The sequence below is a fragment of the Atractosteus spatula genome, chromosome 22 (assembly GCF_055471065.1).
Source record: "Atractosteus spatula isolate fAtrSpa1 chromosome 22, fAtrSpa1.hap1, whole genome shotgun sequence".
In the NCBI taxonomy this organism is placed as follows: Eukaryota; Metazoa; Chordata; class Actinopteri; order Semionotiformes; family Lepisosteidae; genus Atractosteus; species Atractosteus spatula.
The window spans coordinates 8,110,269-8,232,164 of record NC_142727.1 but is presented as its reverse complement, the minus strand read 5'-3'; the positions used below and the strand labels follow the sequence as shown (position 1 = coordinate 8,232,164).

General features: G+C 43.7%; 6 protein-coding genes across 8 annotated transcripts in view; all 6 read left to right on the top strand.

Annotated features, from left to right (window-relative positions):
* The first annotated feature begins 533 nt into the window (after window positions 1-533).
* Window positions 534-8,256, top strand: LOC148816731 (tyrosine-protein phosphatase non-receptor type substrate 1). Its single transcript, XM_088939581.1, has 10 exons — window positions 534-604; window positions 1,471-1,812; window positions 2,324-2,632; window positions 2,718-3,035; window positions 3,591-3,698; window positions 4,657-4,684; window positions 5,979-6,025; window positions 6,130-6,180; window positions 6,954-7,066; window positions 7,841-8,256. Exons 1-10 carry the CDS (start codon window positions 535-537, stop codon window positions 7,988-7,990), a joined length of 1,536 nt encoding a protein of 511 aa, XP_088795707.1. The 5' UTR covers window position 534; the 3' UTR covers window positions 7,991-8,256.
* Window positions 8,257-13,559: 5,303 nt separating this feature from the next.
* LOC148816730 (uncharacterized) lies at window positions 13,560-21,363 on the top strand. Its single transcript, XM_088939582.1, has 6 exons — window positions 13,560-13,613; window positions 14,625-14,692; window positions 16,370-16,648; window positions 17,738-17,767; window positions 19,544-19,576; window positions 20,165-21,363. Exons 2-6 carry the CDS (start codon window positions 14,632-14,634, stop codon window positions 20,209-20,211), a joined length of 450 nt encoding a protein of 149 aa, XP_088795708.1. The 5' UTR covers window positions 13,560-13,613; window positions 14,625-14,631; the 3' UTR covers window positions 20,212-21,363.
* Window positions 21,364-25,446: 4,083 nt separating this feature from the next.
* On the top strand, window positions 25,447-29,337 carry LOC148816729 (sialic acid-binding Ig-like lectin 12). Its single transcript, XM_088939301.1, has 6 exons — window positions 25,447-25,489; window positions 26,714-27,052; window positions 27,265-27,576; window positions 28,150-28,467; window positions 28,935-29,006; window positions 29,189-29,337. The coding sequence occupies exons 1-6, from the start codon at window positions 25,447-25,449 to the stop codon at window positions 29,281-29,283; spliced, it is 1,179 nt and encodes a 392-aa protein (XP_088795427.1). The 3' UTR covers window positions 29,284-29,337.
* Window positions 29,338-32,365: 3,028 nt separating this feature from the next.
* Window positions 32,366-40,680, top strand: LOC148816728 (uncharacterized). 2 transcript variants are annotated; one of them, XM_088940094.1, is made up of 4 exons: window positions 32,366-32,556; window positions 33,461-33,531; window positions 34,787-34,917; window positions 38,227-40,680. In XM_088940094.1, exons 1-4 carry the CDS (start codon window positions 32,403-32,405, stop codon window positions 39,362-39,364), a joined length of 1,494 nt encoding a protein of 497 aa, XP_088796220.1. In that variant the 5' UTR covers window positions 32,366-32,402; the 3' UTR covers window positions 39,365-40,680. The 2 variants fall into 2 exon arrangements, with proteins under 2 accessions (XP_088796220.1, XP_088796219.1); XM_088940093.1 differs by having other exon boundaries at window positions 32,367-32,556; window positions 34,784-34,917.
* A 17,918-nt stretch (window positions 40,681-58,598) lies between these two features.
* Window positions 58,599-83,984, top strand: nrgnb (neurogranin (protein kinase C substrate, RC3) b). The gene is made up of 3 exons (XM_088940095.1): window positions 58,599-59,153; window positions 69,811-70,027; window positions 81,834-83,984. The coding sequence occupies exons 1-3, from the start codon at window positions 59,139-59,141 to the stop codon at window positions 81,881-81,883; spliced, it is 282 nt and encodes a 93-aa protein (XP_088796221.1). The 5' UTR covers window positions 58,599-59,138; the 3' UTR covers window positions 81,884-83,984.
* Window positions 83,985-105,312: 21,328 nt separating this feature from the next.
* The window catches only part of LOC148816726 (hepatic and glial cell adhesion molecule-like), an 18,958-nt gene continuing 2,374 nt past the window's right edge, over window positions 105,313-121,896 (top strand). The window contains exons 1-8 of one of the 2 annotated variants that reach the window (XM_088940017.1): window positions 105,313-105,513; window positions 112,407-112,748; window positions 115,210-115,491; window positions 118,178-118,271; window positions 118,931-118,998; window positions 119,874-119,944; window positions 120,258-120,302; window positions 121,568-121,896. The exon at window positions 121,568-121,896 is cut by the window's right edge and continues 2,374 nt beyond it. In XM_088940017.1, coding sequence (XP_088796143.1) covers window positions 105,426-105,513; window positions 112,407-112,748; window positions 115,210-115,491; window positions 118,178-118,271; window positions 118,931-118,998; window positions 119,874-119,944; window positions 120,258-120,302; window positions 121,568-121,834 — 1,257 coding nt within the window. In that variant the 5' untranslated portion in view covers window positions 105,313-105,425 and the 3' untranslated portion in view covers window positions 121,835-121,896. The remainder of the gene's footprint in view (window positions 105,514-112,406; window positions 112,749-115,209; window positions 115,492-118,177; window positions 118,272-118,930; window positions 118,999-119,873; window positions 119,945-120,257; window positions 120,303-121,567) is intronic. The other variant, XM_088940018.1, reaches the window with a different exon arrangement.

Sequence of the window (121,896 nt, the reverse complement as noted above, 5' to 3'; positions counted from 1 at the left end):
TACAGTACAGTAGGTGGAAAATAGAGTGGGCCCCAGGACAGGACCTTGTGGAACACTTCAATGACTGTAATTGATTTGTTTGACTTTGAAAAGAGGAGGAACAAGATCAAACTTCAAAAACGTCTGCTGAGATTGTAATTGTGTAACTGTTTAAAAGCAGGACTGAACAAGTGAGTCAGTGGAACAGATTGTACAGTATATGATGATGATTGTATTGCATACTGTATATTACTGTGAAATTCTTCTACTTTAACATAATGTGAATTTTAAGACCTGCTGTAAGTCATCCTCAATAAGATTATCTGCTAAGAAAGTAATATCACAAGGAAACAAAGTAGGATGATTGTAAGGATTGGACGAGTGGGGTGAAATGCATCATGAAAAAAGAGACGTTTGCAGATACCAGCACAAGCCACTTCCTCTGCATGACACATATTTCAAAGCCAAGCAAACGTTTCTTTGTATCACGCAGATTGTAAACAGTGAAAAGTGTTATCACACAAGACCTCAAACAAAACCTCCAGCGAAACTGCAATGTGCAGAAGCCGTTCAGCAATGTTTCTGTTACTTCATTTGGTTTTATTGACTGGGTTTCAGATGAAAGGTAAGAGAAGCTTTTAATTGTTCTACTTTTTAGGCTGTGTCCTGAAATCCAAAATATTTGAGCAAAATTCAGGTACTAAGTGGTCAAATGCTAGTGTCATCACCTTCCAAATGGCGCAGCAGGCATTGAAGGATATTTATAGTATATGTATTTCTCTTTCAGAAAGTGCACCTGTAGGATAAAAACCCCAACTAAGATTCTAAACATAAATGAGCTAAAGCCGATCAATGGTCTTCAATTGAAGAACAAATCAGATATTTGAGAAAAAACAGTGCTTGTACAGTATATCTTTTAGTTGGCAGATCATATTCACATTGCTTATCTGATGATACCAATATAAAAGAGCCTTACGAAAAATGTCTCGTTTATATCTTAAAATAGTGCAAAGCATTAGCAGGTCTTTGTTTAGAATACTATGGTTAGTTTTGCTCATCAAGATACAAAAAGGGATTTTTGTATCATTGCTCCGAAATCAGACCAGAGAAGACAATCTAACCTAGTTGTAGAAATTGGTACCCTGGAGTCTTTCACTGAGTTGCTGGGACAAGCTCCTCGGATCAAGGAGCTACTAAAACCAACTAAATGATCTAAATGGGCTTCCTCTCGCTCGCAAAGCTTCTTATGTCCTGATGTGCTTATATTCCTGTACTTTGAAATGCAAAACAAAAACTGATGAAAAGTTAGTCAGAAATATCCACAAAGTTATTTAGTTACTCTTTCTCTTTTGTGTCAGCAATACATTTCAGGTCTAAAACACAGGAGTGAACAAGAGAGCAGTTCGTTTGTGGCAAAATGCATACCTACTGTGCTACCACTGGAGATGCGAGTTGCTCAGTTCGTGCTTCTGTTCTGAATTCGATTGCCAGGTTGCTGCTCCAGGTACCAGAAGACAGGCGGACACTGGGAAGTGGTCCACGCCACTGTCGGCGACTCCCTCTCCTTGAACTGTTCGTACAACTGCTCCGCGGGCTGGGTCCGCAGCTACTGGTGCAAAACCGACGGAGAGAGAATTGAAAAGGGAAAGGAGTGTTTTCTGGAAAACAAGCATCTGAACACGAAGCAGAGTGGGGGGATGTGCACAGTGACCCTGCCCTTCCCAAGCTTGGCTGTAAAACAAGACGGACACAGATACACGTGCTACTCAGAGGACTTTAACAGCCAACACAACACAGCCAAGGCAGAACGTCAGGTGGTCCTTGGAATTCAAGGTAGGTCATCCACCTGGAGCAAACATAGGTTGACAAGACAGGAGAGGAACTCATAGACTTGTGAAGTATCCGCCACAGAGATCTGCCCTATTTCCACACACAGGCAGTGTCTGATTTTTCAGTTCACGCTCTGAGGTCAGAATTTCACTGCCGGACCATTTGCAAAGGAGTGAGTGGCAGTGTGGCAGCAGCTCAGGCACAGACCAGCGCTTTTCGCTGTGAGGTAGCTTTGTACAGCGATGACACAAGGGGTTGGAAGATAAAATCTCTGAATGATTCCCACACACTCCTTGATGCCATTTCCTTTAATCCCATGTGACGCAATGCACTTGCCTGATCAATGTTGTTTTTTTTTCACTCCTTCCATCAATGTCTCGGGTGTTCAAATTAGAGTTTGACAGGAACTGTCTGAGTGGGGTGGGGCACCTGTCCCTAGACATGACAGGTTTTACCGGCAAGGTCGTGCACTTATCAGACTGCAACTGACAATAGCGACTGTCTTCTCTCTCAGCTCGGCCCCGTGCCCAGCTGGTCGGCCCCCAGGGGGAGCTGGTCGCTGGCAGAACGGCGAATTTCAGCTGCGTGTCCGAGGGCTTTTATCCCAGGATTGTCACTGTGAAGTGGTTCCACAACGGATCACCGGTTGTTGGCACAGATCCTCAGAGGAGCGTCTGGACAAACAATGATGGCACATTTGTCTCCATCAGCAACATGACCATCAGACTCCTGGCCTCACATCACGGATCCACCGTTGCCTGTCACGTCTTTCATATGTCAGCAAGTCAGCCTGTGGTAGACAATATCACTCTAAATGTGAACTGTGAGTATGATGCTTCCCCATCTCAGCTCATTGCCTTTGAAACGTCACAGCAAACCTTGTTTTAACTCTAACGCTTTTGTTCCAGATGGTCCTCTAGCAATAAAGGTGTTTCACCTTCATGCTGACTCTGCAGGCAGCACCGAGCTTCCTGTCCTTTCTAGTGTCATAAGGACCAACGCAAACTCTCACCTGGAGCTCCAGTGCAAGGCTGACAGCAACCCCGCATCTGAGGTAGATTGGGCCAGGGAAAGTAGCGATCTGTCCTGGCAGCAGATTCCCTCTCTGGATGGCCAACTGCGCTTGAACAACTTAAAGGAACGAAACGCAGGAGTCTACTGGTGCTCTGTATCTAACTCCTATGGAAAAACCAACATCTCTGTGCGGGTTGTGGTTGAGAGACCAGGTCAGTGCAGTACTGTATCTCAGAGTGGATTGATGACTTGCTTGTGTTGCCCGGCCTTAATAATCCTGTAATAACTCTTATACACTCCACTCAAAGTGCTTTACAGGTAATGGGGGCTCCCCTCCACCTCCACCAGTGTACAGCCCCACCAGGATGATGTGCCAGTACTCTCCCCACACATCAGCTCTCAGTGGGGAGGAGAACAGAGAGATAAAGCCAGTTCAGAGATGGGGATTATTAGGAGGCCATGATTGGTAAAGGCCAGGGGGATATTTGGCCAGGACACCGGGGTAGTCCTACTCTTTTCGAGAAACACCCTGGGATTTTTCATGAGAGTGCCATTGATGGGGAGAGAGGGGGCAATCCAGCATTGCCCAGGCAGCACACTTCCCAGCTGTCATACTATAGCTCACCTGTGAGTGCTGTGATCTCATTGGCTCCGGGGAGGAGTTGACGTCTGCAAGATGGTGAAGCTCGTCTTGTAATAGGGGCCTTGCCCAACTGGAGTGCTGTGAAGAAGAGTGCTATCGACCTCATGGCTGACCTTGTTCCTAGGTGAATACAACTGGCTGAAAGGCTTGGCGGCCGGAGCAGTAACCGTGGCAACTGTGCTGCTGGTGGTGACTGTTTACTTCTGTCTGAACACTAGGAGAAAGTGGAAAGGTGAGCTACTGCAGTCATCACAGCACTTACTGCGGCCCGGTGGGGACGGACAGCCTGTTCACATCAGTCTGGTGAATCCAGAGGGCTGCGGAGACATTAATAAGTTCTCAAATACACAAGTTCTCACGAGCAAAAATCTATCTTAAATTAATTCCCCAAAACACATGCTTTGTCAAATTATGCCTCTTCCTTCTTCTAATATTCGTTCACTCTTAATGATTGACATCAGTATTGGCTGAGTGGCCAGCTTTAATGTCTGCCTCCTATTTCTTAAATTAACTAATTCACTAGAAATTTTTATCTCAGAGGATCATAAAGTGTTTCACATCTCGTCCACTGCTGATGTGATGTGCAGCCCCCACCTGGGTGACAGGAGACAGCCATTATGTACCAGTAGCCCCACCAGTAGCCCCACCACACAGCAGAGAAGTGAGAGACTGTTTCACCAGTCCGAATAAGGGGAGAATTTAAAGGGGCCAGATTATACAAACCCAGCCTTAAACACTCCTACTCTTATGAAAGGTGCCTCCGTCACTTTAATGACAAGTAATCAGGAATCTGCTTTAATGTTTCAACAGAAAGAGAGCATTTCTTAAACACCACAGCATCCCTGCTCAGCATACTGAGCTATTAGTGTAGAAATTCCAGGGGGAATCACCCCCACAACACCATTTAGGGCAACTGAAAGAGGCTTCTGTCAACATAGAGGGGGCATTGTTGACAAATGATTGAAATTTAATGACCAATAAGTATCACATTTATTTAAAGAGTGAGTAACTTTGTTTCAAATCCGGGGTACCTACAGCACACTCGCTTAAGAAAACATGCTTGCCTAGATATTGTCCAGTATCATTCCTTCTGAAGAGCCAGAGAATGGGATAAGTAAGAGGAAACTCCATTGTTTAGGGCTTTCCAATGCTGTTTAATTGATTTTTTTCTTCCTCCACATCTGTCGCAGGTCAGCCATCTATTGTTATATCCGAGAGGTAAGACTCCAATGTTTTCATTTCTTAGCTAAACGATGTGTTACATATATAGGAAGGAGTAAGATGAATTCCAAGCTGAAAAGCAGAATAAGGAAAGACATTTCGGCTGTTGAGTCTTCTTCAGGTGTTTTATATGTGACGCATATACAGTTCAGTATCTGTGTTGCTTACAAGAAGGTCAGGAGCACATTTAGGCAGCCTTTCTCTCACATGCCTTTCAGTTTAACCCTGTCTTAAAAGGATTTTGACGATACATTGTCAACACCCATGAGTGGCCAAGCCATCGTATTCTGGAGACGAGTGAACAATGTGCACATTCCTCCTGCCACAGGAGGGTGCGTTTATTCTCAAACCCAGGGCCAAAGAAATCAGCTGCCCAGATCCCTTTAATACGTCTCTGAAAGTAAACAGGGTATTTTATAGCAGACTTCCTTTTTCATGGTGCTGAGAAAAAGCATGACTGATTCAGCTGATCTGCGGCGCTAACTTCCCTAGTTCACAGACATGTGAGTCCCAGTCCAAGGGGACCCTGAACCAGATACGACTCTTCAATTTCTCATCTGTTGCAGTAAAACCCACACATACAGTACATCTCACTTCTTGTAGGAATGTAGTGGAATCCCATGCTGACCTTCACACTCTAAATGCGCCTTTGCCATGGTTAAAACGGAGTCTGTTACTGCAACCAGACATGATCTTATCCCTTCCTGCCACTTTTCCTCTGTGCAAAGTGCATAGAAACCCCTTCCCCCTCACACACGCACACACATTTGCCACTTCCTCGCATTTGCTCAGTCCACGCTGACTGTCCTTTCTCCTGAAATTCAGTACTGTCGCACTCCTACTGCAAAACCCCCTGCAAACCGAAGGCTGCACTTTCACCATCTACACACAAAGAACTGCAAACTGCATCTTATCTGTAAAGCAATCTTGTTAAGATACACACATAAAATTCTCACAGCTTCCAAGAAGATAGGAAGGTCAGTGTTTATACGGTGTCTTAAATTTGCTGGTACTGCTGATGACTTCATTACCATTGCACATGGGTGCTGTTGTTGTTTTTTTTCTTTGAAACACGGGATTTCTGTGATCAACGTTGAAAACAAATGGCAAATCAGTCACCAATTTAAACCATTTAACAGTCACCACACCTGCAAGCTCATACTGTATACACGCACTCTTCCATTTTCTGGAAAAGGAACTGAATTCCATGTATGCAAGCTGAGATACATTGCGCAGACCAGTGGCCAGTTTCCAAATCAGAAGATAAAGTTTGTGGTGGTTTTCTTCACAGAGTGGAAAGTAATGAGGGGATCACTGAAAATCAGCGTAAGGAAGCAGGTAGGACAGGTTATTCTACCTGCATCTTCACAAGTAACAGCTGAGAAGGGCTTCATATTTAACAGTAATTGCTGACTGAGTAATATGTCTCGTTCTTTCTTAAGCTGAATATGCTATAATATGTAGAAGTCCGGTCTCAAAAGAAGATGCAACAGGTAAGTAGTTTACTTTGTTCAGTTTAAATTTAATTTTATGAAAATACCTAGATTTAGTCCAGTACTCTTACTAGAACCATATTCCTTCAATGCCCTTTTCAACGCTATCACACCCTAATCCCAGCACTGGGCACCTGGAGCCTGGTTATGAAACTATGGTTATATCTCTTTCATCAGACAAGCCACCTGCCTTTTTATCCCTCTTGTATATTTAGCTGATGCTGTTGTCTAAAGCAACTTACATTTGCATTAATTTAGTCTGCTGGGTATTTTACTGGAACAGTTCAGGTGAAGTACCTTCCTCCAGGGTACAACAGCAGTTATCTCACCTGCCGTTTGAACCCACAACCTCCCAGCTCTGACTCCAGGGCCCTGACAACCGTGCCACACTGCAGCCCCCCTCAGTCTTGTGTATTGGTAAACACAAGCTCTTCCTGCTGATTGAAAAAGGCAACAGCCTGTACACTGTAAACACGGCCTGTACAGTTGTTCAACAGTCTTATTGAGGAATGGGATGGGCAAGATGGGTGAGGCTGCCTTTCACAGTAACTTTAATTCAATCTGACTTCCCTCATAAACTCCTGCCTGACTGTAGGAAACACTGGTATTGCCAACCCAGAATTCTCTGTGCACTCCAGCATGTCTCTTCCTGTGTCTTGTGTACTGGTGGGGTCAGAGGAGTGCTGGGGTCAGAGGAGTGTTGGGATCAGAGGAGATCTCACCACGACTTGTTTCAGTGACTTGAACCTCTGGGGTCTCTTGGGTGAATTCAGACAGTCTCAGTGTGAACGAAGTGCCCTACGCTGATATCCTGATTTCTGTGCGAGGCATGAGTACGCCTGAGCTGAGGCACATCCCAAGGCTGACCATTGGGGACGGTGGACAGGTAAGAGTCATGTTTCAGACAAGACATACGGTAGGAGGAAAGACGGATAGGGACTGTTAGAATATGTGAATTAATCCAGCAAGTACTGGCATTGAATTCACTGGTAACATTTCATCCTAATAATCTAATGATATTCCTTTGCCCTTCAGAATGCTTAGATTTTCACATGGCAAGAGTAAATTGGAATTTAAAAGCATATTCTGACGATTTTAGCTCATTATCTTCATTTTTCTTGTCAGGTTCTATTTTGTAAATGTTTTTTTTTTGACATCATAACATAAACAGGGGTACATAACACAGCTGCAAGTTACAGAAAAAGTTATATTTAGTACACACAGATGCAAGATTAAGATCTGAGATTAAGTACACTAAGGTACGCACAGCTTTCAAATTCCGATATTTAGACATAGTTTGGAAATATGCCCTTATGACCATTTTAAACTGTTCAAAGGTGGGTCTCTTCCCTGGCCATTTCATTCAATGCACTGTATTCAGAAGCGAGCAAGTATAATGATTAAATCACGGTGTTTTGTGTTTTTTTTTTCCCCAATGCGACCAAAAGAAATAGCATACCATAAATTGAATTCATAAAAGGAAAGTCAAATTTAGAATCTTTATCTAATTTGGCAGGTCAGTCAAGAATATTTTAACAACAGGACGTAGCCAAAACGATATGTTGTGAAGTTTCCGGGCAGCTTTCACAAAAGCCTTTCGTCTGTTCCTTCCCAACCTGTTTCGTTGCTGCGGACGCTGCTCGCGTGTGCGCGCTCGCAGGAGTGGGGAGACGAGGAGCCCGCCGGCAACCCACTGCAGAGCTCGCGCTCCGTGGACAGGCTCCCCGTCCACCATCTGGAAGCCACGCGGAAGCTGAGCTCGAGCTCGGAGTACGCCGTCATTACCTACCCGAGCAAGCCTCGCAGCTGACAGTGAAGCCCCCGACGGACCGGATTCTCAGAAACAAACTAATAAAATAATTAGCAGTAGGAGCAGAATACCCAGAAAACTAGAGCAAGAGGAAATATACCTGATTTTTCTTCTATAACAGACTGCTAAATGCCACATCAGACACAGATAACGTACAGTATTTGACTTTTTTGAGAGGAATATGTTTACATTATACGACATGCCTTGTAATACTGATTCTGGGGAAAAGATTAAATTCGGTGTCCAAACAGTCCAGCGCTGAAAACCATTTCTGCCGGCTCTTGAGTTTCATTTCCTTGGGTACCATCTCATTTAAACCTCACGGTATCCTGGTAAAATTCCTCCCTGGGCTTAATTTAGCTTCCCCAAAGTTCCCCCTTAACTAATTTGGTGAAATAATTTCTCACTTCTCAGCCTGATCTGCTGTGCAGGGGGGCTGCTGTCAACGAGACTGAGGGCTGTACTGTACTTCACCAGTGGATATAAAGTGGATCCCCTCCTACATATAAAGAGATTAGGGAGAAGACATACAAACGTAAGCATTTTGCATTGATTGCAAACAATGTTCCTCAGTTCATCGTCCTCTTCGGAGCTATTCATCATTTTTTAAAATTGAAACTACTGTTTGAACTTGAACTTTATTGCCATATGTAACCGGTACTGGTACAATGGAATTCTTACTTACAGAAAGTCTCTCGATTGTAAAACAAGTGTAAAAAACAAAACAAAGTGCAAACAGTGCATCAAGACAATATACAAACAAACAGTAGACCATGTACAAGTAAACATGTAGTTTTCCTTCGGCAGTTTTGCTCTCGGTATTTACGTGTTCTGACGTGTTTTCTAACGATTCGTTCGTGGAGCCAACGACCTCCAAGGCTTTTAGTTGCGCTACTTGTACTACCGGTCAGGCGCAAACGTGTCGGTTGTCAAAGAGGTTTGTTTTCAAAGAAAACCACTTTTCAGCTGCTAAAACAATCTACACTTGTCACGCCCAGTACACCTAGAGAGCGCTCTACTTCTCTCCTGTTCCTAATTCCCTGGGATTATTCATGTCTCTCTGATGTGTCTTGTTGTGTAGCCTATTTACTTTCTGCTTCTGCTCTACTCCTCGCTCACCATCGAGGTCCGGATGTCATGAGACCCGCCTAGCACCGGGTCACGCCTGTCCCTGGCCTGAGGGCATAGGTTTCTACGCGGCATTTCCTGAACAGCTGAGCCCGTGCTAACCCGTTCTCGCCGCTACGCATAGGGTCTGTTTTCGCTCTCCTGCCTCTCCACGGTTCGTCCCTTCCGACACCCGTGACAGAATGCTGAGCCTACTCCAGACCCCGCGAGCGGTTTTTTTTCCTCGTTTCCTGGCTTTTGGAGGTTTTTTTTTTTCTTTACTCCTGGTTCTGGGCTTCCTTGCCCCCTGCTCTTCCCTCTCTGTTGTGGGTTAGTTCGTTTACGTCTTTGTTCCCCTGTTCCGTCAGGGGTTTATATTCGTTGCGTGTTTTGCCTTTGGCCCGGGCTCCCACGCCCCCTCCTGCTGTCTCAGTCCCGGGCTCCCACGCCCCCTGCTCTGGGCTCCCATGCCCTTGTGTTATTTGTTCCCCTGTTCCGTCAGGGTTTATTTTCGTTCGTGATTTTTTTTTTTGCTTGTTTGGTCTGTTTTTTTGTCTTGCTCCTCGGGAGCCCAGTCCGGTCCCCCCTTCCTCTACTCAATAAAGGTTTTTTTTTACCCCGGAGGAGGGGGTAGCTCTCCGCCGTGGACTCCTGGAGGTTTCCTTTCAGTTAAATGAGGTTCCCCCCCCCCCAGTGCTGTGCAGCTCTTTTTTTGGGTGTCCAGAGCTGCTCTTGAAGGGGGGGTACTGTCACGCCCAGTACACCTAGAGGGCGCTCTTCTTCTCTCCTGTTCCTAATTCCCTGGGATTATTCATGTCTCTCTGGTGTGTCTTGTTGTGTAGCCTATTTACTTTCTGCTTCTGCTCTGCTCCTCGCTCACCATTGAGGTTCGGATAGCCTGAGACCCGCCTAGCACCAGGTCACGCCTGTCCATGGCTTGAGGGCATAGGTTTCTATACGGTATTTCCTGAACAGCTGGCCTACCCACCCTCTCGCCGCTACGCATAGGGTCTGTTCGCTCTCCTGCTATTCCACGGTTCGTCCCTTCCGACAGCCGTGACTACACTATCGTGTAAATGTCTGATTTGACAGATGCACTGTACAGTACAAAGTTTGTCTTTTATCTTTCATTGACTGTTACACTTTACCAAGAATAGAACTCATCTCAATAGGACAGTATATTAGTATCTGTCAGAAAGTATATCAAGAGTACTTGAAAGTAAGTAAATACAACAAAAAGCTATGTTTGGGGTTTCACATACAGTATCTTCTGAAATCCTGTATTGGGACAGTCACTTCTCTGTATCACAGTCATCCTGATAGCTACCTATGAACCTGCTCACTGCCTGTATCTCTTTTTTTGTTTTTTTATTTTTTTTTTAAAACAGCTAATCACCAGTAAGTAATCCTCTGCTAATAACCAATTCTTGCAAGGGGATGTATCATTGTTATCACTGTTGTGATTTCCCTGTATATGTGATCTGCATAATTTACAGTACACAATAAAGGGTGAGAGTAACAAGGTCTTGCAGTTTGAGGGGGATCTGGATCTATTATTTTTGAAGTGTCCTTTTTGGACACCCCAGTCTTCTTCTTTTAAATCCATTCACTTGTGAATCGACCGTGTTACAGTATTTTCCGCCTGAAGAAAAAAAAAAGATTAGTTCTGCTACAACTACCAATAACAACAACAACTTTCTTTTGAGGGGGTTACTGATAATCAGCTATTTAGATTCCAATACCAGGAAGCCTTTCCCAGCGCTGTACTGGGGGATCCTAGCTGCAGTGGGCTCCCTCTACCCAGACCTCTCAGACTCCAGACTTCTGGTGACTGTGCCTTTTCTTGAACTCCAAAGTCCAAACTCACCTTTTTACCAGAACCTGTTTCTGATGGACCTATCTGTAAAGATCTGTATGCTCTTGGTTATTTTTTATTTTACGTTTATTGTCCTTTCTTTTCTTAAACACTATGTACACCTTTGGGTTTGGAATTATTATGAGTTTTATCTTCTCAGCTTTTCTGCTGGTTGCTATTGACTGACGATCCACCGGGTTCCTCGGGTCCAGCTATTGTCCGATGGTCAGGACTTGGCGGAGTATGTGGGCTGTTCCGAGGAGAGCGATCGTCTGCACCTGAGCCGCACACGCTTTGCCTGGCAGCTCCTCGGGGTGCTTCTGAAATCCGAGTCGAGGAGCTCCAAGAGCTCCGACTGGGATCGCACGTGCCTTTGAGTTCCACATGCGCGATACCTCCACCTCAGGGTCCTTGCATCCGCTTAATTGTTCCACCTCCTTAAGACAGACATTCGCGTCACCTGGAGCAGCTACATCGATGAGAAAACGTCACTTTTTTCAGGCTGGTGATCGTACCAGTGATCAGGCGCTGGTAGGCCAAGCTCCTGCAGCACTGACCAGTGCAGGTACAGTAGCTAGTTATTCTATTGTGCCGATGGGTATATTCTTTCGGCGCTGGCATGGAGCATCCAGCAACAATACGGCTGATATGCTCCTCTTGTTGGTGACATTATTATAGGTTATAGCCATATCACTCTGCAACTCACAACTGGCAGCCCACTGAAGCTCAGCAGGTGTGAGCCTGGTCAGTACCTGGATGGGAGACCTCCTGGGAAAAACTAAGGTTGCTGCTGGAAGAGGTGTTAGTGGGGCCTGTAGGGGGTGCTCACCCTGCGGTCCATGTGGGTCCTAATGCCCCAGTATAGCAACGGGGACACTATACTGTAAACAGGTGCCATCCTTTGGATGAGATGTAAAAAACCGAGGTCCTGACTCTGTGGTCATTAAAAATCCCAGGGTGTTTCTTGGAAAGGGTAGGGGTGTAACCTCAGCATCCTGGCCAACTTTCCCATTGGCCCTTACCAATGATGGCCTCCTACTAATCCCCATCTATGAATTGGCTTCATTACTCTGCTCTCCTCCCCACTGATAGCTGATGTGTGGTGAGCCTTCTGGCGCACTATGGCTGGTGTCGCATCATCCAGGTGGATGCTGCACATTGGTGGTGGGGGAGGGGAGTCCCCATTACCTGTAAAGCGCTTTGAGTGGAGTGTCCAGAAAAGTGCTATATAAGTGTAAGCAATTATTATTATTATTATCATCAATCTGCTTTGGTCAGTCCTGTTTTTCAAGAACTTCCGCACACAGGACTTTTACACAGTCCCTTCAACACTTGTTTATCATTACGCCTGACTAAACAGCTCCTACTTGTTGACAAGTTGATGACAGCCAGACGTGTACAGACAGGTGAGAAGAAGTATCAGACGCCCACAGTCAGCCTTTTTCTTCCTGTGGAGACACAGCTGGTTACGTTTGAGGCAGCACACCTGAATGGTACAGGGGTGACACCAATTGCCTACCCTGTTATAAGATACAAAAAATATTCCCCAAATGGAAAACTTTAATGCATGAGCCTATGCCTTAAAAATTCGGCAGTCGCAAAACCCAAGAAACAGTTTTTGTCCTGGACCATTGTTCTATTCATGATTGATAATTTTACAGCAAATAAAAATAAGTTTCAGTTGGGTCTCTTGTTAGATCTGGTGACTTATACTCCTCCTGATGCACAAGACAGCACCGTTTCATCTTCTGTAAGAACGGGCACTGCGACCGCCCAGTGTATTATTTCCTGTTACTGTCTGTCTCGCTTTGCGCTGCGCAGTGAAATTGCCTGCTTTTCGCCGGGTGGACTAAATAGCGGGCAGTCGCTGGATGCAAGCTGCTTAGGAGCATTATTATTTAAGAAAGACAGAAGACACCGAAGGTAAAAATAGCAACGTTTTTCCATTGAGTTTGCGTTTGATTGTCGTTCTCACGGGGGGCTTTGCGTGTTAAGAGCAACCGTGATATTTTGTATCCACTTCGGATGAATTATCTGCAGTATTTCGCAATTACTGTGCTTTGTGTTCCACCGCGGGGAAAAAAACTGTAACACGTACTGTAGTTCAGCTTATGTAAGATAGTTACAGTATCTCAAGTCCTTGTTTGTAAATATTCACAGTCGTGGGGCTACTGCAACTACTCTCTCTCTCTCCCCGGGAACATTAATTTTGAACAGCTGTTCCAGTGGACCACAAGGCTTTTGTCACAGGATTTATTTTACTATTAGTACAAATCGTTTGAGGATGGGATTTAATATTTCGTTAATGTAGGCATCTGAGTAGCGCCAAGAGGGTTACAGAATGATACAAGATTTAAGTAAAGAAGCCGATTAGTTTGGAGAACCGCGGTGAGAGAGCATTTACAAACAGTCAAGCTTTTATGGAGTTGTTTTGTTCGGGCGTGGTTGTTACGATGGAACATCTCTTCCCATATGGTAATTAATTCGTTGTTTTGCCCAAACTTGTTGCCTCATACAATGCAGTATGGGTAAACGTCTGTAACATTCGCCATTACTCCTTAGGTATTTTTTCCCCATAAAATCTGATTTCCTATATCATCTGTTCCTGCGGGTCAGGACTCGTCTGTTTCCCGACACACAAACACGTGTCGAAAATGCAGGGTCAGTTATTCGGGTCGCTTATACAGGAGCAATTCAAGGTGCTTCTCTCCATGCTTCGATGGTAGTTCTTGGATTGCGTAAACAGATTTTTAATCGCGATTGCAAAGAATTTTCTTCTCTTTGGATACCGTGATTCTAGGGGTGACTCAGGCTTTTCAGAGTTCTCCTTTTGGTGGTTTCGCTGTTGTTACTGGTGTGCAAGGTGAACTTCGCTGTATTTCTCTTAGCCCGTCGTCTCAGAGGGTTTAATGTTTTCAGATTCATCCCTGGCTGTCTTTGTTGCATTAGTACCTTGTGATCAGAAGGCAGGAAGAGAAGAGCCTTATTATACAGTAGCTTGGGGGTCGAAATGGCTGTGGTGGTGGTACTGTACAGTGCGTGTCCTACTGTATAATTATTTGAAAGGTACAGTGTTGTTGTTGTGTATTTCCCCACAAGGTCTAATAGTTCTTGTTAACCGCCAAACTCAGGCATTACAACAGAGACCTGTTTTGCAGATTTCAATTCAATTCAAAATACTTTATTCGTCCCTAGGGGGGGGGGGGGGGCAATTTAAATTCAGTCAAGTTGCTAATCACATCCGGCCAGTCTTCTACACTGCTGTGCTGCACTGGGCTGTGAGGAACAGCAGCCAGACCCCCACTGGGATATCGAAACTATTCAGCACCATCGCTCCGAGCTCAGCCTCCTGCACTACAACGGGCTGCCTGGAAGCTGAACCACAAGATGGAACAGCTTAGGGGATTTTACAAAACCTTGTTTAGCAGTTTAGCTTTATGACTGAAACCTCTGGTCCTTCCTGTTTAATACGTAATTTTCCTCTTGGTGTGTTTTGGCGAAAGTTGTTGAGCTGCGCTGTGGGTGCTGAGGTTCTGGGGAGTGAGCTTTAACGGGGCTCTGGGAATCGTTTGAATACCAACCGTTTGAAGAGCACAATGGAGGAAATGAAAGGAAAGTGTGTTTAAATCCGTGACGATAGTGACCATTAATATCTCTGTTACTGTCTTTCAGCTCCGTTATGACGACGATAACCGTAGTCGTGGCCCTTTTGGTAGTGCCTATCAGCGTCTGCACAGCAGGCAAGTGAGACTGTTGGCATTTACACTCTCTTCTTGGCTTGTAAAATCTCGTTCGATACGGAATACCCGTAGGCTTCATCTGTCACTGCTGAGCCCTGCTGCGCAGCTTTTTAATGCTTCCTACAGGCGTGTTCTGGGGTGGCATGGATGTTAGCGGGTCTTGTGTTCTGTTCTGTGCTTGGTCCCCTTCTGTGTGGTTTTCCTTCTTGTTGCTCTGGGTTTGTTTCCACCTGGTGTTCCAGGTTCCTTAATTAAACTTGAATTTGGCACCTCTTCTCTGTCCCTGTGTCTGTGGGCCCTCTGATGGACCAGAGTGGAGGGCCGCCTTGTGCACTGTGCTTCCAGGACCAGCACCCTGTTGCTGTGGCCACCTTTCTGACGGTGTTGGATGAGTAATTATCCAGGAGTCCTTGTACAAGCTAAAGAGCTGCAGATCTGAATCATTTGAGTGTAGCTGACCAACGTGTTAGGAACTTTAGTCAAATATAAAATATGTGAATTGAAAATTTAACTACCCTGTTAGCTGTTTTTTTTCCAGGAGCATTTCTGCACTGTATACAGGCTTTACTCCCTAGGTTGAAAATCAATCTGTTGGCATCACATCATGTCACAACATTAAAGATAGTTGCCGTTCATCAGGATGGAGTCTGTGGGATATTGTTGTTTTGCTGTGTGTACGTTATGGGGGACATTCCCAGATTTAAAGTCCAATTCTCAATACCCCTTTAACAAATTCAGTGAGGAGCAGGCATTGAAAGAAGTCATTTCCACATTCTGCTTCGCTTCGATGTGAAGCAGCACTAAGAAGTAAGAATGACGTTTGATTTAGCAGCAGGCATGAGGATGTGGTTCAGTAGCCTTCCAGCGAAATCAGACCAGGGGAATTCAGGCAAACGGTTGCATCAAGGTGTCTGTTTGACTTGCTAGCGTGGGAGGTACATACTGTAGGAGGCTTTTCAGTCTGGGGATCTTCGACATGGCTTTCGGAACATGTCCTGACGGAAGAGCGGGGCATCGCAGTAGGTTGTAGCAAAGGTGGGGATTGTACATGCTATTGGAAAGCGAAATCAATACGTTGTGTAAACATGGGGGAACCATGGAACACCTGTGGAAGCTGTGGAAATTGAATTTCTTTAAATCTAAATAGCACTGTCACAATTGAATACACAATTGAACGAGTTTGTGATGATTTTTTGTAGCAGAGCTGTCTGCCTCTAACGCTTAAATGCGCTGAGCTCGCATGCTGGCGAGGGGAATGTGCTCCCCAGCACCTGCTTCCTTGCCTTTCATGTTGCACATCTGCCACCAACACCCCCCTTCCTCGAACCGGAGTCCGAGCACACAGAGCAGCGCCTGAAATCGGGCACTGCCGGCTGTTCCGGAGAACTGCACGGGAACAACTGGGCAAAGCGCTCGCTGTCTCGTTTCTTGATCCGACCACTCACCAGTGCAGCCAGTGCGGGTGGAAACTCATCTGCAAAAAACTGCGTGCAGGTGAAGCTTGACGAAGCACAGTCCGACACCCCAGCAATTTCAATTTCAAGCCTTCGGTTGCTTATTTTAAAGGGACTCTCGAGTGTAAAGCAGATGTTTACCGGTTGCAGGCGTCACCAGGAGAGGCTTCCTGGTGAGAAGGGTGACTTCCCTTTTTTTATGTGCTTTTCCCTTATTTTGCAGTAATACAACAGGATGTAGCCGTTCAGGGAGAAGGACGACTGGACTGCCAGCACAATTACCCTCAAGCAGAGATTGTGTCCTGGAAGCATGGAGGGACTCAGATTTACTACAGAGAACAAGGGAAGGAGAGAACAAGTAAAAAATACAGATTAGAATCCAGTGATAAGAAGGTGCAGCTGATCATCACAGATGTGCAGAAAGAGGACGCGGGGGCATACACTTGTGAAGTGTATTCGGGAAGTGATTACAAAATCCTTAAGTTTGAACTTCTTGTCAAAGGTAAGAAAAAGGTTCTTTGCTTCTGCATTGTTAACTGTGGCCATAATGGAGATTTCAATACATCCTAGCCAGCAGCCCTGCAAATCACAACAGGCAGCCCACTGAAGCTCAGCAGGTGTGAGCCTGGTCAGTACCTGGATGGGAGACCTCGTGGGAAAAACTAAGGTTGCTGCTGGAAGAGGTGTTAGTGGGGCCAGCAGGGGGCGCTCACCCTGCGGTCCATGTGGGTCCTAATGCCCCAGTATAGTGACGGGGACACTATACTGTAAACAAGCGCCGTCCTTTGGATGAGACGTAATAAAACCGAGGTCCTGACTCCCTGTGGTCATTAAAAATCCCAGGGCGTTTCTTGAAAAGAGAGTCCCCATTACCTGTAAAGTGCCTTGAGTGGAGTGTCCAGAAAAGCGCTATATAAGTGTAAGCTATTATTATTATTATTATTATTATCCTCTGTTCATGAAATCCTTACTTGCATCTATGAGGTCACAACATCTCCAAAACACCTGGGAGGAAGGTTGCATCTGGGGAATGTGGCTCCTAGTTATCCATCTGCATTATTTCACAAAGAATCCAGCAGACACCGCTGTTTTATTTTTCTCCCATGATGCATGTGCAAGATCTCGGGTGTAGAACCAAACACAAGGGCCCACAGTCTTTTTATAGATTCACCCTGGAACCAGATAGAGGCTTGACACTGCCCTCCTCATTGTGGATTCCTCTCATTTCCTGTGACAGTGCAATTAAGCATCTGGGGCACTTAATTATAAACTCACTGTTTTTTTGGGTCCTCGCTTGACTTATTTTTTGTGAGAGAGAGTCCATGTTGCTTTCTTCTTTTGGAAAGCTGTGTAGTATGAGTACCGTCGGATCCATTTTTTAGGCCTGTTTATTTATGCACAGTTCTTTGCAGGAATCTTCTGCAGACATAGAGGATGCTGTGTATAAAATCCTACAACTCTCCAACTGCTTTTTGTATTCTTAGTCAGACAGTTTTAGGTTGTCTTTATCACCTCTATGTAATGCCAGATCAATAAAGGGTCCATTTTATATCAGTTTTTCCATTGATGTCCATGTTACTGACTTTTTCAGATCGGGACTCATCAAAAGGAAGATCTTCAGGTAAGAGTTATGAGCACAGTGAGCATCAGTCATGGACAGGATCTTGTCCTAAAATCGTTGATTATAGAGTAAGTGTCACGCCCTCTGCAGCCAGAGGGCGCTCCTTCTCTGTCCTGTCCCTAGTTTCCTGCCTGCGGTCCCTCTCTTTCCCTTGGGCTATATATTTCCGGGTCTTGCACTCTGCCCTCGCTCAGCATTGACGTTCGGATGTCCTGAGACCTGCCTAGCACCAGGTCGCCCCACGTCCGCTCCCTGAGGGCATAGGTTTCTATACGGCATTCCTGAACTCTTTGCACTAACGAGCCCGGGCCTTTTTCCCGTTCCGCCGCTACGCATGTGGGTCTTTTTCCGCTCTCCTGCTCTCCACGGTTAGTCCCTTTGGACGTCCATAACAGTAAGATAAGAGTACTGGGACACTAAGTAGTCACTGACTCATTAATGCTTAGTGTCCCTGTATATGGGAGGGAATGAACATGTGACTATTGTTTTGTATTGATTGCAAATGTGGAAACTAAACTTTTAATGCAGTTAAAAAGTTTATTGCATTTGAAGTTTATTTAGAAACTATTGGATGGGAGGTGTGCATATGTTGTTATTGCATAGAATATATTGCTATAATATATTGCATGTATTGCAGGTGTGTAATTATTGGTGCATTATCAAAGTGGAGAATTGTGGGCGGAGTCATGTAATAATTGTTACAAATGGGGGGTGGTACAAGAAATGGATAAAAAGTTAGTAAATGACTCCGCAGAGTACTCAATTTAAGTAAATTAAATGACCATAACCCTCAACTTGTAACTGATTTTGCAAAACATATATCTGAGCTGTTAGCATAGTAAGAGACACATTTTTTCTCTGGCACAGATTTGGTGAAAAAAGTCATAATTCAAGCACTCATGATTAAACAAATATTTATTAACAGTGATAATACATACCCTTAACAGTACTCAACATAAACTTACAACACACAAGTTTCCCTGTGTGCAGTCAATGTTTACAGACAAGACATCCCAGAGGCCCAAATATTCTAACCTCCCAGAAAAATCCCCAACTCCTACCAAGTATTCAACTCTTATGCCTACAGTACAAAAGCCAGAGTAAGGGGCAAGCTGCCTTCTAAACTAAATAGACTAAAACCTACAGTTCCAAAGCTAAGTCTATCTCTCTGCAAACCTGGATGCCACAAAAATAAATTGGAACCTATCCCCCTATTCTAAAATCAACCCACTAAGCAGGAGAGGCTGTCTTTAACATGGATTCTTTGCTCAGGTATTCCAAGTTCCCTATAAACTGAATAACGAGTTCTCTTAACAAGGTTAAAATACTTAGCTCAAACTGGGTCTTCAGAAGATCTGGATCAAGGACCTCTCGTGTGGCACACTCTTTATGTTCTGTGTCTTCCTGTCCACTCTTTTTCCTGTCTTGTCCTTCATCTTCTTATGTGGTATTTTCCTGGACTGTTTATTGACACTTAATCGTTAACCGATAACTTAATTAACTAAGGTAAACTTTACAGTTGGTTTGACCACTGGATCTGGGACCCCCTACATCTCTGCAAAAACCCAGCTTTGAAGCTGGAAATGTTGACAGTGCCAGGTGTTTCACACTTAGAGACACTTCCATAGCTGCAGTGCTGTCTAAGGATGCATCAAAAGGCAATCTCAGAATTGTTTCTAAGTCACATCAGTATATGCATACAGGCACCAAGGCAAACTTAAGCTTTACAAAAAACGAGGCAAGAAGATTTATTATACTGTTTTTTGTTCATTTCAGGTTTCGCCAGCACTACAAGAAGTTCGGTGACTGGTAAGACCACTAACTCCGTGTCAAAGTAGAAACATTTTCTCTGTGCTTGACAAACACACTTTACCCCCTTCTGTGTTCTCACATTGCTGTCTTGTCATTTTCAAAGAGGCCATCTTTGAACATGGCCCAATAGCTAGTATACCTTTACAAACAAGATCATAGAAACATATGAATCTCTCAGACACTTTGGACCAAAATATACTTATTCAAAGGTTCAAGTGATTTGGAGGTGAACAAAATACGAGGTTCCTAGAAAACAAAGAGGATCCTCAATGGTGTCATTCATTCAGAGAAGTTTTAGATTACAGGCCCCAAATAGAGACATAAACATTTAAATGAAGGTTTTGCCTTTTCTTGTTTATAGTGGCTGTTTGTCTTTCAGAGTCCATTTGTCTTTTTTTAGAACATTCTGGTGTGGTACAGAACCCACTGCCACAGGTGTGTTGACATCCAGATGCAGAAAACCTGTGTAACTTTAGATCTTCAGAAAAAAGCCAGTTAGCTTTCAGATCAGACTTGGAAATGTCTACGAGTTTTCTTCACCATCAGTAGCCAGTTCCTAACTGTGTTTCTTCTCTTTTCTCACAGTGACACTTGGTGGATTTCTGCTGCACATGATGCTTTCACACCTCTGAACTCAACGGGCTCTTGGCTACTACGTTTTTATTTGATATATACTTGCAGAAACAACAATCACAATTTCGACAGTTTCTTAAACCCTTTTTATCAGTAAATTGATGCGGCTTCTAGGAATGTGCATGGGTGTCACTCGGATGGGCCTTTTAAATCGGAGCACATTTTAAGCCCTGAAATGAGAGAACTGTAATTTGAAGAAGGCAGTTCGCATTAAAGATCCCATGCAGATAGGAGATGCCCACGAGGACAGAGGTCGTCTTTTAAACAGAGGTGAAACAAATGTCAAGGGGCAAATTTTAAACCTAGCAAGAGATGCCTGAAGTGAAGCAGTGAAGTAGCTTCAAATGCACAATAAAGGAAGCTCCACTCTTGGATTTTTATGTTTAATTTAATATTAAATTATTAAATTCTACGTCTCTGGGTGCAGAAAGCCAGGAATACTGTAACCCGCATTTCCACCTGTGAGCCTTTTTTTAAATAGTCTTTCTTTGAAACCACAACTGCCAAAACCACAGGAAGAGGACTCCTCATTCCATCAAGGGAGAGGCCCAGCTGGGCCTGTGGACTCAAGGAGCTTCAGCCTCCACTCCGCTCTGGAGGAGAGGGACTCATTTCGACCAGAGGTGTGTTCGGATGCATCCGGGTTAATGAATTTAATGAATGAGCAATCACTGGGCCAATATCATTTCAGTCCTCTGCAGAGCTGTGCCCACAGGCTGCCAGTGGGCCATGGGTCTGCAGTTTGGGTGGGGACTTCCGCGATAGGGAGTCTGGGATACCGCTGTAAGCAACCCAGAAAAGGCGGATAAGGTGACTGAACTGGAGGGGTGTTTTAACTTGGACACCAAACCATGGTTGCTGGCTTGTTGTTACGAGAGGGGAAAAAAACAAAGAGGCTTGTAAGTGTGGTCCAAAATATGTGAAGCAGTCATTGCTGTCGGAACCAACATGGATTTGTGCAACAAGGCAGGGGGACAGGAAGGGACAAGACACTGTGCTGAGATGGTTTGGGAAGCATCAAGAGGAGCCAGATAAATGACTCGTAAAAGATGTTGCATTTCTGTTCCCACAGGATTAAGCAACTACCCTAAACTATTTACACTACCTGTGTCAGTAGAAGCTAATATTTAATTAAACGCACATTGTGAAAACCGCTGTGTTCAGATTACTTATTTTGCTGGAGTGGTCTATACAGTACAATGGTTTGTACAGGTCTGAACAGAAAGGCTGAGACATGAAGCCCTCTCTAACCACAGAGCTGGGAAAGCATGGTCAGGCACACTGGCAGTCCTGGCAGTATGGTCTTACTCAACGGGCGGAGGTTTCCAACACTGTCCCACGTCCTTCTAGCTCTGAGCAGCGGCACCTCTCCGCTTGAGAGACACAACCCGCACTAAAAGTCTGCTGATCGGAAGTGCAGTGCTGAGTGCAAGTGAGTCCCGAGAGCCGTGGTGACAGGAGGGACCTGACCATGCCACAGAACACGATAAGGACACCATAACTGTCACAGCCGACATTCCTCCCCTAGAGGGCGCTCCACTACTCCTGTCATTAGTTCCGGGATTGTTGCCATGTTCCCCAGGTGTGGCCTGTTGTCTACCGCTATTTAAAGCCTAGCTCCTCCAGTTCTCAGAGCTCAACATTAGGGTACGGGTGTCACGAGGCCCGCCTAGCACCAGGATACCCTACGTCCGTCTCCTGAGGGCAGAGGCCTCATCCCCGACACCTCCTGTGTTCTGAGCCCGGGGTCTGGAGGACCTCGCCTCATTATCCCAGGATCTCCATGTCGGTTGTCTGTTCGTGTTTTCCCCAGTCCCAGGGATTTTAACCCTTGTCACGTCTCAGGATGGATCTCTTGTTAACGGACTCTTGGACTGTGCCCTGACCTGCCTTTGGACCTGCTCGGATTTGGATGCCATCTCCCCAGCTCGCCGTCTCACGGACTGACACTATTCTTTTGTGCACCATTAAACCCCTGTGTGTTTTCCCATACCACACCTCCTGTTTCCTCCAGCTCTACTGCAAAACCCGACACGGACTATAGGCCTTGTCCGTAACAATAACCAGTGTCACAGGCAGCGCTTTGCGTGTCAGCTGATTTCTTTTTTTTTTAAATAAAGGTGCGTGGGGCCGTACCAAATTAAAATCCCCCTAGAATGCCCCTCAGTGGGTCAGAGCCACTGCGATGCTGCAGCCTCCGTTTCCGGATGGAGAGCCGGTTCGTGTGAGGAAGAAATGGCACTTCCTCTTAATTTATAGCTTTCACTGCATGGGCGGGTTTCAGTTCACTGCTGTTTAAATGCACCGCGCCACAGGTACGGCGGAAAGACGTTCACATTTCCTCTCCATGTGCCTGGAGATGGCCTCATTGCCATATAATCAGTCTGATTTAAATGTATTGCATTAGCTACCCTCTGTGGCTAAATATGGAAAAGGTTGTGGTTGCCCATGTGTCATTTTGTATATGCAGAGATATTTGTATCTATTTCTCTGGGTCACTGGCAGTGGGTGTATAATGTCTTCAAAATTATGGCCTTTTCTTTCGCTAGTCAGTATTTTAAAGACGTGACGTACTCAACGATGTTTCTGCAGTTAAGCATTCTGGTATAATTGTAACTTCAATCTATTATTCTCAGGTCAACAGCGTTTCTTACGCATCTCAGTATAGCTCTCGACAAACTCTAAATTTCCAACAGGATCACAGACATGCCATGTAGCCACTACCAGGGTTGAGGATTTGGGTGTTGTCTCTCTTATGGAGGTTTATCTTCATGAATTTAGGTGGCGTTTCTAGTTTATAACCTTTAGCTGTTAACAGTTCAAAAGAAAAATGGAAGACTGAGAACTGGGAACCCCTAGTTTAAATCACACACTTCCACACCAGTATGAGTACTGCCATTTGTGCGCCATGATTTCGCCTTGCTTTGTTGATTATTTACTCTGTTACTCTTACTCTTTTGAAGACTCTCTTCCCTTTCTGTGACTGTTTTCAGTAGTGTGGAAAAATTTACTCCAGTGTACAAACTTATTTGTAAGCTCTGTAACAGCACTATCTGTGTTACAGATATTAACGTTCTCTGTGTGTTTCACAGATTGCGTGGACGGACCTGAGTCTGTCTAGTTTAAGCCCATTAGGAGAGTTATTAAGGCACAAGAACAGCTCTTTGACTGTCTCTTGTTTTCTTGTGTGCTGTGCGAATATGTATGGTGGAATAACTGTTTGGGTAGGTGATAACCACTTGCTTCCTGTTGTTCATGACCTCTGTAAATGCTGTGTCTGAAACCACAGATCTTCAAGATCTTTGTATAGTTTGTATTTTTTTGTATAGTTTGTATAGTTTTTTTTTTTAATGCGGCCAATGCACTGCTGATAATGTCCAGTATGGTGTTGTGAATCAGATATGAAGGGCTCTATTGGTCAGTGAGACGTGCGTCTGTTCTTGTCTTAGGACATGCATTAAGATCACCCGTGGCATACAGAGCAAGAAAAACGTGTTTTTCAATTTTTAAATATTTGAGTTAAAGCTGTATACTTCTATTTCAGCACACTGCAAAAAGCACTGTGATGCTTAATTGGGTTGTAGTCGTATCCTATCAAAAAAACTGTATACTCTGAACTGTGCATTCTATAGTGGTATTTGTTTGCTCAAAGTGAAACTGTTCATCCCTAGGGGGAAAATATCTGAGTGCCCAAAGGTTAGATGAGACCAGCAGCAAGGTTACATCACTACACATTACATTTATTTACAGTAAACAGTTCTGAGAAGCAAACAGTTCTGAGAAGAGCTGCCTGACATATTCCTGGGTTAAGGGAATGTCCTACACTGACAGGCTGAAGGACCTGATCCTTTTTAACCTTGAACCAATCTTGAACCAAAACGACTATGAGGTAACCTGCTGATGCCCTGATCCAAGGCAACTTAAGTTCTAGACCCAGAGTTTCCAGCCTTCCCTAATCAATTTTATAACGAGAGGCTTAGAGTAATTTAACTGTGATCAGATGAGCTGATTTATTAAATTAATTTGCATTTTCATTCGTGAGTACATTCTGAAGCCTTCAAAGACCAGAGCTGTCTGTTTGAAACAAGTTACTTAATTGAACAACACTTACAGGTCTAACTGGGCAAATGTAAAAGTGGGGCTCTCCAGCACCCAGGGTGGAGACCCCTGTTCTAGACGTGAAAAAAGCGCCAAAAACTTACACCATTGAATTGTTGTGTAAATTCATGACCGAATGAATTTGGTCATGGTCAATAAAGTCATCCCAATAGAAACACACAGAAATCATTGTCCCACAGAGCAGCCTGAATTATCACTGAGGTACAGTATATCATTAGTATCCTCATGGTACAGTAGCTTGGGAGAGCTCAGCGGGGTGTTAAAACCAAAAGCAACACAGCAAAAGCTAGATAAAACCACAGGCGACCCCTTTGAGAACATGCACATGTGGTAATTGATGTAGAACACATACACAGATCACTTCCTACCTATAATCGAACATGAGCCCTGGGATTATTATGTGGTTTGCAGCCATCCTCAGCCGGGTCAACTCTTGCAATCGGTAAGACATTGGTTCCCAATCCTGGTCCGGGTGACCCACACACCTGCTGGTTTTTGTTCCAGCCGAGCCCTCAGTTCCACAATCAAACCCTTCGTTGACTTGATCATAAAAAGATTAACTTGTTCCCAGCTCGTAAACAAGCTGGAGCTTGAACTGTTGTATTTTGTACAGCAAGTGAAATAAAATCCCAAAGTTGCGACTAGAAACAAAATGCAAATATTCAACAGAAGCAACTTCTTGGATCAAGTAAGGCTTCAGTTATCTGATGAATATCTGATGAAGGTGGGATGGAATAAAACCCAGCAGGTGTGTGGGTCACCAGGAGCAGGATTGGGAACCACTGCCATAAGAAGACACCTGTGTTGGGGCTTGTCACAGTTGTGTATGTTCGGCAGGATGCCATGCTAATAGAGAGACGAGGCTCCCTTGAGTGAGATGTGCATTATACATGCTGCCATTTCCTCTGAGCTTGCCAGCAGGCTTCCTCCTGGTCAGTTGCGTGACGCTAGCCGAGCGCTGGTCCCCAGCCACTTCCTCCCCAAGCCCTCCTTTAAGAGAAACGTTTCTTGTCAGAATGCCTTCAAATGCACCTTGAAGGGCTGAGCGCCAGCAAGTGCCCCTGCTCAGACAGTGCTTCTGAAAGCTCCGTTTTCAGCATCTATCCACAGGGGCCATGATACTGGCCATAGTGCTGGTTCTGGTTCTGCACGGCTCAGGTAAGCTGACAGCACTTGTTTTTTTCATAAGAATTTAATCTTCGAAGGCTCCAGCTAAATCCTGGACACCCACCATGTTGAACTAGACAACAGAGTGACGCATACTGTATCATTACCGAGAGGGATTTTGCAAAGTCTTGCTTTTCTCACAAAGGCCAAAGCACTACAATGCACTTTTAAATAGGCTTTTTATATGCATTTGCTTTTGTAGTTTGAATCCACTCCTGCAGTTGTTCATCAGATGTGCTGGGGGGTCAGCAAAGGCCCTTAATGCTAATGTCTCAGGATAAACGGGTCCCGTCTTGTTGCTTCTTGAAATTAAATCAATCTGTGGGCAGTGCACGGGAAACGTAGGGACTTTTTGAAAAGCGATGTGATACCAAAAAGAATTTGGGTACTTGGATTTCCCTCTTAAATTGATCAAATTCCAAAAAAAGTACTAAAATTGTTAAAGATACTTGAGGTAAGAACAGTCCATTCAGCCATTCAGTCCTCCTACAGGCCGGGTCATCCAACCTAGGGATTCCTACCAAACAGACCAGGACTTTGAGATGTTAAAACTGCTCTGAACTGGAGCTGGGAAGAAACTTAGTTGAAGCAGGAATGAGCCAGTTCAAAGGGTTACTGTTTTAAGTATCAGATCCTTCTTATTACCCACATGAAGAAGCCTAAGCCAGCTTCTCATTCTGTCTTTTACAAAGACGGAACATTTTCAGCCCTCAGTGAGATAACACTGGTAGAGAAAGAAACTCACTGGAAAAGAAACTCACTTTTCTCATCCAAATATAACACTAGGTGCACAAGACATTCATTGAAAGATTTCTTGCAGGATGAACTACAATACCTGACCTTGACGGGTCTCAGAACCTCAGCAAGGCTGAGCCTGGGCACAACTGGGGTGGGAGACCTCCAAGGAAAACCAGGTTACAGCTGTAAGCAGGACCACACTCTCTAAACTAATGTCCCACAGTACTTGGGATACTGTGCTGTAGGAGTTGCCAGGCTTCAGGTAAAACATTAAACTGAGGTGCTCACTTCTCGGGCTTTAAAGATCCCAAGGCACTGTTCACAAAAGTAGGGCTGTTTAACACCAGAATTTTGACTTAATTGCATTCTGGTTTTGTACAATCTGTCCAACATCCCTTAAATCAGTTGGTGAAGCAATTTCTCACTAAATTGTATTGCTGACTCTCTGTTTCTGTCTGCATCTATATCTGCTTACAGGCCTCCTTGCCAGCTATTTGTTTTTCCAGTCCACAGAAATTCATGCCATCGAAGGCCAGTCGTGTACAATTCAGTGTGTATTCAGATTCCCCAAGGAAAATTACTCAAACATAGTCGGGAAGTGGTACAAAGAGGATATGAAGAGCAAAAATGCCCCTGAAGGCAACATAATAATATTCTGTTCCCATCCACAAAGTAACCTGACTGTATGCAACTTCACCCTACACAAGCCTAGACTCACTCTGAAGGATTCTGGGAAGTATCACTGTGAGCTCATGATGCCGTCTCCAACAACTCCAAGGGAAGGCAGAGGAAACTGGACGACACTCGTGGTCTATGGTAAAGTACACCCTTCTGTACACTAGTTTTTTATCTTTCATCGCACTTTGCCTAAAACTGTGGTTTGAAAAGGCTTTTTCAATTTTTGGCGAATAGACAACGGAACAAATTCCGCATCATTCTTGTCCCAGTAACAAGATGTCCTTATCTTAAGATGTCCATAGCACCAGAGTAGGACAGGCCCTGACTGTTTTATGCCCGATTTTGTACAGAGCCGGCCAAAATCAAAGCTCTCAATCAAACCAAGGTGGATGTGATCGCAGGAAGAGAGGACTTCCTCTACTGCCAAGTCAGCGGTGATTACCTTGGGGGCGTTAGTGTCGTCTGGCAGCGCCAAGGCCTGCCGGTGACCCAGAATGTGACCAACAGTCCCATTGAAAGGAACCAGGAGAGAGGGGTCTCCATGACCAGCCGACTACAGATCTCCCCACGAGCCGAAGACATAGAGATGAACTACACATGTGCGGTCAGCTACAGCATGCAGCCCAGCCCCATATCCACAGCCTTTCAGCTGAGTGTGAAATGTAAGACTTGCACACTGTATGTGATGTAAAACGTCTTTGGAAATTATTCAACATGGCAGATGCCTGAATGTTCAGAGTAGCAGGGGAAGTACAATATCAGTACCAACTTTGCTGGCCTGCAGAAGCACTCTGTATTCTAAATTATCTAAAAGGAACCAAAATGAGCCATTGGGTGACCAGGTGAGTTAAAGTGACAGGTAAGCAAAGCACCTGCTGGTCTTTCACCACCCCCCACAGTACCCCCGAAAACCAAAAAGGGCTGGTTTCCGACTCTGATATTCTGAACAAGCACAAAATGAGACAGCTCTTCTTTCACATGCAACACTTCCAGTCAGGCTTATAGACAGGGCTTTTTTCTCATTTCATAAACATCTTACTTCGTGTCTGAACAGGCAATGAATGAACCTGTTGAGAGATGATTGTGAGGCTGGGAGTTTTGCTATTTGCTCTGCAGCTTCAGACAGTCTGCGGACTGTTTCTGCCTGCTTCTTGATAACCCATCTCCTTGATTCTCGTGAGGGAAAGCGCGTTGGGAGTCCTGGACGATTTCTCTTCTTGTCTGTGCCGCTGTAGATTCGCCCACCAACCAAACAGTCCTCCACCGCTCCTCTGACCAGGATCGGCCCAGGGTCCTTTCCAGGAATGAGCTCCAAGCTCCTCCTGGTTCCTTCCTGGAGCTGCTGTGTGAGGTGGAGAGCCGGCCTGCTTCCCTAGTCCAGTGGTACCATCCCAGCGGCGCCAAGCTGGCATACGGATTCAACAGTGCCAACCTGACGCTCTACCCAGTACGGGCTGGGGATGAGGGGCCGTATCGCTGCACAGCAAACAACTCCTACGGTTCGCGCCAGCTGGAAATTTACGTTTCCACTCGCTCGTCTGGCAACTCCAAAGGTACGGGGATAAAAATGACGTTTCCAGTCAGGTCCCTCTCACGCTCAGGGTGGCCCTGGTTGAAGGTGAGCTGCTCTGAGCTGCTAGTTTTGGGTGGGATCTCTCGTCCTCCTGCAAAGCCACAGCCAATCTGTTTGAATTTGTCTATTATCTGGTGCTGCCATCAGCTGTTGAATGTTTAAGCTTAACACAGGACGGAGTAAGGTTGTGGTTTACATTTCAATTTAAATTACAAGAGCTGTTGAAAGAAACACACTGTAAAAACCAGTGTGTACACAGGCAATTTACTCTTCAGTTTATTATGGATTTTCTTGAAAAAAAACTTAATTGTGAATTTTGGCCTCCTTCTTTGAGCTCATAGCCACTATCCTGTACCGCCCAATTACTGCAGTTTAAGAGGTCAGCTGCTTTCTACTTGTAAAAGAGAAAAAGATAACACCATATTCACTGTTTTTAATTTCTTCCAGTCAGATGGGTCACATACCCCCTGTTCGTGTTTATTGTGTCCAGTCTGCTGCTCTACAGAAAACTCGCTGAAGGTAAGGGGGTGACAGCTGGCAAACGCGTTAGTTAGCGTCGTCGTCTACAGGGCAGATGATGAAGCGTCGGTTGCGTGAAAAATACCTCGGTTTTCTAACGGAAATAAAAGATGGGGGAAACTGAAAGGGAAACTAAACTTGTAATAAAACTTGTCAACTGTTTTCCCCCGCCTTCTCTACAGACCTTCACCGTCTTAGTTGCTGTGTGCCAAAACCACAGGGGACCGAGGACATGGCCTCCCTCCCTCAGCATAAACTGACCGGCGAAGCCCCGTGACTTCCTCGGAGCCACCTTGAACGGAGGCAGCAGCAACCGCGAACGGGGCTCTTTCACAGGCCGCTGCGCATATTCAACTGCAAGAGCAAGAGCGAGCTTTGACTTCTTGAGTACAGAAGGAAAAAAAAAATAACGAAGCGCCTCAAACTAATTGATAAACGTGATCTATTTTCTGAGGGACCTTCCACGCCGCTCATACCTCATTGAGATAAATATGCTGCAATAAATGTATTGGAAGTGTTTTTTTAAATTTTAAAGTAAAAACTACAAACTCTTTTGCACACCTGATTATAAAAATAACAACGGTTTCAATAAAAATGTCACGATTCTATACAGAGAATTCCCTAGGTAGATGAACGGGTAATTTCTGTAGAAACCTCTTGATAATGTAGAGGTTATTTTCGTAAGGCACTTTTATGAGGTTTAGATGTAAGCCAACAACAAAGCTGGTTTCACTTCGAGTAACGAACGGCGCTGGTTAAATCTGAAACAAACGGCGGCACTTTGAAGAGGAAGTTATATTACTGTAAGGCACAGAGTCACGCATATCTGTATCTGTTCCCTATAAAAATTGTCACATTTATTTTACATAATTTCTTGTTTGGTTTTACAAACCGCTCAGGGCTGTGTTATTTACTCGGGTGTTATGCTGAAGCGATCAGAGCTATCTTGATGAATGGAGATAATCATGACATCTGGGTTCAGGCAATTGCTCCAAATGATCTGTGGCACCTGGGTTAATTACACAAGCAAATATAAAATGAGTACAATAAGTATTGAAAGTTTCAAAGACCTGTAAAGGTGTGTAACTCTGGTGCCACGGAAATCGCGGGATCTGTACCTCACACCTGTTCAGGTTCAAAACGTATTTTATTTCATCTGTGGTTTGCGGTGGGTACATCGCAGAAATAAAACTGCTCATCCGAACAGTTGTTGCTTTCCTCGTAGATAGCTGCCTGTGGCAATCTATTCGGCTTAATCTATTTTATTTTTTTTAAGTACAACTTTAAACCCCCACTTGTCTGTTGCACGTTAAACGCTGATCTGCAATTAACGGGCGATCATATTTTAAGTAAACGTGCATTTCGACGAGAACAGAAATCTGTAATGAACTGTGGAATTTGACATTAAAGGCCGCTGTTTCAATCGATTCTAATCTGGGTCAAAACTGAGACACGCATCCGTTGTTATCTAGAAACAAAAAAGCTTCTTGTTTTCTTTATATTCAAGTTCACATTGAATACTGGAAAAGGTGATATCAGGTTTTCTTACTTTAACCCATGCTTTCTAAATACTTTGCAAACCCTCCATTCCGTTGGAAAGATGTATTAAAAGCAGTCTATCTTTAAAATAAAAAGTGTAATCATTTTGGTCTGTCGCTTTGTTCTGAAGGAGGTCGGTGAACGATCGCGTTTCTCTGAAGTTTGTCCTTCCAGAGCCGCCTTAGAAAGGGGGTTCAAACTGTTGCGTTGCCTAGCAGCGACAGACAACACTGTAACTTGCGCTGCGTAGTTTTCAAACACACGGTAAGGCATGGATACGTCGAAAAGATTCTGCCAGCATAAAACAATTATATTCCACAAGTGCATATCGGAACACCGCCTCGTCCAACATTTTATCGGAAAAATGATTTATGAAAACTAATTATCAGCGCTTCTCTAGCTTAATGTAGTATGACATGCTAGACCAATCACACGTACAGGGCTGTCGAGTCGAGCTAACTGCTAATTTCAGATGTTTTGTAAAACTGAGTCTTGCGTGTGACCAATCGAGATAAAGACAGCCTTATCACATTAGTTAAGATATATAAGTAAATACAAAGGGATGTGCTTTTTGGTGGTTAGGTGCGATATGTAGGCTTTAGGCTACTTTATTTCGAAAGTCAGTTGAAAAAGATAAAAAGCCTTAAACTGCATTATACTTTTGTATTGAAATCCTACGCATAAATTAAGCTCGGTGCATCCACTTGTAAGTTGCATTTCTCAATACTGTATTGTAGTTTGTTAAAGATTTGTTAATACTACTAGCTATGAGGCCATATGCACTGGTAATTTTTATCGTTAAGCAATTGCCTTTGTATATAGATACTTAGGATTTGTTGAAAAACTCATAGAATGTTATTTAATCAAGTTCTGAGTATAATAAATTGAGTTCTGTATATTACAGTGCGATGGCAACGGTTACCTAATTCTTGTATAATGTGACTATTCTGCTGTTTGATTTTTCTGAATTTTATACCAGGTACATTTAAAATGGGTAATGTTATTTACATAGACTTGTATACTCTACATAACCAGCCTACAAAATGTATAAAATAGCCTGTAGCCTTTATATAGTTATTCACTGAGCATCAGACAGTATCAGTTTGGTTATGGATGCCATTTTCCGTAGTCCAGTCAAATGTACTGTAAATGACAATTACCTTTTTAAATAAAAAGCCAGCATTTTAACAACTTAAGTTGGAGTGTCTTTACTGTTGGCAATACTACCTAAGCAGTTAAAATCACTATTAGGAGAGGCTGCAGACTGACTAATATTAAAACCCTCTGAGTTTGTGTGCATTGAGGCGCAAATACAAGAGTGATCTGAAGATGTGAGAGCTTGCTGTTCCTGGGATACTCTAGCAACACCTTACCAGTACATAACCTGTGTATATTGTTACCACACTCCCTGTCCTTAACGGCTGTGACCAGGTACTGTCCTGGGAGAAGGCAGAATTAGTTCTGAACGAAAGGTGAAGATCAGGTCAAGGTAAGGGTGGAACTGTAAAACAGAAGTGGAAATATAGGTCATCGTACAGTAAATCATGGAGCAAACTGACAATTCCCCGCCACCAGATCATGCAGAGGCAATGTCTCACTTGAAACTGGGATTTTTTTTCTGTACGACAGATCTTTGCCAACAAATGCTTCAGTGAGATGGTGAGACATTGCCAACAAACAAAAATGTATTAATGAGGGAAAAAAATGATGATGTTCTCGATCTTAATGGTCTGTCAGTTAGAGAACTGTTTGAAATAAAGAAATGTGATTTTTAAACACAATTCAACAGCTGTGCGTCTCACCTGAATTTGCCAGGTTTCCAGGGCTGTGCCGGTTTTCAGTCAGCAGAGAGTTGGGATGTCTGTGCCTTTCTCGAACACTCACCTGCGGGTTCCCCGTGGATTCGGGAACATCCTGGAGGGACTGGCTAGGGAGGTCCTGAGAGACCAGCCCAGGGACATCCCTGCTTATGCAGCCCAGTACTTCAAAGCCCTGCTTAAAGAGCGAGAGGGTAATCTTTCATTCCTTTCATGGGACTTCTTAGGTGCTTGTTATTCTAAGCATTGACTAAACGTCGCCAGCTCCTTCACTAATGGAAGCATACACCCAGACAACTAAATGGGTTGTGTCAGATTTTCAGAAACATGAAACTTATTTCTTTATAAATTTAAGAAGTATTTTTTATTAGAACCAAAAAACATAAGCTAAGCTAAGGTAATGAAAAATGTCTTTCATAAAAAAAAAGTTGTCTTTTAAGAATTAGACATTCGGTCTGAGCTGCACAGAAGGTGCTTGATACTCGTTGTTGTCACCTGGTTTGTTAATAAATGAGCCAGACCCACATTACCGCAAGATTTGTGGCATTGTGTAAAAGCAGAAGTAACATTGACACAGTGTATTTAACAGGGGCTGTCAGGTGCAGGATCTTCTAAGAGGTCAGAATTCCACACCATTGCTGACAGAGTGTCAAGCAAAACCAAATAAATATGGAAAATGTGTGCATCAAAAACTAAGATAAACGGCAACTTGCATATCTATCAATGTTTATATTGCAAATAAATGTGATAGCTGAGAAAAACTGAAAGGAAAAATGCAATTTTCATGTCAAGTAGAGGACCCATAAACTTAAGTTAATTTTGAAATCTTGGCTCATAAAGAATGGTTGACACAAGACTTCAGAGATGAAAAGGGAACCCTGCAGAATACAGTAGTAGTTCTGGACAGGTGAATCAAAATGTGATTTGTCTGAGTAAAACACAGAGTTATTCAAAGCAGGAAAAAACAAATGGTTTTCACTTCCAGATTACCCTTTGAGTATATGAATGTTTGGGATATGTATTTTATGCAGTATTTATCATTACTGTAATCCCAAAGTTTGATGTTGCTTCGAAAACTGTATGGGCATTTTTTCGTAGAAAGTGGCCTGGATCCAGCTGAATGGAGTGCTAGACTGGAAGACAGATTTTACAACAACCATGCTTTTAAGGTAACATTCTTAAAATGCTTGACTGTTATCCTGCCCATTCTTATGTCCAGAATGAAATCAATGCTTGCTGTGTTTTGCTTCTCAGCCTGATGAGCTCCTAACATTGCAGATTTTCACTGTACAAATTTTCGGTTATTTAATTCTTTGCATCTGTAAGATGTTACGTGGTCAGACAGGGTTCACACATAGCGTACACATTTCACTAAATGAAAATTAATTGTTGAAGTGCGTGATTGTTTTAAGCCACAAGAGGGAGGAATATTGCACATCATGCAAAATTATAGTAATAGTATTATAGGGCTTTACAAGTAGCATTTCCTAAAATTGCTGGACTTTAGTTTTTTTCCCCAAAGATGTCAAAGGAAAAATAGCAATATTCACTAATTCTTTTATTTCAATCTACAGCCATGCAAAAACACCAACTAACTATTCACAGTTAAAAATGTAAAGTCCTTAAAGATGTATATTCCAGTTTGATCTTCGTGAACTCGTGTCTGTCCCATCCTCTTAATATGTTGTAACAAATATGTTGTAGCTCTTAGGAATAAACTAATTATTTTTTATAATAATATAAATATAATATTTTATATGTGAACTACTACATTTATCACTGCAGTAAGTAGCAGTGAGTTGATTTCAGTTGATATATCAGTCATCCTAGTTTCACATTTTTCTCCCCCTTTCCCTCTTGTAAGTGATATAGGAGCATAAAGACACATACGTCCAGGTTCAGAGACAGTTTATTCCCACAAGCTGTTTGACTACTGAACTCTACCCCTACCACTGGCTGACACTGATGTGTTTTTTTTCTAAGGTGTATGTTATTTAACTTGTTGTTGCTGCTTCTGTTCTGTGTTTCTGTTTTTGGTGTTTCCTTAATGTCTTTGTATTCTTTGGATTGGAGCATACGTGCAAATACACACTTCATTGCACTTGTGCACATGACAATAAATTGAACTGAACTGATTTGCAAGCCTGTATGAAGGGCACCTCTTGCTGTGTGAGGTTCACTTGTCCAGAAAACTCCCTCATCTCTTCCTTGGACAATCCCATGTTGTTCACAGGCATCAGAAGACCATTGACAGAATATGGGACAGACTGAAGTTCCACTGCAATATTAGAATAACAATACCTAGACAAAAAGTAGATTTGTTCTTGCTCTTTAACACTGGATTCCCAGATTACCAGTAAGTGATTTTATCAGGTAGAACCTTAAAGAGACCTTATTTACTCATTTATGTTTCACATCAAGCAGGAAAATCAGAGGAAGACTAATGACAGCCCAGACAAAGACGAAGCTGCAGTGAAGATCCAGGCTACTTATCGCGGCTATGTAGCACGGCAGGAAGTGAAGAAACTGAAGACGTCCACCACCAACCTCAATGAGTGAGTCTGCTTTACCTGCTCAGGATACAGGCCAGATATACAGTACAGGACCAGCTCTACTGCCGTTAGCATGAAAAGGAAGAAGCAAGAGAGGGACAAACAGTATTTATTTTCTACTGAATAAATAAATGTGATTTTTCTATAAGGCTGAAGCCTTTAGTATTTTCTTTCATTTTAATGAGATTTTACAAAAAAGCATTGCATTAATATAAATAGCAGGATGCAAATAAGAAGCACATTTCCTCAGTTCAAGTGCTGTGTCTAAACAAGTCTAATATTTAGCTCTGACCTTGGCTTTGGTTCCAACCTCAGTTTACAAAAACAATTTAAAATCTCACAATTACAGTATTTACATAATAGCTTTATTAATATCTGGATTTTCTCATTATACAAGAATGAATGGTTGTTCTACTAGTCTTGCATCCTCAGGTTCTGGAGGTTGCATATTTGCTTGTTTTTTTTTTAACCACATACAGTACTCTAGCATTTTCTCACATGCTTAAGATATGCGGGTTAAATTTGATTACCTGCTCTTGATTGTCCATTACCAGGTGTGTAGGAGTGTGTGGGGTGAGGGGTTAGAGAGAAACCAAATCAGCTGACTTATGCAGACTGGCAGCCACTTAGTTATGAACTAGTGTTATTTTTTTTCATCTGTTGGTTTGCAACAGAAATGGAAGTACTTATCAAAGAGAATTTCCTGAATTTATAAGTTTTAAAAATTTTCCAACAGAAGGCCACTAGATTGCTCCCTTCTTTTAAATGATTAAACTGCAGTTTTATTAAAATCTTGTAATCCAAAACAATCTGTTTGATTAAAAGCAAGTATTTGCTTAGCAAACGAATGTTGAATGCTTAGTTCAGTGTGCCAGTTAGACAACTGTGTCTTTCTGCTGTTCTGCTTAATAACAAGCTCTTCCAAGGGTTCAGCAGGAGTAGCTCAACACTAGAGGGAGTCAAACTCCACACCTTCACCATTGCTTTAGTTATAAACATACAGCAGCAAGCAGTGAAATCCATATTTATATGTTCTGCCTCACACTCGTAACAATCACTGTACTCATCTGAATTATTTTATTTTATTTTGTGGTATCTTTATCTTCCTCTTCTTCCTGCCCTTTGCTTCTAATAACATCAAAAGGTCTTTTATGAACAAGGAGGATACTTCTGAGACAAAAAAAGAGCAGCTACAATTGTAACAAAAAAAGTACATTTTCCTCTGTAAGACCACTGAGATGATTGATTACACCTAGAGGATGTAAATATATAAATTTCTATTAACATAATTACCAAGAGAAGTAGCTTCTTCAGGGCTAGACTTATCGCTTCTGTAATCAGAGCTGGTGACAGTGTGTGGGTGTTTATTATTATTTATTTATTTGTTTGTCTAAGGGTGTGTGGGTGCATTCCTTTATGTTGGAGAGGGAGAAGAAAGCAGTAAGGGGGAGGCATAGTGAAATGTTTAAACAGGCCGAGTAAGCAGAATTATTAAAAGCCAACCTTGGCTGTGCTGTACAGCAAGGCACATTTTTACAGAAACTACCATGCACATCAATTGTCTGTTCAGTTTTGGTGAATTTTGGTACCAGACAGCTTGTGTACAACTCTTAGAAACATGTTATCTTTGGAACAGGTGTAAACTTATTGTACTGTATGTCTCAATTGCAGCCGTGAAGGCCAGCAGCCCAGTACATTTATTTATATCTCTTTTTAATCATCAGCAGCACAAGACTTAAGAAGAGTGTTAAATAAACCCTCTTAAACCCTTTTGCACAAGTCTGAAGCTTCTGGTGTTGTACATTTCAAACTCCTTTCCTAAATTGCATACCATCTTTGCTTTTTTTTCTTCCAAACTGATTAATCAATTAGGCAATTAACAGAATTATTCTATCATTTCAACATTTTGAATTTGCTTAAGGATTTCCACAACTGAATACTTAATTAACTGCACCGTTACTTATAAAACACATTGAAGCCTTGTTTGAATAATTATAATTATACATTTAATTAATTAGACTTATTATGTAACTGAGAGCTTAGCTGGAACAAAAAACAGAAAACACCAGGCCATCACATTTTGAGTTTGAGACCCCTGGTTTAATGAAACCTAGAACAGAATCTTTAGCATTTACTAGTAAGTGTTCCCTTAAATTAACAAAGTTTTTCAACATACATGATTTAGGGTGGACTATAAAAGATTTTGGTTTGTGGCTTTCCAGGATCAAGGATGAAAATCTGTTGTATATGTAATTCATTAAGTGCAACTGCCATAGAAAAATATTTATTCTGACAAATTAAAAAAACTAAACTGCCAAGTGTGTGCTGGTATGTGTGAGTGCATGAGTCTCAGTTGGTTTTGGCACTGTAGTGATGTCTCAGCAGTGGTATTTATTAGGCTGGCTCTGTTAACACAAATCCCAGGGACAGACATCCCACAACCTTCAAGCTGTAAGATGCTGCCGTTGTTTCTAGAGCAAAGAGTGTCACCACAATTACAAGGCTCTGCCAGGTGTTATTCCTACTGTGTAAATACATTTCTGAACTAAGTACATTAGTTTGAGGTTTTGCAAATTGTAAAAGTAACAGCAAACAGCAATAGCAATATCAAATAAAAAAAAAACTGCAAAGGCCTCACTCATGTTCTCTTAGTCTTCAAAGAAAGGTTGTACAAACCATCCTTTTCTCACGAATGGTACAGAAGTATCTAATGGTCATTTAATACTGGAAAAAAGTTCTTTAGATTGAGTTTCTATATAGCATTGACTGTGTTCTTGTATTTAATGTATTTTCATAAAAGAAAGCATTCTTGAGTCACTTCAGTAAGTCCCCTGGAGTCTTTTCAATTTAAGTCATCAGTAGTTTTTTTTTAAGAAAACCCAGAAATATTAATTTCATGAATGGTTGTCAAGATTTTAAAATGTATATTGCAGGGTAACTTTGACCTTTTCCAGCAAAACATACTATTGCGTGCGTGCTTAAATGTTATGTTGTGCAAGGGGAGAACTTTCTTTAATGTTTTGCCAGTAAATAGACATCTTCACTTCCACTACGGTTTCTCTAGACCTGATAATTGAAATACAGTGGTGGAATACAACATACAGTACAGTAACACTTGAGTAAAATTGTTTCATTCAGTAAAAACAAAATATTTAAAATAATTGTGCAGGCTTGACAAGATCAAAAAGAGAAAATAAAATGCAAAGATGAAAAATAGCATGCGTTTGTATGAAATATAATGCAGTGTGTTAGAAAACAAGAGTCTGATAAGAGCTGTTAACCTTTGTTTTTATTCCCAATGTCCTCCTTTAGAAAAACCTCAGGTAAAGATGGGGAACCACTTGAAATTCATGATCCTGAAATTATCGAACAAGTTCAGGTTCCAACCATCACATCTATATATCACAGCGTGTTTGCTGAAGACCTGGATGCAGAAATTGAGGGAGTCGATGAGAGTGACACAGATATCGGTGGAGCTGAACTTGGTCATGATCCTGTTCATGAATTCCCCTATGGTGGAGTAGCCAATGTGGATATCTGTGCTGAGGAACTGAAAGGAATCGCATACAATGAGGAGACAGTGGATCCAACTCCAGGTGAAGTGTACTTTTATAACCGATCTCCAGCAGATATGGTGCTTTTCAGTCCAGGTGATCTCAGTGCTCTTGAGATCTTGGACAGCTCCAAGCCAGAGGGTCAGCTTCTTCCTCAGGGTGAAGAAGAAGATGCCGGGGAGACAGAATCCCAAGTTCTTGACAAACTTGGGGAGGATTTTGATGCAAGCGAGGAGCATATTCTCAAGACGGAAGAGTTGGAAAACCCAGGGCATTCCAGTGCTTGTGTAGAGGAAACTCACTTGGGCAAAGCCAGGACAGAAGCTAAACCCGATACTGTTGAGGAAGACTGGGTTTCTGCAGATGGGCGCTATTCTCATGGAGTTGCGGAACGTGCAGAAGGAAATTTTGAGATGAATGAGGATACAACTTCTCAATCTGCCCCAGAGGAGAACAAAATAGAAGGGGATGAGACTCTGGAGGAAACGGATATGGAAGTCACCCCTGAACTTAAGGACATGGCTGAAGGGAAATCCCTAGAGGAAAAGCTGGAGGTCGATGAGGACGTTGACCATAAAGCTGACAATGAAGAGGAAGGATTGAAAGACGAGGATCCATATGAAGATACCAAGTCAACCTTGAAAGATACGGTGAGTGAAGAAAAAAGCCTGCAAGAAGACAGTCAGAAGGAAACAGAATTAACTGACGAAGTTATGGCACTACAGTCAGAAGAGCAGATGCCAGATTTGCACCTAAAAGGCAGAAAAGAAGAGTTAAAAGCCCAGGATGATGGTGTTGAAACCAGACAAGGTGAAGATGATCAAGAGGAGCATGAGGATGAAGGTGAAAGAGGACAGGACCTAAACACCGAGCAGGGAGGTGACCAAACGGTATAGTGATTTGTTCCTTAACCTTCTCAGGACCAAGTAACTTGTGTTAGTCTTGTAAATATTGGCTCAACTGTCAGTTCTTTTGTGTTCTTGGCCTTACTTCATTATCTTTGGGAATATAAAATCATGTCATAGTCAATTGCAATTATGAAATGGCATTTAATTACAGCAGCACATCATCAGTAATAACTTTTCCAGTATTACTTTTCAGCTAAATTTGGTTTCCCTAGTGGCACTCATTTTTGTCTAAATCCATAATTTGCATTCTGATTTATTCACTATTAAAAGAAGGTTATGCTTTATTGCTATAATAGTGAATCCATAATTACAAATTGCTTATTTATTCAATATATAAGAGTTGGAAATTTTCACAGACGTGTTCTGATTTTGTAAAAGACTATCTCAGTGACTTGGTCTTGTGTTCTGGGTTTTTGAAACATTGTACAGTGTGTGTGTGTATACGTTTCAATATATCTGAAGCAATCAAAATGTGGGCTTGACTCAAACTTTCCCACAAAACTTGATTTCAAATGCAAAGACTGTTTGAAAATAATAAGAAACAATTAATGACTATTATTATATAATACATACAAGCAGTACAGTCAATGGAAGTGTTTTGATTGAATTTTGGAGAAATCGCTTTAAACATTGCATGACAATTGTGTGACTATAAATTGTTGTTGATTGTATCCAATAATGCTGTTTGATCTTCAAAAACCAAAAGTATAACATTTGCCTGTGTTGAAGACATGGACTCTTGATTATGGATTACCAGAATTAAGCAATTCAGAATTCTGGTTTATTGTAATCTGAAATGTACATTTAAGTATTGATGATACCCTCCATTATCGTTATCAAATATTTCTGTTGCACTAATGACAATAACATTCAGGATTATGTTTATTTTTATAAATAAATCTTACACGACTTGCTTTTATGTAAAATGGACACCTTTTATTCAGAGTAAACCATTCATTATCAATTATTTGTCTTAATTCAGGCTTCTCCGTTGGTAATGTTTAATGGAATGTACATTTCAGGTTTTACAGTAATTGCTTTCAGAATTTCATTTCTCAACTTTTTTTTTTACCATGGATTGTGCTTCTCACTAATATAAAACCATTAATTTATTAAGAAACAAATTTATTTGATGTGTGTGGGAGAAATCTGTATGTATTTATGCACTGTTACATGTTTGACTCTTCACTGAATCATTGGCACCAATGTGTGCGTGTGCCTTAAATTGCTGTACAACTGTTATTTAATGGAGGTGGCCCAGGTTTAATCCACTGGTGGTGGTTATAAATGAACGGCTTTTGAAATCATGGCTTCCCTGTGTGTTTATTTCCTCTGCTAATTGGTTTTCAAATCTGAAAGGTTGGTGTGTTTTGCTGTGCTTTGCCCATTATAATTAAACTTTTAAAAAATTGGATTTTTCTCTTTTTCATATTGCATCACTTTGCAGACAAGGTAATTTGATTTGGCGTGTTGAAACCTGCCCACCCCGCACACAAAGAAGGGAAGCATTGTTCAAAGACAGTGCAAGGCGAACATGAATGCGTGCCCTATCACTCATTTTTATGCTGAGGTTCTAGATTTTTTTCACTAGTATCCCATGATAGCGATTTCTTCATTTCCCTTATCAGGACCCAAGTATTGTGTGGTAGATCTGTGACTTTTTGACTCAAGGGTCAGTTTTTTGTGGTTTTCTTCTTACTCTGTTATCGTTGGTACAGTATATAAAAATCACATCTTAGCCAATGGTGAAAATGGAAGGGCCTTTTAATTATAATATGTTGAGGTTCTAGATAACACCCTTCTGTATTGGTATTCGTAAGTGTCACACATTATATATACCTGTACATTCATTATACTGTGTATATATACATATTGCCAAGGCAATAAAGCAAGGATATGAAACGGGTGGAGGATTACGAAGCTTTCTAACAGTGTCTTTGGTGATGGTGAAGGTCTAGTCTCCAGATTAGATGGAATAAAGTGACTTGCTATGACAAAGCTAGAAAATGAGCCTACACAAAGTGTTTTCAAAATCAAAAAGCAACTTCTTACGTCTGAACACTCAGGTAGTCTGAGTGGTTGATCTGAAATTCCGAGAGGAACACATATAGATCAGTGCTCAACTGCAACTAAGCAGTTGCATCTTGGAATATAATGATGGAAATAAAAAGTACACATTGCAGTCCGTACATTTTTATTTTGCTTACGAACAAATATTTTTACCAGATTTTTTTCTTTCCTTCTCTTTCAAATGGAGAATTAAGGATGGTCTAGAATTGTCTTCCAGCATGGAAGTTTTCGAGGATTTCGGTAATCAACTGCCAAGCGTTCTGTCACTGCTTCCTGGGTCCCAGGAGTGCCCTGATGGAACGCATCCCAGAAATAGCTTGACTTCTTCGTGGCACTGAAAAATGCTGGAACGCTTGTAATGGGATATTTTAATACACTAAGAAAATGTTTGGTTTTCTTAATTTAATTGGGGATTGATGAGAATTCAGTGAGCAGGATAATTTCAGATAGTTTATATTTATTTGTTTTGCTCACTTTTCTCAAAATTAAGATATTGGACTGTCTAAGACAAGGTGAAACAGTGTTACACAATCCTGCGGTCCCTGTAGCTTTGCCAAATGTCAAATACCTAGTGCATAAAATAATACACTTCCCCAGAGCCATGTGCTTTGTCTTGCTTCACAGAGGAGAATGTTGCATAAACTGGTAGTTCATAAGCTGGCAGTTCATAAGAAATTAAAGCAAACCTGATCTGGGCTTGGTATATGTGTTTGAACTGCTGAGTGTATACAAGCAGGTGCCCCATTTTCACGAAACTTATATTATTTACGGAAATCCAGGTGTATCATTTCTAGTGTTTCCATATTCATCTGTTTACACCAATATGATGAACCTTTTATCCAAAGCAGATTTGACTTCACAGCAAAGATTGCCCGGCCTGTTGATTTTCGCCATCCGCTACATGTGTGAATGTTTTTCATGAATGTGACAATCCACTTGTTGACAGTTCACTGCAGGGTAGCCCATTCCCTGAAGATCTCCCTATGGCTTCTGCCATTTCCTGTTGGCCAGCTATGCAGAGGATGACAGAACCTCATGTTTGTGCCATGGCTGTTTGAAGACGGAGCCTTCCTCTGGTCTTTGCCTCTTTTCTCTGGCTAGCAGTCACTTGGTTATCCTTTGAACTTATTTGAATTTTCGGGCTCTTTCATTTCTTTACATTTAAATGAATTATGTGCTCTCTGGAAAACCGTTACTTTAATGATGCTTTTCTTTCTTTGTCAAAAACAGCTTAATGGTAATTATATTCATCCTCGAACAATCTCTTGTGAGACTGCTGCTTCTTCCTCTTCTAGCGTGCTTGGGGAGGTCTTGAACCTGTTCTTCCGAACTCAAGCTGCCCCCAGGGCTTGTTGCTGTGCAACACAGCCTGCCCAGGTCTCAGCTCAGACAGATGCGAAAGCTGGGTAACCAATTAGGCAACTTCGTATTCCCAGCCTCCCTACCCCAGGTGGAGTCTTGATTGACGATTTCCCAGAATAGCTCCATTACAGCACTGCCTCCCGGTCCCTTTTGCCGCTTAGGGGACTGGGGGGGGTGGGGGTGTTACAGGAGAGGGACTCATAGGAGAGTATTGCCATGGAAACCAGTACCAATCCTTGCTCTCTTCTCTGAGAGACAAGAGTGCAGAGGCTGACACACTGAGTTTCACAGTGAGGGAGCCAGCTGTCCTGCCAGTGCAGAGAACGCTCTCGGACGGAGTTAAGAAATAAATTGTCATCTGACGTCACTCTGCAAGTAGGTGCATGTTGTCGCTGAGTTAGGTAGCTGCCTTGTGGGACCCTTTCATTTCCTTTTCTTTGCAATTTCAGGCACTCAGTAATCAAATTTTGTTGTTACCTACCAACAGCAACAACACAGAGAATCGCTACAATCGATACCTTCTGTAAATTGCCGTGTGGTGAGCTAGGAATTTGAATTGGTGTCTTTCTTTGTTTAATTTAAAATGTCTTTTACCCTTTTGCCTTGCGCCCTTAGCTACTTAGTCATTTTAGCATCAACCTTCTACACTTTTGCCGTAGTTGTTTTTTAAAAAAAAAATCAGTATATATCTAAGTCACATATGATCATTTTAAAATGGCATTGCTGTTTTCTGTCAAGGTGGGACCAGAGATTTGTTGTGTGCCGGTGCCAGGAATTGTTAATGATATGTGTACTCATTCAGGTGGATACAAAGCAATTTTTGGACGACAACAAGCTGTTGTGTAAATGACTTAGTTCATTCAGATGTTCTTCCAGTTTCCAAACAGCATGAGGTAGGGTGGCCTGCTTCTGATCAGATCTTAGGCAGCTATATTTGGATGCCGTGCTACAAGAATGGAACTGGGTTAAATTTATTTGATATCATTAGTGTTACTAAGAAAGCGGTTATCTGCCAAGGTTCCAGTTGCATACCTTCCTTTTACTTCTGTTTGAATAATATGTGTTCTAGTCACACAACAGGCAGCAACCCTAGATAAATCAAAAGTTAATTTAGCATAAAGATCCAGGTGTGCATTCAGTTTTTCTGGGTTCAGGTAAATCAGGTAAATAACTACAGACTTTTATAACTTTCAAAATTATATGCATAAACAGGACAGTTGTCAAAAGAAGTTAAATGAATTATGTTCAGATCTGTTCATACCCAAACATTTAGAATTTTGTGTACTCTCCTTTTGTAACCAGTAACTTTAAATGGGCATTAAAAGTCTGAGAGATATTCAACCATTAGACCATTCAGAACCTAGAACCATCGCGTTCTTCAAATGCCAATAATGTTTATTAGAGACTGACTAATCAAGACCGCTTAGCATTAAGCCTTTCTTTACCATTTTCTCAATGAATTTGATGCTGACTTTGTATTGTAAGGTCCAATTAATGACCCATCTTGAGCTTCTTAACAATAGCCACCACCATTCTGGGACTAAAATATAGAAGTAAACTTTGGAATCTATCTGTCCCTCAGTTTTATGTCAGAACCAGAGGATGTAAAACAACATTAAAGCAGAAGCGATTCATTTTCTGTGCTTCACTGAAAGGGTGATGTTCTTTTATCACACAGCTGTTGCGAGTTGACCTCCCAAATCAGTGTTTAGCATGATTGGGTAAAACCTTCTTTTGCTTGCCCACTAGGGGGAGAATATCCCTTTGGCCTTGAACGTCTTGGTGAGAGGCACCACAGATGAAACTGGGATGTCTTATGGATTTTTTAGAATAGTGTTTGTTGAATAATAATAATCTTTCACCTTAGATCTTCTGATCCTATTTGAAACCAGCACAGCTGAAAATATGGATTCATTTAATTTATCTTCCACATGTTTATAGAGCATGAATAAATGTTTAACATTGTACAAACACAAATGTATGTCATTATTTGGCTAGCTTAGTGATATATGCATGGCTCCTTCTTTACACATACCCATTATATTTTCAAAATTAAAAAATGTCCATGTACACCCACATTTTCTTTTCTATCCAACTTTATAAGGATTTGTATAAATGTGGAGGCAATTATTTATTAATCATTTTATCTAGAATGAATTGTCTTCACTTTATTAGCAGAGAAACACCAGTTACACCCAAATAACTGGTATTTTTATTTACAGTAACCTTATTTAATGTAACCTTATCAGAATTAGTGACCATGCATAGCCTCTTTTAAAATTGCTTGAGATAAGCTTCTTTTAAACCAGACTTTAGGGTATCAGTCTGATTTTAATGTCAGACTGAGAGTTGATAGGGATTGAGACATTAGAGACCCCTTCTTGTTTTGCTTTGTAAATGTTTGTGTAAAAATGAAAAGCAAATGAAAAGCAGGGAAACATTTTTAATAAACATATTGTAAAGGGTGACGTAGGTCGGACATTTTCATGAAGACGATTCTTAAAGTGGTGAAAGTAATTGACTAATTAGTAAAAAAAATTAGTAAAAGGTAAAAAGTTAAAGTAATTTTTGAAGTAAATAGTAATACCAGGTTCCTGTACCTCACACTAGCATAAATTGAAAAAGAAATAGCAAATGATTTGAACAATTTGTTTCTAACTTAATAACTGAAAACTCAGATGAGGTGTCTAACATGTGACTGAAATCTGTAAATAAAGCCTTGTTTTTTTCACCAGTGTTTTTTTCACTAAAGCCTATGGAGAAAGCTTTAGTGAGTTAAGTGCTTGATTATAACTGACCAGACAAATGCTGCCTACTTAAAATTTCAGTCTTGTAAAAATCACACTGTAAGTCATCAGGCATGCTGTGTGTTTCAGGAGAAGATGCAACTTCCTCCCCAATGAACTCTGGTGAAAATCCAGGTTCCTCCCCAAAGGGCTGGTGCTGCTCAGTGTGAGTCACTGAAATAGTAATTACAGGTTAATTGGCTAATTATGAATTTGGTGGGGAAATAAGTCTGCCATCTGCAGTCTGCGTGTTCAAAGGCTAAGGCTCCTCGAGAGTCTTTACTCTCTATCTTCATGATGGTTGATTAAACAGCTTGTAATACATATAATCTGCAATGCACATAATTAATCTTTTCTTGTATACGTTCCATTTGTAGAAACAGACTATCATTTTATTTATTTGTTAAGCTAACAAATTGAAACTAATAAAAATGTAATAATCCCTTGCTATACACAAATTTACCTTACCCGGTTTTGAGTATGAATTTTCTGTTTACCATTGTACCTTGCAACACTCCCAAATTTAGCATGAGTTCGAGAAACATCCATGAGCTGCAATGCATGCTGGCTTTAGAGTTTTTTTAATGAGAAGAGAGAGCAGTCACGCGGCCCAATCTCTTCTTTCTCAGTCAGCCTCTTTTGAAAGTAGACTTATCTGCAATCTCTCATTCTCAAAGCGTTCTGGGTATATTAGTGTGCATTATTGCCTTGGGCTTTGATGAAGCCCATGAAGAACAATATTCTCTGCAATAATAAAGCATTCCACTATGGAATGAGTGCTCACTTCTTTACCTGAAGTTACTTTTTCATCCTCTAAACCAGGAGTCAGGTCCTGAAGGGCATAGTGTCTTCTGTTTTTTGGTCTCCCTAAGCTCTCCATTACATGGTTGGTCTAATTAAGTAACTGCATAATTTAAGTACTTCTATCTAGATGTTTTATAAATGACTATACCTTTGATGAAATCGATGCTTTTTGCTGCAGTTGTAAAAGTCTTAAGAAGCCTTAAGAAACCTAAAGAGTCGCAGAGGAACTGACGTGTTCAGTATTTTCAGGCATTGATTGAAGATACATAAGGATACTTCTTTATGGAGAAGTATTTTTGTGATTTTCCATATTCAAATGCCATGTGGCAAAGAGGAATGTGTAGCCCACAGCCAATTAGAAAAAGAAAAAATTAATAAATTATAGTCTGTAGGCAGCAGTATGCATAAAGGTATTCAGCTTTTTGAGCACAGCATCAGGATAATTACAGATTATCTTACATCATAATCATAGTAATAATGAGAGGGAAATATTAGCTGTACTTAATATGCTTGTGAAAATTGCTTCTTCATTTGCAGACTTATTCATATTTACCAATTTAAATCCATCAAGATATGTCTTATTCAAGCACTGTAGCTAATATAAACAGTGTTAATTATCTCTGGAGAATGGCAGTCATGGGGTGCGTGGTGTTTTCAAGCATCATGGAATGAGTCCATCCCTCCCATTGGAGCTCTCCAGGACATATCCCAGCATTCAGTGGATCTGAAGCCCTCCCGCTGAATTATCATGTTGCTGTTAATAAGGAGAGCCAGCTTTCACGGTAACAGTTTTTTCTAGCTCATTAAATTGCAAGTTAGTCCTTGTTTCTAAGACAATTGAGCATCCGTAGCTAGACTGAAGCTAGACTAAAGGACAATTTGTAGGACAGATGTAGAAATGTTATAGAAGTTTGGAACAAAACCTCTAATCAGCTCCTGCCAGTATATCCTGCAGTAGGCTCGGCAATCCTTTATTTATCCTATGACCTTAGTCCTGTAGAATCTTTCCCGTGTAGTTATTCAAACAGTCCTGGGGGTTCTCTTCTGAAAACAGTGAGGACCTGGCCTCTGAAATTTTCCAGGATCTTTTTTTCTGTCTGTTTGTGTGCTCAGGACCCACCATAGCTCAGTTTTGTTTTACAGAATTCCCATAACCTTTTGCAATCGCAAAAGCTGAAGGCTTCCAGAAATGCCCGGTTGAGGCATGTTTAAGACGATAAGAGACAATAACAGCGGGCAGAAGTGGTGACAGGATTTAAGGCATGCCGTGTTTACAATATGCGTAAGTGGTCGTTGTCTTTTTCAGAAGTGGAGAGAGCACACGTGTGAGGTGGTCTTAGCCTGCTGATCTGCCTGCTCGCGCTTCGCAAGACGCGGCTGTGCAGGGTAAAAGCTTCAGAGTATGCTGACATGTACATGATAAATATGACCCCTACTGTTTGTTTGAAGGAGAAGGGGGAGCAGGACTCTCTCCGTGATTAAGTCAGTCAGCCTGTTTGGGATGTGAAAGATGAGTCGTTTAGATCCTGTGACACACTCTCCTACTGTAGGTAAGGGCTCCGTTCAACCTGCCAGACTCTGCTTAGATTGGTGGCTGCATAAACTGATGAAAGCCAAGTTTTAACCTGCAGGAGAGAAAGCATAGTCCTTCTGTTTCTTTCCCGCTTTTGGTTTTCCTTGAAGAAAATGAAAGATGAAGTGACCAGTGATGTGGGAGGGGAGGGGGATTTCTGCTGGGTCTTTTTGTAAACTTTGGTTTTCAGAAATCCAAACTCGCCCAAAAAATGTCAGTCTGTGAACTTGAGACCGTGCGGCTTGTTGATCTGAAGTGGGGGGGCCTTGGTTTTAAAGGAGCCAGGCGTCTGGTTCCCTTAACGTCTCCTGCTTACTGTCTTGCACGCGTCTTCTGTCCGACTTTGCGTTTGCACATTGTAAAGGAATTCTGTAACGCATGCACAAGTCTCAGAGGAGAATAGAAACGAAGATTTGAGATTTGGTGCTAGGAAAGGCAATGCTGGGCACACAGTTTAGGAGCCGAAGGTAAGATACTAAGGATCGCCATGCCTCATCAGGCTTACATGGTGTCCTCTTTTACAGTCCAGAGGAGAGTTAATATGGGAAAACGTTCCAGCGGAACAGTGCCAAGATTACAACTAATTTGACAAATGACCGTGACGGCAAACATGTCATGACCTTGAAGTGCAAAGTTTATTTCCTGAGAGTCCTTGCAATACAGGTAGCCGAGCATCAAGGAGTGCTTTTCTGATCCATTTTTTTTATTTGCTGTCATTGACATCACTGACCTTCATACCTGTATGTGTCTGTGTATACTCGACATACATGGACATAACAGCTGTTCCTTTAAAGGATTAGATTAAAGGGTGGAATGGGAACCACCTACTCGATTCAATTCTGCCTCATTAGTATGATGTTATTGAACCCCGTGACCAATTTTAAAGGCTTTTATGGTGGCAGTTTTGAGATCAAGATTACGACCTCCTAAAAATAAAAGTACAAGAATACAGTGTGGAAACCCCAGACTTTTGGGATTAAGCAGAGGATTGATGAGCTTTAAATGCCTTTTGCCCCGAAGGTGTAACGCGACAGTCCAACTGTGATTTCAGTTTATAGCAGAGAAGTTGAAATAAGATCTTTTCTCTTTGTTAACTGAATTAATGGAGCATTAATGATGATCTTAAAATGTTGGTGTTTAGGTCTTGCAGCACTGGCAGGCAAATTCGGATTTTTTTTTCCAGTAATTGCAATTATGAGATCTCTTTTCCTGGAAATTGGATCATCCAGAAGTGGCGGTATAACACCCAAACTGTGACACCCTTTCCTCTGAACATTTATCTTGACCCTCTGAAAAATGTTATTGTGCACAGAGTGCTTTTTATTCTTCCAACACAGATATTTCAGTCTTGACAGTTTTCAGAGGTGTTGCTAAATCAGATGCAGAGCTCTTTTTTTCTACTGGCCTACTTAACTTCCTAACTAAAGCCTGAAAGTTTTGTCGATTATAGGCCACCTTCACTCTGCAAGTGCTTAGCCCTCGGCTTCATTTCCAGACTGACCTGATACATTTCAAAAGGGTAAGGTAGCATTGCTATTCTCAGTAGCAGTGATCATAACACATGGCTTAATTTATCATTGGACATAAAGTCGCCCTACATTTTGAGGCTATAAAACTGAGTTTGTGCTCTTCCATTCTATTTTTAAAATGCTAAAATTGCCACAGCTGTAGTTGCATCGAAGGGGTGTATACAATATCACAGAAACCAGAAAGGTTTAAATGAGTTTCATTCCTAAGCGAAATACCGGAGCCTTTTGCCTTAAGAAACTAATTTCTCTCCAGGTCTGAAAATGACAGCAGTGCAATTTACAATTACTTAAAGACACTTAGGGTTTTATGATTGTAAAGTATTCATGCAAAGACTGACAACTAAGTGCTTGTGCCTCATAATGGAAACAGTTAATGCATCGCTTGTGGTTTTGGCTGCCTGCACTTGAGATGTGAACACTTGGAAGCAGAATTTCTGACATATTTTTTTGCAGCTATCGCAAAAGACCTGCTGACACCCACACATATGGTGTGATGTCTGAACAGTCAAGACTGCCTTCCGACACAATGGGAACAACAGGCAGTGCTTGTCACAGAACCGTCCGAGCTAATAAGGGAAATTTTTCTTCCAAATTCTCCTTCCCATTTTTTGACAAAAGCAGTGTGAAGAATCTGATCTTTGACTATTTTCTGCGCAGCAGCTGTTAGGAGCTGCTTTTGGTCATTCGGGTGATACAGTAGGTGCCATCAGAGAAGTGTGGATGTTTTAAAGGTGAACAGCTGAAACAGAGGAATGGGCTAGGAGAGACACAGAGACTGTGTGTGTTTTATAGCGCAGGAGGTGCTTGGCGGTGGTGTTGTCCATGCAGGTGTGTCGGACAGGGTGAAGTCGTTCCCAAACTCTGCTCCCCAAACTGTGCAACTCTCCATCACTAGAAAGATTTGTGATTATGTGGCCTGAGGATTGTTTAGTGGTTGCACTAATTAAAAAAAAAATCTACAGTATATAAGCATTGATTCACTCCTACGAATTTTGCTGATGCCTTTACCAGCTTGCAGTGAGCTTGCATGTTATGTATTCTGAACTTGACAGGAGTTAGGCTGAAGTTCTGTTTTTATTCTGATTGAAATGAAAAGTAATGGATACAGTACATTTTTTCCTCTACAGAAGCTGTACTTGAGGGTCATTTCTACAGCAGGGCATGTTCCCTCTGAGCGAGCACGGGCCGAGAATAGAAGCAACACATAACTCAGCTGAATGAAACAGAGGGGAAACTTTTAAATGATTTTATTGATAACGGGCATGCTCACAGTATATCCAAATAACAGTGGCTTTTTTTTTCCTAGAAAATTACATTTTGAAAGCGTAGGATGGGCACAGTCGGATATCATTGCTCTTCTGCAAATCGGACCACATTTTTTTAATACTCTTTCTTTATATTAACAGTGGATTTTAGAACAATGGGCAATAAAATAGATTGTCTGCAGTCACACCCACACACCTGTGTTCATCAAGTCCCTGCTGATTATATTTTCAGGGTTCAATAGCGAAGTCCTGCTACTTTTTCATCTCAATGCAAGTTGAAGGGAGTGTGGAAGAAATAAATGGTGCAAGCTGTATGGCACCCTTTTCCAGCCACAACTGACTATGTGCAGCTTTTATGCTTTAAATGAACTGAAATCGGGCAGAATCCACTCAACCGCCAATTAAATGAGGGAAGAGACAGTCCTCACAAAAAAAAAAAGATAGCTTGGAAATGAGAGATGAAGAACAGCTTGTATTCTACTGAGAGCACAGTAAAGGCAGAGCTGATATACATGAGGTTTTTATTTTCCTTCCAAAACTGTGCACGGCTGGGAGGGGAGGGAGGGCTCTGATGAATAAAACATCAAAAGCGGAGCCTAGCTACAGAAAAGGGAGAGGGGCGAAAAAAAAATGATTCCAATTAAATTATACTTATTGCCCGTGATTCACAGAACTCCACAGTCCTCCAGTGCAATAAAGAGCCTTGTTTATTGAGCAGGGGGAGAGGCACAAAAGCAGCGAATATTCTGAAAAAGGCAAATGCTGGAGGGAAGGGCTGATTTTAATAGCAAGAATAAAGAGAGGAATGATGTACCACTCTACAGGGACAGAGATATGTATGTATTTTAATATTAATGCTGCATCTAGGAGGGTGTGTGGGGCAGGGGGCAGAAGGAGAAAAAAAATAGGCACTGGTACTCAGCCAGTGTTACTGTTTCTATAACATTCTGCGGCTTGTGTTCCCAGTATCTTTCGACATATGTCCAAATGCCGTGCCTTTGTGCTTTTTCCATGATAAATATCTCGGGCCTGGCTTGTGATTTACAACTGGTCTTTGAGCGAGCCACTCTTCTGAGCTGCTTTTTCCGAATCAAATCTTTTAAATAGTCCACATAAATTAGAATGGAAAAAAAAATGGTTATTGTTCCTTAAATCCAGTATAGATAGGGTCTAGGGGTTTCTCTGATACAAGGGTCGTAAGTCAACATTGTGTGAGAATGCTCACAAACCACGGCTGATGGTTACTCAGGACGAGAAGCACCTGTTGCCTAAACACTGAGTTGAGTCGTTTTACAACAACATAGAATAATAAGATCACTTTATCAACCCTTTACAATTTCTTGCATTAGGAATTTGTCTTTTCACATACCCCAGCTTGCTCTCCATGAGACACACAGACAGGGAGAGAAGCTTGGGGTCAGAGCACAGGGTCAGCCATTTTACAGCACCCCTGGAGCAGTTGGGGTTAAGGGCCTTGCTCAGGGGCCCAACAGAGTAGGATTCCTCTGCCGGCTGCAGGATTTGAACCGGCAACCTTCCAGCCATAGGTACAGATCCTTAGCCACAGAGCCACCACTCCGCCCCAACCTCTGGGGCCTCACTTTAATCGTCTTGTACTGTAACAGTTATTGATACAGAAAGCAGATACAGCTGCCATATTTTTTAATTGTCAGAAAGCAAGAAGAAAAATCCGCTGTGTATTTTTAGCGTGATGGCCCAGGGATAGATAGGGAAGAAAAGGAGAGCTGCTCTGATGAGGCTCTGCCTCCTGGGAAAACCCCGTTTCTGCGATGTGAACGCCTTCAGGTTCAAAGACAACAAAGTTCCCAGTGGTGTGTGTCTGTGAGCGCAAGAAAAGAACCTGTTTCCTTTACTCAAATGCAAACAGGTGATTTTATGAAGCAGTTTGTTCCACGGCAAGAAAAAAATTGCCAAAATTGTAATTGCAAAAGTTTGAAAGTAGCAAGCCTAGCGAGAGACCGGAAATGCAAGGAGAGAATAAGCAAACTTATTCTTTCCGACGTGTGTTCTGGCATATAAATCCGGATTTATCTGGAGTCAGAAAGAGAGCTGCAAATCAAAAGGCATTGATGGCCATCCTGCAAGTTTACCCTAATTTATCCTAAAAAATGGGATCCATGCTCTGGGAGCCTAACCATATTATCAAATCATTTGAAAGTTATAATAAATTCTAACTTTATTGTGTGCCCTTCATGCCAAAGGATCCATTTAAATGCTAACATATCTTATCTCAAATGCTCTCCCTGGGTCCAGAGACTGTGTAGCAAGCACCTTCGTCCATGAACAATATAAGACTCATTAGTCTCAGTAAGGTTTTCTTGGAACCACATTTTATCAACCAATTGAACCTTGACACTCAACTGATATCTCACCAACCATTAGATAACATATTATTATATTATCTATAACATAAATATATATTATAGGCGTAATATTGAACACCGGCTGTGTGATTCCGGCAACGACAGGTCTCTCTTCATACTAGAGGAGATGAGTGAAAACTGTATGTAGCAAGGTTGGCATTTTGAAGGATATTCTAAAGATTACTCTTTCCCTGCAGGCAATTAAATATACAATGGGCTCAATAGTTATTGGGACCCTTGATAAAGATGAACAAAAATAGCCGTATTAAATAAACAGCACAGATAATGAGTTAACAATAATTTGTCTCTTTTGATTTATCAGTTTTTTTGCCTTCCCCATGGTGATGGATGACAAAATGTTTGCCTCATTTTTATACTCTTGTGAAATCCAAAAAAGCATACCTTAGAATTGAATTGTATTTAAATAAGCAGGATTTCATTTCATATTTTATTTTGTTTTATTTTCTTTAAAAAACCGCAGGGGATCCAATAATTGTGACACCTATGTATTTGAGGGGAAAAAATTGTATTACTCATTTAAAAAACATCTGTTTTAAAACAGTTATTTTAGAATAAAAGCCTATAGTTTTCCCATTTGTTTAATCTGTATACATGGAAATTGCAAACATATATTGGACATTCATGACAATCAGTCTCGTAATTTTGTTTGCCTGATATGCTGTCATTACAGATGATAAATCTGTTTTGAGTTGCTCCTGGGTGGTTTTGCATCTTTCACACTTGTTCTGTTCTCCATCTGCACCCTCATAATAAACGTTCTGTTCAAAGGAATGACCTGTTCTTCATGGCCTTTCAAGGGCTGGTATCTGTGTGCCTCCCTGTCTTCCTTTTTAAAAATGTGCCATGCACTGTACTACACATTCTCCGCACTCATTTTCCTGTACAGCAGCTTGCAAATCAATGCCTGACTCCGAGCCTCCTAGTTTTCTTTTTCTTGAGCTTGCTGCTGAAGGTGTGTGGGTGAAATGACAGCTCAGTCCGGTACAAGAAAACCCAAAGACAGAGCAGCAAAACTGATGTCTTTTGTTTCAGCAATATGTTAATGTGGAAACAATATTGAACTGAGAGGAGGTGGAGAGGGAGACAAACAGAGAGGAGGTTCTGCCAGACAAAGCTCCTGTATTCATTAATTTCAGTGTAGGTGGTCCCCTGTGCTATGCTAAGGATGTTTACACTCATCAATACCACGCTGAAAGTGCTGGGCACAGCTCAAACCGAGATCCCCTAGCACCTTGCCCAGTGACAATGTTTATTATGGAGACTGCCACTGCATTGATTTTGCAGTCCCAGAGATTGTTGCATTTGAAAAATAATAGCACTGCGTATGCAATATGCACAAAAGAGTTGCTGAGTGGCCCAGGTTTTACAGTGCTTTCGTCTGAGAGCACAGACCTGTCCAGTTCTATTTCTCATTTTTGCAAGTCATTTCTTTCTGAAATCTCAAAGGGTCCATCTGTCGCAGGTCTAAACAGCCATGTGCATAACCTCTCTATTTTCCTTTCATTTCTTGTTTCTGTCATTGTACAATTCAACTTTTCTTGTTGTGTGATTTATTTTAGGCCTTTCTCTTTGCTGTGTGCATCAATGTGTCCTCCATCTGGTTTGGGTCGAGTAGTTAGGTTTAGTAGTTAGGTAGTATGTTCTCCTACAGTAGATGCTAGGTCTACACTAGCGACACTGCCAACAGAATTTTCTTCTACATGCAGCTGTCCAGATGTACCTGAAGTGGAAAACACATTTAGAACATTATTGAACCTTCACATTCGAAAAGTGACTAGCATGTTTTCACACGAGAACGTGCATTGTTGAAGCTGTGTTTCTGTGTATCCTAAGTCTCTTAGATACCTTGACCATTTCTAAGTACTCTTCCATACTTGCTGGCCTTGGACCATGAAGTTCTGAAGCTTCTCGTAGGTGCTGTCAAAATGGCATAGGCTCACAAATGCTGCATATGGCATCCTGCGGTTTGTACCTGTCTAAAATTATCTGATGTTAAGAAAGTGCCAGGCCTCAGTTTGGTACTGAGCACATCACCGTTAGATTTCCTCCTCAGGTGGGGGGAAAGGATGCAGACGCTGAGCAGAGATGCCCGCTCCTAGTTACCATGGTGACGCAAGAATTGGCAAAATCAGGGAATATCAACGGAAGCGGTTCAGAGGCCTAGGGCAGAAGACGGCACTGTTTCTGCTCTTATGGTTTCGCCTCATCCCTGGAAACTGAATACCCAAAAACAAAGCTGCATACCAAAAGAAATAGCAAGCTGACTGGGCACAACAGTGGGTCTCCTGCCAGCAATTCCTGTACAGTGCATCGGCTCGTTCTCGACACCAGCTGCAAGTGACAAGTGTGCCCCCTGTGACAGCTCGCACAACCTGCCTACACACAGACGCACACCCCCGCACACAGCTCTCGCCGCCATCTGCCCGAGCCGGGATTTTAAAGAGAAGCACAGGGGGCTCAGGGTTCATTTCGTAGCCTCTTGCAGGCGTAGGATTTTACTACGGAAATACGGTAACGCGTCTTCCAGGGCAACGCCAACACGCCTTACACCTTTCTCATCCAGATAGAAATTGCACGTGCTGTGTGGACTCGTTATAAGGCTCCAGCTTCAATACGATTTAAACCCACAGCTCCACTTTGCTCCATTTAAAAAACATTTCCCCTTTTTTTTATGTTTGCTTGGTGTTTTTAACAGTCATAACAAGAACAACACTGAACATTGCGAGGAAGTAGACTATAAGTTAAATATAGTGCAATATGTTCTAGCAAATGTTTTCTTAGAATGATCTTTATGAAGTCTTTCATGGTGAGCCAAGAGTGCTGCTTGCCTAATGGTTGTTAAGGGCCAGAGCGCTCACAACACGAATCTTTACGAGTGGCACTTGAAGGATAGGTATAAATCAGATGTTTGCAACGGCAAAACATACTTCTTTTGAATTCGTCTTTTAATCACCCTTCTCCCTTGTTAATTATTATTTTGCTCTAATTGTTTATTTAATTATTAATTGCTGGAGCACAAATCGCACTTCTGCACGATCATCTAAAACCCACAGCCTTTGATTGCTGACTGACCTGTCATGGTAACATGCCCCAAACAAGATCTTGTCTGACCTTTTGGGCAATAATATACTTCTAATTAAACTCTTCTCCCTTTTGAAGTTGGTCTTTGAAGTGCTGGGAATGCTGCGACAGTTCTGAGAAGGGAAAGGGTTCGGTAAGATGGAAATGTTAATGAGCAGCAATAAAGCTCGTGTTGTACACAACTGGAATTTGGGGGTTTTAATAGGCTGGAAGGCAAATGCTACTTACGCACCACACCAACCTGAACAGTAGCATGATCCTGCAGTGCCTTGATTCTGTGGTAATAATGAGGGTTTATATTCTATTTCTGAGTTGTAAAGAAACCTTTGACCTTCCCTATGATGCATCAAATTCAGTTAGTAAATGTTTGAACAGTGAAAAGATTTTACTTTTTAAAATGCAAAATGAAACAATGCTTCTATACAAAAACAATGGTACATAAAGATATTATTTTCATGCTTAATTCATAAATCAGGATATATGTAATTTGGATTGCTGAAGAAACTCAAACCCAGACAGCAACAAAGCGTAGAAACTTTTCAGGGAGTGAATCTTTTGCAATACTGTGTACATCTAGGTAAAAAAGTTCTACTTTAGCGTATAATGTTACCCTGAGGCAGAGGAGAAAGTCTGATGTACAGTGAGCTGCAACACCACTGAACATGAGATCATGTCTCTTTAGCCTCCTGCAAGCTTCAGTGCTTTGGCACATGCTGTACATATTACAGTTCTTCTTTACTTAAAACTTATCCCGACTAGGTTGAGGGCTGCTTTGCCATAGATCTACAGCAGACAGGGCAAATAAATTAGGGAGGAGCCCCGGTCTTGCTTCTCATGGAAATGGGCAGTTTAGCTCAGCAGATGAACCTGTCAGCATGCTTCTGGGGGAGATGGAAGGACCTGGACAAAACAACACAAACTAGGAGAGAACATGCAAACTCCACTCCCAAGTGAAGCCCAGGAGAGAACTCTAAGGGAGTGGTGCCATTTGCTACAGTGCCATCCTGTACTATGTAAATATGTGCAGATATTTTTAGTTTAATACCTCCATGGCATTTGTTGTGAAATGCAGCATGAACTTCGGGTGCCATCTCTGTCATCGCTGTGTTCACTTTCCCTCCTAGTTCATTTTGTTCCGGAGGCTCTGATTCCCCTTTTCATCTTGTCTGGAACATCCTGTTGTGTTTTTCACAGCTAAATTCCATCCTGCGGCGGATAGTCTTGCTGTGGTCCAGCACTGAAACCACTGAGCCAGGGACAGAAGATGTCCACCTCCTCACACTCAGCGGGACAGAATTTCACCCCCACATTTCTTACCCCAATCCTTGCTCACTGAGCTGCTCTAGCTGTGTAGATTTGCATAGGCGACATATTGCAGAATTTCAAGAGACAATGTGCAAAGTTTGAGAAAACTATTTCTTTCTCTTTTGAAAAAGCAGATTTTAGATCTAACTCATTTTCCGCTGTGTCTGATCGTTAATCATCCTGCAAACAGCAGTAAGGTGACCAGTGTCTTCTGAAATCCCACAGTTGTTTTAGAAGGTTTTAAGGATACCTATTTTTGCAACAAATGATACTTTCACAAACACACATCTTTATATATAGGATGCTTTAATTGTTTAAAATAATGGTGACAGGGCATTAAATAGGTGGCTGAAAGAATTAACGAAGGAAGCGTCACTCTGCTGGGTGCAAGTTTGGGGTTTGGGATGAAAGGCTAAAAAGCTTGCCTGCACCACCGATTAATGATGTTTGATCTGGGTTCAATACAACTCTTGGGAACATGTCTCCATGGGAAATTACTGTACATCATGCAGTGAACAGCTTCATGCACCCGAGCATCTGCCTTATCCTTTCAGACAAGCAGTGCATCCCGGTACCCTCGGATCTGACCATTCAGGAATAGGTAACGAGGGTGCTTAAGGCTACAGCAGTGTGGTTCCCTGAAGAGCTGAAGGACACTGCAGTCAGGGCTCTAACACCTGTCAGTCTCCCCTTCAGCTGTCTCGCAGATCTGCAGATGTCACCTCAGAAGCAGGTAGCCGGTGTCCACTTAAGTAATCCAGCCCCATGTATTGTCACCTCTGTAATCTGAAGTTGAACATATTATGCATAGTGAGAAAATGTACACTGTATATGCGTTTTGACTTTATAGAGGTATTGTGGATTACACCTACATTATACTGTATACCGAATGTCCGACAAGAAGAGCCCAGCGGTGCATCTGTGGTCTAGGAGGATACAATATATTTCCTTGACTTTATCCCCTGCTGTCTAGTGGCTCCTAGCTGTGAGGAGGTAGGTGTTGGAGACACTCATCACGAATGAGCAATCACGGTTACTCTTCAGAGGAGTAAAACAAAGTTCAGGCTCATTCCCGACGATATCTCTTTCCACCGTGCTTTACAGTCCTTAGCTACAGGGCAAGACAAGAAAATCGCCGCAGAAATCATTCATAGCCTCTTCAGCTTTCCCTCTTTAGGTTTCTTATTCTAGTTTAAAATGACTAGTTGAAAATAATTGCTTAGATCCTTCTCGCGTTTCTCCTTTGCTGTGCGCATACGAACGGTTAGCTCTTGTAAGCCGACTGAGAAGCAAGCCGGGCGTTGGAAAAGTTCTCTATCAGTCTTGCGAAGTTGTCTGATTGCTGCTGATAGGTTCAGCTGCCTTCGGAGGGCTGGTTGAGCAGCAGCATAGTAGGGGGAGAGAGAGAGAGAAATCGCACTTGAGGGCTTGCAGAAGACGCACGGCGATACAGGCTACAACTGAGCGACACTTTTCTTCCCCGACCTGTTTTACAGTACAGTCAAGTGAGAGTCGGAGCACCACTAGTCGTAATCGCTTCGACGACAGCGTTGCTTTCCAAGATTACCATTATCCGCTCGCCATGGATTGCTACAGTGTAAGTCCAACCTGCTCTCTCTTTTTTTTCTGCACCTTCCCTACAAAAGCGCCGTTTTTCCTTTTTAAAATAAGAGCGAGTTCGTGACAAAGGGGGACAACTTCTGTCTCTTTTCCTGTTTAAAAAAAAAATCCCCTGGTATTTCATGTGCCATTACTTTTTATTTCGCCTCGGTGAGATTTCAGGCACGCGAAAATCATTCATTTGACAGTTTGGCCAGTACCGGCTGACGTGAGGTATTTTGTGTTTGCAACTGTACAAAAGTTCTCGTTGGGCGCGATATGTCATAGGGTGGTGGCAGTCAAATGTGTCTATATTTTAATTTGATGTCATGAAGCATTTGTTGGTAAGGGTTTAACCAGCGAGCGGTTGGCGGACTTGATCGCAACGTGGATGTCAGTTTCTGAATATTGTCTTTCGAGGGTTGCCTCCGGAGCAAAATGATGATTTGAATTTAGAAATGGATATGGAAATGCGTGGCAGACGGGTCATATCTGTGTTGCTGTGTCCTGGGTGACATCTCTTGAGTAAAAAATATCTGGCTCTGACCTGCGAGGGCATTTTCGCAACGTGCACTAACTGCCCTTGCCAAGCTCTTCAGTGTTGCCTCGAAGGAGAAGTAAACAGACACGAATTGCCGTGTTCAAAGCAATAGCTTTCAGGTCAATTAATGAAGACCTCAGCAATAAATAATTTGGTGTGTTAATTAACAAGAAAGCGCCTCGCCTGCCTTTACGCAGCGCAGCCGGCGCGACCCCGCGGTGAGGACCGCTGAGCGCACCGCACCAAGTTGCAGTGGGCGAAGGAGCCGCCCCCGCGTTCCTACCCTCCTCCTTTTAAACCTCCTGTACATTTCTCTTCGCAGATTAAGGGCTTAATAAACTGACGTTTTCTTCCCGGGCCCCCGGTTGCCTACAATTTACCTTTAGCTTTGTCGGACAACCTATAGGTCCAAGGGAAAGCCAGGACAAACCGTTCCGTCTCTTGGGTGTAAGATGTGCCTCCTCAACTTTTTTGCTGTGGGAGCTAATGGTGTCTGCAGGAGACACTTTCACCGCATTATGACAACGTGAAAAAAAACCCAACAACCTAAAACGCCAGTTTACGTATTAAACGATACAGCTATCCTTCAGCGTTAACGTGTTGAAACACGAGGGAGGATGAAGAGGAAACGCGATCCACACCTATTTAAAAGTAAATGCGGGGTATGCATCTGGGAAAACACCCGGAACGTCCCCCAAAAATTGCACTTGCATTCTGGGGTGAAACATTCATAGGTGTAGCGCGCATTCTCTGAATACTGTATATCAGCCCAGAGCATCACCGCTGACTTGCTGTACTTCCAGACGTGCGTGTAGGAAGCTGGACACCTCTGTTCTCATCTGCAGGTGCTCGGAGCTGGGGAGGAGGGTGTCAGGATATTCTCCACTATGCTTCAATCCGAGCATAGTCATTTAATAGGAGCGACTCCCCCCCATCGAAAAAAAAAATATGCAAGAAAAAAAATTCCATTGAGGACATTAAAGCAAAGCGACACAAACTCGGTAATTAAAGCACAGTTTACGCAAGACGTTATGACTGAGCGTGAAAACGCACAAAGAAGTTATTTTGACATAAAGCAGTAAAGAAAGAAAAATCAGATGGATTAAATTAGAAACTAGCGCTGGCGGATTAAAATAACACCCTCCTGCTAAAAGTTTCAGGACATGCTGGATTCTTGATTTATCTGTAGTTTGCGAGTTTCTTCTTAATTTCCTCCGCGCTTAGTGTTTTATTTTCACACCACGCTACAGGCACTGCCGACGCCTTGCACGCACTGCACAGACAAGATACATGCCGATCTAAGTATTTGTTCACTTTTCTTTTCTTTTACATTATTAAAGAGAGATGCCAAGTGGGATCTGTGTGTTTGGGAAGCCTTTTTATCTGAAGCTGACAGATATATTTTTTTTTTCATTGCTGTTCTTTTCATTTCACATATTATTTTAACAAAATGTAAGACACTGTTCAACAGAACTGCAAGCCTGTTTGTATGAGATATGGGAACCTGGGCAGCTTTAATAACACCAGTAAAAGCAACTAATGAAAGTCTGTTTAGACAGTGGGTGGTTACACTCCTACACTGTGGGAGCCGAAAAGTAAGATTCTCTCACACAATGCTCTTTCCTTTGTTGGCTGCATTTGGCAGCCTTATGCTCTGCTGTTACTATTTATTTATTTTTGTCATCGTTGGTTGCTGTGTCCTCACCAACAACCCAGAAATCCTAAGTGTTTGGAAAACATCATTATACAGTGTATGGCAAGCCATGCCCATATTTATACCAATAAGAACGGGCATTTAAGAAAAAGGGCAAACAGATTTTATTATGCCTTTACCTATCTCTTCCATAACATATGATTCATTGTCACCAATAGATTCAAATTCCGATAAATTAAATCATGGAAGCTGTAGGAGAGCACAGTGAATTAAGTGGAAACAACAAACGGCAAGCTGCCAGCAGGTCAGAGGTGTCAGGAACAGTTCTTTCCGGGCCCTATGCGGACGACACGATCCGGAATGTGAGGATACAATTGGGAAAACAGTCATGCAGGAGTAGGGTCAGGAGACAGGGGGCGTGTCCGAGGAGTGCAGGTGTCCGGGGGGAGTGAATCCAGGGCGAACAATCCAAGGGTAAATCAGGAGGGGGAATCCAAGACGGGAGGTTTAGTCCAAGACCAGGGGATCCATCCGAAGTTAAAACCAGAACCGGGTCGGGACCGGCGGGGCAGGGAATCAGGAACAGGAAACTAAAACCATAACGGAGCCAGACGCGGCAGGACCCCGGGCTCTCACGATGCGCAAATCAACGAGAAGCCCCGGGCAAACGCCTGCGTCTGGCTTTAAAGGTGGAACAGAAGAGGGGCTGGAATAAGGAACAGGTGTGGGGAATGGGACAGAACGAGGAAGGGCTGGAGCGCCCTTAAGAGGAGGAGTAACGATCGTGACAAGAGGAAGAAGTTCTCAATTTCCTACACCGATACTTCATTTGTGATTAGTGCCACCAGCTGGTTGGCATTCTGTCTACATCCGAGGCCTCTAACCTTGTTTCACACCTGAGCTGTGGTGCGGCCGAGCAGGCTGTTGGGGCACAAAGTAGTCGCCTCACACCTCTGAGCTGTAAAGAGGCGGTAATCTCCTCCTTGCCTTCGCTCAAGGTGGCCACGCCTGGTCTGATGTACAAACCTGTGCTGCTGGTTTCTCTCTGCGCAACACGTTCTGTGGGAAAGCACCCAGGGAAGATTCCAGGATGAAAGAGGCTGGGGCTTTCTCCCATCCCACAGGAAGAAAAGAAAGGTGGGAATTTTGTGGTGGGCAGAAAGTGGCATTGTTTTAACCGCATTTCGTTGCTTGTAGTGTGAGAGAGAGACACGAGAGTGTGAAGGTTCCTGGTGGAGAACCCATTGCATTAACCTCTGTCTGTCCTTCCTGGCAGAGGGTGCTTTTGGGCTTGTGCTGATTGTTATTTTTTTTTCTCTGGTTTTGAATGACGGTAGAACAAAACAAATCGATCAAATGGCATCTCAGCCTGCGCACACCGTCTCGAAAAAAGGCCCGATATTCTGAGCAGCCACAGCTGTCGGCTTGACAGCTGAAGAACCCCCCCCCCCCCCCAGAGAAAACCAAATCATATTCTTTCCCATTAAAAGAAGATTAAAAGCTGCACTCTTTATTTGATTTTGTTTTCCAGGCCGGCTGCGATGTTCCAGTTGTCTGTACAGATTTTATCAGTTCAAATCTAAAAAAAGCCTTCGTCAAGTGTTGAGTCCGTGGGGGTGGGAGGGGGAGTCCAGCCTGTTATATATTTGAAGGCACATCTTTTCCTGCGCAAAATTCAACACGGCGCATGTTCAGGCCTTAAACGGGTGCAATTTGATTTGTGTTGACTGAATTTCCGAGCTGTGTTTGATTATTCTGCACCTTTGCCACATCTGGCTTTACCACCTAGTGTTACCTGAGGAGCTGCTTATAGTATTTCGAAGCCACAGCCCTGCCTCTTAGCCAGGGGCTCTTTAAGGGAGCTGATACAGACCTCAAGCACGGACAGGGAGGGGAGTACCTTGAGCAGGTGTAGCGATTGCGGTCCTTCATCACCGAGCAACTTGGGGAAGTAAGCGTGTGCGTCACAGATCCTTTCTGCTTTGCTCCTGTGGGTTTGCCTTTGCTAATCTCTGGTTGGTTTTTCTGTCACGGCAAAGTTTGGCAATATCAGTCTTGTTCCCACAGCCTGTCGTGTTGTTCTGTGTTTTCCTGAATTAGCCTGCTCCTTAGTCAAGGGAAGTTCGAGAAGTTTGCCTACAAAGGCAAGTGCCCAGTGTCACCAATGGAAATACGTTTCTAAAGCTCTGATCCATGCCTTTGATGTAATAGCTTTCATTTAAAAAATAACGCCTCCAAGTTTTCCTCATGAGTCTCCACGGTGGATCTGCTGAGTTATGGATGCCGGTTCAGGTGGTGAAGAATTTGAACATAGCAATTCCCCTTTAGGGTTAAGGATCACAGCCTTTTTTACTCAAGTGATTTCCTGTTGCCTACTGGTTTGGGGTTGCCGCTTTGTAACTGTGAGGTCTAGTTGATCTATGTTTTTTATGTTAAAGTTACATCGTCCGTATCTTTTCTGTGAGTGTCTCTTGAAAAACGCTCTAAGGTAATGGAGCTGAAATTGGTCCCTGTGGCGACACACATTGAGATTCTTGAATTAAAGCCTCAGTTCTGCCTGGTTATCTGCTTCAGGGTGTGTATTGGCTTCTCGGTTAATGAAACTGGCCTCCCAGGCCGCTCAGCAGAGTGGCTTTGGATGGACTTTCTTGTAAGTTTCACACTTGCACAGGTCTACCTGCTGCTCCATATTTCCTCTTCACCGACAGTCCAGCTGTGGGGCTAATTAATGACATGGGTACCAAAGGAGGCTTTAAAAGTGAAGCTACCATCATAGTGTTACTGATCCTATTGAATGTGTTTTAACATTGTGACACGGAGAAATCCCTTTTCCACAATTTTTGCACAATAGCATTGTTTTCCATAGTTTCTTTCACCTGAACTTGCAGGCGTTTTGTTTTTTTAATTTTTAATTTTTTGGCTGGGGAGGAAAAATCAAATTGCACGCAATAACACGATTAAGAAATACATTTACTCCCTTGGTACTTCGTTAAGTTCTTCACTGAGTTGTTCTCAAATTAAAAGGTTCTCTGCTTCATGTGATTGATATCATGTTTGGTGAGAACTAAGAGATGAGCATGATTACACTGAGGTTAACATAAGTCTCAGAGGACGTTTGATCACTGCCCTGTTATTGTTGTCCTGAAATAGGATGAAAGAGGTGTCCTCTTCTTCTCGGCACCAGTCACAGTGGTGATCCCTGTTTGACCCCGCAGCCCAGTACAGAGGATTGGTGCAGAACACACCGTACACACCGGACAGACGCACAAACCCCGTTATTTCTCACCATATTATGTCATCCTTTGAGGGCTTCTTAAAGAGCTTTTTCAATAAAGTAGAGTGAAATTTCATGATTCTCAATATAACATATGGTCTTAGTGACAGTTTCTGTTTATGTGATATAGAATGGTCTGCCCTATACTGCATGTCACACCTAGACACCCATCAGACCCCTATATGTCTGGGGCCCTATATTGGCTGACAGCAATGTCAAAAGACATTTAAGACACGTCATAATTGTGTCCTATGTTTAAGCCTTCTTTTGTTGGTAAATTTAAGATAATATAGTATTTTAGGTAACACTAACATGGGGTGACAAAGCTGTACCACCCCTCTGTACCCCAGGTCCAGAAATGAACCCAGGGCCCTAGGACAGTGAGGCAGAAATGAGTGAGTGAGGCTAACCACTGCACCACCATGCCACCTGACTACATCCTGTATCCTGTATCCTGGATTTTTTTTGTGTAAAAACTACACATTTCAAACTTGTAACATAAATGTCATCTAGTATTTAGTGCCAGTTCAGAGGAACAATATTGAGACACTTTTTTGCCAGCTTCTTTTTCTAAGGATTCCAGTGAACCTGCCAGGGTGGTTTCCAAACTGACACCTCTTACAAGTTGAAAGCTAGACGGTTGGTTTCTTTTTGCACTTTGCCTTTTTAATTAGGGAAATTAAAGACACTGTCCCAGGCTTAAGCTGCATCTTCAAGTGTTTGGCTGTCTGCTATCTAAGCTTTTGTTCCAACTAATCCTTACTTATTGAAGCTGAGCTAATTAAGTAAATGAATGGCTGTTTCCACGTCCTGCGGTAGAGTGACATGGAAGATTCTATCTTTGTCATACAACACACACTGTGCTGTAGCGAGACATCTCAGTTACTATGATTCAACCGCCCACACTGTGCTAAGCTGACCACTCTGCAGGACTGATACACACACCAGTGACAACATCCAGCAGCCAGCAGCCGTATCACCCTGCAAGTCTCAGCTGGCAGCCCACTGAAGCTCAGCAGGTGTGCGCCTGGTCGCTACCTGGATGGGAAGAGGTGTTAGTGGGGCCAGCAGGGGGCACTCACCCTGTGGTCTTTGTGGGTCCCAATGCCTCTGTATAGTGGTGGGGACACTATACTGTGAAAAGGTGCCATCCTTTGGGTGAGATGTAAAACCAAGGTCCTGACTTTCTGTGGTCATTAAAAATCCCAGGGTGTTTCTCTAAAAGAATAGGGGTGTTACCCTGGTGTCCTGGCCAAATTTCCCATTGGCCTCTTCCAATCATGGCATCCTAGTCATCTCCATCTATGAATTGGCTTCATTACTCTGTTGTCCTCCCCACTGATAGCTAGTTGGTGGGGAGTGTACTGGCGCACTATGGCTGCCGTTGCATCATCTAGGTGGGGCTGCACACTGGTGGTGGTGGAGGGGAGTCCCCATTACCTGTAATGTGCTTTGTGTGAAGTGTCCAGAAAAAAGCTATATAAGTGTTAGGAATGATTATTACTCCTGTTAATATCAACTAAGTTAATTTAAGGCGTTACATGACACCAATGGAGAGTCTTTTTCTGATGGGTTTCTGTGTTTGCACATGAATGTGTGGAGGAGTAATGACTTCTCAGCGTTCCTGTTCTCCCAGTAAGGTGTACTGTAAGGTGAACCAAAGTTATAAGCAGCTGGGCAAGTACCCCAGTGTAGAAATCACTGTCAAACTGATTTTAAAAGATGGTGAAATCTTCAGTCTACAGTATGTGGTAAGTAGAGGTACTGTGCAGACTGGTTTCTTGGTCCAGTCTTAGCCCAGGAATGGAAAAAGCGTGCGAGTCTCATTCTTTCATTACTTCCAGGTCTAGCCTTATGTAGTGCTCCATTTACCCGCATGTCCATGTATGGGCGAGCACCTCAGGGGAGGACTTGTCTGTCTGCTGTTGGCTCAATCACTCGCCCCCCAGGTCCTTTGCGGACCTGCGTAGGCAGGGTCTGCTCGAGTCCCTCAGCAATTACCGGTGGCAGGAAAGCTGGGAAAACTCTGACCCTGGGGGGCAGAGCGGCACTCTGACAGCAGGGAAAAGTAAATGGGTCTCATGGCTGGAGAGTACACTTGGCACGTCCTGCATCGATCAGAGATTTTCATCGGCATACGTGGGAGACTCATAACGCCAGCTTGGATTTGATAAAGAAGACTGTGTGTAATAGCCTACAGCAAGAAGGTGCAAAGTGTTCCTTTGTGTCTATTTCATTTCTAAGGTGGGTTGCACAGGAAAACTCCACTCTCAAGTTTCACTGTAGTGTAGCAACAGGGAAAATGTCTTTCAAAAGACTCTCAGCAAAGATATTGTCATTGGAAATAGCAGAACTTAAATGCAACCCCTAAATAGATGAACGAAAAGGAGCCACCATGTTTCTTAGGCATTTAAGCAGTACAACTGCTTTAGTATGACTTTCAACAGCTCAGCTTTGTAGGGATCAAGAAATTGCAATTATTACATTGTGTATTTTCTGGGAGGCATTGACAGGATGCATAGGGAACATACAGTGCCTTGCGAAAGTATTCGGCCCCCTTGAACTTTTCAACCTTTTGCCACATTTCAGGCTTCAAACATAAAGATATAAATTTTTTTTTTTATGTGAAGAATCACCAACAAGTGGGACACAATTGTGAAGTGGAACGAAATCTATTGGATTTTTGAAACTTTTTTAACTAATAAAAAAATGAAAAGTGGGGCGTGCAAAAGTATTCGGCCCCCTTGCGTTAATACTTTGTAGAGCCACCTTTTGCTGCGATTACAGCTGCAAGTCGCTTGGGGTATGTCTCTATCAGTTTTGCACATCGAGAGACTGAAATTCTTGCCCATTCTTCCTTGCAAAACAGCTCGAGCTCAGTGAGGTTGGATGGAGAGCGTTTGTGAACAGCAGTTTTCAGCTCTTTCCACAGATTCTCGATTGGATTCAGGTCTGGACTTGGACTTGGCCATTCAAACACCTGGATACGTTTATTTGTGAACCATTCCTTTGTAGATTTTGCTGTATGTTTGGGATCATTGTCTTGTTGGAAGATAAATCTCCGTCCCAGTTTCAGGTCTTTTGCAGACTCCAACAGGTTTTCATCCAGAATGGTCCTGTATTTGGCTGCATCCATCTTCCCCTCAATTTTAACCATCTTCCCTGTCCCTGCTGAAGAAAAGCAGGCCCAAACCATGATGCTGCCACCACCATGTTTGACAGTGGGGATGGTGTGTTGAGGGTGATGAGCTGTGTTGCTTTTACGCCAAACATATCGTTTTGCATTGTGGCCAAAAAGTTCGATTTTGGTTTCATCTGACCAGAGCACCTTCTTCCACATGTTTGGGGTGTCTCCCAGGTGGCTTGTGGCAAACTTTAGACGAGACTTTTTATGGATATCTTTGAGAAATGGCTTTCTTCTTGCCACTCTTCCATAAAGGCCAGATTTGTGCAGTGTAAGACTGATTGTTGTCCTATGGACAGACTCTCCCACCTCAGCTGTAGTTCTCTGCAGTTCATCCAGAGTGATCATGGGCCTCTTGGCTGCATCTCTGATCAGTCTTCTCCTTGTCTGAGCTGAAAGTTTAGAGGGACGGCCAGGTCTTGGTAGATTTGCAGTGGTCTGATACTCCTTCCATTTCAAGATGATCGCTTGCACAGTGCTCCTTGGGATGTTTGAAGCTTGGGAAATCTTTTTGTATCCAAATCCGGCTTTAAACTTCTCCACAACAGTATTACGGACCTGCCTGGTGTGTTCCTTGGTCTTCATGATGCTCTCTGCGCTTTCAACAGAACCTTGAGACTATCACAGAGCAGGTGCATTTATACAGAGACTTGATTACACACAGGTGGATTCTATTTATCACCATCAGTCATTTAGGACAACATTGGATCATTCAGAGATCCTCGCTGAACTTCTGGAGTGAGTTTGCTGCACTGAAAGTAAAGGGGCCGAATACTTTTGCACGCCCCACTTTTCATTTTTTTATTAGTTAAAAAAGTTTCAAAAATCCAATAGATTTCGTTCCACTTCACAATTGTGTCCCACTTGTTGGTGATTCTTCACATAAAATAAAAAATTTATATCTTTATGTTTGAAGCCTGAAATGTGGCAAAAGGTTGAAAAGTTCAAGGGGGCCGAATACTTTCGCAAGGCACTGTAACTCATGATGGCTCTTTCTTCCTCACAGATAAGGATAATTCCTATTTTACGTTTTACGTGAAATCTTAACTAATCTGCCAATCAATTGTGAGACTACTAATTTAAGCTCTCGCAAATATGAAAAGCCCTGTGCCGTTAACAACATCAGGATGTGACTGTAGGCTAATTGTATGTAATGGGTTTGTGAGTTAGAAAGAATATATCTCGAAATGCCAATGCTAAGTTATTTCCATGGCAACAGCATGGACTAACAGCAGCAGAATCATCCCAGAGGCAAGTTTTAACACCATTGCTGTTGCTGAAGATCTGAAATAATTGTAGACTCCTTCCCGGATGTTTCTTTGTTAATGGCTCTCACAGTACATTTGATGGTCGTTTCATCTGAATCCAAGAGGTATATCCTTAACAATATTTCCTACCAGTATAGAGTATGCAAATGGCACCGATATGGTACAGGTCTGGAGTAGTTCAAGTGCAAGTTAATAGTCAGGCTTTATGTCAGTATGAATAATGGATGAGTCTAATTGAAAAGCATAATAACTTGAAAGCTTTACCGAGCAGAAAGGTGAACAATCTCTAAGCGTTTCAAAAATATTCGCTCTGTTTTTCTGAGGTCCGTGCTGAGACTTTAAAAGTTTGGCCCTTATAAGAGTGCAGTGAGTTTTTGTAAGACTCTTCGTCATCTCTTTTTTTCCCCCACAAACATCAGAAGGACCACAAATGAGAAGAGTCCATCAGGATCGTTTGTTTCTGTTTCTCTGTAGTGTGAACAGACCCTGCAAAAGACTGAAATTCCCTGGGCAGCCCCACCATCTCCCTAAGGGATGTTTGAGAGTAGCCGAGCACATCGAACCTGGGACCCTGGAGCTGTGAGGCAGTAGTCTAGCCTCCTTGCCACTGCGCCACCATTAACCGGTCGCGAGCTCCAGCTCGCTGTGACTGTAGCGCGCGTCATTCTCCAGCAGGGGTCCCCCTGCACCCCATGTGTGGCCTGAGCTCTGTCTGTTCTGCGTGTGCCGTACAGGAGGACTGCGCCAAGCAGCAGGAGGAGGACATCATGGACATCCCCCTGGACGACCCCGAGGCCAACAAGGCCGCGGCCAAGATCCAGGCCAGCTTCCGCGGTCACATGACCAGGAAGAAGATGAAGGACGACAAGCCCCGGGACGAGGTGAGCAGCAGCGGCGCAGGGGAGAGCTCCAGGGACCGGGAGTCGCTCAACGGGGGTCAGAGCGAGTCAGGTAAGAGCCCGGCGACGCACAGCAACGCACCCCGACACTCGCAATGCCTCTGACCCCAGGCTGCTCAGCGCGCGCCCTTTCCAGCCCGCTCGGCACACTTGGTTACGGCTTCGGGATTGTTCCCGCCTGGCTGATCATCAGACTGAATCGACAACCCGCTGGCCTCAAAATCCTGCAGGGGAGAGGGCTAGAAAGACGGCAGGTTGAGGTGCCCTTGCCAGGCAAGACCAGTGCAGGATACGTCAAAGTGGTACATTGTATCAGGTCAAACGCGGCAGCAAGGCTATCAGAGCTATCATCTATCCCAGCGTTTTCTCATCTCTGCTTCCACATCAGGGTTGTGGGTGGAGCCAGAGCCCGTCTGTTAGCGCTGGGCTGTTGACGGACCCCGCGCAGGTCTCCAGACGCGGTCCGAAAGCAAAGGTGACCAAGACTGGGAGGCGAAGAAGAGTGGTCGGTAATTCCAAGCGAGGTCAAAGCCAGGTAGCCAGAGCGAAGTCGGGCAAACAAATCCGAGAGGGGCGAGACGAGAGGAGAGAGAGAGGAAGCAAGAGATCCAAAGCCAAAGAGCCGTAGGTGAGGGGGGCCCAGACGAGGCAGAGAGGGTTTCAGGAAAGGAGAGCGAGGCGAGCTCAGGAGGCGGATGAAATCCTAATACCGAGTGCCGGTAGCAGTGAGCAGAGGGTTTAAATAGTTGCGGGGAAAAGGTGTGGAATGAAGATTGAATCATTTGGAGTTAATTGGTGCTGGCTGTGCTTGTTACTCAGTCCTAGGAAGTACACCCTGGTCAATGGACACTGGTCAATCGCAGGGCACGCTCAGACACAGACACTCATACGTTCTTACCAGGGCCGGTTTTTCCCAAAAGCCAAGTAACCTACCAGTATGTCTTTGGACTGTGGGAGGAAACCGGAGCACCTGGAGGAAACCCACACGAGCACGGGGAAAACTTACAAGCTAGATAGATAGATAGGACTTTATTGATAGGAAGATAGGAATTTCCCGAAGGGAAATTGATGTTTTCCAGCAGTCCAGCCCAAGACAAGCAAAAACAGACATCAGAATAGACGAAAAATTATACAAAATAAATATAACATAAATAAATAAAAATAAATACATAGGTGTGTGAAAAATATGATGATTGTAGTCACTGTAAAAACAATAAAATATGTGCAAAATTTGCATAGGTTTATACAGATTGATTGTCCAAAAGTACAAGCAACATGCTGTCCATAGACGAGCAAATGAAGGGCTAACAGTCCTAGCCTAGGGCAGCGTTATACACCCTGACAGCCGCCGGGAGGAAGCTCCATCTGGGCCCTAGCGCTGCGAGGCAGCAATGCTGACCACTGCACCACTGTGCCGTCCAGCTATTCCATGAGCATATGGAGATCAGGGGCAGGTATTTGTTCTGGTGCCGACTATGTGATCTTCTCCTACCACTGACAATGAACAATGATGATCAACAAAGCCGTTTGCATTTAAGGGGAGTATAAAATGTAATGTTTTTTTGCTCCTGTGAGAATGATAAACATGTCCTTTTTTTGTCATTGTACTGTATGGAGAGCATTGCATTGACCTGTCTTTTACACAAGGCTGTGATGCCCAGCAGGCTCAATTATTTGTTTTATTAGTCTTGTGGAAACTACAGATTTTAGGAGCTCATTGGCTGGAGCTGCGGGGATTAGTTCAATGGATGTACAGGTATGGGGTGTACAGGTGTACAGGTATGAGCTCAGGCCAGCAGAAGGGAAGGCAGGGGCACTGAGTGACTTGGCAGAGAGGCACAGTCACTTTGCAGGACTCGAGCTCAGGAGGCATTGCAGGCTGATAAATCACCCAATCTTTGATGTGAAGAGATAAAGTCTTCCTATCCCTCAGCACTGAGAAGAGGCTGTTTTTAGAAGCTGCACTGTGTGATCATAGTTTGCATGAGGCCTTTGCTCGGTCTGATGTCCTTAAAACAAAAATCTCCACATCTGTCTTGAAAAGACTTTACTAACAGCAAGTTTGGAAAAAGCCTACTTAATCTTACCATTTTATTCCAAAAGCTTTTGTTTCTAGGTGGAGAAACAGAAGTGGTCTCCTTTTCGCTGTAATGAGCTCAGAAGCACGGTACTCAAGTGCTAAATAAGCTTGAGTTAATTGGAGCCCCAAGGGATTCAGAGCCTGAAACAGTGGCTTCCACCATGGGCCTGTGAGACACACGAGTCATGCCAGACCAATTAGAGGAGGAAAAATTTTACAGGGAAGGCAGTACCAAAAAATTCACTTTAGATTAAAAATCAAGGATTTTCAGGGTTAGGTTGATGATTAATATCATTGCAGCTTACACAAAAAAATATTTGGGTGCATGCATTATTCATTATTAATAAATTATTGATTTCCTGAATTTTAAGAGTTGATTAAAGAAGAAATAACTGCCAAATCTCTCTCCATGAAATATTTTGTTAAATGCCACATCTGATATTAAACCACCCACTTACTGTATATTTTACATACATTCTATATAAAGTGCTTCACTTAAAGACCTTTGCATGTACAGTAATAACACTCCTTTACAATTTACTTTTCTATTACATTGCAGAATAGGAAAGATGCATGCCATAGTATGGAATGAATTATTATAGCATAAAATGGCAATATCTGTGTTCATGCTTGAGCATTCCTGTGACTTAAAACTTCATATATCTTATCTGTTCTAAATTAACAGTAGAGTCTTAACGGATTGGTCAGTGTTTTTTAAACCTAACCTAAGGTTTAGCCAAAGTCAAGGAACCACTGCTGGAATGTACTACCAGTAGTGTACATTGCTGCGTTTACTTTGCTGTGCTCCTACGCAGTGCACACTGACTGTGACTGATAGTGGTTTTCACTGTGTCCTGATGTGACCATATATAACAGTGCTGCCCTGTGTCATGGCAAAAGTCAATCAGTGCACCTCAAAGAGTCTTGTCTCCAGGGGCTGGTTTACATATTCCGATCCATTTGACATACAGCAGAGCCAGGTGGCGTAGCATGTCCTCCCAGTTACATGCATTTTGCCTCCAGGGTTAAGGGCTTATTCGATGTTGTAGGCAGCTGTGGTTCTTTCCTGTCCTCCAGACCTGACAAATGGTGATGCAGTGTTGCTGTGGGGAATGGAGTTCTTCATGGTGTGTCCCAGAAGGAGCTTCTGCCGGAAAATGGGGAAAAAAGTATTTCTATTGAACGGATTTTTGATTGATTTAGATTGTTTTCCTGCATTTCTTCACACATATGTGTGACCCTTCAATGACAAATCTGAGGTCTTTTGAGATTTTTCTACTCCTGTGTCCCAATGACCCATGTGCGCGAGAGAAACGTTGTGCTTGGGAGTAGAGGAGGAAATCTGGGATCACTCTGCACTCACTCCTGTCATTTCATGTGGTTTCTTGCTGGTCATTAAAACATCTTAATTTTTTTGGCATGCCAATTATGTTAGAGCATTAAAAACACTGGACAGGATGGACTTTGGATCTGCATCATCTGTGACCTGAAGCCACAGCTTAAGGCTTGTTTTTTTTGTTGTTGTCCAAGGCTCAAACTCAGACTGGGACTCTCTCTTGGCCATAGGAAAGCTGGATTGCTGAAAGTAGAAGTTCGCAAGTTGTAGCATGCAAATCTGTCTGAAAAACAATGAGACTGCACACCCCTTGACCAGCCTACCAAATAGCCAGCCATCATCAGGCGCTGCCCTCCCAGACAACGGCTGACGGTGTTTTTACATCAGTGAAAAGCGAACAGTTTTTGTGCACTTTTAAAATGAGAAGGAGCAAAGCAAAAAGATTATGCCCAGCAAAGTACAAATTCTCAGCGGCTGCATGGGAGAACAGAAGTTAACACCCCCTTCTCTGAAGCCATCTTGTGCAACAGCTCTGGTCTGCTGCTGTGAGTTCAGTGTGGAGACACATGGGGACTAAGCCACAGCAGATGCCAATGGGAGATTGTGATTTGCATTGTTGGGAAACAGATCTATACCTCAGGAGAGCCTCAGCCCTAAAAAGCCTTAATAACTTCCTCCTCTCGCCTGTCTCCATTTATCTGAGCTAAATGTAGCAGTGAGCTACTGTTAAATCCTCACCCTGCATTTACATTTTATTTCTTTCTTCTCAATTATCTCAGTCTGAGAACTGGTTCTGCCGCGGTACTGTTGGCAGCCGTGATTTAATTCTGCTTCCACGCAATATTTACTCAGTTGATGTATGCAATGCATCCACTGAAGCTCAGCAGGTGTGAGCCTGGTCAGTACCAGGATGGGAGACCTCCTGGGAAAAACTAAGGTTGCTGCTCGAAGAGGTGTTAGTGAGGCCAGCAGGGGGCGCTCACCCTGCGGTCCATGTTTGTCCTAATGCCCCAGTATAGTGACGGGGACACTATACTGTAAAACTAGCGCCGTCTTTCGGATGAGACGTAAAACCGAGGTCTTGACTCTCTGTGGTCATTAAAAATCCCAGGGCGTTTCTCGAAAAGAGTAGGGGTGTAACCCTGGCGTCCTGGCCAAATTTCCCATGCCTCCTAATAATCCCCCTCTATGAATTGGCTACATTACTTTGTTCTCCTCCCCCCCCCCCCCCCCCAGCTCCGACGGCAGGCGGAGCGACACGCCAGTTGGTGTATTTCTCGGTCGCATTTAATGGCAACGTCAGCTCAAAGTTTTGGTTCAAACCACCAAATGGAGACGGGCGTGCCGACAAGCGGACCCTGCTGATGCGGGATTAACGCTAGGATGAGAGAGAGAGAGATGTATGCAATGCATGTTGTTTCCCTTTTGGGGGTTCTGATATATTAGCTGCCCTCCAAGGCCTTATTGGACTCATTTTCAGAGATCTTCAACATTCTTACTAACGTGACAGCCACCCCAAGGGATTTCCAATTCCCCGTCTTTGTGCGTGCTCTTCTCCCTTTTCGGATGATTTCCCGATGACAGCACGTGGGCATCTCTGCGGGAGCTGCTGCCGCAGTGCTTGAAGCACGAGACCGTGTATGTCGCAAGCCGAAGGAGGAGAGGGCGCTCTGTTTCAGTGCTGAGTGCCAATCTCTCGCAAAGTTCAAGGACCCCGAGACAACCTGGCGACTTAACGGAGGCCTCTGCTGCAAGTGATTCTGCCACCCTCCCGCGGAGACCGTATGCTTGTGTGACCTTTTCACTCTCTCCTGACAAATGACAAGGTCTGGCCCTCACAGCAAACCTTCCACCTCTGCTTTCTGGAGAGACCCTGCCGGTTATTTTGAGGCAGGTGCACAGAGAGCAAAAGAAAACTGCTTTGAAAACAAGAGAGCATTGCTCAGTGCCTGTAGGCCTCAGCGTGCTTGTACCCCAGTGACTGGACCAGTTCAGTGCTGCGTATTGAGCTTTCTCAGTTTGCCTCCTGTGAGACAGGGCCAAGTGGTGCTGTGATATTTCAGAGCCGGAACTTTAAAGCTCAGCTCCCCCAAGAGATCAATTGCTGGCGACTAACCTAGTCACAGCCTCCGGAACTAATTTACCTGTTTTTCATAGCAACGCCATGCTAATTACCAGTTGCTAGACAATAATGAAATTGGCAGGTATTTTGCAATGCAATGGAAAGGAAAGCACAAGAGAGGATATTCAGTGTAAAAAAAAAAATAGTTGACACTGCTGTTTAAAATTAACTCTCTTCATCACAAAAGTGATACTTTTTGATCTTTAAAAGTGATCAAGACAGTTTTTTATGTCTCTTTAAAAGGGTGAATGAAGCTTCACGGCCAAAACATTGTGTATTCTGCTATTTCTTCACATTTTTTACATAAAGTGGAATTCACCTCTACTTCTTCCTGTGCGGTGTGATTTCTGGGTTTGACCCTGGCCTGGGCATCTTTCTGTGTGGAGTTTACATGTCCTCCCTGTATTCAGCACAAAACACATTCAGAAATCTAGCCCAGCAGTCAGCAGAGAAAAGTCAACACAGCTTATATCTTAACCATACTGCTGTTCTGTGTTTTCTTTTAAGCTCATATTGCGACCTACACAAGTAAGTGGGGCAGTTTGGAGGACAATGTCCTTTTTTATTTTGAATCCTGGCAAAAGTACAGTACCTATCCCAGTTTGCCCTCTCCTTCTCTGATTGGACAGTCTGAAAGCCTCTGTGGTCCCACCCTGAGGGTAGGCCAGGCAACCGATTTCCCAATTTAGGCCTTTCCTTAGCAACACCAACCTAGTTGCCGGTTGCTAAGCGTCCCCCAGTGTTGGTGAGTTATTTTTAACTCCAGGTGCGTCCTCCCCAGGAAGGTAGAACTCATGTGCTCTATCACTGAGACACAGGCGTCCACAATGAGCCTGTCTGTCAGGAGCTGCCCCCTTTTCCCAAGCACGAAATGATTGCTTTTTTTCTCCATTGAAATGCTACTGTAGCAATTCCTCCCCCCACTTCCCCACTTCCCTACTCCCTCCCCATTTGCCCCTGTGGAGAAGATGAATTCAGAATGGAAGCAGGCATAATCTGCAGAAGGTTAGGATGCCACCAGAAAAAAATATAATAAAGTTGTGTATTTTGTTCCTCATTTTCCTTTACCAGTTACTTTTTCATTAAAAATCTATTTTTAGCCACACATTCTCGTTTTAAACAGGCACACAGCTCAGAATGACAGTTCTGGATAGATTGAGCGCACTCGAGAGTACTTGTGCACTGCGCTAGTTTGCAGATTGGTTCGGTTCTCTCTTTAAGGACTTACAACCTGCAAACAAATTTTAAAAAGCACATTTCTCTCTGTTTTACCTGCCATACACATTTGTGTTCTTCAGCATGTGGGATATTATAGTTTCCCTTAAAAATGTTTCCTAAAAACTGAATTGTGTACGGTTTTCCAACACGTAACAAACCAAATGTTTTGTAGGTTAAAATTTCTTACTCCAGACTCAGGAGCCATTTTGATGTTAAAGAACATTAATAATACTGTAGTTTATCTGAAAAAAAAATGGTTTTATACCCCCAAAGGGACCTCCCTTTCATGTTTGTCTGCCAAGCAAAACAGTTTCAACTTCTGTTTTCATCAAAACCATTTTAAGCAAAATTCAAAATTAGATTAAGAATAAAAGTAAATGGGTTAGACGCGAAAGTAACAAATACACAATCTATAGTATTTACGAGAACTCAGCCACTGGAAATACAAAGTTAAAACGCAACACAGTCATCAGAGTCCACAGGGAGTTCTTGATTTCCATTTAAGTGCATTTAAAAGCTTAATACAAGTTACTGTAGCTTTTATTTCTGTGTTATCTTGTATCCTAAAGACATGAATGAGAAACTGGGAACTGTTACAATTTTAGACAGATACAAAATTACAAGCTACTTTACCTGTGGACATTTAAAGAAATATATCTGTTTTTCACCTGAAATATTGTACTGTCACATGCTTAACATGAAGACTCAGGCAGAGTTCAGTTCAGATTCGGTGAAAGTGCAGTAATATGATATTAGCACACTGTGGTAAAGTTACTGCACATCTGGCACACCTGGCAGTACACTATGTATTGTGAGATGTGCCCTCTTAGTGATACCATTGGCCTAACAGAGGCGGCTGCTGTATCCAGGCATCCTCAGCAGCAAGGTCCTCAGCTCTCCAGTCGTGGGACCGACCCGCTGCAGGAAACACAGGATCCCCCCAGACCTCTGCGCTCCGTCGCCTTCCCTCTGCACAGCACAGCTCACAGCGGTTTCTCCTGCGCCGCGTCTCTTCAGGTCTTTGTTCTCTGCCGGGGAGCAGAGCTTTCAAAAGCAGAGCCAAGGCTCTGGCCCGCAGAGTCTGTAAAATTAGTTGAAAAGCTTTGCCCTAGAAAAGCCATTTGTATTCGCTGAACTGGGTGGTTGCATAAAGGAAGAGGAAACTCCGAAAGGCAAATCAAAAAACTGATTTCACTGTTCTCGAGTCTGAATCTGAAGAAGAATAAAATACCCCACTGGAGCTCACTGCCTGCAGAATGGAAATCCCATTACTGGAGCTGGAGCTGAAAACGCAGGCTTGTGACTGCCACAACCTAGGATCTGTAGGATGGCAGCGGTCCTACCAGTTACACTCATCACTGACACTGTCCGACACAACACTGCAGCTTCCCACTTGCTGTTGCAGTGCACCAGTTTTTTTTTAGTTTGTTTAAAACAGTTAAAGAAGTTTTTAACATTGAAAAAACTTAAAAGTGTGGCAAACTGAAATGTGGCAGACTGAAGTTTTTCCGCAGTCAGCTGTTGTGACTCTGTGGCGGTGGCCCTATAACACAGCAGATCAGGTAGAAGAGTGAGAAACTGATTTGAATGAAGGGGGGGAAATGATCAGGCCCAATACTATAAGCTACAAGTGGCATTTAGCCAGGACACTGGGACTGATACCCCAATGCTGTAGGACTTTTGATGACCAAGTAATCAAGTCCTCAGTTTAACATCTAATTAGAAGGCCAGCACCTTCTACAGCGCATCACCATCCTGGGACACTGGCTTGGAAATTCAGGTCCAGAGGGAGGATCGCCACCTACTGGTCCACACCACTTACTGCAGCAACCTGGGACTCCTCAGAGATCTCCCACTTCTGGTCTTGCCTAGCTTCTGAGATCTGACAAGATCAGGCAACAGGGTCAGAACACCGCTGTTATTATGAAGGCCGAAGCAAGCTCGTGTTTAAGCCGGAAAGGTCTTGGGTTTGATTTAAATAGGGTCGGGCGAGTTGGCACGAGTGTTACAGGGTGTGTGTGGTGCTGCGGGCTATTACAGCAAGTCCATTCAAGCTTCTGTGATCCTCTGCTAAGCAGCACGTCAGTCCTTGTGAACCCAGCAGCGCTGAACGGATGCAGTTTTTTTTATCGTTGCATTAGGTTTGCCAGCCTGATTCTTTATCCCTGGTCACCTTACTAGAAGTGCAAACCACTCAAGCAGCAGTTTGCTTATTGATATCCTCTGTGCTGTCATTCCCTGATGGCACGGCCGCCCCATTCTTGCCGGCCGCTGCGCTATCCCACGTGCCACAGGAAGTGGCCTCCGCTTTGCTGTTTCGCCGGGGGGCGACTGTGTCCCCGGAGGACGCGTGTTTGTGCAGGGAGCCGCAGGAGCAGGCCTCCCTCTTCCCGAATCCGCCGTGCAGGAGTGAGTCCCCTCGTGGCGCCTCACAAAACAGAATCTGCCAGCCATGCACCCGAGGGGAACAGGAGGCCTTCGGGCTTGTTATAGAGACCGGAGGCTTCGTTCTGACACCACAGGGCCGCCTGCCCGTTGCTGGTCGAGTCTTCCCACGTTTACAAAACCCATCTTCGAGGGGTATTGAGCAACGCTGTAGACACAAATGAAAGCATTAGCTTAAAGTGCTGTCGCCTTCTGATGAACTTATTCGGGATTTGGCCTGGAAAGTTGAACAGCTGTCAAGAAGAACGCCCTTAAACTTTGACCAACTCCACCAAGCCTGACCCTACCCACCCGCTCTGACGCTCGCAAACTACAACCCCAGTACTTGATGGGGGCCATCTGTTGGCTGGAGTTTGCTCCGTCTCACTGATGGAGACCCGTCATCGGGCGTTGGGCCTTGCAGTTTGTGCTTGCCCGGTGGGTCAAAGTTTTGATTTCAGCCACACCTAGGACTGGGTGAAAGCAAGCCATCTGTGCAGTGTGACACGTTGGACAGAGTGAGAAAAGGCACACTGTGCCAGGATTGAATCCTCCCCCGGGTGTCTGGCAGTGCTCTATGGATTGTTCTGATTGACAGCTCTGTAAGCCAGAAGAGATGTCATTTAATTGTATTTAATTGTCTCCAGTGACCTTCTGTTCCTGCAGCACACATGATAAGGTCACTTCTGAACCTTTTAACTGATTCATTCAAGTATCCTGACTTTTTGATGCCCATGTCTACAAAAACAGAGATGTTCACTTTGGATTTTCAGTGAAAAAATTCACTGGAATCCCCAAGACAGTGGCTACCAAGTTGCAGGCAGCCTCTGGGGTAGAGTGAGTATGAGTTGTCCAGGTTCCCTTGATTTTAGCTAAAGATCCTATTGGGCGCCATTGGCTTGCAGTGATGTTGGTGATTGGTGCACCCATGACACTACTGACTTCCTGTAAGGCATTGTGGAGCTTAGAGCACATCGCACCATGATTGGCAGGGTTGGGTCCAGATACAGAACAGAACAAGGCCAAAACCAATCCGTTCTATATTACAAATAAAATTACTCAGGAATGAAAAGTGACCTATAATGCTAGGTGTGGTAATGATTTTTTAATTATGTTCTGTTTGTCTTTTTCAGTAATTATGACTTTCTCCAAACAAAGCGTTTTTAAAATTAATTTGCGATGGTCATCCCATTGCCACCCCTGGAAATCAAACCCATCATTTCCACAGCGCAGGGGTTCAGATGCGCTGACTGTGGTGCCACTTCTTCCTTGAGCCAATGCAGGAAGTTTGTAATCAATTTCTTTGCCTCCCAGAGTGAGAAAAAAACATTTTTTACTTGAGTAGTGCCCTCTGATCCTTACCACCTGAACAGGTGCCCTGGGTAAAAAAAAGGTCAGGACTGACAGGGAGGTCAGGGGTCAGGGGTCAGGGGTCAGTGAATGCTCAACTTCATTCAGCCTCCTGGCCTCCGACAAAGGAGAAGGAGGTGTACTAAACAAAAAGAAAGACGGCATGTACAGTAGGATTGATCACCAAGATCTGTATTCTGATCAAATGGGGTCTCTTCATCTATCCTTACTACATACTACAGGTGCGCTATTAAAGTGTGGTCATGTGTGGTATTACAGTGGGGTTTGGCAGCAGTTCGTTGTCTGACTGAAAGGCATTACAGAGGGTGATCAGGTCAGCCCAGTCCATTACTGGAGTACAGCTCCCCTCTATTGTGGACATCTTTGCAACTCACTGTCTCAGGAAGGCTGGAAGTATTTCTAAGGATACCAGTCATCCTGGTTTCTCACTTTTTCCTCCCCTTCCCTCTGGTATGTGTTACAGAAACATAAAGGCACAGACTCCCAAATTCAGAGACAGTTTCTTCCTACAAGCTGTCAGATTTCCGAACTCTACCCCCACCATTGACTGACGCTGATGGGTTTCTTTCTGTTCTCAAACTGCTGTCTGACTGCTTTTTTAAAAGTTGTATGTTATTTAACTTGTTGTTGTTCCTGCTGTTCTGTGTTTATATTTTGGTGATTCCATGATGTCTCTGTGTCGGAGCATACATGCAAATAAGCATTTCATGGCACTTGTGCATATGACAAATACACTGAACCGAATCATGGCTATAACATTGGCTGACATTATATAAGATAAGATCACTTTATTAGCCCTATACAATTTGTTGCATTAGGAATTTGTCTTTCACATACCCCAGCTTTCTCTCCCTGAGACACACAGTCCCACAAACAGGGAGAGAGAAGCTTGGAGTCAGAGCACAGCGTCAGCTATTTATACAGTGCCCCTGGAGCAGTTGGGGTTAAGGGCCTTGCTCAGGGGCCCAACAGAGTAGGATTCCTCTGCCAGCCATGGAATTTGAACCGGCAACCTTCCAGCCACACGTGTAGATCCTTAGCCACAGAGCCACTGCTCCGCCTCGTTTTTTTATATAAGTCATCAATCAAGGGTATGAGGAGGTTCAGAAATCAACACCACACCTGCAACTTAAAGGACATTCTAGGAAGAAGGATCCTCTTTCCTAAATATTCCAGTTTGTTGTTCGGGAGCTGCCGTCTTGACTGTGGCAGTGAAATGGGGATGTTGTCCTCTACAGCCGGGTGCTGGTGTGCCGGTGCAGACTCGACACGCCTCAGCCCCGGCGCCTCTTCTCTGTGTCCTGCAGGTGCCGCGGAGTCAGCAGAGGGAGACGACGCCTCCGCGCCGGAGCAGTGAGGCCGGCGGACCGCCGAGGAGCAGGCGGCTGGAGACGAGCGCGGCAGGCCTCCTTCCCTGACGAGACTCCTTTTTCGTAGAGAGAAATTTTCAACACTTAATTACTGCTAGAACTTCATAGATTTGGAAATATTTTATCCGATGGGTGAACTCTTCCTCCCCCCCCCACCCCCCACTTTCCTGCTTCCTGTTGAACAAGTGTAAATGTCTGTAACTTAAAAAAAAGGCAGCAGTTCTCGTTTCCATTGCACGCCATGCGCAGTCCTGTTGTGATGTCATGGTGGAGCACCCGGTGTGGATATTGATGGAACCGGGTGCTCTGTCTGTAAGACTCTATTCATTTGCTCCTCCGAAATTAAGATTTCAGGTTTTGCTTTGTTTCCACTTCCCTTCTTGAATGGAATTCACCCTCTAATATGCTTTGCAAAGCTTTGCTTTAACGTGGTCTGGAATGAGCATGCATTTCTGTATACAAACAGTGTAGACTTTGCCTTCCTGCTTCGTCGCCCAAAGCATTTCCTCTCCCTACCGCTTGATCTCACAAATGGCTGTCATCCTTTGTTCTCTCTGGGTCTTTCACATTCAAGTTTCTTACATCTGTAGGAAAGATAAAATATTTGAGATGCATTAACCTTTATTAAACTCCTCAAAACACAGACAAGCAATCAGTCACTAGGCAACCATAGAACTTAATGGATCATACTAATTTTCCGGCTCTTTTATTCCTGATTTATTGTGTCTCCCTCCTGTCGTCCCCTTCCTCTTCAGCTAGCAAGTCTCAGTCAAACTGAGCCTTCCAGTGTGAGCAGTTCTGACAGCACCCTGAGGAAAAGAGGAAGTGGTCACACTGTCGGTTTTCAGCGGCGAACAGCAGCAGTGCAGTGCACACCCGATTCACCTTCCCACATGCACTTCCTGGGGCACAGGGGGGTATTCCAGAGGGGGCACACAGCAGACCTAGCAGCTGAGAGGAGGCCCATCAGCCCAGCCTCCCAGCCCCGCTCTCAGAGTCGATACCGTGGTTTCCTTCAAGAGACAGCTGTTCTGCAGGTACAGCCTGGGGTCCCCGTTAGCAGACCGGGGTCCCCTTAAGCAGAATTGAGATCCTCAAACCAATTAGCTTCTAAAAACCAAAAGAGTTAGGTGGGCCGATTGGCTTCCTCTCATCTGAAACATTCCTCATTGTGCAATTTTAACATAACGTCCTTTGATTTTACATTCCACACACCTTTGTTCTCCCTGCCCTACGATGTCTTGAATATGTGAATGACGCGTCAGCATAGTTTGCACTTGTGTCCGCTGGCTTGTGTTTTGGTTTTGACTTTGTCTGTGCCTTTAAGGATCTTGAAGACTTTCCATCAGGTGCCCTAACAGTCCTTTCTGTTCAAGACGAGAAAGGTTCAGCTCTTTTAGCCTGTTGGTGTAGGACATACCGTTAACCCGAAGAATGTACGTGGTTGCTGTTCTCGTTTCATACCCTATGTATGCATACAAAATGTAATGGTCTAGATATGTTATTTTTATTCTTTTGCATCCCAACTCTGCAGCCGATATATTTCAGGAGCATTGGCACAATTATCCCATAAAGTACATCGCCCCCAGGAAATCGTTAAATTCCTGGCAAAAGTGTATGGCATTATAAAGACAATGACTGTTTTAGGTAAAGAATAAGCATATGCCGTCCGGTAGAGAATGTGCCCCATGACTTCTTTCTAATGTGTTTGTTTGTTCTTGTTTTGATTGAGTCTCATTATCGCTTTATTTTGCATCTGCACGAACTTGCATTGGCGTTTTGTTTTATGCTCGCAGGCAAGGGAATACAAGTTGTGGATCAGGTTTTTCACTAAGGCATGTGGGAACCAGGAAAGTGGATTTTGTACGTGATTTTGTCTTTGGATGTGAACGTTCAAATAATTGCTTTCCTTCTCCTTTTCCAGCAGGTGGATGAGAATGCCAGTGTATTACGTGGTATAGACTGCGTGCATTAGCATGCTGCATGTAAAATCCCCACCTAGGCAGACAGTTGTCTGTCGCAACCCCTGTAAAGAGGTTACATCTGTAAAGACTTGAATCGAGTACTAATTAAACCTGACATTTTAAACACTTTGTCGATTTCTTAATCGCTTAGGCAGCACTGTGGAAGAGAGATTAGGGCTCTGGACTTGGTAACTGGAAAGTTGTGATTAAATCATAATTTGATCCATTACTTTTGATGGCAGATTTTCATTGGGTTGAAGCAAGAAGCCTTGGTTGTAAACGTGTTAATTAGGTATTTATTGTGCCTCAGCCAGCCCTTCAGAGCAAAGCAGTTGAATGAGCAAGAGAAAGGCATGTTTTGTTCCATGAATGATATCTGGAGTGCTTGTCTGTGGCAGTACCTTATAAGCACTGTCTAATAATGACACTCAGATCTGCCTCAGTCATTACATTGCATTGTTTCAACAGACATCATCAAGCAGCGCACATTTCTGTGAAGTGTTGCAGAAGAGTGTGCAACCAGAGAGGATAGCTCCGCGTTAATGAGCTCTGCAGATGGTAGTAACACAAGCTGCCAGTGTTGTCAGGGTTCCAGTGAAACACCTACAGAATTATAGTATTTGTATTCAACACCTGTTCCGTTGCAAAAAAGAGATAGAATAATCACCAAACACATCGTTTTTTTATATTATTTCCATGTCTCACTGAAAAGAGAGGCTAGCACCTAATAAATTAACTGAGCTCCACAAGGATCTGAAGAAGTTACGTACTTCATATGATTACTTTTGAGAAAGTTACACTAGTGCCCTGCACCTGGCATATCTTCTAATAGCACACTTAATTGGAAAGATATATGTTCCCCTGTTAAGAGTTTGGAGAGTAATTTATTTCTACCGAATGTGTAGTCGGATTGTTATTGTTATTTTTCCTGGGCACAGAGCTTATCTAATTAATCTTGCAGAAAGTGCATGGGAAATGTGTCCAAGGCTCCAACAAGCTTTCACTGCGTTAACACCTGATGCCATGTCGTGTGCAGCTCAGTTCATCAGATTACAGGTTGCCACAGTCTGACAGTGCAGCAGTGTAGTTGGAAGGTGCCAGCGGAGGTTTCTAGAAGACGTTTCATTCTGCTCCCCCTGTTTCTTGAGGAACTCAGATGTGAAACTCTCCCATTGACACCTGAAGAAATTGAATGCACTTCTGGGGCACATAAAACAGCTGATTTTATTGTGGCAGTACCCAGCTGAGGTTATTCGTTTTTTAAGGAGCAGGATTTTTCTTGTGTCCTGTTGTGCAAAGGAGTACTTTCTGACAGAGAAGGTGACTCTTCCATTGTGCAAAGTGACAAGGAATTTCTAGTTATTTTGAAAAATTTAAGAAGATGAGCATCTCAAACCACTATCTTGTCTCTAAATATCCTAGTGAATATGGAGTCATATGCTTACTCTAGTGATAATAAATGGCTTGAAAACAGCCATTCATTAGCAATCTATAGGACTATCATCATGTCACAAATGTTATAATAGAGTTGTTGAAACACAGTTTAAGCTTACAGCGCAATTCAATCAAAGCCTGGAGTTCTCTGACTCACACTTCTACCCCTGCTAAATTATTCATGTCAGTTTCTAAATATTTTTAGCCTGCCTGCTTTAATGCATTTAAGGATGGTGCTATAATATATCCTACCACACTAAGAGCAAGGTAAAATTCATCTTAAGCTCTGTAAACTCCAGCGCACTTTTTGGCTTTATTCTCGAAGCGTTAAACACATTTCACTCAAAAAAGAAAAAAAAAATCAACCCCTGCCCACAAGCTGTATTCCCTCATCACTGTCTAATATCCCCACGCGGCTGCCTCCTCCTTAATTACACTGCTGCGGTCCGCGTGGAGCAGCGGGAAGTGGAGCGCGTGGTAAAATGTAGGTTAGTCGTCTTCACTCTGCTCGTCTCCGGACGGCTCTGCTCTCATTTCTACAGCAGTCTTCCTCGCGGTCAGCAGAGGGAGACTGGAGCCTGATCGCTAGTGCACATCAGGGAATGAATGCTCAGGCCACAGCAGAGTTCTAACAGCTGGCAATGGTATAGGTTCATTGGGGCTCTAGATATACTACGGGGGAGGTGGCCTTGCTCTGTGCCCACCTGTGTATGGCCCTTTGCGATGTGCATCCACACTCTCTTCCCACTGAAGCACCGTTCTGATGCCTTGGATAAGGTAAGGATGTTTTCATCATGCGCCATCATATTTTCCCAGCTCTTGTGAGAATATCCTTCAGACACTACATTTTTTTTTTAATCCGTCCCCTTCAGTCTTGCCGAGAACTGGAAGAAGGTTTTTGTTGCTACTGATATGACATTAAAGTACAAAGCAACCGAGGCATTCTGTCCTTTGCATCTGTAAGCATAATAATGCAAGATAAAACCCTGAATGACTATAAATACATCCCAACAAACTTCTACTTTGATGGAGAAATCTAATTATATTTGTAATTTATGTAATAGATACCAATACCATACCATACGTTCATATATAGCTACATACCTGTATCTATATACTATATACAATATACAAAGTTTAACATTGCATTCACAGCATTTTCGCACTTTCGTACAGTGACTGCACTCTAATAACATTATATATATTATATATAGACACACCATCAAAAACAAAAATACTATTATTATTTTTATCATTGTTATTGATAAGGACTTTCTAGAAAGGTTTTACCACACTCCTGGAAAAAAATGCAATATTTTAATATTAAATAATAGTCTTAATTTAAACTATAAAGATTAAATATAGAATTTAAAGTGTTAATGAGATAACAGCAGAGACCCCGTGACTCATGTGGGTGTTTTTAGCTGAATGGACTGGTAATATTAGAATACGCTGTGTTTTCCCCCCTGTGAGCTAATAATGAGGCATATTACATTTCACATGCTCAATCTATGATTTTCATGCTTTGATAAAAGCTTAGTTGGTAAAAGCATTTTACTACTACAGTTGTCTGAAGATCAAGCTCGTTTTATCTTGTTGCAATGCAGACCACCTTTTCTTATGCATTGGCTGACATTAGATTCTCTCTCTGGTGTCTTGAGTTTTCCACCACCTTATTCCCAACAACTCCATCAACAGGCAGCACTGGTTTTGCTCAATCCTCTTTTTAAAAGGTGGTCTAAATTGTTCATTTCCCCTGTTAGGACATGCCAGACAGGCCAAGTGAATGAAAATGTTAAAAAAGTAGCAAAGAAGTGTTTGTTTTCCATTGGGATGATGGGCATTGATGGAAAGGGCAAACGTCCTCACGTGAAGTTCTCACATGGTGAAGTGTGTGGGCCTTGTGCTCCTAAGCAGCTCCTGAAATCAATCGTGTCTGCAGGGAACAATGGCTTCCAAGTTTAGAGCAGAATGAGGGTCTGGGGTGATGGTCAGATTCCACAAAGCAGCTTTCTCCCACACGCACAGCTCCACGGAGCCTGCTGGACAGCCCAGACCTTCAGGGCCACAGCTGCTGACAGCGGGCCACAAGGGCCACAGCTGGCCTTGAAGGCAACAGCTGGACTTGAGGGCCACAGCTGGAATTGAGGGCCACAGCCGTTGACAGCTAGACTTGAAGGCCACAGCTACACTTGAGGGCCATAGCCACTGACAGCTGGCCTTGAGGGCCACAACTGGAACTGAGGGCCACAGGCGCTGACAGCTGGCCACGAGGGCCACAGCTGGACTTGATGGCCCCAGTTGGCCCAGGGAGCATTTAGCTGCAAAGGATGGCACACCTGTGGCTTTCGATCAAGCTGTAAAATAAATGCCTGTTGGGCACTCACAAACCCTTTACAAATGGACACTAAAACACAAAAGCAAAAGTCGTAACTGTGAATTCTGATGCCTACGAGCGACACTAAATGACCATGATTCTAATAAACTATTGGTTCAGGAGAGTCGTTTCAGCCTACCAGTCTGCTGTGAACATGATTGCCTCTAGTTAATTTCATGGTACAAATGTGGCTATTTGTACATCCCGGAGATTTAATGTACTGTGGCATCAGGGCTTAATGGTTAAAGAATTTCTTTTTGAGGCAGCTTTCTTAAAGTGCCGATCTTGCATGAAAATGAGTGAAGTCATTAAGGGGTTTTCTTCAGCAAAAGTGCCTCATAGATGAGCATTGAGGAAAGAAAAGCACACAACCAATAAGCTCGACCACAGCAGCTGGACGTTTCATTTTGTAGTTGTTTAAAGTGTTTATTTTAGAAGGCAGAGAAAAAAATATTGTGTATGATCTCATTCGTGATATTTATGTTTCTTCCCCATTTTTACTTTATGTTGCTCCGAATGCAGATGAATTTTTAAACATGTTCCTCTATCAGAGTCCCACACCTAAAAACCATAGAGAATAAAATTGATTAAGTAATAAAAAATGGAAATAATGATAGTTCTGTTGATGTGTATTGAATATAGTGTTATGATTAGGGTATTGTTATTTTGTTTTGCATCATTTATTAGGATTGCATTCTAAAACTTTTAAAACTATGATTATTTTTAAGTATAATCTTAAAGCGATTGTCAGATTGATATCTCATTCTGGTATCTCATTTTTCTGTCTCCAAATGAGCCATTTTTGAAAAGAATTGTTTCTGCGTTATTTCCTGTCACATTTTATTTTTTGCAATCATACTGGAAAGGCTTGTTTTCCACTCTGTTCAGAAATTTCTCTTTGAAAAATGTGTCAAACAAGAAATATTCTTCTATAGCTTTATCTCTGGGCAACAGAAGTCTCCAACCCTGGTCCCCTGTCCAGTTAGTACAGTCCTGGTCCTCAAGAGCCCCAGTACAGTTAGTACAGGGGTCCCCAGCCCTGGTCCTGGAGAGCCCCAGTCCAGTTAGTACAGCGGTCCCCAGCCCTGGTCCTGTAGAGCCGCAGTACAGTTAGTACAGGGGTCCCCAGCCCTGGTCCTGGAGAGCCCCAGTCCAGTTAGTACAGGGGTCCCCAGCCCTGGCCCTGGAGAGCCCCAGTCCAGTTAGTACAGGGGTTCCCAGCCCTGGCCCTGGCCCTGGAGAGCCCCAGTCCAGTTAGTACAGGGGTCCCCAGCCCTGGTCCTGTAGAGCCGCAGTACAGTTAGTGCAGGGGTCCCCAGCCCTGGTCCTGAAGAACCCCAGTACAGTTAGTACAGGGGTCCCCAGCCCTGGTCCTGGTCCTGGAGAGCCCCAGATTCAGGTAATCTATAGGTCACCCTATTCTAAAGAGTGACAACACCTGTGAAGCTGATGAATTAAGAGATGAGTCGGTTCAGCAAAGTCAGCTAAGATCCCTTAGCAATGAAGTTCTTGTTCTTCCAACTCTTCCAGTAAGGCAGAGTGGTAAAGGCATGGTAAGGTGTGGAGACTGATCACTCTCAGTACAGGAGTCAATGCCAATGAAACCATGGTGCCAAGGGAGGTGTTATAAAACCTCTCCAAGCTGCCACAGTCAACTTTTGAGAGGCCGCTGACTTGAGATCACACCACCCATCCCACCCCCCAGCATGTGGTACTCCATGTGTTCCAGTTAGTAAGGAAACATCCGGGTGAATTTAAAAGGACACGCAGCATTCCAGCCCACACGCCGCCCACACGCCATCGCACACACGCGTTCCGCGCGCCGCGGTGCCTGGGCGGCGGTGGCCGGGCGCCCTGCCCTCCTCGCCGGGGAGTAAATACGGGCCCCAGGATCGCTGGCGGTGGTTTCCACGGCAACGTGCAGGCAGGGGAGAGGAGCTCTGAGCTCTGCTGTCTCTGGATTCGTCCTCTTGACGAGGGAAGGAGTGGGAGGGAGGCAGCACATCACGGCAGAGGCAGAATTTACTGAGAAGAGCGACGCCAGCTAGCCTTCCCAGCCGGCTGCCAGGGCTGCTGCTCTTCACTGATGATGATACATACTGCAGTAACTGTTCTTAGACTGGCTATGAACGCGTTTATCATGTGCTCATGTCTGCTTTGGACCACATCTCCAGTGTCATACAGTATACTGTACATCAACACTGTTAAACGTGCTCTGAGGAGGGTGTGACTCCCAGCTCTGATCTGTCAGATGGTAAAATCTTTGATCGAAATGCAGAAAGAATATTTCACAGGCTATGTTTTGTTGTTTATTTGTAGTGTACTAAGATTTAATATTCTTTGAATCAATTCTCTATTAAGCGCTTATAGTAGACTGGCTTAAAGTTACCTTTGAACACTATTATAGCTCTCACCCAACGATTATTAAACGTGGTACTTATTAACCGATGAAACTTCAATCCAGCATACAGTTTACCTGTTTTTACACAGCCGCAGTGAGAGCACACAGGGAAACGGTTTTCCAGAGCAGAGCCCAGAATCCCTCTGTGGGTGGAGAAATGTGTTCAGAAAGTGCACTGTATTACTCTAGCTGACAGAATAAGGAGTTTGTACAGTGGAGTGCCATGGATTCAAAGGTAGCTTAACAAAGTAACTATAAAAGTAGCTGTTACTGTGCCGTGCAGTAAGAAGAGTAGCCTAATAATGGTGGAGGCAGTCTGACATAACCTACTGAAATAAGGACAATGCTACAGAATAGTCTTTGATCTCTAACCAACATTTCATGGTTTTACAGGAAGCCATTACATCATCAATTTCTAAAGACCTGGAACAATTGGGTTCGATTATAAACAGAAATTTCGCTAAACTGTAAAAATTTACAGGAACAATTACACCCGAAGTGGACACCTGAAGAAGGCTCCACGGCTGAAACATTCATTCTTCTCTTTTCAGCATGGAATAAACCTATTACCCGTTCCTTTGCAGCCTACGCATGCTGACGCAGCTGCCCACCTGAACTACTAAAGAAATTTAGAGCTTATTTATAAAAAAATAGAATGTCCTTCAGCCACTAAAGGGACAGAGTTTACTTAACTAAGTAAATGAGTTGCTTAATCGACAAGTCACCTCCAACTGCTGCAAATCTAAAAGAGCAGGCGATGTAAGGTCACTGGTAAGGTCAGGATTGGGGCTCACCACTCCAGGACAGGTTGGAGAGCCCAGCTGTAAGGCATATATTTCTACTTTGTGACTGGAATGTAGCTTGCAGAGTACTTATTCCCGAGTGCCGAATACATACACGAGAGGTATTGCTTTGTGACATATTGCTGACAAAAGTTAATAAGTGCAAAGCCAGCCTGCATACAGGGGTTGTCTGTTAAGACCTAGTGTTATAGTTTTCCATAATGAGATACATGGTGGTACAGTGGTTAGCATTGCTGCCGTGCAGCACTATGGCCCTGGGTTCATTTCCTGGGCTCCTATCTGTGTGGAGAATAACAAATGAAGCATAGTTCAAGAATTCACAGCTTATCCATACTCATAGGAATGGACATATGGATATTCCTGTTCAAATGAGGTTTGGCTGTTTTGGTATGATTCTCTTTTTGTAGTGGAAGGCTGCAGTGGTTACTCACCGAGGTGGGCGATCCCTGCAGTGTGCTCACATCCTGACGAAATCGGGTTATCCTCTGCAAACAGAATTAAGGAGATAAGTGCAGCTGTCTTTTCGAACCACAGAATTCGCTCACATTTCCTGGGCAGAAATTGTTATAGCTCGTGATGCAAGGGCCCTTCCTACAGTGCTAGAGCTGTCTTCCCTGCTGCATCTCTGAGGAATGGATGGTGTGATACCTGTGTAGCTTTCAAAGCTTCACCTTCACAGCATTAACCAAGCCCCGCCTTTGTGCAGGGCTTTTCAAAGCCCCATCCACCAGTGGAATTACAAACTCAGGTTTCAAACCTCAATAGCTTTCCTGAGGTTTCCGAAGTGTGACAAACCTGAGCAGCACAGCTGGTTCAGTTTGAAGTGACACAGGTTAATTCAGCCTGTAAATCCTGCTAGGGCCTGCTAAAGTTGCCCTTGTCTGAGGTTAGTGGTGGGCAATTCAACAGGACACTAAGCAAGCCATTAAGAGGGAACAGGATTTTTTTTTGTGGAAAATCAGAGGAAAGACAGTGCTGATCACAGGACAGTTCATAGACAGGGACTCCTGGTGTGGTGGCGGCCAGTCTTGGGTGAACACAAGTCAAGTGGGAAAAGGACCCTGCTGACCCTGGTACCCACTGGCCTGGGCACAGAGCGGCTCGGCTGCTTTGAAACAGGGAAATTCTTGCCCTGCCTTCGGTTCCTCCAGAAGTTGGGAGGTTGGAAATTGTGGTGGGGGCAGCACCATCGTTCGAGTCTCCCTCATCACCCATCATGGTGGTGTTTCCGTCTGTAAAACAAGAACACGAGAGGTTACAAACGAGAGGAGGTCTTCCAATTGTGCTTCTTGTTCCATACTCCCACAATTCTTTGTGTAAAGAAGTGTGTCCTGTAGTTTTCTCTTGTAGTTGTCGCCCACTTGTAATACAATAATTCATTGCTAAAAAGCCACGTTTACCCAGGGGAAACAAATCTGATGGCATCCTCTGAAAGACACGAGTCGGCCTTCCTGCTTACCTGACTTGGTGTTCTTGATCTCGGTGCCGTTGCTGTTTCCTGTATCTATAGTTCCAGTGCCTTTGCGTTTTGTTTGTCTTCCTGTAGGAACAGAAATGTACGAATCAACCGTCCTGTAAGAGCATGTGTAGGTCGCTGTATATAGAACCGCATTATCTGATTAAGAGTCAGATTGTAGGCTGTAGCAATTAAGAGCCATGCCTTGTGCTGGAAAGTGCTGTGTTTAATTGATTTAATTCCTGGTTAACTGCCTGTTTAAGAGTCATTACCCTGGTCTCCCCCTCATTTCAAAGGCTCATTTTTGACTATTTTCCTGAACGCTGTGGCATGGAAATCAGAGCTTTTGCCAGCTCCTTCCCTCTCTGGATCTTGATCCTGCATTTGTGAAAGTCATTTTTTATTTCTTTTTTTTTTTTTGCACGGTGTTTTTGGCTGCTGACAGTTCTCACTTCTTTTCCTGTTTCCTGCTTGTCAAAAACAACAGCATGCGGTAGAGTGGAAAACCAAACAGCGAGCATCTTGCATAGAGATTTGCCTTCATTTGTTTGCTAGCTGGCTTGAGCTTTTTTTTCCTTTAGTTTGTTGTGTCTTGTCACTGAGCTGACTTTTTTTTACTTTGTACAGGATGTGAAACTTCCCTGCCAGATTTTCCACTCCTCAGTGTCTTCACTGACATTGCTAGGAACGTGTCCTCCTTACCCCTTTAAGTCTGTAGCCTACTATCTGTAGCATTTGTAGTCATGGCAACAGTGAGACTAATAATGATGTCTTTTCATTTATTTAGTCTGTGATTAAGGTATTGCCTCACGCCCTTCAAGCAAGCTATAGAAAGAAACAGGGAAAATAGCCAGACCGATGTAATCAATGCTGATGAGTTAACTCCACGACACGTAAAACACAGACAGATGTAATCGATGCTCACTCAAGCAGGGGCAAAGCACAGAACTGAAAAAGACTCCAGCCTCAGGCAAAGGCCTTGGCCTCTCTCTTCCACTGCATTACACATCATGACAGGTGTCCACCCCGGAGGATCACTGCCTTGCTAGAAGAGTTGACACGGGCAGTTTCAGTGTCATGTTCCTCTTGTCTCAGTGTTGCTTGGTGGAGTTCTAAATATTGCTTATATTTCACAACCAGCTCCTCACAGCTCTGGAAAGTGCATATATTATAGCTATTAGGATCATGGGGGCAAGGGGATCCTCTCGCTTGTAAACTATCTGGCCTTTGGTGTAGTCGTTCAACAAATACTCTTCAGAATAAGCTTTATTTCTGTAGCTGAATGCCTTTTGGTATTATCATGCCTTAATGTATTATTATTACTGCTGCTACCACTGGTGCTTACGCCTTGTAGTGAAAATACATTCCTTGTCTTTATATGCTGTACAGTATCTCACATGCAGGAGAGCGCCCTCTCCAGTTCCACCCCTGCAGTGCAGCTTTGGTAGTACCTCTCTAGTTAATAATAATAATTGCTTACACTTATATAGCGCTTTTCTGGACACTCCACTCAAAGCGCTTTACAGGTAATGGGGATCCCCTCCACCACCACCAATGTACAGCATCCACCAATGTGATGCGATGGCAGCCATAGTGCACCAGAACGCTCACCCCACATCAATTGGAGGAGAACAGAGTAATGAAGCCAATTCATAGAGGGGGATTATTAGGAGGCCATGATTGGTAAGGGCCAATGGGAAATTTGGCCAGGACACCAGGGTTACACCCCTACTCTTTTCAAGAAACACCCTTTTTTAATGACCACAGAGAGTCAGGACCTCAGTTTTACATCTCATCCGAAGGTGTTTACAGTATAGTGTCCCCGTCACTATACTGGGGCATTAAGACCCACATGGACCACAGGGTGAGCACCCCCTGCTGGCTCCACTAACACCACTTCCAGCAGCAGCCTTAGTTTTTCCCAGGAGGTCTCCCATCCAGGTACTGACCAGGCTCACACCTGCTTAGCTTCAGTAGGTTACCTCTTGTGAGTTGCAGGGTGATATGGCTGCTGGTATGCTGATATGACAGTTGTACTGTCTGCCCTCCCCAAAATTCGTTACCTCCTGTTGGGTCCGTGGGCTCGGTGTCACTTGCTTGTGCCAAGCACAGCTGCAGAAACCCTGCAGAGAGAGACACGAGCCGTCACAAAGGCAGGCAGCTTTAGCTTAGAGACACACCGCCTCCGTATCTGCAAGGCTGCAACAGGGGCTACCAGTGAGCGATTGTCTTCTGTTGGGTTTTACACCAACAAGGAAAGGAACCTTTGGGTCTGTTTCACCAGGGAAATTATATAATAATTTGTTTTCTGGGTAGGATTTCAGATTCAAGTGCCACCGTAAATGTTTTATTAATATTTTATACATACAGTAGTTAATAAAGGATGTACTGTATCAGGTGCTAACCTTAGCCCTGCAGCTAGATCATTAAAATATAATAGCAGAAGAAACATTTTCTTATTTATTGTATTGCAGTATTCAGAAGATGTTACATAGAATTATTGCCTAATTTAATAACCAGTATTATCTGTAGTGCTTTATTAACTGATGCTTTATAACTTATTTATGAATTAAGCAATTAAATGCTTCTAAATATTAATACATGAGCCATAGCTTAACAGATGTTCCACTTGTATGCTTTCTTATACAACTCAGCTGTCTGCTGGCTTGTTGCTGATGCTCAGTCTTGGATGAAGAAAATAAATCCTTACCAGCAAATGTCCCAAGGACAAGCAGGTTCCTCTGGAGCCGGGTGATCTGAGAGAGATGTGTTGGGACCAGTAAGCACCAAGGCAGAGACAGAGCAGGGTGACTTGGGGCGCAAACAGATTTTCTGCCACGATTCTAATTCTTCAGCCCTCTTCCTTTACGCCAGCGCCATTCGGCTTCGTGAACTAACACCCTGGCCTTCCCTTCCCCCCAGCCTGTGGGCCTGAATGCCCTTGTACCCTCGAGGTATCCCATCAGCCCTGCAGCTTAGCCTTTCCCCCCATTGTACCTCCTCGCTGGCTGCGAGACTCCCAGACTGCCAACGACGAATGACAAGTATCTGTTAGTAAGAGCCCCACTCTGCCCCACACCTTACGAGGAGCACAAGAACAGTCACTAACGAGAACTGGCTATTCTGCCCATCTGCTCTGTTTGGTAGTTAGTAGTTTAAGGGAAGCAGCAACGTCATTTTTATATTTTAGACTGAAAAAAATTTGAAATATTTATATTTCAGTGCATTTCAAGCCACAATTAAACTAAAACGTGTAAAACCACATCACATTATTGACCAAATATCCAGTTATGCACAACGCCATATTCTGCGATTCAGAATGAAGCAACAAAACTGACATGATGCAGCCGTATTATTTTGTAAACAAGCAGGCTTGTGAATACTGGAATATTGCTCTCGACTTTGCAACGGTTTTGCGACAAATGCTACTTACTTGTTAACTCTGCATGCAGATCACTTTGGAAGATTTCTGCAGTGAAATGCCTGCTGTACAACCTGGACTTATATTCCTCATACAGTACATCACATTACATTAGTCACCACAGTGACTAGTGAGCAGGAAGGGTCACTTCACATCGCCATTCCTGCAAACTCTCACGCTTGTGACAACTTGGCAACTTACAGTACTTTCACAAGTCATGATTTTGTGCTGAATTCTGAATTTTTTTTCACGTCAATTCATTTGTTTTGGTACCAAGATTTAATTACCAGCCTGAGATATTGGGACCGCAGTAACCCTTTTATCCCAGGCTCTCCCAGAAAAAAGCTGGGTATTGCCTACAACAGCATGGCTGGTCCACTTGCATCTTATACCCACTAGGATGAGGGTTAAGCTGTCCTTCCTCTGCCTCACAGTGTGTTTTTTATGTTTCCTACTACCTTTCTTTTTCTCTCATCTGAGCTCCTTTTCTGTTCCCCCTTCCTTCTACTATGCCAAAGAGTCGCCCGCAGTCACGCAGCCTCAGAGCTGTCTGCTCTGCCAGAGATTTTACACCTGTCAGTACAAATCCTGACAGGTCCCATAAACATCAAAAGCAGAAGCTTTCAATAAAACTGTCAACATTTTATGAGCCATTTGTTTTTGTAGAGGATTCTTTAAAAAAATGTTTTAATGCTAAACGGAAAGTTAACATTTGAATGGGTCTTTTCAAAAATCACTCTCTGTTATCTCGGCATATTGAAAACAATGGAGTAAAATGTGTCATTTACCACCTCTCAGTTATAATATTATGTGGTTTCCAAATATAAGTAGTGACATGGAAACAAAGTGTTTTTGACGTTTAAACAAATATTTATCAGATTATGGTTTAAAGTAACAATGTTAAAAGCTGACAAGGTTCCTCTTTGTACATACCACTGTCATCCTAGCTGTGGTGAAGAGATGCCCCAGGCAGGAAAGGATCTGCTTCAGGCAGAAAAGGATCTGCTTCAGAAAGGAAGGATCTGCTTTCTGTAGCAATCACGAAGAGAGTCTGTCAGTTTTCTAGAGCAATATCGGTTTTGGAACCATGGCAAAGCTATTGTTTGGTGCTTATTTCCCTGACCAAGACCTCCCACTGTGGAATAAGAGTTTTTTTTTTAATTCAGGATTCATTAGTTTTGGCAGTCTAAAGTACGAATTTACATGTCTGTGAAAACACGGTTTTCATTTAAACAAATGATTGAAACAAGAAAGAGAGTTTGTAGTCAACAGTTTGTAGTTTGTGGCGGCAGAAAGTAGGACAATGGGGATTCCCAGCTCAAATCAGACAGACAGGATATAGGCAGGAATGGAAAATAGAGAATTGCTTTCCCCTTTCGTAACCCGGTTATAATATAATGTCGCAAGAGGGTGCAAGTCCACACAATTAAAAGAGTCTTCAGCTGGCCAGATACGAAACTGAGGTCAATAATCATCTCTCACGTGACAAAGGCCTGTCTTGAGGCAAGACTTTGGCCGACCACTGACTATAAACTCCAAACCCAACAGTCACTTTGGGGAGTAATGTATTTCATGCAATCCGGCGCTTGGGGACTTCTGTACATTTCCTGGTGGACAGGACTGTCTTGGTTTGGGGGGGGGTGTCCTTTCTTATGACACAAGTCAGGCCTGCTTGAGATGGAGAGGTTCGGGGAACTTGGCGCGACTGTCATTTTGCATGCAGCCTTGCACTGAAGCCGGAAGCCTGTTCTGGCTGAGAACACAGCAGGCGCTTCAAGCAAATCCATTCCCTGGAGCCCCAGCGCAATACAAACAGCACTGCAAGGCTGGATGGAGCTGAACTGCAAAGAAAAACTCTTGCAGTGTAACATATGCTGCCTGTTGACATTGCAGTGGAACGTTGCTAATTCTTCCTCTGCTCTAGCATTTGTCTTTACCCATCACAGGGCGTGGCACGTTTGTTCAAATTGCAGACTCTACATGGGAAATGCATTGCATACAGAAATCAGGGAGAAAACACAGCGAGGCCTTGCTAAGTATTCCCTAGACAGATTAAAGATAATGGTACTGTATAGCACAATGAAGAAAGCATTGCCTGCATCTATTAACGATTAGGTTTTATTTTTGCACATCCTCAAAAAACAGGCTTGTTAAGGCTCATTCTCAGTTGTTTTCAGATGGGCTTACACAATATTTGCAATAAATAATCTTGCAAATAAGGAAAATCACATTCCTGGCCTACGCAGACAGGATAAAGTAACTAAATCTCTTTAGTTGTGGATGAAGTAGAAAGATATTGACAAAGTGAAGCAAGAAGTCATCTTCAGGATCAGCAGTGAAGCAGGGAAACCTGTACGCAATGGAAGCTGATAAAAGGTCTATTTAGGACTGAAGACAAAAGTGCTTCCTCACTCAAAGGGCTGTGCAGTTCAGGAACGTAGAAGACAGTCATTTTTAGAAGCTGGTTCAGTGGGCTCCATCCAGAAATGACTAGGTGAGATTAAATAATTATGAACCAGCAAATAAGATTGATTGTTATAACCATGTGGGTGTTTTATGACAGGTGAGCTCAGGGTTATCTTCTGTCTACTAAATCTAAAAAAAGCACTAGATGGCACTACTGTTGCACCAGCTAAATCACTGTTCAGGCTGTAACGGAGACTGGGAGGTTAAGACTGCTCAGCTTTGCTGACCTTGTTCTAAAATCCTTCATTCTCCTGTACCTCATTTAGAAACAATGTCAGTTTTTCTCATTTCAGCAGAATTTAAAAGTCAAATTCACCAAAACAACAAATGAGTTGATGTGTGGTGAGTGTACTGGTACATCATCCAGATGGGGCTACACATTGGTGGTGGTGGAGGGGAGTCCCCATTACCTGTAAAGCGCTCTGAGTGGAGTGTCCAGAAAAGCACTATATACTGTGTGAGGATCATTTATTTATCATTTTCTGCTTCAGTATTAACTAACTGCGGCTCTCCTAGTTAGTGTCTGGAAAATTATTTCAACAGCTGTCTCATCTGATAATAATAATAATATTTTATTGTATTTATCATTTAGAAGTTATTATTATTATTATTTACAATATATCATATTGAAACACAAAAAATTGACATAGGTCTTATGAAGAATAACAACAACCTCTCAGAGAGGAAAACTCTTTTTATATACCGCCTGGAGGCTTGAGGATGGGAGGCTCAGTTTAACCAGGGCAGTGCTGTGGCCAGTAAGTCTCAGTGACTCCGAAGAGACAGAGCAAAGTCAGTCGTACTCGGAGGACTGACTCTTGGCTGGACAGCCTGGCTGTTGGGGGGGGGGGGTTCTGGACTGGGGTTATTGGATTTGAGGCCCTCCTTCAGCAGACAAATTCAATCTTTTATTCTCCTTTATTTATGAGAAGTTTTTTGTCATTACCGCGCTGAGGGGATTAAAGGATCTGAATACTGGTAGCTCACAGTGGAATGGATTAGTGCAAAAGGACGGGTTGTGGCTCTGTGCCCAGTTCACTGTTTGATCTTAAGGAACAGGTTGTCTTGTTTTAAAGCGAGCCGAGTTTCCCCTTCTCCAAATCTCTCACGCACGCTCCACCCTTCAGCTCAAGAATATGGGCAGGTTGGGAATGGGGCTCAGCTGAAGCCCTTTTCATCTAGCTAGCTGTTTCTGTGTTCTGTCGACGAAGTGGCTAAAACTTCGATTTCGGCTTCTTGTGGGCTGGATTTGCTCCTGGTTGGGCTCTCAGATCAGATCAGAGACCCAGGCAGATTAAAACTGCAAACCAGCTGTCTCGTCATCCAGGTGGAGGCTACACATTGCTGGTGGAGAAATATAAATCTATTATTATTATTATTATTATTATTATTATTATTGCCCCCATATATGAAGGTGCATCACAGAAGCTCAATTATAAAATCTGGAATAGATCCTATGCAGTGGGCCCCTTATTGGCATCCCTGGTATCTATAGAGGACTGCTGGGAATGGGTTATTGGTTCAGGAAGAATATTCCAGGTACCAAAGTCGTGGGATTTAAAGTGGACGCTGAGATCCGCTGTCACATGGACCAGCTGGGTCAGATGGACTTCCATTTGAGCTCTCAGTTACATCAGGGACTTAAAAATCAGATTTCAAAACTAATTTTGTTCAGCTCCTAAACATGCTGCAGGTGCCTTTGAGCTACAGTACTGTGTTTCGTAAGTAACTTCCGAATTCTGGCTCTTGAACACAGACAACCAATTGCAAAAGCTCCAGTCCAGCGGCTTGTTAGTTCAGTTACAGGTTCAGTGAAGTAAAGGGCTCAGCGGGAGTAAAGCCGGCAGGTGTGGGGGCCCAGGCCGGGTCTGGGAGAGACAACAAAAGGTTGTCTGAATTCCACCTCTAAATGACTGAACACCGCACCCCCCCCCATGCCCACAAAGCAGAAGAGGAAACAGCGGAGCCGGACAGCGGGGTAAACAGCAGCTCTGCTTGGTGATGTTTTTTTCCAAACTGGAAAGGGGAAACGTCCCATTGACAACAGCAAAAAGGGCTCCTTTTCAGCTAACGCTCCCAGTTTACAGTTCACAGGCGACACCCCCCAGCGGGGCCGCAGCTCCAGCCTTCAATTCAACGTCCAAATGTCAGCCCCGTAATTAAACGTCTTGCTTTTGTCCGAGAGAGCAAAGATTTTCTCAGTAACAGTTCCCATGTTTCTTTTTTATGCCCTCTCTTCAAGCACTTCTTGTGTAGCCCCCCTCCCACCCACTCCGTCCGCCTCCCCCACTATCCCCAGTCCTTTTCAATCCCCTTTTCTTCTTGCCCACATCCCCCTGTGTCCCTGCACAGCCTGGCTCTGGAGTGAAGAGCGCTGTGAGCAGAGTAACAACTCACTTCGGCAGCAGCCTGTTTTGGACCAAGAGGGGAGGAGGGGGGTGGGGGGGGTTGTTTTTAAGGAAGCAGCTTTGTTCCTCTCCCTCCCTCCTTTACTCTCTTCATGCTTCAAGTACCTTCTATAGGACCTGAAGGGCTTCCCTGCTCATTGTGGGGTTTTTTTTTCCCAAATTCGATTGCTGGAGCAGCTCTGAATGCGCCCAAGCTGGGCTCAGGGTTCCTTCTCACAGTAATGGGCTTGGTGCTTCAGTGCTCTCTCATCGAGCTACAGCCCCATGTTGTCTTGCATCTACTGCACTAGCAAAAGAACGAAAATGTAGGAAATGATCGCAACGCATCTTAAGTGCTTTTTAAAAAAATGTACATGGGTAAACCTGTATTGTCAATGGTCGTGTCAGCCAACATGCAGCAGAATGTTGTAGATCGATCCCTTGCAGCTCACAGCCTGCCGCTGCATCTGTGGGAACTAGTCAAAGTGCTGTACATGTCTCTTTCTGCTTCTGCAATGTAGTGTCAAACTTCAGGTGTCTGTGAAGCAGAAGTCTCTTTATTCGTATGCATATGGAAGTCCGGCTTGCAACCACCAGACTTAAAAAATAAGTAGCTGAAGATGGTCCTTTATACCTTAAAACAAAAAGAGTTACTATGACATATTCTAAACAAATGATAAAACAGCAACACCTGCCAATTAATTATATCTAAGTTGCAGACTAGACAACACTTAGTTCTTTTCATATTCTGGGTGTACAGCCAGCTTACCAAATACATGCCCCTTATCTTACTGACCAAGGACAGGCAGCATCTTTATATATACAGTATTTGAGCACAAAGCCTACGTCAAGCCACTAGACTACATAGTTTGCAAAAACATACAAAAACAGAAAATGATATTATTATCTCACTTCCCAGGCGTCTCTCTTATCTCTTCATTCTTCATTCCCCCCTTAGAACATTATTGTTCTACCAATTATGTTCTGCCTCTAGATAAGAGATGTAGAAACCTTTCCCAGGAAATCATTCTTGACCTCTGTGTTCCCTTCATGATTTACAATTAGCACAATTAGCACAGAAGCAGCAGCTTTAGTCCACACGTTTTTCAAGCAGGATATTAACAATATGATCATTATGAATAATACCAGACCCACAAATATGTATTGAACCAGAGACCCTCCCCATGTTCCTAGCCCAGACTGTAGCCATGCACCAATGCCCCAATCATCTGGATTATAATTATGATATATTTTTATTGTTCTTCATCATAAATGTGCTGTGCTAAGTCATTAATGTGCTCAGAATTGTCTGGAATACAGTACAAGTACTGCATAGTCTTCGCTCACCTAAACAGCTGTTTATCACCCTAATAGAGGATGGTCTAGAACTGTGTTTATAGCAGGGAGCATACGGTTCGTTCCATTCTAATACATTTGAGTTACACTCAGACTAAAAGCAGAGCTATTTACCCATGCCAATAAACCTAAATAATCACCTCTATCAAAGGGGATTACTCCCGTGAGCATCTTTTATAGCAATACAAACCCAACATAAGCTCTGATTATTATTTGTGGCTGATTGATAAAGTATTGATTCCATATCCCCATTTATCAAAGTAAAACTCCTTGCACTTAACAGGCACACTGTCGGTCCCCCTCAGGAAGCTCAACAAAGACAGAAACAGTAACAACATAATAATTAATGTTCACTCAGTCTCTGGTGCAGTGGCTCGGTGGCAGTGCGACGCGTAGATCCAGCGATCTCATCCTGTCACTCAGATGGCAGAGTCGGTAGTCAGTTGCACTTGATATGGTCCCTCCCCAGCGGGGGACAAAGTTCAGGTGTCTGTGAAGCAGAAGTCTCTTTATTCGTATGCATATGGAAGTCCGGCTTGCAGCCACCAGACTTGAAAAATAAGTAGCTGAAGATGGTCCTTTATACCTTAAAACAAAAAGAGTTACTATGACATATTCTAAACAAATGATAAAACAGCAACACATGCCAATTAATTATATCTAAGTTGCAGACTAGACAACACTTAGTTCTTTTCATATTCTGGGTGTACAGCCAGCTTACCAAATACATGCCCCTTATCTTACTGACCAAGGACAGGCAGCATCTTTATATATATTTGAGCACAAAGCCTACGTCAAGCCACTAGGCTGCATAGTTTGCAAAAACATACAAAAACAAGAAAATGATATTATTATCTCACTTCCCAGGCGTCTCTCTTATCTCTTCATTCTTCAGCAATAATGCAGGACTGTTCAAGTAAACAGGCCTGTGTGATATTAATCAACAAAAACAAAGAAACAGAAACTGCCATCAATATATACATTACATAATTATATATACATTGAGAATCATTCATTTTTATATTACTTTATTTAAAAAGCTCTTGAAAGATGTGGTTCAGTATTGTGTCCACTGTGGCAGAGCTGTTTGGTGCAGAGAAGAATATTGTTTTAAAATGCCCCCCCCATTGGTGTTCCTGCAATGCCTCTGCCAACCCAAATATAAAACCCTGGTTCTGCCACTGGGTAGTGCATTTAAAAACAGCAGGCACTTCCTTGCCCAAAGAGTTGTAGGAGTATGGATCAAGGTGCACAGCTTTGCAGTGGAAGCTGATACCCTGGCTTCTGTCAAGAAAGAGTGAGTTGGATGAGATCCTGGGATGAATTAGCTACAAATACAAAGAGAAATGGCTTACATAGGCCGAATGGCCTTTTCTTATCTGTAGCCTTACTGTTTTCCATAGATCTGTCGATTGCTAGCTGGCAACACCTTACCAAGAACACTGCAGAACATAAAGACTTTTTGATTGATAGGCCGACATGTAGAAACAGTTAAACAGGACATATTTCTTAGAAACTGATATTAATCAATCAGTTTGATCTATTTTTACACTCACTGGACTGTCCCTGGGAGCCCTCAATGGGTAGCAGCTATGTGGCTCCCATGGCAATCAAGAGTAGACACTCAGTCATATGGAGATTGACAGCAGCTGTAGGCAGCGTTAATTAGACACATCTGTTATATACAATGGGTAGAACAGAGCAGAAGTGTCTCATTGGGGGACACAAGGCACATACTTTAAAGATTTACTGTATATTCAAACAGTTGGTATTGTTCAGCTGTTTTGATGTTAGGATCTAGTCCTGCCTCATTTCCAGTAGTGTGCTTAGGACTCCAAAAAGGAGTTAAGTTTTTGTTTTGGTTGTTTTATTTCCAAAAGGATTTCATCAGTCTGTTAAAAGGAGACTGGTTGACTACAAGTGTATCTGTGAGATAAACAGGCACTTTATAAATGATTAATCCATTGGGTTCACCTTGATATGATATTCCAGACTTGTGTCAAGACTGCTCAAGACTGAGGAGATCCTGTTCCTTTAGATTATCTGCGCAGGTCAGAAGATCAGTAAATGAGCAAGCTATAACAATAGCTACTGGGGTGTCCAACATAAAGGAAACATTAGTCATTCAGTGCTTGCAGGAATATGCTGCACAGTGCCTAAAGGGGGTTAGTTTCAGCCGTGGAGTGAGCCACTGGCACCCTAACATGTATGCCAGGGCTGGTTTGATGGCAGTGGGCCCTAACATTGCTTTTAAACATGCTATATAAAATACATATTATTTTTATTAAGAAGAAGCTCACTTTATTGGCCATATACAATTTCTTGTATTAGGAATTTGTCTTGTCACATACCCCAACTTGCTTTCCATGAGACACAAAGACAGGGGGAGAAGCTTGGGGTCAGAGCACAGGGTCAGCCATTTATATGGCACCCCTGGAGCAGTTGGGGTTAAGGGCCTTGCTCAGGGGCCCAACGGAGTAGGATTCCTCTGACAGCTGCGGGATTTGAACCGGCAACCTTCCAGCCACAGGCACAGAGCCTTAGCCACAGAGCCAGGGCACAGTAGCAAAAATAGAGTGGAAGAGATTTATGTATGGTAGGTGGAACACTAATCGAGCTAACCTTTTCAGGCCCTTTGGATTCAAACAGCTGAGCACAAACGCTTGCTTGCATCACAGAACGCATGATTCCAGTTGGTTTCACATGGAAGGTGACACGGGTGTCTGCCTGTATTAGAGAACATAAAGGGGCTCAGCTCAGTTAGTTTGGACTCGCTAAACTCCCAGTGCCAGGACAGGGCAGAGAAACATCCTGAAATAGCACTGGAATCATGAGATTTCTAGTAAGAGCACCTGGATAGGCCACCAGACTGTAGGACACCCATCACTCTGTAGTCCTTCCTGCTCCTGTGTACCTGGCAGTGCCATACAAAACAACCAACCAGAAATTTAGTTGACTTTTCAGTCGGCAAATCACAATTCATGTACCAGCTCAGACCCACGCACGTTATTATGTTTCAGAAAACATTGACATTGTTGCCTTTCCGAATTGCCATTTATAACTTGCAGTGAGGCTTTAAAGAATCGCAGCAGCACAAAGTGAAGGTGGCAAAAACAGTAGCAAATGGCCGACAAGGGTTCGAGATGGCATATTGTAGGAAGGACAGAAAAATAAAAGCAACGCAATGGAAGAATTTCCAATCCTGTCATCTCCTGGCAGTGCAGGAGGGGGGTAGCACTGTGAAGAGAGAGGCTGACCCACTGTGCTCGCCAGAGGCTTTGCAGCGCGCACACACACAGACTCACAAACTCGCAGGCCCCGTCATACACAAGTCCTGTGTGTGCAGGGCTCTCTTGGCAGAGCTCAAGGCTTGCGATCACAGCTCCGAGCAGTTCTCTGGGACGTGCCCAGAGTGGACAAATCATGCTAATTGTCTGGGAGAGAAACCCAGCGCTAAACCCAAGATGAAGGCAGAAAGTGGGGCTTCCTCAGGAGTTTTGGCTGCTTCTGCAGTTTTGTGGATCGTGTGCTTTCTTGCCTTTTCGCAGTCCGGTAAGGAAATCCTCGGAAACGTTCCTCTTTTGCTCGGTTTGTTTTTTCCTGAGACTGTGGGAATTGTCACGTCAGGGAATGTTTTCCCTGGTACAGCATTCAGGGGTGGGAGGAAAAGAGAGGGCACGCACATTTCTCTGGGTATGTAGGTGATCAGACTCAGCCAAATCTTTACTTTTTCTTTGGGGTGTGAGGCGTCTTGAGGTTTTCTTAGCCTTAAAATAAAATCTAATAAAATGTAAAATATTAATTGACAAGGGGTTCCAAGAAATCGAAGAAATTTAATAATTTAAGGATATGTTGGGGTTTTTTTAGAGAAAGCATCCTTTTGAGGTAGTCGCTGAAATAGAAAGGGTTTGCACAGGATATCTGAACCATGGGAAGGTTTTTCATCGCTGATCACTTTTTTATTTGCTTAGAGGTTCTTTTTCCTGGGCTTTTGTCCTGGCAAAGTAACACTTGCGGCCTGACAGGCTCTTTCATAATTAGGAGAGTTTTTCATTCTTTTAGGGAGCCCTGGTGAAACAAAACATTGAAATGCGCCGTATTCATTTTTTGAAAAGACGTCTTATCAGCACCACCGGGGGTGTGAAATTCAGCACATCCCGACACACGATCTGCTACCCACGAATTCACGACACATCAAGACAGGAGCAGCCAACATTTTTTTTTACTGTTAGAAAAACATCCAGGCGTCAAAACAGAGAGAATATTGCCCTAAATTCTCTATTCCCTGTGTCCTAAACCAGTGTTAGTGAGGCGATCTCAGCCTTACGTATTCAAAATAAGTGTGGATTTTAAACAGGTGGAAGGCCAAAAAAGTTTACTTCAGCGGTTTACTGAAGAACGAGTTAAGTGATCCAAGCTTAATCCACGTGGCAAAGTGAATGAAAACATTTCTTTAATTCTTTTCATGTAATTTAAAACATATAATTTATAATTATATGATATTAAGCCTCTACTGCTAATTTGTCCTGTAGCTCAACATCTGTTTCATGTGATCTTTTTTTTTAACACAGAGGGCTTTATCAAAGGGCCTGTTCATGTCAGCATAGCCCCCAGCTTCAAAGATGAATTTGCAGTTTCCATGAGGATTTTGGCTTCAAATTAAGTTTTTTTTTTTTAAATTGACACCTCAGGCCAAGACGCGGCAATACCCTTCTCATGAATAAAACTACCATTGGTGTTTTTAAATAATAATATCCATTAAATAATCATTTTTGGAAAGCTCCATTGCAACACTGGCCAGAACAAATGTTTAAGAAAGGTAACAAACAGTGACAGTAATGACAGACATTGATGTAGGCTCCCTTGTTGATACACTATGTAATTTAATCAGAACACGCTGTTGGCTAATGAATTTCATCTTGCTTCATGTTATTAGAAAAGAAAATAAGGCATTGTATTTAATGTGTGAGTAACTTATTTTGTTAAAATACAGGGAAAATTAGATAACAGGCTTTTCTCTGTCGGTCAGAGGCCTTATTGTATTCACAGCTCTACTGCCTGTAGGATGACAGCACTTTAGCCAGGATTACATTCCTGTCAGGCTGCTTTTGCCTTTAGAGGAATAAACTTGATTCTTTTAACCTACTGTACTTCTGCAAGTCATGCCCTGAAGGGCCTGGACTTGTGGTTCCTCTCCTCGGTACCACAATGGCCTTTTTGTAACAGGGAGCCCAGACCTCAGCTGGTTTAATATGAGTCGTGGTGGAGTGTTGCTAACTCTCAGTACATGTGTTCTACAGACGCTCCCTGTTTCACGTCCATCAGATTTGAAAGCTCTGGAGAAAATAGAATTTGACAGCTGGCTATCAAGCAGTACTATCCCCTGGTGGCCTCTGTTGAAACAATGAGAAAAATAATTTCCTGTGAAACTGTGAAGCTTCTTCGATTAAATGAGGCGATTATTTTATGTAAGGCCCCCTGAATATAGCTGTAAAACTCATAAACTGTTCTTAATCGTAGCTGGGAAGGCCTGAGGATGTAGGAGCTTGCCCAGACTGCCCACATGGGGTTGGGGTGGGGAGCAGCCCATTATGAACTTGCATGGAAAGTGCAATTAAAAGCCAAATGGTTCAGTACAAGCACAATGTAGAATATGCACCTGAACGTGGTTTTAAAAAAAGTGTAACACTGGTTTGGCGTGGAGGTTAGCACAGCTTGTTCTCGGGTTTTGGGTTTGATTCCAGACTGGGGCACTTTCTCTGTGGAGTTTGCATGTTCTGGGTCAGTGTCGACTTATCCGAGTGATGTGCTGCCCCAATACGTTTGTCCCAGAAATACAACTTGCACCCTAGTTGCTTACCAGGAATAAGCAGCTTCCTGATAAAAGATAGATGGTTTTCTAGGCTGCATGGTGATATGGTAGTTAGTAATGCTGATTACCAGCTCTGGGTCCTTGGATTTGATTCAGGAGGGGAGTATGGATGTTTCAGCCAGGCAGAACATCACTTACCCCTGCTATCATCCTGCCTCCTGAAGACATGCTATCCATGTTAATTAGGTATGCTAACTGAGTGGGGCCCCCTTCTCCTTAAACCTGTTGATGCCACTCATAAAATGGAATTCAGACAGAAAAAAAGGACACTATCTCCTCCAACTGACACTTCATAAAAGTCCCATACAATGTAAAGACACCCTGTGGTGCATGTCTGAGCCGTCCATTAGAGCAGACATCAAAGGATTCATCCTCCTGTCTGGATTAGGAGTAGGTTTGCTGCAATGTCAACCCCAGGTTCATCTAAGGAGAACGTGAATATGGTTTTATCTGCTGGTGTGACTCTCCTGCTACATTTGTTCTTCCTTCCCTGTTTACTCTGCAGGGGATGAGTAATTCTGGGGTTAAGATAAGATCACTTTATTGGCCATATACATTTTCTTGTATTAGGAATTTGTCTTTTTGCATACCCCAACTTGCTCTCCATGAGACACACAGACAGGGAGAGAAGCTTGGGGTTCAAAGTGAATGGTCAGCCATTTATATGGCACCCCTGGAGCAGATGGGGTTAAGGGCCTTGCTCGCGGGGCCCAACAGAGTTAATTAGCTACTACGGGAAGGTTGTGGGTTCGAAACCTCGTGTGACACACTGCAGTCGTACCCATGAGCAAGATAGTCCACCCGCATGGCTCCAGTAAAAATACTCAGCTGTATAAACGGGTGAAAATGTAGGCCACTTTGCATAAAAGCTTCAGCCCAGTACAACTGGCACAATAAAACAGTTCCCTTTCATTTGTAAGCTGTTCGGGATCCGATGCCCGTCTGGTGTTCATTTTCTGCACTTGCGGCTCACGGGTCTCCTGGTGATTATATACAGTAAGGTGCTGTCATTCTGCCCAACCTGAGATGGGGCGAGTGAGAATTCGCCCCAGGTTGGGCAGCCTGAGGAACAGTGAGTCTGTCTCCCAATAATGCTCCAGCAGCCTACAGTATATGTCAATATTTTATAATATGTCTTTGTTGTAAATGTCTGTAATATGTCTGTAGATTTTATTTTACTTTTATTTTTTGTTTTGTTTAATGTAAATATCATTACTTTCATTTGCTTTGGCAACACTGATTGTACCCATCGGTCATGCTAATAAAGCACCTTGAATTGAATTGAAAATACTCTGGGATTAGAGAAACATTCTTCCCCAGATTCAGAAATCTAGTCCCAGAGTTCCCATACCTGCCAGAATCACAACGGGTCCCAATCCTACTGGGAGAGGGAGGAGGGAACTCAGTTGAACTGGCAGCCCAGTATGTGATCTCCTGTCACAGCATGAGGAACAGTGAGTCCCTTGAGCACCTTGAATTGAATTGAATTGAAATTGAGAACGCCTTCCAGCAGGCTCCTCTGCTGCCCGGGTGCCAGGCAGGAGCAGCCAGCTGTGGGCACACTCCTCCACGCCCTCGACGGTCTCAGCAGCCAGGCACAGGCAGTGACAGGAGTCTTCCTGCCGGGGAGGGGGGGCGCGGGAGGTCAGCAAAGGCCCAGCCTGCCCAGCCTCAGTCTCTGTCCAGAGGCCCTAGCGACGGGAGTCCTTCTCAGGTGGACCATGAGGCAGCCGTGAAGAAAGGAGGGTGGGGCAGAGAAAGACAGGAACTGGGGGGGGGGGGGGGGGGGGAGGGCGGGTGGTGTTCGCTGCTACGCACGGCCCAGGCCCAGAGGCCGGGCTGGAAATGTAACGTTCTGTTGTGTCATTGTCTTGCGCTGCGATTAGCAAAATCGCTGGGCTCCTGCATCTCGGGCTTTCCAATGGCCAACATTGTCTTTCTCTGAGGGGCCTTTTCTCGGGCTGCCAGAGAGGAAATCAGTCCAACAATCCCGGCCTTTGTTCCCGCAGCCTGGCAACCCCCGTCGCACTCTGCAAACCGTTGCCGGGGCGCTGTAGCGATGCCCGCTGTGCCACACAAACTCGCTGCCGTCAAACCAGCCCTGGCATACACGCGAGGGTGCCAGTGGCCCACTCCACGACTGGAGACAAGGGCCGGCAGCCAATCGGGAGTGCTGGAATGTGGAGAGTGTCTCTTCTAGGACACTAATCTGCTTTTCCTGCTTATTCCCTTAAAAAAAAAAAAACACTTCACCGCCTCATTGATTCCGTGAGGGTCCCAGGGACACAAGCGGTACAGGCTCTGAGTGGTTCAGTCAAGATCAGGAGAATCCGCAGACCCTCGTGTGACACAACCCCCCCTTGGGCACTGTGCAGCATAATCCTGCAAGCACTGAATGACTAATGTTTACTTTATGCTGGACACCCCAGTAGCTGTTGTTATTGCTTGCTGATTTACTGATCTTCTGACCTGCGCAGATAATCTAAAGCAGGGGTCCCCAACCTTTTTTGTCAGCTGAACCCCTTCAACCCAAATTATTTGCCTCAAGTACCCCCTTGAGATTTTAACTAAATCAAACCTTTCCATAAATGTGGAGAAATGCTTAAGCAATCCACTTAACACACTTCTTTTCACTTTGTAAAATGTTAATATTCCTACTGTTGTTTTTCTTATTCTTATTACTACAATGTTATTCATTAATAGAGCTATTTAATTTGACGTTGACATTACCATCTGACGAACCCCCTGCCGTCCCGTCACGAACCCCTAGGGGTCCGCGAACAACCGGTTGGGAACCCCTGATCTAAAGGAAGGGGATCTCCTCAGTCTGGAGAAGGAGGGGACTTGACCCAAGCCTAGAATATCTTAACAAGGTGAACCCAACGCATTTACTTTACGCTCTGCAACAAAATGAGAAAGTTGGACCACAACTGATAAAAACTCTGGTATAACTCTGATAATAAACACATTGACAAAAGACAAGGACTGGCTAGCAGCGCACCTAACAATAATCTGTCCTGATCAGCACATGCGTGCGCTGTAGGTATCTGTGGGACTGTACCTCAGGGCGTGCAAATTACATTGCGGTGCACCGTGCCGTGGTGAGTCCCAGTGTCTAGGACTCATTTCACCTGTCTGTGTGGAGCTTGCATGGGAGTTTCCTCTCGTTAACTGTTCCCTTCCATCTAGGCGTGCAAGGCAGGTCTGTCTTCATGCCAGGCTGGGAATCTAAATGCAAACCTGCTTAAATGATTAAATTAAATTTGGTTAGTCAGTTACTCGCTACTGATTTTCGGGCTTTGCTGCTCCAGAGCTCATGCTTTTGTAAAGTATTGCAAAGTCAGCGTAGAATTTTTAACTGTAACTGTAGTGACAGAAAGGGATCAGATGGATGTTGATTTTTGGATCAAAAGGGGAAGAGCACTCGAAATGGGATTAGAGCACGTGTCATACTCAGGTTTTTTGGGGGGCTCTAGGCAAGACCGTGGAAAGGGGTCCCCTCAGATCAATATTTGCACACACACTACTATTATTAGCTCCCATCACAACCTTGTTTTATTATTTAGAACAAAAAAATAAAATTCTATACCAAGAAAAGTTTTATTAATCAGCTTTGAATAACGCATAACAACGTATAAACAAGAACACAAGGCACCCATTTTACAAAATGGTAAAATGATAACATATTTTAACATTGAAAGCAGTAAAAAGGAGCATTAATAACAACAAATCATGATAAACAGGATACTTCTAAATTTGAGCAAATCAGAACTTAAAAAGTACCGCACAGGAAATTTGCAGAAAGGAATTGCAGAAATATGAAATTAAGTAAGGAAAAAAAACAAGTGCACTCAGTAACAAGGGATGTGTGATCAGTAAGGCTGAGCAGATGGGGGAATTTTTTTAAATAAACTTTCTCGAAATCAATTTGCCTGCATTTTCGACAAATTTCGGTAAATTCTAATTCCCTTTGAGCTCTGAAAAGCTGCTCTCCGCTCCTGCCGCTGTCACTGGGAGAGCGCCTGCAATCCGAAGGGCTACGGGTTGGGTTCACAACAACCCCGTTTAATGAATGTCAGGAGAAACCGCAAGGAAAACAATGCATTATAATGCCGATTACGTATAATCATCATGCACTCAACACCACTCAAATTCACAGAAGAGTCGTTTGTACTGTACGTTCGCTTTCACGTTCGCGCCAATTTTTAGCCAACTGCGGGAAATGTGTATTGTGTATTTTTGTGTATTATTACAATGACTTGATTAGGCGTACAGTACTTCTGGTTGGAGATCGTCTATCATGCTCTTGTTTTCTGCACGACAGACACATTAAGTACTCGATTATGATTGGTCCTGTTTTGGACTGGGCTTCCATTAGGAAGATCAACAGCAGCAACAGAAAGAGCCACTATAGGGCACTTTTTATTTCAATATATTGTGTTGCACGTTGAGGGGACCCCTGGTGGCCTCAGGGCCCTAGGCAGAGCCTAGCCTGGTGGTATAGTGGTACTGGAGCTTGAGAAGTTGCAGGGGTGGCCTGACAGGCTCGTCTCTGCTCTCCGGACCGGCCCAGGTGCGGTGAAGGGGGTGAACATCACGAGCCAGGGCTCTCTGATCCGGGGCACGTTGGGCGGCGTGGCTCTGCTCTCGGTGCGCTACACCAGCACCAGCTCCGACCAGCCCGTCATCAAGTGGCAGCTGAAGAGGGACAAGCCGGTGACGGTAGTGCAGTCCATTGGCACCGAGATCATTGGGAACCTGCGGTCCGAGTACCGGGACCGCATCCACGTCTTCGAGAATGGCACCCTGCTGCTGCACAACCTGCAGCTCTCGGACGAGGGCACCTACGAGGTGGAGATCTCCATCACCGATGACACCTTCACGGGGGAGCACCACATCAACCTCACGGTGGACGGTAAGACACTTGGCACAGGCTGAGCAGGCACTGCTGGGGGTTCTGAGATCTGAGAAAGTGTTTCTGAATTCATTCCCTCCTTCTCCTTCTTCTCCTTCTCCCTCTCCCTCTCCTTTTCCTTCTCCCTCTCCCTGACACACAGCCATGTAGATCTTGCCGTGTTCTTTTTCACAGCAATTTCACTGTGCTTTTACAATGGAATAGCACTACTGGAAACTACTACAAATAACAAGCAAATTTTTCACAGAAACTTCAAACTCCAGGGCCTAAATACCTGACGTCCCTCTGGATCTGAGATTGCGTGCCCTTTCACATTCTATAGCCCAGTTCCAGATGGTTTATAGGCCTAAAAGGATGCACATCTCTCTGGGCCACTGTAAAATGTCACCACACAATCAGCCGTCAACCGAACCGAGTGACAGCCAGTCTCCAGCTACAAGCTCTGTGGCTCTTGTACAAGCCCACAGGAGAGGGCAGGGCTCCAGGACGGGTGCTTTCAGATGCCTAGCCTGGCTTCTGTTGGCCTTTTGCAGAAGCTTATGAAACACATGTACTTTTATTTTTAGAAATCATCCGAGGCTCCCAATGAATGGAAGTATGAAAAAGCGAAAGAAAGAGATTACTCATACATCGAAAAGGCTTTTTAACGGCTCCTGGAAACATCTACTGGAAATTTGACTTTTGTCTTGAAATTTGACTGACTTTTGTCCTGAACCACGGATTTTACCCTTTCTTTCTCTTTTGCTCATCTTCGATTAGTGCTCTCATGTTAGCCATCTCTCTTGCACTTTCCTGCTTCACTGTCTAGAATGCAGAAGGCCAATATAGTCATTGACTGTTATAACAAACCCCTCACACAGTGGATCTGAGCTCGTTCCACCAGGATATTGATTTCGACTACCTGGATTTAAGTGTAATAGAACATAGTAATAGTTATCCTTTATTTCCACAGATGCTAACCTGCTTAATTTCGACTAGTGATTGTATACTGATGCAAAAAAGAAACGCAACACCTCCTCCTCCACACTCTGGCCCTCCCGTCTGCGTGGAACAGGCTGAAGAGTGACTCGTCCGTGAAGAGGACCTGATGCCACTGCTGACGAGTCCATCGCAGCCTCTGTCTGGCCCAAGCCAGTCGGGTGTGACGTCTAGGAGGTGTGAGCAGAGGGGCCCTGACAGGTCGCCTTGCTCTAAGGCCAGCAGCATGGAGCCTCACTGTCCTGTCACTGATGTGGGCATTGCGTCTGCCGGCAGTTTCAGCAGCAGAACGGGTGGCAGATCTGAAACGATCTCTCAGACGGACCAGTCTGATATGTCGGTCCTGCTCAGGTGTGGTCACTCGAGGGCGACCGGATCTTGGACGGTCATCTGTCCTGCCGGTCTGCTGAAACCTTCTCTGCAGTCGGGACACAGTGGAGCGGCTTACTCCATAGTGTCTGGCAACGCTGGCACATGACATGCCTGCCTGCAGCATGCCAGTGGCCCTCTCCTTGCTTCTGGCATTATGAAATGCACAGAAAACTAACTAAGTGTGGCCTTTTTCTTGCAGTGACCTAATTTGAATTAAGGTCTTTTTAAAGGTGACCTGATCAGGCATTGTTCCACCTGGACCTCATTGGGTAAAAATGCACCTAACAAGCTTTTGTGTGATTGGCAAGTTGCAATGCCTCACTGCACAAGCTGTATTGCTGGTCAGAGGGCTTAAAACAAATTGACAACTTTTTATGAAAGTACATAAGCTATAACTATAGTATTCTCATTCCAGAAAATGTTGCATTTCTTTTTTCCATCAGTATATATTTTACCTTATTTTTTCATCCCGCATGCATCTGATGTATCCATCTCACACACACCGATGACCTAATTTCTCTTTTTTTCTAAATTGTAAAAATTACTTAAGCTGCCAGCCTGACTGTCTCATCTTATGCATGCATGTCTCTTGTTTGTTCATGTTGTGTTTAGTGTGTTATGTTTTGTGTTATTTCTTGTACCTGCCTGCAATGCAAACTTCCCATCTGAGACAATACAGGAAGGAAGTCAGGCCAGCAGCCAGGCCAATAAAAGAAGAAAGCGAGCAGCTGAATCCTGTGTTCTTACGCAGCTTGAGAAGCTAAGTGTATCCCTATGGGTCTGTCTGCAGACCAGCAGATGGGTTTGAAGATCTGAAAGCTTCATAATGATTGTGGCAATCTGTTGTGCACACTGGTGTTCAAGAGGATGTTCAAAAGTGCAGAATTTCACAGGTGCAACAACAGTAAAGAGTAGCCTAGTCTAGGCACAGAAAACAGATCGCACAGAGCACAGGCAATACAGATAAGCAGGAGAAGACCAAAAAGAATTTGATTTTGTGTTTTCTTTTTAGTTTGGGTAAAGATCTGGGCCTTCTGTCCAGTTCGAATTAGCGGCGTGCGTTGTGCACCACAGCGCGAAGGTCTGAACCTCCTGTCGTCTGTGCCCGCAGCCCCCGTCTCCAAACCCTACATCCACACGGTGGCGTCGACGGTCCTGGAGCTCAGCGAGCACTTCGCGCTCAACTGCTCGCACGAGAACGGCACCAAGGTCGTCTACAGCTGGCAGAAGGGCGGAAAGCCCCTGGCCAACGACTCGCGCCTGCAGCTGTCGCCGGACCAGAAGGTCCTGACCATCGCCCGCGTGCTGATGTCGGACGATGACGTCTACAGCTGCACGGTGGAGAACCCCATCAGCAGCATGAAGAGCCTGCCCGTCAAGCTGACTGTCTACAGTGAGTAGGGACACTTGCTATAGGTATACATAGAGAGCTTGGTGCACTGGAGCTACTGTGGGGGTGATCATGGCATGTGGCAGAAAGGTGCGGAGGATCTGTACTACAGAGCAGGGCATCCCAAACCTAGCACTTCATGGACCTAACAATAAGCTCCATTTGAACTCTTCCATTGTTTTCAGTTCCTAAACACGGTCTCCTTCTATCTAACACGTTTCTTAAGCAGCTTAAAAATCTCCAGCCTTTGGGCCGAATAAAAACAAACAACTTGCATAGGTTGCAGCCAAGCAGCTTGTCAGCTCAGTGGAGGTCTCATTGAAGTCAAGAGCTCGGCTGCGATGAAAGGATTGGGAACCCCTGCTGTAGATACCCTGCAGTTTTACACGGGTGCCACAGTTCTTTCTGCAAATTACTACAGCAAACACATGTGAGCAGAATATTCTTAAATGTTCCGTGATCCTGTGATGAACTACACTGTAAGAAAAGTGCTGGTTCCAAGCACTCTACAGAGGAAACCTGTCCCAGGTTATGTACGTCTCCTGACAATGACAGCTCTTCTGTGTAATTCTACAGGAGAGGCACACCAGCACTTTAAGTAAAAAAACCAAGGTGAACCCTGTGAAACCAGATAATCCTTGTGGTAAGATTGTATAATCACAGGATGAATACTTCTGGGATGTGTCAACAGTCCAGTGTTGGAGCATTTACAAAACACCACAGAGTAGTTGCCCCGGGAATACTAAGGCAACAATCCTCCTAAACTGTCCCGTAATTCCATTTGTTGTAACATGTTGTATTCTGTATAAACACACAATATTTTCAGAAGGGTACAACATTATTGCCTCTACTTGGAGATAGAATAGGGGTTGAGTGATTTTAAAAGTGTGTAACAGTAGCAGCCCACAAGAGAATTCACAGACCTGTGCAAGATTCACTAAATTAGCCTGTTGTTACATCAAAGTTACTGTGGGAAGCAGACCAAATCACCTGCTTAAGAAGGCTCAGGCCTGGCTGCATTTTATTTGCTTACTATCACCAGGGCGAGAGAAAGCTGTCTATTCTAGATTGGCTTCTGATTTCATGGTGAGTGAATGTGGCTGAAATCAGGGCTGACATCTAGCCAGTGATCCGCTCTAAGATAACAGGCAGAGAAGGGAAATGCGTGTATCTGTAAGATAAAAGCCACTGAGAGCTAAACCGGACTGAAGGTCTCAGAAGCCACCAGGAGCCTGGGAGCCCCCTGAGTGCACCCCTCTAGGCAAGAGAGAAAGGCTTTCGGCTGTGTTGCTTTGAAGGGAGAAGTGGACGCCTTAGAAGTGACGCCCTCTTTCACTTCTTTGCGCACTGCACTGCGTTTCCTGAACCAGGGAGACAAGGCCTGCATTATACCCCAGCCAACAGGCTACAATAGCAGTGACACCTCGTGACTTCGGACCACTTTTATCAGCCTGCAGGACTGAAATCCACTGCACAATGAAGCAGCTATCAATTCCCATCCAGCACACGGGGCTCGGAGAGGGCTTCTGGTAGGCTGACTCCACTGTGCAATAAAACTGCTTTGGGAAATGGAGGAGGAAGCAATTCAGCAAACAATCTTGTGGAATACTAAAAAGAGCCGCTCCAACCTCAAAGGATTTATTTATTTTCTTCCTTCAGGGCATTCTACCAAAGCTGAAAGAATCTAGGCTTGGGTGCGGATGGGCCTCTTTCCTGCTCCATTCACCTTCAGAACACAAAAATTTAGTACCAGCAAGACATAAGGCTCCATAGCTGTTATATAAGGAAGCTCTGAGCCTTCCATTCTTTCAACTTAATTGGTGCCTTGTCTTAATTGTGCTGTAACTTTAGCTAAGGACTGGACAAATTGCTCATGTGCAGCTAGCCTTTTATTTGTCCAAGGACACGAACTCAAGCCCCTGGAATTCCCCCTTTTCCAGCTCACAGAACGGTTGAATGCTATTTAGCTCACGGAAATGTGGTTCCAACTAAAAACACGACATCACAAAGCACTACAAATTCTGCACGAGAGCAGCGGCTCTTGTGAAACAAAATCAGGCTGCGATTTTACATCTGTCACTTTATCTCGCGTGGCGCCCACCTGTGCTGAGCACGACCTGAAAGCTCTGTGCGTTGCCGCTGTATGCTCGCAGTGCACGGCAGATGTACGAAATGCAAATGAGGCAACGAGCTGTGAAAATCGAAACGCACACCAATTGAAATTGGCTGGGCCTAAAACACCATAGTGATGGCCAAGGTTGATACGCAGCTCAGAGGTTTATGAAGAGTTGCAAGTCAACCACCAGACTGAAGCCAAGGGGATGCAGCTCCTCCACAGGCTGCGCTGATGCTGCGGGGTGCCGTGTGATGATCGCCTGCTGTGTGTGAGCTCTGCTGGGTGCCACTGTGTCCTCTTGCGCTGACAGCCTGGGGCCTGGGGCCTTCACAGAGTCTCGACGCCTCGCGCACACATTGTTCCCCGGTGAATTTTATTTTTATTTAGTTTATCTGGTGCTACTACGATGCATTTCCCGGAGCCCCAGCGTTTTAGAAAAGAAAGAAGGCAGGTGTGATCTGGTTCCATAAAAAAAAACCCCGCCATTGACGGCGCAGTCTGGCGTGAGTGGAGCACCCTGGGAGTCTCCGGTGGCAGTGCAGGCCGGCCTGACCGCCCCCTGTTTCCCCGCAGGACGCAGCTCGCTCTATATCATCCTCTCCACCGGGGGCATTTTCCTCCTCATCACCCTGGTAACCGTGTGCGCCTGTTGGAAGCCATCCAAAAAGTAAGGCCTGCTCTTGTTTACTCTCACATTTGCAGTTTGAGGTTCTATGCCAGTGAGGGACAGTGGACAGTTGGCATTCACCTACTGCTCATTTCTCCCACCAAGGAGGAGGGAAATTGTTCCTCTACAGATCACTGGGGAATGCTTTCAGTGATTTCCTGTAGAGTGTTTTTAATTGCTACAGGGTTTTATCGTGTTTGCATCTTACATCTAATTTGCCTATCCACCGTCTCCCACAGGCAGTGTCCAGGTTCCTATAAATCTCCATGCTTGGTCTTGCCCTGGTTTCAGAGCACTCAGCTGCACTTACTGCTCTCTTACCATGGTGCAGCCCTGTAAATTTTCCCTCATACCCTGAAAATCAGGCCCTGCTTTCCCAAAAAATAAAGCCAAATTTGTCACCAATGTTACAAATAAAATGTATGTATTAGGTAAGAATTATTTGGCACTGTTTATATACCAGTGTAAAATTGTGTTATTACTCTACATTAATGAAAATACATTTTTACAGTACAGTTACTTCACAATACATTTATTAATTGGTAAGACCAATGTCACTGTCATAGCGATGAGTGTTTTATATGATGACAGCACTTCTGAATCGTGCCAGGAGGCGGATGTTCTGACATCTTTTGGGCCTTTCCTTTGTGGCGTTCCAGGGACAAGCAGCAGACGGACAAGCAGGGATCCTCGGAGTTTATGGAACAGAATGATGCCAAGCATGATGGTAAGCAATGCTGAGGGACAGCACACAGCCCAGAGAGCCTCACTCACTTCATTACAGGCTTAAAATCTCACAAGACCCAGCCACCCTGAGACAAGGGGGCACCGCTCAAGAGCCTGGGAGCTCAAGCATCTTTACTGCGCTCTCTGGCAAGGGGAATAATGGACAATAGGGGTTGTGGGAGGCAGAGCTTTGCACAGAGAGGTGTGGGAGTATGGAGCAAGACACACGGTCAAATTAATTAGCTACTAACAACTGTTAGTAGTTGCCCAATCAACTGATTGGGCTGGATGAATCCAATGGCCTCTTTTGTTTCATAGCCTTTCTGATGTTCTTCAAAATATCTTTTCAAACAACTTCTGTTTCAGGGTTTTTTCAGGTAGATGACAGCTTATTGCCTCCCAGAAGAGCCATAAACCTCACATTCTGTGGTATTTGGTTAACAGCAAGTGTGAAAAACGCTATTAAATTTAACAAAGTTAAAATTGATTTTTTAGTACCAGTTGATTTTCTTTTGATTGCTTTTTCCTTCTTCGGTGTCTGTTAGCAGCTGCTGTACACAAGCGAAAGCAGGCCTCAGTGATTATATTGTAGTCTCACACCTGTGCGTGTTATTTCTTTAACACGTTTCGACGAAAGCGAAATTTTCAGATCAGTGAGCGATGTCCTTTCTCCTCTTCTTGTGCGAGTAGGCACCCACAGAATAAAAATCATCAATAAGAAACCAAGTGCTCTTGCCCACACTGTAAGGAGGTCATCCTCTGTTGCTGGTGCTGCGATAACGGGGTTATATTGTGGATGACTAGAGCAACGCTGATGCCGGTGGTAGAGAACTTGGAGGACAGACAGACTTTCACTATGCCTTTTCATTTCTCCAGCGGACTCTGTCCTGAAACCAGCAGAACATGAGCGCAAGAATCCAGTGGCCTTGTACATCCTGAAAGAAAGGGTGAGGGTTTCATTTTTTGCTTCAAAAAAGGATTTCTCTTAACTGTGCGAAAAGAAACCAGAAGTCAAAAGATGATATATACAGGCATACGTATTGCATTTGTCGTCTAAGCAAAGTGATATTTTTCTAGCTTGACCAACACACCTGAACGTGTTTTCACTTTTCCCTTTGGAGTTGCAAAAACGAGCCCCTCCACCCCCAAGCCTCAGAGCCATGGTGTGTAAAACGCTTTCACCTCTCCTGAAAACGAAAGGTGAGATAGCAGTGCTGCAGCAGTGGATGACACCCTAATCCTGCTGTTTGGTGCTTACAGAGACCAGACCCCCCCAGGAAGTGCATTGACATGCCAGTGCCTCAGGTAGGGTTTGTAAAATAGTGTGGGGTCCATCAGTCTTCTAATCGCATCTTTACTGCTGATCCATGTTCATTGTGTCCTGCCTTTCATCCCAGCTCAGCCTGCTCAAATGTTGGCAGCAATCAGGTTTGGCTGACTCTTCAGCTGCATGCCCAGCACTGGCAATAATGAATAGTCCTCACACATATATAGTGCTTTTCTGGACATTCCACTCAAGGTGCTTTACAGGTAATGGGGACTCCTCTCTTCCACCAATGTGTAGCCCCACCTGGTGATGTGACACTGTGCTCACCACACACCAGCTATCAGAGAGGAGAAGAACAGAGTGATGAAACCAGTTTGGTCAGGACATTGAAACAGGACCTCGGTTTTACGTCGGATCCGAAGGACGGTGCCTTTTTACAGTATAGTCACTATAACGGGGCATTAGGACCCACACAGACCACAGGGTGAGCGCCCCCTACTGGCCCCACTAACACCACTTCCAGCAGCAGCCTTAGCTTTCCCAGAAGCCCTCTCATCCAGGTACTGACCAGGCTCACACCTGCTGCGCTTCAGCGGGCTGTGAGTCACATGGTGATATATCTGAAGGCACATGGTGGCTCAACAACATGGTGATGTTGCTGAGCCCTTCTTGTCTGATAAAGTCAGGAAAATTCAACAGAGCAAATCTACACTCAGCAGGCAACACAGAACAGCTCAGACCTCGGGCTCGAGAGAGACAAACCTGGCCAGCATTCGAAGGCTTGTGTAGAGGGTTTCACAGCATGTCGTGACTGCGACTTACTGTCATACAGTAGACTAGCGTGACATTGCTTGAGACATTTGCATGTGCATTTACATGTCCTGAACCCTCTGATTCAGCACAGAGATAACAGCCAAATCTCTTGTCATTAGTGAAATGTTATATTTTAAATATATCGTTGTTTTTCAACACATTACATCTGCATGTTTGAAGAGACACATGCTGTGCATCTTGGTTTTAAAAGAGATGTACTGTATAGCTGCATCAAAGCCTTTAAATTATGTAATTACATGATAGGTGATAGGAAATTATTCTTGATAGCTTGATAGCTGAAAATAAATCCTGTAGCTGATTAAATAAGCCCGTTATCGCAATATTAAAATTTGCTATAACATAGTCGTCATTTGCTAAGCAGTAGAAACCCTTGTATCTGATACACCTGTCCTTGGAAGTACAGTATAACCATTCCATCTAAGTCAGATTTCTCACATGACAGTGACCAGAGGTGTCTGTTTCATTGCAGGACTCGCCAGACACCGAGGACGAGTCCCCTCCCAATTCCCGCATCCCGTCGGAGTCCGGCAGCCCCCCCAGCTACTCCTGCACCCCTCCCCCCTCGTCCCGCTCCCCAGACCCGCCCGCGCGCTCGGCCCGCCGGTACCCCCGCTCGCCTGTGCGCACGCCCCCCCACGCCCGCAGCTCGGGCCGTGGGGTGCGCTCCCCCGCAGGGGGGGTGCAGGTGATGCATGAGCAGGAGGAGGCCACCTCCCCGCCAGAGAGCCACACTTAGAGCCGGCCTCCGACCTCCGACCTCCGACCTCCGACCTCCGACCTGCCGCCCACCTTGTGCCA

Bases quoted from the DNA above. Each gene is read 5' to 3' on its own strand.
- LOC148816731 (XM_088939581.1), top strand. From the start codon at position 535: ATGTGCAGAAGCCGTTCAGCAATGTTTCTGTTACTTCATTTGGTTTTA. The intron at 605-1,470 runs GTAAGAGAAGCT...TTCGATTGCCAG, and splicing joins GACTGGGTTTCAGATGAAAG to GTTGCTGCTCCAGGTACCAG. The intron at 6,026-6,129 runs GTAGGACAGGTT...TTCTTTCTTAAG, and splicing joins AAATCAGCGTAAGGAAGCAG to CTGAATATGCTATAATATGT.
- LOC148816730 (XM_088939582.1), top strand. From the start codon at position 14,632: ATGACGACGATAACCGTAGTCGTGGCCCTTTTGGTAGTGCCTATCAGC. The intron at 16,649-17,737 runs GTAAGAAAAAGG...TGACTTTTTCAG, and splicing joins GTTTGAACTTCTTGTCAAAG to ATCGGGACTCATCAAAAGGA. The intron at 17,768-19,543 runs GTAAGAGTTATG...TGTTCATTTCAG, and splicing joins ATCAAAAGGAAGATCTTCAG to GTTTCGCCAGCACTACAAGA.
- LOC148816729 (XM_088939301.1), top strand. From the start codon at position 25,447: ATGATACTGGCCATAGTGCTGGTTCTGGTTCTGCACGGCTCAG. The intron at 27,053-27,264 runs GTAAAGTACACC...GATTTTGTACAG, and splicing joins GACGACACTCGTGGTCTATG to AGCCGGCCAAAATCAAAGCT. The intron at 27,577-28,149 runs GTAAGACTTGCA...GTGCCGCTGTAG, and splicing joins CTTTCAGCTGAGTGTGAAAT to ATTCGCCCACCAACCAAACA.
- LOC148816728 (XM_088940093.1), top strand. From the start codon at position 32,403: ATGTCTGTGCCTTTCTCGAACACTCACCTGCGGGTTCCCCGTGGATTC. The intron at 33,532-34,783 runs GTAACATTCTTA...TTTCACATCAAG, and splicing joins ACAACAACCATGCTTTTAAG to CAGGAAAATCAGAGGAAGAC. The intron at 34,918-38,226 runs GTGAGTCTGCTT...GTCCTCCTTTAG, and splicing joins TCCACCACCAACCTCAATGA to AAAAACCTCAGGTAAAGATG.
- nrgnb (XM_088940095.1), top strand. The intron at 70,028-81,833 runs GTAAGAGCCCGG...TGTGTCCTGCAG, and splicing joins CGGGGGTCAGAGCGAGTCAG to GTGCCGCGGAGTCAGCAGAG.